The sequence below is a fragment of the Schistocerca cancellata genome, chromosome 8 (genome assembly GCF_023864275.1).
Source record: "Schistocerca cancellata isolate TAMUIC-IGC-003103 chromosome 8, iqSchCanc2.1, whole genome shotgun sequence".
Taxonomy (NCBI): Eukaryota; Metazoa; Arthropoda; class Insecta; order Orthoptera; family Acrididae; genus Schistocerca; species Schistocerca cancellata.
This window is the reverse complement of record NC_064633.1, coordinates 237138271-237282449: the sequence shown is the minus strand read 5'-3', so window position 1 is coordinate 237282449 and position 144179 is coordinate 237138271. Positions and strand designations below refer to the sequence as shown.

The 144179-nt window shown below is 43.1% G+C and overlaps 2 non-coding genes across 2 annotated transcripts; one reads left to right on the top strand and one right to left on the bottom strand.

Annotated features, from left to right (window-relative positions):
* Nucleotides 1-9664: 9664 nt before the first annotated feature.
* Nucleotides 9665-9738, bottom strand: Trnat-ugu (transfer RNA threonine (anticodon UGU)). Its single transcript has one exon. It is a non-coding gene; the product is annotated as a tRNA-Thr (tRNA).
* Nucleotides 9739-10222: 484 nt separating this feature from the next.
* Nucleotides 10223-10296, top strand: Trnar-ucu (transfer RNA arginine (anticodon UCU)). Its single transcript has one exon. It is a non-coding gene; the product is annotated as a tRNA-Arg (tRNA).
* The last annotated feature ends 133883 nt before the right edge of the window (nucleotides 10297-144179 follow it).

Below are 144179 nucleotides of genomic sequence, written 5' to 3'. Positions count from 1 at the left end.
ATATATGAGTCTGGCGATATACCATCTGACTTTCCGAAAAGCATCATCCACACAATTCCGAAGACGGCAAGAGCTGACAAGTGCGAGAATTATCGCACAATCAGCTTAACAGCTAATGGATCGAAGCTGCTTACAAGAATAATATACAGAAGAATGGAAAAGAAAATTGAGAATGTGCTAGGTGACGATCAGTTTGGCTTTAGGGAAAGTAAAGGGACGAGAGAGGCAATTCTGACGTTACGGCTAATAATGGAAGCAAGGCTAAAGAAAAATCAAGACACTTTCATAGGACTTGTCGACCTGGAAAAAGCGTTCGACAATATAAAATGGTGCTAGCTGTTCGAGATTCTGAAAAAAGTAGGGATAAGCTATAGAGAGAGACGGGTCATATACAATATGTACAACAACCAAGAGGGAATAATAAGAGTGGACGATCAAGAACGGAGTGCTCGTATTATGAAGGGTGTAAGACAAGGCTGTAGCCTTTCGCCCCTACTCTTCAATCTGTACATCGAGGAAGCAATGATGGAAATAAAAGAAAGGTTCAGGAGTGGAATTAAAATACAAGGTGAAAGGATATCGATGATACGATTCGCTGATGACATTGCTATCGTGAGTGAAAGTGAAGAAGAATTAAATGATCTGCTGAACGGAATGAACAGTCTAATGAGTACACAGTATGGTTTCAGAGTAAATCGGAGAAAGACGAAGGTAATGAGAAGTAGTAGAAATGAGAACAGCGAGAAACTTAACATCAGGATTGATGGTCACGAAGTCAATGAAGTTAAGGAATTCTACTACCTAGGCAGTAAAATAACCAATGACGGAAGGAGCAAGGAGGACATCAAAAGCAGACTCGCTATGGCAAAAAAGGCATTTCTGGCCAAGAGAAGTCTACTAATATGAAATACCCGCCTTAATTTGAGGAAGAAATTTCTGAGGATGTACGTCTGGAGTACAGCATTGTACGGTAGTGAAACATGGACAGTGGGAAAACCGGAACAGAAGAGAATCGAAGCATTTGAGATGTGGTGCTATAGACGAATGTTGAAAATTAGGTGGACTGATAAGGTAAGGAATGAGGAGGTTCTACGCAGAATCGGAGAGGAAAGGAATATGTGGAAAACATTGATAAGGAGAAGGGACAGGATGATAGGACATCTGCTAAGACATGAGGGAATGACTTCCATGGTACTAGAGGGAGCTGTAGAGGGCAAAAACTCTAGAGGAAGACAGAGATTGGAATACGTCAAGCAAATAATTGAGGACGTAGGTTGCAAGTGCTACTCTGAGATGAAGAGGTTAGCACAGGAAAGGAATTCGTGGCGGGCCGCATCAAACCAGTCAGTAGACTGATGACCAAAAAAAAAAAAAAAAAAGGTATGAAGATACTTCCTGCTAAATCCTTTGGCCATTTTCCTGTCATGTATATTTGATTACACAATTCAATCAACTCCCTTTTCCCTTCTTTCTCCAATGACTTTAATAGTTCCACAGGAATCTCATCAATTCCCATTGCCTTTCCATTTTCGTCTCTTTCATAGGTTCTTCATAGTTAGTATTACATTTCCTTTGTCAACATCTCCAACTTTATCTTCTTCTTCTATCCCAAGGTCTTCTTCACTTGGCTGGCTGTCTGCAGCGTATCGCCATTCTATATATTCTTCCCATCTTCTCATAATTTCTTGGGGTTCACTCACCATTTTACCGTCTGCTGCCTCTACTTCCTTTAGTCCATTGTTGTTTTTCCATGAATGTCAAATCCATTGCTTCTTTGTACATCAAATCATATTTTCCTTCTTCCTCTAATTTCTCTATCTTGTCACATTTTTGTGTCAACCATTTCTCGTTTGCTTTTTCGGTCTCCCTTCTTAATTCATTATTTAACCTCCTGTAGTTGCGCTTCCCTTCTTCTGTGTTCAACTGTGGTACAGTTTGGTTTAAATGATAGCTACACAACCATGATTCAAGTATTATGATTCGTGTCCACAAAGCTGTAGTTGTGATACTGAGGCAATATTATACACTTATGGATGTAATTAAATTTTTTAAATCACTCAATGACTGAGTGAGGGAGACTAAGAGGAAGTACTTGAAAAATATTTGGTGACAAATGGCCCACGATCATGTGTCAGGGGCAATGTTGGAGAAAGGCAACTTCCTAGGCTAGAGGGCTCGGTTTAAAAGACAGTGAATTGTAGTTCTCAAGCCTCGAGCAAAAGAGATCTTTCCAGGAAATGCAAGAGAGACTAATTCTTAGTTCACTCAAGCTGGAGGTGAGTGCCAATGGCAGCAATTGGGTTGGCAACCTTCTAGGAGAAAATGCAGCAGATATTCTGAAGCCAGCCACAGAAGAATAACCAACTGTATTAGGGATGGAACAATAGTACCTATGTAGGTGGATAGCGTTAGGCAATGGACATGTCGTGTGGCCATCTTTGTAAAGGATGAGAGGCTGTTTTCCGAAGCCGGGTCCATATGCTATAAAGGTCACTTGCGCTGCACCTATTTGTAGCAGCCAGGAATCTCGTTACCATGGTACATATATTGTAACGGGTCCATGTGAGCCGCTACATGGTTCTGTGTATGTGTAGAGGCAGTTTAGCCAAACTTTGTATTAGGTAGAGTGAGACTGCACTGGACCAGAGAGACATAAGCTCCCCACGCGTTAGCAGGTTCCGTTAGGTTGGAAAATAGCCGCTGTGCGGGATCTGAGACCTTGTGAGGATCCCGTGTGAGGATCCCGTGTGAGGATCCCGGACCAGAAGAGGATTAGACGTTGTCTTCCCTACGACTCCAGTGAGTACGTATGCTCTGAGCATCATCTCTGTATGCTGAACTGAAATGTGAAAGAGCTTTATTTGAATTTCCGGTAGTCACCCTGGAGCGTGGCATTGATAATCAGCACCAACTATTTCAGTCAGGAAACGGAGATAATTTCAGTAGTATTCAGTTTATTCGATGAGATTTTTTGTGCAACTGTAACTTGGCATGGACGAGCTGTGCCATCAAGTGATGTACAGCTTCACTTGGTTTAGCGCATTATGTATGAATGTGTCGTGTCCTTTGTCGCATGCTTGTGTTAAATTTTATTTAATTTACAATCCAATTTGAGTTTCACTCGCACGGAGTTAGTAGCCCGTACTCTGGTGCACCTCGCATGTTTCTTTGTAAAACATGAGGCTCCAGTTCGACGTAAACCCCTATCGTGTTAGAAAAGAAGCCTCATTTTCGTGAAGGAGTAGATGTGTTCTTGTTTGGCAAACGTATTTACGAAATTACTGAGTTGAACGGAACTTTAGAAGTGGACTTTGTTCTCTGAAATTGGCAGTTAAGGCAGTCTGACTATGGCCCAGTTAGCTTGCATGTGGAATAGGATTTTTTTTTCTAAATTCTATCGTTCGTTGTGTGAGTGATCAATGTCTCCGTGGCGTGTGTTCTCTTGATAAATCGTATCCAGTAATTTAGCAGTCTTGCCCCACATGCTGCTGCGCTTTATAATGTATCATGCGTCGAATTTCACGCGCTAGCGTTCCAAGTAACTCTATTTTAACGTCTGTGTGTGTATTACTGTTGATGAGGAATAAATGTGAATTATTGTTAAATTATTTGGTATTAAATCTCCCAGCGCCATTCCGCTCCTTATTCAAGATCCTTAAAATCAATCAGTTTCCACCTCCTCTTGGCAATGTTTCAATGAAATTTATCCTAATTATTGTATATCCAATGTATGAATTGCTATTTTATTAAATCATCAAATGATCTGGGAGGTGGCGCATTTTTGTCAGTTTAATTAATTAATATTGAAGTAAATTTGGCCCACTAAACAGAAATTTTGTGTTTGGTACTTGTTGCAGGCAAGCAAACGTAGCCTCTACTTGCAGAGGCAGTATTGGGATTTAGGAAATCATAAAAGAGGTATTTTGCGTACTTGATCGTAGCAGTTCATTGCAGTAGTGAAAGACGACAGGTCTCATTCAATTTTACTCTGAACTCTTCCATGCTCAGTGAAATTCTGTACATTTTGTCTTCATATGTTGAACATTGAAAGTCACTAAGAAATATATTGTATTTACCAGGATTATTATGTTTAAAAATTTTATTGGATGGCCAACTCAAATAGTAGATTGTGTGTTACTATCACCAGCAGTGTTGTAGCTATGCTGTTCAACACTACAAGTAGAACGAAAGCTATGTCACTTCATGAAGAATAATGCTGTGTCGATTAGTATGAGCTGCTACTCTTTCAGCGAACTCATTGAGTAAACACCAATCAGGTGACCATATTTTATTCAACTGTTCTAACCACACAGGAACGAATGGGGACACGAAGACGTGCAGACAGCAGGGTTTGCTCGAGATTTGCAGAAACCACTTCTGTCAGGTAGTGGCCGTTTTCAACAACGAAGTGCAATTTAAAACAGGCCATAGTTTCCGCAGAAATCTGTGTAAGCAAATCGGAATATAAATCTTTAGATTTTGATCTGCACGTTACAAAGTATTACCATAAATGGATATCAGATTCCATAATCAACTGTGGTAATTTCGTGAGACTGACGTGCACGTTACGGACTGCTATTTATTACACTCCTGGAAATTGAAATAAGAACACCGTGAATTCATTGTCCCAGGAAGGGGAAACTTTATTGACACATTCCTGGGGTCAGATACATCACATAATCACACTGACAGAACCACAGGCACATAGACACAGGCAACAGAGCATGCACAATGTCGGCACTAGTACAGTGTATATCCACCTTTCGCAGCAATGCAGGCTGCTATTCTCCCATGGAGACGATCGTAGAGATGCTGGATGTAGTCCTGTGGAACGGCTTGCCATGCCATTTCCACCTGGCGCCTCAGTTGGACCAGCGTTCGTGCTGGACGTGCAGACCGCGTGAGACGACGCTTCATCCAGTCCCAAACACGCTCAATGGGGGACAGATCCGGAGATCTTGCTGGCCAGGGTAGTTGACTTACACCTTCTAGAGCACGTTGGGTGGCACGGGATACGTGCGGACGTGCATTGTCCTGTTGGAACAGCAAGTTCCCTTGCCGGTCTAGGAATGGTAGAACGATGGGTTCGATGACGGTTTGGATGTACCGTGCACTATTCAGTGTCCCCTCGACGATCACCAGTGGTGTACGGCCAGTGTAGGAGATCGCTCCCCACACCATGATGCCGGGTGTTGGCCCTGTGTGCCTCGGTCGTATGCAGTCCTGATTGTGGCGCTCACCTGCACGGCGCCAAACACGCATACGACCATCATTGGCACCAAGGCAGAAGCGACTCTCATCGCTGAAGACGACACGTCTCCATTCGTCCCTCCATTCACGCCTGTCGCGACACCACTGGAGGCGGGCTGCGCGATGTTGGGGCGTGAGCGGAAGACGGCCTAACGGTGTGCGGGACCGTAGCCCAGCTTCATGGAGACGGTTGCGAATGGTCCTCGCCGATACCCCAGGAGCAACAGTGTCTCTAATTTGCTGGGAAGTGGCGGTGCGGTCCCCTACGGCACTGCGTAGGATCCTACGGTCTTGGCGTGCATCCGTGCGTCGCTGCGGTCCGGTCCCAGGTCGACGGGCACGTGCACCTTCCGCCGACCACTGGCGACAACATCGATGTACTGTGGAGACCTCACGCCCCACGTGTTGAGCAATTCGGCGGTACGTCCACCCGGCCTCCCGCATGCCCACTATACGCCCTCGCTCGAAGTCCGTCAACTGCACATACGGTTCACGTCCACGTTGTCGCGGCATGCTACCAGTGTTAAAGACTGCGATGGAGCTCCGTATGCCACGGCAAACTGGCTGACACTGACGGCGGCGGTGCACAAATGCTGCGCAGCTAGCGCCATTCGACGGCCAACACCGCGGTTCCTGGTGTGTCCGCTGTGCCGTGCGTGTGATCATTGCTTGTACAGCCCTCTCGCAGTGTCCGGAGCAAGTATGGTGGGTCTGACACACCGGTGTCAATGTGTTCTTTTTTCCATTTCCAGGAGTGTACATAGATACGATGTATTTTTCGAAGTGGAAGCAGTTTTCCACAGATCCTATGTGAGATACTGCTGTGATTTAATTCAAGAAGCTAAAACGGTATTTTAATATTTAAAATGAAAGGAATGTCCGAGTGATTCATTTATCAACCGGATTTCGAAGTTTTAAATATAACTGTTATTGCACATACTTTTGCCACATAAGACTTGTGTACTAAGATGCTATTAAGACAATACAAAAACCTAGTTCCTTAGAATGAATTTTTTGAAATGTGTAATACGAAGACATTCATGGATGCATATGCTGCTGTTACGTTGGTGCATTAGTTTGTTGCGTTTTTGTAGCGCATGTATGTATTCCGGTTGCTATAGATTTATTTAGCAATTGTTATTTTTTAGAATAAGTTTCAGAGATTGGACAACTTTTTTCTTCACCACAAAATTTGTGTATTTTTCAGACTTGTTTGAGTTCTGGCAGCATGTTCGTATACAGTGTCGTATAAACTTAAGTACAATGCATTGCTGAGGCACTGTCACTAAAAATTCAAGAGATTTGATAAAATTAAAATATACATGAGTGGTCCATTACACCCATAGGTGTGTGGGTGAGATGGACCTGTGTACTGGGAGAGGTGAGCTCTATAAAAATATAGTAAAAAATTTCATATTTTTATTTGGAATGTGTTGTAATGAATAGAGAATTATAGGCTTAAATATTTTAGTTCAAAACAATTCTATCAATTTCTTACAAAACGTGACTGAACATTGGCTTTTCTAATGGGTTGTTGATTTTGTTCAAGCACTAGTTTGTCTTTCTTTCACCACAGTAATTATAATTTTCACCAAATGTTGAACAACATTCATGTGACCATTGGGTACAGGAAACGGCGAATCTCATTGTCATTTTTATTAGTTTCGTAATACATTTCACCACACACAGTTATCCTCATCCCATTTATGAAAGGTAGTTTCGTAATCTTCTACACTATCGCCGTCTGATGAACAGCTATTTTCAGTATTTATCTTTTTTAGCTTCAACAATCCGTTTATCTCTTCACTATTATCTCCCTTTGGTGATCTTTCTGTGCCTCTCTGTGTTTCCTTTCTTTTCTTAACTATTGTTTTTACAGTTTCAGTATTTTCAGCAGAGTTTAGCCGTTTGGATGTTTGCTGTATCCCTGTCAATATTCATGGTTTCATAAATAGAAGGAACTTTTCATGTTTCTTCCACAAGTTTTATTCATGTTCGCTTAGGAGTAGTCAGTTTTGAGGCGGGAATCTTTAAAGTTTTAGGGTTAATAGTAGTGGAGTCCGAAGCTGTATCGGGGAAAGAATTTGACTTTTGCAGATAGTTGCTCTTCTTCAGTCATTTTAGGTTAGTTTCATGCCTACACAATTGTTAAGCTTGCAGTAAGAAAACTGCATCAATATTGTGCAAAACAAGCCTTAATGGTAATATAATGTAACTACACGATGAACTTTTCAGAACACAGAATTTGACTTTTCTCCAGAGAGAAAAACAAGATGACAGGAACACTTCTACACCACATTTATTTACAAAAGAGCTTTGTCACAGATTGCGGGAGTTGCTCTCCGGCTACACATTTGTGAAATACGCTACCGGTCCGTCCCCAGGGGTTCGATTCTCTTGAACTTACCCTATTTGTAGTTCAGTATTACTATTTGAGTTTACATACTGTCATTTTGTCGTCTAGAGATAGTGACTGGAAGTTTGGTCGCAAGTGGAGGAATGGGAAGAATTCCGACATATCCTTCTACTTGAGCAGAATAGAGAGCTTTTAATGAAAAAAATATATAAAAATATTTATTATGTAAAATGATTGGATGAAATTTTGTTACTTACTCTTTCAGTACGAACTTTGTTGTAGAACCCTTTTTTTACGTGTGGTAATAAAAATTCATTTATACAGAATTAAGCACACTTAAAATTACGTGAACTTTAGCAACCCTCTCATGCTGATAAATTCAAACTAACTGATTAATAACATTTATGACTTTGAATATTATTTAAATTAAATTTTTTACGTATTTCGACCTTGGCACACATTTTCTAAATGCAGTGGGTTTTTAAATATTTACTGAATTCTTTCCCGGCGTTAGCTATGGAACACAAGACTGTCTCTGTTTGCATAAAATGGTTAAATATGGCCAAGCCGACCTGAACGTTTAATTATCATTGACAAAGCACACTTCACTATACGTTTAAGTTATTTGCTTTAGAAATTGAAAGAACCAACAGATTAACAACTTCAACGTTAATTATCCGCCTATGAATGCACAAATTTAAAACCAGTAATAAATTCAGTCAGCCTCAGGATCGCTGTAAAAGAAAAATATTTCGTAATTCACTGCTAATTTTACCTGCTCCCGATATACGGGATTGGTTAATTTTATAGCGGAACAATTTTTTAAATGTGCCGCCGCTGCAAATCGTTCGGTCGCGGCACAGCCCAGCAACACCAACGATAATCGCTAAAAGTGCTGACAATTCTTTAAAGAAATATTATAGATGACATGGGCAAGCTAATTTACATTAGTAATACACAATTTTGATAAATTATAATGTATTTAGAAACAACAATAATTGAAATTACACACTTTTATAATTTCTCCTCTAATAGCGGCTGAAGACAGAAACACACAAAAGAAGTCTACTCATGCATATAATGCTACGTCACAGGTTCCTGTCTCTCTCAGCTCTCGAGGAAGACGACAAAGAATGCGCATTATGTAGTGCTGTTTATACTACTGCTGATTGTTAATATCTCTTTGTAATCTTACAACATTATTTTCCTCTGTGGCTATATTTTACATTTTTTCATCGCAGATATTAACATATTTCGTAATTACATTATGAGTATAGAAATATTACAATCATAAATACATCTAGAATATTATTACAGAAAATATTACAATAATAACCAACGTCCTTTATACAAAATTAAATAATATTTTTTGTTAAACAGTTACAGTACATACGAATTGCTTCATAGCGGCGTACATAGTACAATTAAACGTCATTTCAGTTTATTAACAGTGTGTGCGCTGCCAGGGAACGTTACAAGCTGACTACAGCGGAGGCAGCCAGAAACGTTTGCGTCGTGTGTACTGATAATGCCATTCGATAGAAAACGGCATGAAAATGGTTTTCTCATTTTAAGGGCAATCGTTTTGACATTAGCGACTCCCCACGTTCATGATGATCTTCGGGGTTTGATGTAGATCGCCTAAACGCATTAATACACAATGACCCAAGTCAGTGTACTTGAGAACTAGGACATGTTATGATCTGTGATCATTCCACTATGGTGCGGAATTTCCATTCAACAAGGAGGTTCAGAAATCGGCGTCTTTGCTTGGTTGTCATCGTTTGGCTCGTGAACAAGACCGACTGCCCCTGTCCTATACCGTAATCTGTGACGAAAATGGTGTCTTTACATTAACGTAAGGAAAATAAAGCAGTGGTTGAGCCCAAACATAGCAGCAACTAACCGTACAAAGACTCGCGTGCATCCACAAAGGATAATGTTATACATCTGGTGGAACGGCAACGGTATGGTGTTTTATGAATTGATGACTAACTGAAAACCTCAGCTGCAGACAGGTGTTGTTGATTTACCTCGATGTGGACAGCTGAAAATGTGTGCCCCGGCCGGGACTCGAACCCGGGATCTCCTGCTTACATGGCAGACGCTCTATCCATCAGAGCCACCGAGGACACAGATGAATAGCGCGACTGCAGGGACTTATCCCTTGCACGCTTCCCGTGAGACTCACATTCCCAACTGTCCACAATTCTACATATGCAATGTACCTTATAGACATTTGCCCATTCACTCATTACTCGCGCACGTTTTGGCGATTCCCGTAAGAGTTTGGGCAACTTGTGCGCATTCGCACAGACGAAGGTCAATGGCTGGGTAGCCTTTAACTATATGTATGAAGACAGTAACTGTTCTCGAATGAACAGAATACTGTAGATGACCGTGCAGCTTTTCCCTGGAATAAATGATGACTAACTGAAAACCTCAGCTGCCGACAGGTGCTGTTCATTTACCTCGATGTGGACAGCTGAAAATGTATGCCCCGACCGGGAAATGTCTATGAGGTACATTGCATATGTAGAATTGTGGAGTTGGGAATGTGAGTCCCACGGGAAGCGTGCAAGGGATAAGTCCCTGCAGTCGCGCTATTAATCTGTGTCCTCGGTGGCTCAGATGGATAGAGCGTCTGCCATCTAAGCAGGAGATCCCGGGTTCGAGTCCCGGTCGGGGCACACATTTTCAGCTGCCCACATCGAGGTAAATCAACAACACATGTCGGCAGGTGAGGTTTTCAGTTAGTCATCATTTATTCCAGGGAAAATCTGCACGGTCATCAACAGTATTCTGTTCTTTCGAGAACAGTTACTGTCTTAGCATATATAGTTTTATGAATTGTTCCCTGAGGTGTAACCATCACTGCTGACATTTTTTGTCAGCAACTGAGACATCTTGCAGACGCAATCAAAGAACAACGACCAGGAAGATTGTGTGAAGTGATGCTACTCCACGGTAACGAGCTCCCCCGTTCTGGTAGTTTGACAAAAACTCTATGCGTACCTTAGTCATCTGGTCTTGTGTCCTAAGATTTTCACCTTTTCCGCTCGCTCTCTATAGGTCAACCTTCACGGAACTTCCTTTCCGCATGAAAATGTGCTCCGAATATAGTTCGATTAGTTCTTCGCCTCAAAACCACGTGATTCCACGGTCGCGAAATCGAAAAGTTGCCCCTGCTTTGGCAGTCAGTTGTAAATAGTGAAAGAGAGTATATTGTTGATGACTAAAGCCTCATTTAGTATAACTGTTGTAAGATAACATGGCCTATTATTTGAACAAACTGGACGTACCGTATTAATCACGCTGCAGCGAGCAGGGAAGTCACTGCTATAAGATAGCTTAAACGATACTACGAGTACTTGCTGCCTGTAGACTGTTACGTAACATAACGTGTCTGGAAATCTCCAGTGCCTGCAAGTTTTAAAGTGCCTATGTCTCCGGATGCTACAGGAACAGCGAGTCAAATTAATAAATGAGAGGGTAACAGCGTTTAACAAATATCCTGAGATCTTTGTCACTAGAGAATCAAGAAAGTTTTGGCTAATGATAATATAAAGTTGCAGTTCTCTGGGCTGGTATCAAGCTGCTCTGCCAAATAAGGCTTGCAACATTATTGTTACACGTCATTTATCCCCTCCCCTCGGGCTCCCCGGAGTAGGGACTGCTGGGTCAACAGGTTTTGGCGTTTTCGCTCTCTTTCTAACCCTTGTGAGTCTATTGACGTGGCTGCTCTCTGGGCTGGTATCAAGCGGGATTTATACACTAGTACCTGCCTGTTGGTTACAAGGGTCTACGGTGACATCCTACTACAACGTGACTGATTTTATAGCAACAGGCCTGCAGTATATGATAGAGGAGTAAAAACGATACATCTCTCCTCAGACCACATTTGGTTTGAACACCACTGTTTTTTTTACCGAGAATGAACATTCCGAAGTTCGTATCCTTCCTTCAACCTTTGTATTGTCTAAGCCAGTCAGTTTTAGAGGAACACGACCTCTAAACTAGGGGTTGACACGTATATAAACCATTGTAAGAAACGATAGATGCGATGGGTGACGGTAAATATGATAGGACTGATATGGGAATGTAGTTGCAGACGTTTGGATTTATTGTCTGGCACCTACTTTAATATATCCAGACGCCAACATATAAATAATGGGAGTAGTAACGGCACGCCAGACCCGCATCTTTGGTTAATTTAGAACAATTATGTAGCTTAGTGCTGCTAGTGTCCGCCAAGTGGAACCATCAGTACTTGTTACAAATATACTAATTTATAGGCTCCCAGAGATTTTTAAGTAATGAAATGCAAAAAGACTTTTTTACTTGTTTTGTGGAACTAAATTGTAAATTTGGTTGTATTTTGGTTGTAAACTCTTTTTGGCCTGAGAGAGACAAAGTTATTTAAAGCATTTTTGGTTCACAATCCCGGATAGGTAAAGCACCCAGTGCACAATTTTACTAGTGAAAGTTGATATCTTAAATAAGTACGAAAGAACATTGGAGTTCCATGGGGTATTAGATACCTAAAAGAGGAAACCTCATAGACAAATCAGCATTTGAAATGGATTTACCAGTTACTGTGAATGTTCAATAAGTAGCGAAACGGAAATCTGAAATCATTCTTTTTGTCGAAAACAAACAGTTATAATTTGATAAAAGAAGAATCCGACTAAAAACAATATAACGATAGTCCACGGAATAAATGATTAAAAATGACTTGCATTTTTGGGAATACAGCAATATCTGCGGTACATTCATTCATAAAAGGAAGAATCACCAAAAGTGTATTAGGCTGCCAAATTGACTCTTATTTTTTCTTACTATGATTTGTAGATACAGCAGTTTCTGATGTCTCTCTCTCTCTCTCTGTCAGTTATATTCACATCAAATGAATTTACAACTGCGAATAAGAACTACCGTCGGATGTAGAATGGAATGACGACAATGAGAATTTGTGCTGGACCGGGACCCGAACCCGAATTTACAGCTTATCACAAGAGGTCGCCTTACCATTTGGTTATCCGTGCACGACTCACGGTCAGACCCAAACTTCCATATGTCGTCAATCTCGCATCTACGACTTGTACTCGTACATTAATCATGTAGATTCCCGCACAGGTCAGACGTTGTACTTGAAAGAAACAGAGGAACGTTGCATCGTCATCAGAATAACACAAGCTCTTCAATATCATACGTATTTATCTGCCGATACCGGGCAAGCGACAAACAAGTAGAGAGTGCACTTTATACTAGATCAATTTCTGCAACTGTTGTAATGTCATAAGCTAACGTGTAGGTACCCTTGTTTTATAGTAGCTAGTATTTAGGCCGTTTACGCTTCCGGTGGTTAGCTAACTTCTGACACATGCACTAAACCTGATAGCAAAGGCTATAGGTGTAACTAATCATTTATATACATAAATGCCTTAGCACGAGGTTTAAATATTACTTTGACGTAAGAAAAGACTTCCCCCTTCACTGTCTGATAATTTGCAAACTAAACTGCTCATGCTTTACAGTTAGTGTAGCGAGACAAATGTGTTAACCATCTGGAAAATGAGTTTTCGTAATGCGACTGTTGATCAGCGGCACTATCGCTAGACTTGAAGTCGATTACAAAATTTAGATACTTATATGGTCTGCATCAACATGTACTTGCATACTCTTCAAACAGTATTTGAAAATAAGTATCTCATTACATGTACTTCCAGACAACTGAGAAAGAGAGAGAGATGAGAAACTACTGTATCTACAAATCATAGTAAGAAAAACCGAGTCCATTTTGCAGTCCAGTGCACATCAGGTGATTATGAATTAGTGTACAGCAGATGCTGCTGTATTAGAAAAATGTAGGTCATGTTTAATCATTTATTTCATGGGCTATGGTTATATTGCTTTTAGTCGTAATATTTTTTTACGATTGTTGGCAATGTGACAAGAAACGCCGTCACGCGTTGGTTTGGATACGGCACTACAGTGAGCTCCTTCAGGTAGCTGACTTCGAACTGTCGGAGCAATGCTACGCCAAGACTGCGTACGGGGCATGGCTTGCACACCAAAACTCATAGAAAGTGCACATCAAAACTCATATAAAGTGTTTCACTGACGCACTAGTTAGAACCTACTTATCGAAATAATCTGAGTACAACACTTAAAAAAGAAGAAAAGTTAGTAAGAACGCGAATTACTTTGTTCGATGACGGATTTTAACGAATAATGCTCCAAGGACATGGTCCTCGCAAGCGGTAGTCGGGGCGTGCTCGCCTTGCTGGCAGCCAGTGAAGTTGCATGTTGGCATGAGTTTGTGGGCAGCGCGGGCCAGTTGCTTATTAGCAAAGCTGTTTATTATTCATTTGTGCATTAAAAGCATGTTTGTAATATATGAGTTCGACCAATGTGACCACTCGAGTTTGTTCAAATGGCTCTGAGCACTATGGGACTCAACTGCTGTGGTCATTAGTCCCCTAGAACTTAGAACTAGTTAAACCTAACTAACCTAAGGACATCACAAACATCCATGCCCGAGGCAGGATTCGAACCTGCGACCGTAGCGGTCTTGCGGTTCCAGACTGCAGCGCCTTTAACCGCACGGCCACTTCGGCCGGCCACTCGAGTTTGTCACAACTATGATGTTGTTATTGTTATCAGTGAGTTGCACAAAATAAATGCTATGTCTTGTGAAATTATTGAGACTGTCTAAGATACGACGCCTTGCCTTTCACTGTGCTGGGATACCTACTTGGAGTGAAATCGCTGGATCTGTACAATTCAAAAGACATTGAGATCTTTGGCGAAGTGTCCACATCGTAGAATGCAGCCTCTGTATAACTGCTGCCAGTACCTTGGACACAATGGTAACAGTTGGCTGGGGAAGTTTACCTTTTACCCCAGGGTAAGGGCTCCACTAGTCCTCTGATATCAGGCTGAGTGGACCTGGGATTGCCCCCACCCAGGATTGAAGCCAGGGCTTAGAGGGCTGCAGTCGAGTTCTCTGCACCAGTGGTCTTCATAATTTTTTCCTCTGGGTATCTCTTCACTAGGAAAAATGGTATCAAACACACCACTAACCCCCACCCCGCATATTGTACACTACTGGCCATTAAAATTGCTACACCACGAAGTAGACGTGCTACAGACGCGAAATTTAACCGACAGGAAGAAGATGCTGTGATATGCAAATGATTAGCTTTTCAGAGCATTCACACAACGTTGGCGCCGGTGGCGACACCTAGAATGTGCTGACACGAGGAAAGTTTCCAACCGTTCTCTCATACACAGACAGCAGTTAACCGGCGTTGCCTGGTGAAACGTCATGTGATGCCTCGTGTAAGGAGGAAAAATGCGTACCATCGCGTTTCCGACTTTGATAAAGGTCGGATTGTAGCCTATCGTGATTGCGGTTTATCGTATCGCGACATTTCTGCTCGCGTTGGTCTAGATCCAATAACTGTTAGCAGAATATGGAATCGGTGTGTTCAAGAAGGCCATACGGAACGCCGTGCTGGATCCCAATGGCCTAGTATCACTAGCAGTCGAGATGACAGGCATCTTATCCGCATGGCTGTAACGGATCGTGCAGCCACGCCTCAATCCCTGAGTCAAAAGATGGGGACGTTTGCAAGACACCAGCCATCTGCACGAAAAGATTGACGACCTTTGCAGCAGCATGGACTATCATCTCGGAGACCATGGCTGCGGTTACCCTTGACGCTGCATCACAGACAGGAGCGCCTGCGATGGTGATCTCAACGACGAACCTGGGTGCACGAATGGCAAAACGTCATTTTTTCGGATGAATCGAGGTTCTGTTTACAGCATCATGATGGTCGCATCTGTGTTTGGCGACACCGCGGTGAACGCAGATTGGAAGCGTGTATTCGTCATCGCCATACTGGCGTATCACCCGGCGTGATGGTATGGGTTGCCATTGGTTACACGTCTCGGTCACCTCTTGCTCACGGCACTTTGAACAGTGGACGTTACTTTTCAGATGTGTTACGAACCGTGGCGCTACCCTTCATTCGATCCCTGTGAAACCCTACATTTGAGCAGGATAATGCACGACCGCATGTTGCAGTTCCTGTACGGGCCTTTCTGGATACACAAAATGTTCGACTGCTCCCCTGACCAGCACATTCTCCAGATCTCTCACTAATTGAAAACGTCTGGTCAATGGTGGCCGAGCAACTGGCTCGTCACAATACGCCAGTCACTACTCTTAATGAACTGTGGTGTCGTGTTGAAGCTACATGGGCAGCTGTACCTGTACACGCCATCCAAGCTCTGTTTGACTCAATGCCCAGGCGTAGCAAGGTCGTTATTACCGCCAGAGGTGGTTGTTCTGGGTACTGATTTCTCAGGATCTATGCACCCAAATTGCGTGAAAATGTAATCACATGTCAGTTCTAGTATAATATATTTGTCCAATGAATACCCGTTTATCATATGCATTTCTTCTTGGTGTAGCAATTTTAATGGCGAGTAGTGTATTAATAAAAATAGAAATTTTCTTTACCCTGTTGTCTGGATTTTACACAACAGAAACATAATTGCATGAAATATTACAAAAAAATACGGAAAATTGTTCATCTCTATCACAGTTTCATTTATTCAAAAATTATGAGATGAGCAATACTTGCAAATCAGGAAATAAGGTTTACAGGAGAACTAAAAATTTAAATTACAAAGTTCAGTTTGATGGACAAGCTGGTGAGAACAAAGTTTTCAAAAATGGTCTAATATTAGAAATAGTCATCCGATGTTCTTAGCTTACATTTAGCCTTAAACGGTAATTGGAGTCATAGCTGGCAAAGTTGAAAAGTCAGTCCAACCAAGTATGTTATTGCAAAATGAATCAGGATCATTATTGTATTTTGTCTCAACATTGGGAATTCTTCGTTAATTTTTATCCAAAAGTTCAAAAAGACATTTCACTGAATTTGCTCCACAGTGAAGTATCAGAAGTGAGATTAGTAAGTTGTTCTTGCTCTGCTATACTTAGAAAAGATGGCCCAGGAGCATTTTTGGAAGGACTTTTAAGGCAATTAAATTTATCGAAACCGTCGCTGAAATAATTTTCTAAGTGAACTTTTAGTGCTGCATGATGATGAAGAGCGCTGGCTTTTATTTCCATTGGAAGTATCGGACTATCTGTGTTCTCTAACAGAGAGACTAGAATAGGAAACATACCTAGCATGCCACTGTCCATCGGTTTCGCTACAGGTTTTATTTCTTATGAACGCCTTCACTTTTTTATGTTTTGCGTAATTCCCTTGAAATGAAGTGTTAAGAATATTTAGTTTCACAGAAATATCAAAGAGCAATTGATTGTGTTCAGCACCCATATTCTCACACAGTATTTTAAAAGGTCTTGAATTTAAAGATTTTCCCTCAATAATATTACCTATTTCTATAACCGTTTGCAGCACTTAAACAACGGGTGGCTAAGCTCTTTAGCGGCCAAATCTCCCGATTGTCATGCAATGAGACGTACTGCATCAGGAGCTACAGCTTTAACTTTCGCTTGCAATCCATCACGAGTTCCAGACACTGAGTGAGCTCCATCTGCGCATACTCCAATGCACCTATTCCATGATATCCCGTTTCTATAAAAAAAAAGAAAAAAAGAACCACAGAGATCTTGAAACTTCCTGGCAGATTAAAACTGTGTGCCCGACCGATACTCGAACTCGGGACCTTTGCCTTTCGCGGGCAGTGGTAGAGCACTTGCCCGCGAAAGGCAAAGGTCCCGAGTTCGAGTCTCGGTCGGGCACACAGTTTTAATCTGCCAGGAAGTTTCATATCAGCGCACACTCCGCTGCAGAGTGAAAATCTCATTCTGGTTCACAGAGATCTTGTTTCCAGTATCGGCTCACAGAAAAGTGATGTCTCTCCAATGTTAAACTTATAAACGAAACGAACTTAAGGAATAAGATAGAATGTTTAAGAACATCGATCGCTTGGTCCAGATGAAGTGCAAAACAGTGTTATGTCATTTATGGATCAAGCGCTCGAGTTAATGGGACAGAAATGTATAAAACTTTTTCTTCCCACGGTGTCATCACAGACAGGAAAACATTCAACTGTTGAGCAAACGAGGCACCACAGATTGTTGATACCACGATTATGTGAAGCGCTGTTGGTAAAACCAGAATTTTTATAATCGTGTGTCGTTTCTTGCGTTTAACAGTCCTGATGTAAATCTGCGAAGAAGCTAAAGGAATTTTAGAAGTCACATTGGTGGTTTTATTAAAGTGCTTCGGAGTAGACATTAAAACATGTTACTCCATGGAACAATTTTTTTTGTTCATTGAGGATGTTTTTATTCAAGATGTCCATTTAAACTGTTAGGTATCATGCTATCAATAGCTAAAATGGTTAAACAAATCACACATACGAACGCTCTTCACCACTGATTATAGTTTTCGTGAAGCCGAGCAATAAATAGTTTTCATTATACACTGATCAGCCAGAACATTAGGACCATTAAACTGCTATAGATACAAACCTGTCCAGGCGATAGTGGCGAGGAATTTCGAGGAATGACTACTAGTGCACACACACGCACGATGGAGCTGGTATCAGTGAGTGTGCGGTCCCTGTGTAGAATGCGGAAAGCACGCATTCTATCTGAGTTTGACCGAGGGCAGATTGTGATGGCCCAGAGGCTCGGGACGAACATTTCGGAAACTGCACGACTTTATCGGGTGTTCGAGGATTGCTGTGGTGTCTTCGACACGTGGCGAAACTGAGGTGAAAACACATCCAGACGCCGTGGGGTTGGGCGACCACTCCTCATTACAGATGTCGGACGTCGTAGGCTGGGCAGACTGGTAAAACAGGACAGGCGATGAACTGTGGTGCAGTTAACATCAGGCTTTAACGCTGAGCGAGTTCAAGTTTGTCTGAAGACTCAGCGCAGCGACCACTCCTATCAATGGAATTCCGCTGCCGACAGCCTATGCATGTGCCTATGTTAACACCAGGACATCGACAACTACGACTGAAATGGGCTAGTGAGCGTTGGCACCGGACTTTGGCTGATGAATCCCGATACTTTCTTCATCACGTCGATTGGAGGACGCGAATCCGTCGCCTTCCTCGGAAACAGCTCCTTGACACGTGTACTAAGGGACAGAGACAAGCTGGCGGCTGCTCCAGTATTCCCTAGGGAACATTAACATTGGCGTCCAGAGTTCCAGTGGAGCTTGCGAAAGGCCCCAAGTTGGTCAAGGAGTATCGTACACGGGTTGCAGACCACGTACATCGCTACATGACGACCATGTTTCCAGACGGCAGTGGCGTTTTTGAAAAAGATAATGGGACATGTCAGAAGGCCAGGAATGTGGAAGAGAGGTTCGAGGAGCACAGTGGCCAGTTCACATTGATGTGCTATTTCCCCACTTCGCCAGATCTGAACCCGATCGGACACATCTGGGATGTAATTGAACGTGGCGTCAGGTCTCATGGCCCCCTCCTCGAAAATTATGGTAATTAGGTGACATGTGTACAGGTGTGATGTCAGCTCCCTCTGGTGACCTACCAAGGCTGTATTGCTTCCATGCCACGACCTGTCGCCAAAGTTGCATATACTGGCTGTTGGGTAAATGGTCATAATGTTCAGGGTGATCAGTGATTCTCGTCTTCGCCTTTGGAGTGTCTCCTCCTCCGCTAGCTGATGGCCTGCCGCTAACCAGGAAGTCCTGCTCTCCAAGTCAGAAAGACTGAAAGAAGGGGTCGATATACACGAGACATAGCTTTCACTGTGCGCGATAGTGTTCCGGATACAGTCGTAGTAGAGACGATAACGGGCGGTCCCGCCGACGGCAAACGTCACCCACAACGCCCGTGCGTTTTAGACAATCGCAAAAGTATGCCCGCGGTTGGAGTGCTGTCGAACGCGTCTGGAATAACACTGACGTCGGGTGAAATTCTGTGCTGTTGATGGTATCTTCTTTGTCCGAAGATATCACTGCTTCTTAATAGGAAGGCTTTTTTAATGTATTGTGCTCCTCATGCTCGTCGATGCCCCCCCCACCATTGCTTCCTGGGAAAAGCGCTCCTCAGTCTGAGAACCAAGGCCACAAACTACAGTCTGGAGCCGAGCGACCGCTACGGTCGCAGGTTCGAATCCTGCCTCGGGCATGGATGTGTGTGATGTCCTTAGGTTGGTTAGACTTAATTAGTTCTAAGTTCTAGGCGACTGATGACCTCAGAAGTTAAGTCGCATAGTGCTCAGAGCCAGCCACAAACTGAAGCAGAAAATGCCAACTGTACTGCTTGAATGTTAAGTTTCACGGTGAAAGACGTCGGGAATAGCAGAAATAATATGAAATGTAATGAATGGAAACGGTTTTGTTATCTGTTAATACTGCAGCATTCGATAAACAGGTTCGCAGTGCCAACGGGTAGCTCAGTGCAAGTTGTAATAGGAGGCACTATTCTCCTAAGATCGCTTCGCGTTTCAGACTTGCTTGCTACGGTGGAAACCCCGCTCTGTTTAGAACGGGAGACCCTGCGCGTCGCGCCAGCGCTCGGAGGCAGAACTTTTGGCGACTGCTAACTAATAACGTCACCCGCAGGCGGCCGTTCCCGTGAGAGCGACGCAGCGCGCGCGCCGTCTGCTGCGCCGTTCCCCTCCCCCTGCCAACCTCTCCTACCCCAGCATCCGGCGGCGCCCTTTTTTCCCTCCAGTTCTCGGCTCGGCCCTCCCTTTTTGGTAACAGGTTCCCACGCGGCAGTCAGCTGTCAGCTGGGGGGATTCCCCGCCGCTAATTGGGCCTGTCAGCTGCAGCGGCGAGGCGGAGGCGGCGGTGACACAGACGCGGGTCTGCGCCGCTACAGGGACGGGTAGGCAGCCCGCGTCGCTATCTCTCTGCTCCTCTCTGCCCTCTCACCATCCCAGCACGGGCGCGGCGTCTGCCGCTGACGACTGTCGAAGCTAATCCGGAAGAGGCGCTGCCGCGACCTGTCGGCAGGAGATGCGCTCGCGTCCAAAAAGCCCCCCCTGCCCTCGTCAGTCGCGTGAGTGCGTTAACTCCGTAGCGCTCGGGGATGGGACATCAGACGAGGGTGCGTGTCTGAGCTTCTTTTGATCGGATTCCTTGTCTCTCCTCTAATTTTACAACTGATCCCCTAACGACCGTCAACGTTTTTAATTTGCTGTCGCCCTCGGAAGAGAAAAGCTGGTTTTATCCGTCACTTCGACTTCTAGCTTGATAGTTGTCCAGATGACAAAGAGTACGTCGAAGTGGAAATTTACTGAAAGGAGCCTTTTCTTCTAGGCTTGCTTTGAACAGTTATCTTTTAATACCCTTCGTACGTTCTTCTATATGTGATTCCCTGTTTGCAATTTTCGTAAATATGGGAGCTTGTGACGTCTCCTGGCAAGACCTTTACAAAATCGTTATAATCTATAAAATAACAATAAAAATAAACATTTATCTGTATTATTATTATTATTATTATTATTATTAGTATTTCATTACTGTATGAGTGGTTGTAGATTCTTCTTCTTCTTCGCGGATGGATCACTAGGACTACGTGTAATCAACATTTGTTGACCTTCCTTTTCGCCCAGTATTCCTTCATAAACAACGAATGGGTTAGCTTTCGTTGCGTAGACCACGTATGTCGGTTAGTTTTCTCTCTTCTTCCCCAAAACTCTGTGTGTTTGTGATTTTTCTGATTTCATTTCTATAATGTAGATTTGGAGACCCTAATTCCCTCAGGTCTTTTTCCGTCTGTTTGTACTAGTTCGGTCTTGTAGTTTTGTTCTTTAAAAATGTGTGGATTTTGTGCGTTAACCTGTTTGAGTCCATTCTTTCTAAATGCCCCATGAATTGGATTCTTCTCATGCGCGTTGTCTCTGTTATTTTGGAAATATTTTTATATATTTGTGCATTGTGTTTTGGATAATGCACACCATCTTTAGTTTTTGGTCCTAAGATTTTCCTCATTATTTTAAGTTCTTTCACTTCTAATTCCTCTTTTAGTGTTCTGTGTTGAAGGTTTAGTGTCTCAGATGCATAGGGAGCTTCGGGTTTAATTGTGTGTAGTGTCGTATTTTGCAGTTCCACGAGAGACTCCTTTTGTTGTAAATGTTTTTTGTTAATTGGAACGCCGTCTCCATTTTCTGGACTCTTGATCTGACAGATATCTTGTTGTAGATTATGTGTAAAAGGAAATAACAATGTTTCATTTATATGTTTGTGCAATATTTATGTATCTATATTTCACAAATAACGTGTGTGGTCGGCGAATGTATGTATCAGAGCAGATTATGAAAAATAATTACAAAGATGCTTATTAAACTGTCTGTAAATAGTGGAGGTTAAAACATTACTCTCTCTGTCTTCTTGTAGCCGTTACAGTTATAAGAGCCTGTGACGCTCGCTTGAATGCGTAAGTAGCCTTCGTTTGACCTTTGATCGGGAAAGACGCCTTTGGAGGTTGATATTTGTAAAAGGTATGTACTTTCAATTTTGTTGAATTTTTGATTATATAAATTGTTAAAATTATTCCCTGTAATAATTTGTTGCCAGCTTGCCCAAGATTTCATTCCATATTCTTAGCAGTTTTCAGCGTATTAGGAATTTTTCATGACGCACAGCCGTGCAGCGATCGCGGGAACCGCTGACGCGGAAAATTCAAATTAAACTGCGGGCAGGTAACGGTACATTAAAATTATCTCTTTCAGCTTCATGGAGACTTCAGAGGGAAATTGTGGATTTTATTGTGTCATTTTCAGGTGGACATGGGCAGGTGCTATTATGTTACCAGTTACATAAATAATTTATGAGTGATAAAATTTTACTTCTGTGTGATCAAAGACTGCTGTGCAAAACCTGTTCTGGCTAATAAAATAATATTCAAATTTCATTTTTTTTAGTTTCATGCTCTCATATTAGTCGTGGCAGTTAATAGTGTTCATATATTTTTTTTAAATCCATTGTAGCTTTTATGTTTAGTGAACATGACATACTGCAACTTCCGTAGAGGTAATAAGAGTAATTTTCTGTGCATTCAAGAGATGAAAGAAGCGAAGGGCATTTTTTATTCCATAATTAGTTACAGTAATGATACTATGTTCCATATCTAACAAACAAGATCAGTGTTATATAAAAATAGCAAATTAAAGACCGTACGTCCACAGCAGGAAATGTTTCAGTGTTGTGCGTACCCCCACATAATAGGTCAAAGTGCATAAAGTTAGAATATTTTCAACTGCAGAAACTAATAGTGAGAATCGTATTTTATCAGTCGTACTCGCAACAATAAGCAATATAAAATTAATTAAAATTTTATGTCATATAAACTGCATATAAAGTAAAAAGGATGTGCGGTGGGGATTACGCGACATGCGCAGACAGTTCTCACTGTAGCTCAGAGAAGATCAAAGAAACAATATTAAACATAACCATGGTGTACATCTCTTAAGAAGTTTTTTCAGTCTTTTTATGTATGCGTATGATTCATCACATCAACAAGGCCGCTGCTAGCAGTGAGTGACATAACTTATAAGTGAAGATAAGCGTTTAGAGAAGCTTTTTCTATTTTGGGATGTATAAACCTTCCCTTATAATTTTAATGACAATGTGTATGCCTGTTAGAAAGGTCACAATACGCAGCAATCGAGGGAAAATCATAAACAGAAGTGATACCCTACCTCTCCGAGGAGGTGTTACAGGCTGTCTGCTGTTCCTTAACCACATGAACGATTTAGGGGACAATCTGACCATAGGCTGTCTGGAGATGATGCTGTCATTTGCCGTCTACTAAAGTCATCAGAAGATCAAAACCACCTGCAAAGTGAGTGAGACACGATATGTCTATGGTGTTAAATATGACAAGTGTGTCTCAATAAGGAAAAGGGTGAGTCATCCACATGAGTACAATGACAAATCGGTCAAATTTCAGTTAGACGGTAAATCAAATAAACGTTCTCAATTCGGCTAAATACTTACGATTTACAGTTACGAACAACTGTAGTTGGAAATAGTCTAAGGGTGGTTTGAAGAACTCTTTTCCATAAAGTTAAGTGTGAATTAAAAGTAATCATGCAGCTATACACTGGTGTCCAAAATTAAAACAGCAAACGGAAGTTTTGCAAGGTTGAGTTCATTTTGTCACAAAACAATATAGATAGGTGGTAACAAAGTAGAAACAATGTACAGAGTACAGAACGTAATAAACTGCAACATGCGTAACACTAGACAAAAATTATCTTCGTTTTTTTCAAAATTAACCAATTTGTACGTACATTCTTACAACTAGTTAACGTGCTCAGTATGTGATGTAACCACATCTGGCATCGATACAGGCCTGACGACGACGAGACATGCTGTGAATGATGTCATTAATCTCATGTTGAGGTAATAACGCCCATTCTTCCTGCAGAGCTGGTAACAAGTCTTGGAGAATGGCTGGTGGATACCGACGTGATGCAAGCCCTCTCCCTTTTGCATCCCAGACGTGGTATATGCGATTCAAATACGGAGCGCGAGCAGGCCACGCCACGCGTACAATATCTTCCGTTTCCAAAAAAACAACCACACGTGTTCTATGAGTTCGAGCATTATCGTGCATCAATACGAAGTCTGGGCCCACAGCACCACGCAATAGCCGCGCATGGGATCCCAACATCTCCTTATGGTGCCTGACAGTGGTCAAACCGTACCGATTCACCTGTAAAATTTCAGGAAGAGGCGTTCGAGTGCTTAACATAGCCCCTACCCATACCATCTACATCTATACTCCGCGAGACACCTTACGGTGTGTGGCGGAGGGTACTTATTGTACCACTATCTGATCCCCCCTTCCCTGTTCCATTCACGAATTGTGCGTGGGAAGAACGACTGCTTGTAAGTCTCCGTATTTGCTCTAATTTCTCGGATCTTTTCGTTGTGATCATTACGCGAGATATATGTGGGCGGTAGTAATATGTTGCCCATCTCTTCCCGGAATGTGCTCTCTCGTAATTTCGATAATAAACCTCTCCGTATTGCGTAACGCCTTTCTTGAAGTGTCCGCCACTGGAGCTTGTTCAGCATCTCCGTAACGCTCTCGCGCTGACTAAATGTCCCCATGACGAATCGCGCTGCTTTTCGCTGGATCATGTCTATCTCTTCTATTAATCCAACCTGGTAAGGGTCCCATACTGATGAGCAATACTCAAGAATCGGACGAACAAGCGTTTTGTAAGCTACTTCTTTCGTCGATGAGTCACATTTTCTTAGAATTCTTCCTATGAATCTCAACCTGGCGCCTGCTTTTCCCACTATTTGTTTTATGTGATCATTCCACTTCAGATCGCTCCGGATAGTAACTCCTAAGTATTTTACGGTCGTTACCGCTTCCAGTGATTTACCACCTATGGCATAATCGTACTGGAATGGATTTCTGCCCCTATGTATGCGCATTATATTACATTTATCTACGTTTAGGGAAAGCTGCCAGCTGTCGCACCATGCATTAATCCTCTGCAGGTCTTCCTGGAGTACGTACGAGTCTTCTGATGTTGCTACTTTCTTGTAGACAACCGTGTCATCTGCAAATAGCCTCGCGGAGCTACCGATGTTGTCAACTAAGTCATTTATGTATATTGTAAACAATAAAGGTCCTATCACGCTTCCTTGCGGTACTCCCGAAATTACCTCCACATCTGCAGATTTTGAACCGTTAAGAATGACATGTTGTGTTCTTTCTTCTAGGAAATCCTGAATCCAATCACAAACCTGGTCCGATATTCCGTAAGCTCGTATTTTTTTTCACTAAACGTAAGTGCGGAACCGTATCAAATGCCTTCCTGAAGTCCAGGAATACGGCATCAATCTGCTCGCCAGTGTCTACGGCACTGTGAATTTCTTGGGCAAATAGGGCGAGCTGAGTTTCACATGATCTCTGTTTGCGGAATCCATGTTGGTTATGATGAAGGAGATTTGTATTATCTAAGAACGTCATAATACGAGAACACAAAACATGTTCCATTATTCTACAACAGATTGACGTAAGCGAAATAGGCCTATAATTATTCGCATCTGATTTATGACCCTTCTTGAAAATGGGAACGACCTGCGCTTTCTTCCAGTCGCTAGGTACTTTACGTTCTTCCAGCGATCTACGATAAATTGCTGATAGAAAGGGGGCAAGTTCTTTAGCATAATCACTGTAGAATCTTAAGGGTATCTCGTCTGGTCCGGATGCTTTTCCGCTACTAAGTGATAGCAGTTGTTTTTCAATTCCGATATCGTTTATTTCAATATTTTCCATTTTGGCGTCCGTGCGACGGCTGAAGTCAGGGACCGTGTTACGATTTTCCGCAGTGAAACAGTTTCGGAACACTGAATTCAGTATTTCTGCCTTTCTTCGGTCGTCCTCTGTTTAGATCCGCTTACCGATTTTACATATGACCAAAACTTTTTAGGGTTCTTGTTTAGATTGTTTGCCAATGTTTTATGTTCGAATTCGTTGAATGCTTCTCTCATTGCTCTCTTTACGCTCTTTTTCGCTTCGTTCAGCTTTTCCTTATCAGCTATGATTCGACTACTCTTAAACCTATGATGAAGCTTTCTTTGTTTCCGTAGTACCTTTCGTACATGATTGTTATACCACGGTGGATCTTTCCCCTCGCTTTGGACCTTAGTCGGTACGAACTTATCTAAGGCGTACTGGACGATGTTTCTGAATTTTTTCCATTTTTGTTCCACATCCTCTTCCTCAGAAATGAACGTTTGATGGTGGTCACTCAGATATTCTGCGATTTGTGCCCTATCACTCTTGTTAAGCAAATATATTTTCCTTCCTTTCTTGGCATTTCTTATTACACTTGTAGTCATTGATGCAACCACTGACTTATGATCACTGATACCCTCTTCTACATTCACGGAGTCGAAAAGTTCCGGTCTATTTGTTGCTATGAGGTCTAAAACGTTAGCTTCACGAGTTGGTTCTCTAACTATCTGCTCGAAGTAATTCTCGAACAAGGCAGTCAGGATAATGTCACAAGAGTCTCTGTCCCTGGCTCCAGTTCTGATTGTGTGACTATCCCATTAGGGGTCCTCCTCAATATAGGTTCCGTTCCACAATGCTTGGGTCACGATATCGTGTTCCATGTGCCCTCCAGATGCGGATCCGTCGAGAATCATTCTCCAGACGAAATCGGGATTCATCTGTGAAAAGAACATTGGCCCACCTTTCGGCCGTCCAGGTGGCATCCTGACGGTTCCACTCTAGATGCTCCCTTCTGTGAAGGCAAGCCAGAGGCAAAAAGACAGCAGATCTCCAACAATAAAGGCCACTCTGCTGAAGTGTTCTGTACACCATTTCCTGCGATACGACACGTCCAGGGGAAGCTGCGAGCTCAGATGCTAGTTGCAGTGCGGTACTAAGGCGGTACCGTCGTGCCCTTACAACCAAATAACGGTCCAGTCTTTCTTATGTCACTCGTGGAGGGCCTTGTCCTTGTCTCCGTGATACAGTTTCGGTCTCTATAAACTATCGCCTCATCCGAGAAAAACAGGACGATTCATATTTAGCCATCGGACCACTTCGGTTTGTGACGCCCTGCTTCCATTCTTCCTCTGACCCTCCACAGGAGAGAGTCTGAAGACGCTTCTCTATGCCATACTACACCATCTGTGACTGTGCAAACAGCGAATCTGCGATACTCTGCAGACATTACCCCTCTTTATAGGTGCCCTGACGTCATTGCTAGCGTGGTTGTCCGTTGGTCGGAGTTACATCTTCCTTGCAGAACACGACCGTAACATCTGTTGGCAGTTTGTGTGATTTAATCGTGAATTAGACGCAGGACGGGGAAAAAGCAGTTTGTTGCTTTAATTTTCGACACCAGTGTAGACGCACAGATTATTGTGTAGATAGAATCGTAAATGTGAGTAAATACTGTAAAATAAGCTCCAGTAGAGAAATGAAGCTGACAGAATATATTTTGAGCCATCGAGGTACTCATAATTTGGTTACAGATTGAAATGTGTGAGTTGTAGAGGGAGATGAAGATTAGATTATACTTTTTGATCCCTTGATACACAGATAATAGAGCCTCAACGACACAGGAAATATCATAAAACAAGAATAAGTAAACACATTTACAAGAAAGGAGAAGTGTACTAATTTCCGTTCCACAGATCCTTCATTGGTGTGGAATAAGTAAAGAAAATCATAGTTTCGTTTAAAACGTAATAACAAATTTGTGACAAAACATATAAATGTATAATGGACTGAGGTGACGGTAACCTACTCCCAGATTCGTATCTTTGTTGTCTCAGGTAACCTCGTCGCTAGTCGAGTAGTAAACCTTTTCGTATGTTCATCAACTTCCATTCGTTGCAGTTGATGATGGGTCCTGCAACTTCACAGTGAGTGTTGAGTAAATGTTGTACGGGCGTTATCTGCTCTTGTGCCGACACAAACATTCTCAGGTCACCTGCATTTGTCCGACATGTGATTTTTCTCCTAATATGATCCATACAGGGCGCGAGCTGTTCAGTTTCCTGAGAAGGTGTTCGATTAAAATTCCTTATAGGGCCACTGGCAGTGGGAAAATCTGGCTGGCGGATTGCTTTATATCGAATGGCTCAGTTAGATGGCCATTGATCATCATTTTGTACAGGGCTTAGCGCAACATTACGCTAGCATGTTCGGAGAACTTCTTGCAAATTCCAAATTTCCGAACTGCTTTTAGCGGAGATATGCGGCAGATCTCGTTGGAAGCTTTGAAAAATTAATGGATGTTACAGAGCCCCTTGTTTTAGAGATGTCAAGTTAGTCATTCAATCAGCGTCCATGCTTGCTAACCCCCTAACATGTTTTCATTACCATTAATATTATGTTTCCTGCAAGCTAGTAGTATTTTGTAGCTGGCATTGACCAAGATATCGGCTTAAGGCATTTGGAGTTTGTTGGCGGATATGCCTTCCGTACCTATAAGATGAGACCCTCCTCGACGCTCTCTTTTAATATATCTCAATAAATTAGGTAAAATGCAGTTGGTATGCCATCTGTTCCTGGTGGCTATCCTTCTGGGCCTCTGAGAAACGCTCCATTTCTATGAATCTCGCGAATGTTAAAATATTCTCTTACGTCTTCTAACAACTGATCTGCAAAACTCCTACACGCAACAGACAACTTACCTCGTCTTGCCGTTGCAACTGCGTGTTCAGCAACATGCTAAAACATTTCAAAAATCAGTACTGCGATCCATGCAGAGTGGAACTCTCGGACTAATTGCAACAACTTCTGCCATATTTTTATATATAGAAATTGATCAGGAGGGGGGTTTCGAAAACTAGCCTTAAATGATGTACAAAAATGAAACGAATAAAGTCTACAGTCTATTATATTTGCAATATATTATTTAAACACTGACAGACTTTACAAGGAATTTTAATTATTCCATTATGTCTATACTTAATAAACAAGTTTCTGAGCACAACAATGATACGAATATGTATGCATACATATGTATGCATACACAACTCTAACAAAAGCTCTCCAGTGAGCAAACAACCAACAACTACGTGCAGCAAAAAGGGAAATTACCAAAAATCCTCGATTAATACCAACGTCTCCTCCGTCGCTACTAGCCGATCACCTCTCAGCCGCACGGCTTCTCTCCACCGCACGCTGCGTCCGTCCAGTTCCGATTACCTTCGACGACTGTTCGCTCGCTACTACTCGCGACAATAATATCTCAGAGTACGTGTATGCATACAGCAGAATCGTAGACGTCCTGCTTTCGCTGCTGTCTGTTTCTGTCACCATGTCGTCGATGTCATTAGGAGAAACTGGTTCAAAGTTCTTGTCTACTTCTGCTGCAGCGTACGTCTCACGGAAATGTGGCACCACTCTGTGTTTGAAATTAGCTGGCTGTAGTGTTATTTCGTTTCCTATTTTGAGTTTCTCAATTATTTTTGTACTTTTTTATGTTTGGGTTGTATGGTATAGTGCATAAAATGTTTTCGTTCTGCTTAGCACGTGAAATTCGGGTTTAACTGGCACTGACTTGGCGAGTAAATCAAGAACATTTTACGGAAAGACTCCGTTGTGAAAGACTTCATAGCCAGCTGGAAAAGTGATTCGTTCTCTTCTTGAATGATACTGTCAACCCTTAATTTCATTTTCACACCGTCTGGTTTGATACTATAAGTTGACAACACCTGTTCTTTAACCAGCTTTATCTGAGAACTATTTGTTGTTATATCTCGTGTATTTTGGCATCGTTCTCGCAGAAACGTGAAATAAATTCCTGTGTACTTTCCTTCCACTCACTATTGTTGTAACCATATTGTCCAAGCAATCTCCTTAGTTTTGGTTTCAGTTTAATCTGCTGGTGTATTCCCTTCAGTTACTGACGCTAATCTTTTGTTTCCATCACCATAAAACTGAAATCGTCATTGTAAGTAAGGTAGTATTTTATTTCATGCATAGTTTTCCACGGAAAAACGTTTCTTCTCTGAAGTGATTCTGCGATATAAGCACAGCGATAGGAAAAATTTAAAGCGGTTTTCTGATGTAGTGACGCTATGTACTGTCATCCGGTCTCTTCTGTTCCCTGAATGAGTAACGCTGGTGTTCATTAAAGTGTCGGCGTTTGTTCCCTAATGCGTGTCAATCATATTTAAATTTCTGACCGTATATTCGAGTTCCATACAGCTGTTTAAATATGGCTTTGTGTCTTTTTTGCTAATAACAGATCTAAAGTAGTTACCAAATACGACTTTATCCTACGTCGTTGGTAAAACACTCGGTTTCTGTTTAAAAACTTGGTCCTCACCTCAATTTGACTGTTTTCAGGCGGAGCACCCGGTTTTACAAGGACTGTATCTTCTACTTTTGCTAATATTCCTGTATCGCTTAGAAGTCTTTCAGTTTCTGCCACTTTAGTACCGTCTTTTATTAATACCCCCCACTTGCAATTTTTTTGAGAATTGCACTGTGTCTTGCAGTTTCAGGTATATTGTCAGTTTCAACTTCCTTCAAGAATGTTACACCGACTTCGGCTAAGAATGAGAATAGTTCTAGACACGTTTGTTTCAGCTTAGCAGCTATTGTGTTGATATTTGTAGAAGACATTTTATAATTCTGATTGGTGATTACTGTCTTTTGTGGCTGTGTACTACTACTTTGCAGTTCTGCAGTTGTTGCTCCTGAACCAGGAATGGGTCTGGATTTTGGTTTAAGATTTGGCTTCATCTCTCTTTTCCTATATTTCCGCTTAGCTATGCTTGACCATATAGTCTTCAGTTTCTGCACTTTCGTTCCTCCTTTACGATTGTCAACAGACCAATAGCGTTCGACATGGGAGATCGCTTCTGAGCTAGTCATTGTTATATCTTCAGCCTCACTTTACCCTGCGTTACCGTTGGAAGTAGTTCAGCCTTCTCTATTTACATCCTTTTGCCCCTCTTCACAACTACCTCCAGAAATTCAGCTCTTACAAGGGAATGGTCAGACTTGTCATGTCGAAACCTGTGTTGCTTTTTTTACCACTGTGAGTTAACATTGTAAGAAGTATGTATGCAGAATTTTAGCTGCTGACATGACCTGGAAGTCTGTAAACAATTTTATGAAGTAAGACATTATTGTCGCATGGTTTCCGCGCTTATAACTGCCTCTTGTACAACCCTGACATTTCTCGCTACGTTATACCAACGCCATCTAGGGACAAGGTGGCGTTAGCTACGCGCCGCTCTCTTGCCACAGCAGTGAGCTGATTCCCCCAGTGAAAGCAATCGTATGATAATTAAACATTCGTTGACAAATATGGCTGATATGTTATCTACAACATTCTTTCCAAATAGCTATGAAATAGACACAAATAAATATACCGTTTAGAACACGTCCAAATTTTATTTCTTGTAATTACCGCAAAAATGCGAAATATTGATACAATGTTCAAAACATAGGTTTTTTGTGCACCAAGAACATACAAGCAAAGACGACATATGACAGCCCAGCGAATCACAGACGTTGTTAGATGTCCGTAGACAAAACTGGGCTGGTGTTAGGAATGAATCAGGCCTAGTATCAGTATATTTCGAGGAGTGCCACGCATATTTAATCAAATTCTGAAACCGTGGCGAGAAAAATTGATAATATACTATTGATTGCAGCTTGAGAATATTGTCACGGCGATAGACAGGAAATTGCAGTGATCTGCACACAATAATTTTCTCTGTTAGTTTTCTGTAAAATGCCTTCCACTGATGGAAAAATTCTCTGTCTAAAGGTTGCATTACGTTCGTCGTGCGGGGTGGAATCTGAAGTATCTCTACTTCTTTGTCAGGGTGGGCTCGAAATACAGCTTTTAATGACTCAGACCTTTTATGACCTGACCACGAATCTAGAAGGAGAAGAGATTTGTTCCCGCAGAACGGAAGAAAAGCATGACGCATGAGACGTGTAACGTTTTCATTTCCCATTTTTTCAGACTTCGACGCGTCTACCACAAGATTGTTTGCGTAGAACATTGTTTTTTTGACACGTGGTTCAAAACGTCCAGTTGGTTCTTGAAGACACACATATAGTTTAGGCAGCAATGAACCATCCAGACTAATTATGGGCATTATAGTGTATGAATGGGTGAGCGCAGTCGTGGACTGCGCAATCGCCTCAATATGTTTTTCCCCTTCGAATGACAGTGTTCTTTTCGCACGCATTTCTTTTTGAAAACCTTCAGACCTGCATTGTACACCTGTTGTTGTTGTTGTGGTCTTCAGTCCTGAGACTGGTTTGATGCAGCCCTCCATGCTACTCTATCCTGTGCAAGCTTCTTCATCTCCCAGTACCTGCTGCAACCTACATCCTTCTGAATCTGCTTAGTGTATTCATCTCTTGGTCTCTCTCTACGATTTTGACCCTCCACGCTGCCCTCCAATACTAAATTGGTGATCCCTTGATGCCTCAGAACATGTCCTCCCATCCGATCCCTTCTACTAGTCAAGTTGTGCCACAAATTTCTCTTCTCCCCAATCCTATTCAATACCTCCTCATTAGTTATGTGATCTACCCATCTAATCTTCAGCATTCTTCTGTAGCACCACATTTCGAAAGCTTCTATTCTCTTCTTGTCCAAACTATTTACCGTCCATATTTCACTTCCATACATGGCTACACTCCATACAAATACTTTCAGAAATGACTTCCTGACACTTAAATCTATACTCGATGTTAACAAATTTCTCTTCTTCAGAAATGCTTTCCTTGCCATTACCAGTCTACATTTTATATCCTCTCTACTTCGACCATCATCAGTTATTTTGCTCCCCAAATAGCAAAACTCCTTTACTACTTTAAGTGTCTCATTTCCTAATCTAATTCCCTCAGCATCACCCGACTTAATTCGACTACATTCCATTAACCTCGTTTTGCTTTTGTTGATGTTCATCTTATATCCTCCTTTCAAGACACTGTCCATTCCGTTCAACTGCTCTTCCAGGTCCTTTGCTGTCTCTGACAGAATTACAATGTCATCGGCAAACCTCAAGGTTTTTATTTCTTCTCCATGGATTTTAATACCTACTACGAATTTTTCTTTTGTTTCCTTTACTGCTTGCTCAATATACAGATTGAATAACATCGGGGAGAGGCTACAACCCTTTCTTACTCCCTTCCAAACCGCCGCTTCCCTTTCATGTCCCTCGACTCTTATAACTGCTTCTATCATTTCGATTTGTGTCACTTCATTTTCCGACCTGTTTTTTTTTTTTGCCACAATTTTTTGTGATCTTTTGAAGCGAGTAATCCAACTTTGAAAAACTGTAAATTCTTTAGCGCCTATCGCTTTGGCAATCTCTAACGCCCAATCACGCAAATTTGTATCGCTGAAACTAAATGACTGTTGTCTGGCATCGGTAAATAGCTCAAAAAGTCGCGCATTTATCTCCGTCGCTATTTCCAGTCGACTCTTACGTCGTCCAGCGACTTCCTTTTTCCATCTATACAATTCACGTTCAGAACGGACAAAGCGATGATTATTTTGAACAGCACTGACACGTAGGGGTTTCTTACCACTTTCGTTCAACCAATACGTCACCGCTTTTTCTTTGTCTGATGAGGTAATTGTACTTGCTGGTGTTACTTTCGGAGATAACTGATGATGGTACGTGGCACTATCACTCGAAGAGTCTTCACGAGTGCAACTTTCGTTGGTGTCTTCGCCGTCTGTAGATTCACACTCTGCAATATCGAGTGTTTCAGTTGTTTCTAGCCACATGTCTGCGCCATTTACATGCTCGTCTAGAAGTTCAACAACCATGTCGCACAACACATAGTCTTCATGAGTGTTTTCTGTTGATTGCTTCATTTGGCGTCTGTGGTGTATCTCCATGGCAAGCAGCAAAACATTTACAGGGTTCGCCATCACCTGTGAGGGGAGATTGAATGTTCACCGTAAAGTGGCTTGCGGAGTATAGATGAACATGTACAGAACCTCTTTCACATCTCTAACCAGTTTCAGGACGGTATGTTTCGAAATACGTACCAGAAATTAAAAGGACGTGTATGCCACAGAAACGAATATTCGTTTCCCGTTTCCACCAAAACCGTGAAGCGATATTCCTGTTTCGTGAACGCCGCGATAAGACGGCCGCACTTCTGACCATGCGCACAACGCTCGCGACTCGCCATTTCCAGGGGTGGCCAGCCGTCACTGAAAGCGCCAAGCAGGAAAAACAGCCATGTTCGTGATTTTTTTTACGTGACTTCCAGTTCATGTCAGCAGCTACAATTTTGCATACGGACCTTTTGCACAGTTAAATAACAGTGCTGAAAAAAGCAATACATGTTTCGGCATGACAAGTCTGACCATTCCCTTGTTAGACTTTTCAGTCGGATGTTGACTCAATTTTTCTGAACTAGTAGTCTCAGTTGTGTCCAGCTGTGACATGTTATTTCAGACAGTGGATCCGCAGGTGATTCCGTTGGATGTACAACCAATAGCACTTTATGACTTCTCTTCAGGGCACGACCCATCGCATTGTCCTGAGCAGCCTCCATTGCGTACTTTTCCGAGTCGTTTGTGGTAAAATGATCGACCGCAACTGTTGTGTCACTTCGACGGTCACGTCGTTTACTGGTTGTTGCATCAACTTTGCTAGAGTCAGCTGCACTATCATCTTCAGCTACTCCGCTAGCCTGGCCTTGTCTGTTAGGTACTCGATCACTATTCTCCGTTCCTAAATCGTGCTGACTCACTCCACACAGGTCCGTATCCCTAAGCGTGGAAATGCAGGTTCGTTTAAAACATTTGAAACATTGATACTAGTCAGTCTATTGCCTGAATGGCTCGTCTCATGTGTTATTCATAACTAGACTAGCATCATTTTAGTGTAATCACTGAAAAAGGACGAGTTGCAACAAGGGTAAAATTTGGACAGAAAGTAAAAAATATTGAAAGACATTATTTTTTTTTTTGATGATTGGAGCCTAGAAGAATGTGCTTGTTACTCCAGAATACTTCTCAGATTATTGAAACAGCCTTCAGATCCGTTCTAGGAAAGTTTCAGCTATTTACGAGGCATCTAGATGCGTTATTCGGCAACCTTTCAGACGAGAAGAAACAGTTAGTAGTTTGTGGAGATCAGTATCTACATATCTTCAAATACATGGTCAGGAAAAATGAACTAGAATCGTTAATTGGGCGTTTCTAATTTCGGTAATTAATTTTCCAATTCATGTGCACCAAGATAGTAGGAAATGACAGATAACATTTTTACAGAGGGTATTTGGGCTAAAGCAATTGTTAGTGGCATATCTGATCTTGACGCACAATGAATGAAAATAAACAAGATGACAGCATACAGTCCTGAGGAATGGTCATACAAAGCAGTGTGACTTATTAACGACAACACGATTAAATCTTTTAATACTAAGCTAAAAGGGATGGTATGGGCTGACGCATATGTTAAGAAGAGCTGCTAACGTCAAATTCAATTATTTTCTTAGAAAATTTGTTTCAGTATTTCAAATTTGCTTATCTAAAAATATATTCAGAAGATCCATTAAAAAGGCAATTAAGCCATAAATAACTAAGGAAATAAAAATCTCTTGTATGAGAAAGAGGGATATAAAGACCATAGATCCGATATTACTTGCATACTACAAAACATACGTTAGTATTTCAAAGATAGTTATTAAAATATCCAGAAGTAAGGATGTCCTAACAGAAATAAATAATACATAATAAGACTAAAATGGAATATTGTCAAATGAGAGACAGGACAGCCGGTCAGAGTGAGATATAACACAACAATAAAGCTAACTGACAATGTTGTGATTGATAAGCCATAAGTTGTGAGTACATTTAAAAATCGCTTTATAAATGTAGCATCAAAAATTGCATTAAATGGTTCTGTTGAAGAAGCAAGAGGATATATTAAAAGCGTCATTCCACAAAACGTTAAGGTGTTAGAAGCAGCACCAACATCATTCACTGAAATTAATGTAGTTATAAAAATTTGAAATAGATGCTCAAGTGGTGCTGATAGAATTTCAAACACCTATCTGAGAAGTCGTTCCAACTCAATAAATAAGGTCTTTAGCGATGAATGTTATGCACCACTGGCACACGTACATTAAAATCAGGCAAGTGATTACGAAATAGAACACTGTTGGTTGCAACTACTAGTCCCCAACAAGCGAAAAACCTCAGGAAAGCTAAATGCCTTCAGGAATACATCATAGAAACAGAACCCAACATCACCTTGAACTACAGCAAAGGTGTGGCGTCAGAGTCCACGATTCAGAACTCATAGTCCTTGAGAACATCAGATAACACCACATTAGCAACCATTGCGGAGCTCCTGGTACCTCCAAAAGCAGAATCGGGAAAAAAACAGCACTGCCTCAATCGCTGTTGTGGTATTTCTTACAAAGTCCTCCCATGCCAAAAAACCAATTGGAAAATTCCACCGAAGGTGAAAACAGGTGATAGACAATCGGATCATATCGATGTCATTTGACTTGCATCAGAGCCAACAAAATGTGAAGTTTGGCTGAGGCAACCATCTTGCTCCAGGCTGTCACTGCAGGCTCCCTAACCCAGTGGGAAGAGAGGGATGCTGCATTTGTCAATAAGACACACCACTACTCTGCTCTCTCCTTGGTTACTGACCTACACGCTGTAGCCATCGCAGTTCATGCAGATAAGTTGATCACTGAAACTTCACACTCCGCTGCAGAGTGAAAATCTCATTCTGGAAACATCCCCCAGGCTGTGGCTAAGCCATGTCCCCGCAGTATCCTTTCTTCCAGGAGTTCTGCAAGGTTCGCAGGAGAGATTCTGTGTTGTTTGGAAAGTAGGAGACGAGGTAATGGCGGAAGTAAAACTGTGAGGACGGGGCGTGAGTCGTGCTTGTGTAGCTAAGATGCTAGAGCACTTGCCCGCGAAAGGCAAAGGTCCCGAGTTCGAGTCTCGGTCCGGCACACAGTTTTAATCTGTCAGGAAGTTTCATATCAGCGCACACTCCGCTGCAGCGTGAAAATCTCATTCTGAAGTTGATCACTGTCTGCTCACTGCACTTACCTCAGCAGGATGCGATAGATTCTGAGGCTTCCACAGGCCTTATTGAACAATTTCCATGCCCATTTCTCCTGTTGGGTTGTTTCACTGCCCACCCTCGGGGATCGTGTCTAAGGGAATTTTATGACGTCTCAGGAGCTGTGCATCCTCAACACTGGCGGTCCTACTCGTTTGTTGTCTGCTAAAGGGTCGACCTCAGCTATCGACCGCTCTCTCTGTTCTCCAGCGCCTCAGCTCAGTGGGAAGCAATTGAAGACCTTCATTTCGGTGGACTCCTGCTGGGCCCTCTACTGAATGGAGCATAGCTTCAACAGACGCAATCGAAATGGATGGTCAGTAGGACTCAATGGATGATGTCCAGCCAGGTGGGTAGTCTCGTCCAGGAAAGAGTGGACAAAATCACACGAGCGATCCATCATTCCGCTGACTTGCACATTCCGAGGCAATCTGTAACTTGGTCGACCGATGAGTGCCGTCCAGCAATCCGGAACAGTCGTGCAGCTCTTCGACAGTTTAAATACCGCCCAACAGCAGACAGCCTTACAAACTTTCGAGTCGCGAAAGACGGAGGTAATTAAGGAGAGCAAGAAAATATTGTGACAATCGTTCCTGGACTTTATCAACCATTCCATTTGTTCTACAAAAGTATGCGACGTATCAGAAGGATTTCCGGAAACACCAGAGACATCGCTCAGACCATAGCAGAGCATTTTGCAATGACTGCTGCAATGCCAGGCAGGATGTGCTGTATCGACGCTATAGTGCTGAGGTGAGGGTCTGATGACATATCCAACAATTCTAAGTCTTACAACTGCCCTTTCTCCATGTTGCAGCAGGAGTCGGCACTGTCTGAGACTGGTGGTACTGCACCCAGGCACGACCAAATTCAGTACTACATACTTCGATATTTGCCAGTAGCGTCAAAGGAAATCTTCATCGAATGTTTTGATTTGATATGGCAGACAGGTAACTGTCCCAGCTCGTAGAGAGAGGCATATTAAATACCTCTTCTAAAGCCAGGAAAGGATTGTACAAGTCACAGTAGTTATCGGAGGATCTCCTTAACGAGCTGTGTCGGAAAGATTCTGGAGCAAATGGTTAACTGTCGTCTTATCTGGTTGTTAGAGACCAGGTAACTTCTTAACCGCTCTCAGAGGGGACTCCGGAGATGTCGTTCCACTGTCGACAACCTGAACCTGCTAGAGGTGGCTTTTCTACGTAAACATGACTGTCTTGGAACATCGTTTGACTACTTGGAGACGCTGTGTTCTAGGGCAGCTCCATCAATGAGGCTTTCGTGCCCACCCCCGCATCTCCATCCGGTCTAAGTGTTTTTTTTGTCCCTATTTGATAACACGCTGTCCATCCTTTTGGAGCAGGAGAATGGTGTCCCTCAGGATAGTGTTTTAAAGGTTCCCATCTATGCTATAGTCATAAACGGTATCACGTCTACAGTAAGGAATCCTGTACAATGTTCCTTATTTGTGGACGATTTTGCAGTGTTCTCTTCTTCCTTCGGTGTTACAACAGCGCTAATCAGTTGGAACTCAGAGTGCAAAGTTGGGTTTGCAGTTCTCTGGAGATAAGTACGTGTATTCATTTTAATGGTTCTCGACGTATTTCTTTTTTACATGAGTTGCATGTGAGGAACACATTTTAAAGACTCAGTGAGGTCTGGTACCCATTTTTGACTGTAAATTGTTATAGTTATCATACCTGAAAGACCTGAAAGCCAGAACCACGATGGCGCTGAATATTACAAAGGATTGGGGAGCGGACGGAGCGCGTCTGCTCTAATTTTATGCGGCTTTTGCGCGCTCGCGGGTAGACTGAAGTTGCACAATGTATGGATCAGCGAGGCCTTTTATCTTCTAAACGTAATCCGAAGAGAGACCCAAAATTTCATTAAAATGAAATATTTTGTCGGTAATGGTAAATCAATTAAAGAGTTATTAATAATTTTAATTAGGCTGGTAACGGGTGCTTACAGGACCAGCTCCTACAACCAGTTTCTGTGCCGAGGCTGGGGAACCTCCTTTCACCATCTGGCGGCAGCTCCTCATGGCCCAGCCATATAATCCTCGCAGCTCCGGATTCACACGCGTGCCATACTGTTGCTCGTGTACCTCTGAAACACTTTTTCTCTAACTGTCCACGAGCAGCTAGCTCACCTGAGATACACGTGCAGCGTGTGCTGGAGTCACTTGGTGTGCAGTAAGCACAACCCGAAATCCAAGGTTTTAACCGCTTGCCGCGATGATTACTGCAGACGCCCAGGGTAATTTTAAACATATGCAGCAGAATAGAGGCTGTACTCCTGCTTATGTTTTTATACACTATTTTATGAAATCTTAACTCAGTGTCACAAGTGTCTTCACGTATGAGTCGGGACAGGGGACTCCGTTGGTTGCTCTGTTGTTGTCCCTGATCGTGTACTCAAGGTGCAACTGCATAGCGACTTCACTTTCTTCGACATGGATAAAACTAAGATCTTGCGACCATTGGAGCAGATGAGATGTGCTTGGAATGCTAAATTCCTTCACCGTTCAAATTCTCTGAGTCCCCATCACTCTCCATAATGCTTGTACCTAGCAGATAAAGTAGTCCTTAATATCCAAGACGCCCCCCTCCAACGTTAACGGATAGGGAAGGCAGTGTCTTTCTGCTGGGTACCAAGACACATGGGTACTGCAGGGAACAAAAGGGCAGATGCAGCAGCCAAGGGGGCGTGTCACGATCCTAAGATCCTTCAGTGCGCCATCCCTCTGCATGCTGCCATCTATCTGTTGACGTTCAAGTTCATGCGTCAAGGGAAAGACTAGTGGCCGGAAGTGACAGATAATAAGTGCGGACTCGTAAAGCCTACAAGGCGATCTTGGAATACCTCCGCTCAGCCACGAAGCTTGTTGTCCCAGAGACAATGGCCCTCGTATTCATGGCTTCTTGCTCAGGCGAGAGGACTCTCCAATTCGTGGTGCTTGTGGAGTATGTGTCACTGAGTTCCACGTTTTACTATACTGTGTTTTATTTTAAGAGCAGAGGGCAGCAGCCGATATTCCAGCAGATCTGCTCTCTATTTTAAGTGACGTTTAAATTTGGTTAAAATTTGAAGGTTTTGCGATCCGTCCAATTTGTTTCCAAAATTCTTAGGGAGATGTTCTTCGTGTGTTGACTCTCGAGTTTCTTTCAGTTTTGTACCTGTGCCTTCGTCTGGTTCATTCCATGTGTTAGTATACGGTTTATAGTGCCTTCAGGTCTCTGAACCCGATTTTATTTTGTTTTTATTTCGTGTTACTTCTCTTATGTTGGTAAATCGTTCACGTTTTCTCATTGTCTTGATGTGTGTTGCTTGGAACACATGTCCGAGAAACGAATGAGCTTTTATCTCCTCGTTTTCCTGTTGCCTGCTTTACTGATAGTCTTTAAACTGAATTCCATTCGTGGATAGTTATTTCTGATCTGTATTTCTGATGCTTCCTTGATTTTCCGTTATTTTTTCTAGGTGTGTTTGGGCCACCGTATTTAGTTAGACTATTCTTGAGGTGCAGTGTTCCTTTTAAGTGTGCGATTTTCTTGTCGGTTTCTCTTATTACTTCAGAATTGCAGAATTTTCGCAGTTCATTCGATATGTTAACCTATTCAACAACACGTGTCCTCCCTGGTCCGTTTGAAGGACTCCGTAAATCGATTTGTTAATGACTCAATATGTCTAAGGTAAATTGCATTTCGTGCCGCGGTCTTTCTTTCATTTCTATGGTATGTATTTTCTATGTTCATCACTGGAAAAATATGTTAGGCCGGTGTGAATGTACCTTTTTGGCGACTGCATAGAATTGTGTTACTTACCTCCCATTTCTTTGCATGTTTTAAGGCGAATGTAGAAGTTTGTTCATGATACCTGCTCCTGACACTATCCATATTTTACGAATTATTAATGGTTTATAATACCATGAGGCAAAGTATTTTGTCTACTTTTGTGCCCTGTTGGTTAGGAAATCAGGCGCTAACAATCCATTATGTTCTTATGTAAATGTTTAGCTTTATACTATGCAAATTCTGGATTTAATAAATGTTCAGTCCAATTTTAATTGATTTTCACATTTGCTGCTAGTAGTTTATCCTACAGGTGCCAATCTCTGTTTCCAATGGTGTTTTCCGTTGCCTAGATGTATTTATACTTTTATTAGTAACGACTGATTTTTAAATGCTGATCCTGGAAGCAAACTGGTTATCCGAATAATAATATGTTTAAACTGTCAGCCAACTTTCAGCCTCCCAAAAGAAGCACTTATTTGACTGTGCTCTGTGATTTGCTGACAGACGTTTAACCTCTGCTCATTAAATTTTGGTCGCTTGTTGTTGAACTAAGGGAGTCACGTGATGCTGGAAATATTTTCACTTAATGCATTAAGATGTAAAAGTAATTGTAACACTGACTCAGTTTAATCTACCATTTCAATTAATTTAGGCGATTAGTCAGCTTATATAGCGAATCAGACAGCGCGTTACTTTATATATACAACAACTAAATTTAAAATGATAAACTGGAATCTTATTGTATGGGATCTAATTACTCTTATTTGATAACGATGCTCATTTCTCCCTATATAGTTCGGCACCAATAAAATATTTTTACATTCAGAGGAGAAAGCGGGTGACTGAAATTTCGTGAAAATATCTCGTTGCATTGAAAATCGCCTTTACTTAATGACTAGAACCCCAACTCGATTATCGTCTCCGTAGCACTCTCTTCCCTATTTCGCAGATAATCCGAAACGAACATTTCCGATCTCCTCCGTAAGAATCTCCTACGACACAGCAAAACTCTTGGTGTGGACGGACAAACGTAGCTTAGGCAGCCTGATTTAGTAGATTAGTTGCATGTTCTAAGTGTTCTGACAATAAAATACGGTCTCTGGTTTGCTTTCCGCACATTATTGTGTATGTGTTCGTCGCAGTTTAAATTGTTCGTAATTCTAATTCGTATGTAGTTTGTTGAATTCGAAAGCCTTTACATCTGTGGAATTTCTCGTGTAACCGAAATTGAACTCATTTCTTGTAACACTCATGTGGAAGACATGACACTTTTCGTCATTTAGGGTCAATTCCCAATTTGTGAGTCTTACAGATATCCTCTTTAAATCATTTTTCACTTGGTTTTGATTAGATGATTAGAGTACATGGTAAATGACAGCATCAACTACAAAAAGTCCAAGAGGATTGTTCAGATTATGTCCTAAATCGTTTATATGGGTTAGAAATAACCAAGGGCCTACAACACTGCCTTCGGAAACGCCCGATATCACTTTTACTCCATGACTTTCCTTGGATTAGTTGTTACTGTTGAATTTAGTGTAACTTGCTAAGCTGACGGAAATGAAAGAGTCACGTCATTAACAGAATAGTCCACGATGCCAAAATGTAGCTCCAGAATATTTATATTAAAATTCCTTTCTTATGCGAGGTCGTTTTTAGCATTTTGTGTCCAAAAAACAGTAATTCCTAGACATGAAGATTAGTTTGAGTGCATGATGACAATTGGGTGTGTCCAACGTTACTGGAGATCGCAACACTGTGTGCTCAGAATGCCGTGCACGTGCGACTTATGGCCTTCAGACTTTGAGAAACGTTGAATAATTGGAGTAAAGGACTTGGCAGCATCTCGAAGACAGATCTCGCAGAAAGGTGGGTACAGTTCAGTGACTGCTGGTCGAGCGAAGACGAGACGGACTCAGGTCAAATTCGTGTTAGGACGAGTACGCACGAGAAAGTCGTAGGACTGTTCGACTAGCTTTGACGAAATGAGGCTTAACAAGAGTTGAAATCCGGCGAGAGATTACAGGCAGGGAGACAATACATGCCGTAGGAACCGGATTGTAGAAAGCTGAGATCTCGTGTAGCCAATCGTCGTTTATGGCTGTCATCACACCGCAGATAACAGACTTGAATCTGCAGCGCCTTCGACCTCTGGGACATTTGGTGGCATTGTCTGGTACTAAGGAATCTAGTTTAGGTTATTGTGCTCAGATCGACAGCGATGTGTCCGTAAACGACATGGTATAATTATACAGGACAAAGATATTCTCGTGACCCATTCCTCTCCAGTTGCTGGAACCGGGGTACTGAGAGCTGTTTGATACAACAACAGTACTTATTTGATAATTTTTGAAGGGGATCTAATGCTCTCCTCTATGTAGTAAGAATGGTAAACTGTGACATTCTCGTCTTAATACGGGTGTCAAATGACAAATTCCAGCAATGTAATGCAAGACTCAGGCTCCAGTTCACATAGCAAACGCCTCGAGTAATGTACAGACCTTTTATTAGTCTGCCACTAGCCTGATTTGTCACCCATAGAGCATCTGTCGGACCCGGTGGGGAGACGCATACTTTCATACTAGCCACCAACGAGCGTTCTTCATGAACAGGCACAGCATGTGTGTCACGTATGGCAAAACATTTCTCAAGATGACACTCGGAAGCTAGTTTCTTTCATGCCACAACAAATAAAAGACTGTGTTCGTGCGCTCTGACCGTGAAGGCCACAGCTCATACAGATGTTCAAGACAGATATCAGTTACGAAAGGAATGAAAATTAAATCAAATAATACCTGTCCTGTGATGAATACTCAGCCAAAGTTTTGATATGTATCGGACTGGGGCTTTACTGTGTAGCATACGCAGTACACGGGCATTGGAAAGATTGCTAACCGATCTTTCAAGCCATGTTGTAGCCTGCAGTCTCCAGTACTGACGATAATATTTAGATAATAACGTTACACAGCAGCGCCCGAAAACACTCATGCTGTACAAATACAGGCTTTTGTTTATTGTTATCTGTAATATCCACTGCAGTATGACGTACACTACACAGCCATCAGTTCTACAAACAGCTGTATGTTTTGTCCAGCATATTTGTCATCGCTAGGAGCACCAGCCGATACGTAAAACAGCCAGATGAGTACACACTGACGAGTTTTCATCTTTAGATATATTAGTGACTGTCATTTCAGAGTTATTGGTTAAAGGGCAAAATAAATTAATTAACGGAATCCGTCAATATTCGAAGATGACCAGTTCTGACGAATATAGATGTCCATGGGTGCTGTTCCGATGGTTCTCCTTTCAAGCATTCAGAGACTATAGAAGTGATAAATATTTGTCAAATACAGTAAAGCTAAGTAAGTTCTAAGTAATCTCACGAATTTACATTTGTCTTGCAAAATGAATAAATGAATAGATCTTACGGTGCACCCATTCACAGTACGGGGTGAGAATAACTGTCGTGTTTCTGTCTTTTTTACAGTGTAACTGCATTAATATTAAAAATTAATGTCACTTACCGATTATGATAGTCCTGTCATCAATAATAAACTCTCCTGTCAATTAAGACTAAAGCAGAACGGTAGAATGTTCACTCTTGCAACTCAATCTGAAACTCTCTTAGTTTATTCTCTCTCAGGGTATGTACTATTAGTCGAATAAAATAACATTAATGGAAATTACTCTGTCTAGAACTCTGAAAACGGATCCCACTTCGTATATAAAATCTCGGAGGTAGTTGCAAAAGATTTCGTTTTGCCTCCTCCCCAAAACTGACATGTAGCACTAAACACTACCATCTACTTTTGCTGCAGTTTCCTTTCGGTCCAAATTCATTTGTGAAAGTCGTCGCCTCTCCACGTCTCAGACAGGATCATGATATCAGAAGTAAGCACGCAATTAACGGCACATGGTTTCACCATGAATATAGTACATTCTCTTAGATGAGATACAGCAACTCATCAAACTGTCAGTTGCTTCCGTTCCATTTCCTTTCGTTAGCGTTTAAAGTGTAGTGAGCAATGATAGGACATCACTACTCGAGGACCAGTAACTCTCCTCAGGATGGACGTTCCATTCAGAAGGTAATTTTGTCGTAGAGGGAGCAAATCTTTCTTGCGAAATACGGAAGTCTTTAAGCAGCTAGGCTCATATTTGAACACAATTCCTGTCGTATACGAATCCAGTAACTCAACCATTTCAGTCTGGGGCATCGTTGTATTAGCTTTTGCCTAGCGTAATGATCTTTTTATAGTGCAAGCATGAGATGAGCATATAATTTTTGTAATTCATTTATTTTTTTTCTTCGAGAATAGTTGGGTGTTCTTTGGTTGCTCAATAATTTACCCACTGTGAATATTCTTTAACAAAAATTAAAATATAGTCCCATTTATATTTATCCAGTAACCCTGAAAGTTCACTTGTATAACACGATTCCAATTCTATAACAAGTTTCTCTCAGTAGCTAACACACACGACATCTCCGCCAGTTAACTAAATAAATCAGCACAAAATAACGCATTAGGTTCTGTCAGAGTTTAGATATCGTTAAAGATATTCGGTCACTCTTCCAACAACACTACGCAAAAACTGATCTTTTGGCAACATCATCTGATCAAGAATAAATGAACTGTTAACACCACTGTGTCATTAGGAAAATGCCAACCTTCCCTTTAACTCCCTCCAGTCTTTAATTTAAAAAAAAATAACACGGCTATATTGCCTGAAGTAAGCATATCAAGAAGTATAAGGAAAATCCTTGTAGATTCTTATTTACTAAATAAAAGAGACTTGAAGGAGACATCACTTCGGTAAAGCTTCATGACGCTCCCTAAACGAAATGCTTTAGCGACCTCCTGGGTCAGGGGCGAAGATAAATCTTAAGTCACCTCCGCTTACAATTCCATTAAATAAAATTTTCATCAGTTGTGAATACAACACCCCTACAGAACGCAACGTGCCCGATACGATGCATTGACCACTACACGACCTTGTTCCTTCCGTAAGAATAAATCGACATAATTGACATGATAGTTTCGTACAAAATAATTACGACATAGAATTACCTTCATATCTACATTAAGGTTCACGTACTACTTACAACAATGTTCAAAACCCAGACACGCTGTTGTGTCCCTACTTGTCAACATACTTCCCTTACTGGCATTTTGCTCTAGGCTTAAATCTTCATCAGCGTATTTCATAATGGGACTAGTTCTGAATATAGGTTTTTCACTATCTTATAATAAGCTCATTCGGATCTCGAATTCTTTGTTACCAGCTTAAATTTATTCCCATATTTCAACTCAGTTCAGCTGTTCTTCCTTTCAAATGTTCAACAATAAACTTAATTCTTATAGTATTGTACCAACCTTTGGGAGAAACTCCCTCAAATTGCTTAAAAAATCTAACCAGATCTACAGAGCTCTCTGGATCATATATAGTTAAATTAAGAGCTACCAATTCATCACCCCTGAACTTTGCCTTCCTATCTTCCCTACAGTCTTCCTCTTAATTTTACGTGCTTTAACTAAATTTTCAGGAACTACAGTGTGAGGTATAAGTGCTTCATGTGTATGGATACCCTTAGACTTTTTTATTATTAAGTTGGTGCGTAAGTTCGTACCGTTCTTGTTTTGCATGTTGGTATTCTGGTTGCTGTGGGTTTATATATAAATTACAACTTTTTGTTTGTAGTTCACTATTACTATTTGAGTTTAAATATTGTCATTTCATCATTTAGTGTTAGTGGATGGAGCTGTGGACGCTAGAGAATGGAGTGACAAGTGGAGATTTCGCAACATTTTCGGCATATTCTTCTGTGTGAATTCAATAGAGAAATGAAAGGCAGAAACAATTGCGCCGTGTATGGGTGCAATGCCGTTCGACAGAGCACGGCAAAAAAATGGTTTTCTCCTTTTAAGAAGGAAACTTTTGACATTAGCGACTCCACATTCAAGAACACTTTCGGGCTTTGATGAACTGTTTAAACGCATTAATCCACTATGATCCACGTTAGTGTACTCCAGAATCTGCAAATGTGATGAAGTGTGATCATTCACCGCCGTGTGACATTTACATGCAATGGGGAAGGGTCAAAAATCGGTTGTACAGGTAACGCTTACACTAAGCCAAAATCACAAAAATCAGCTGACAGTCATATTTGCATTTCTGCTTGCTCGACATCAATTGGCTCTCGAACAACAACGACGGCAATTCGTATCCTGTGTATCGCTACTGGTGACTAGAAGTAGTATCTTTATGCTAACATAAGGTAAAGAAAGGAATGCTTGAGCTCAAAGAAAGCAGTAACTTACCGTACGAAGACCTGAGCGCATCCACAAAATGTAATGCTATGCATCTGGTAGAATAGCGACGGTGTGGTGTACTTTGAATTGCTTCCCCGAGCTAAGACCGTCACTGCTGACATTTATTGCCAACAAATGAGACGTCTTGCTGACGCAATCCGAAACAACGACCAGGAAGATGACATGAAGAGATGTTACTCCACGATAAGGCCCACCCGTATTCATCTAGACTGACGAAAAGCACTGTACAGGAGTTGCACTGGAAAGTCATTCTGCACCGAACCTATTCACCTGATCTTGTGCCCTCAGGGTTTCACCTTTCCCGCTCTCTGTCGAACAACTTTCAAGCAACTTCCTTTCCGGAATGAAATGGACTCCGAACATGGCTCGACGAGTTCTTCGCCCCAAGTGATTTCTATAGTCGCGGAGTCGAAAAGTTAGCCCAGCTTTGGCAAACTGTTGTAAATAATGAATGAGAATATATTACTGGTCACTAAAGTCTCTGTTACCTGTATCTGTTGTGTTTATTTAACTTACGGAAAAACGCTACATACCTATACATCTACGTAATACGTCTTTACAGTTAGATTACTTTCTCGTTTAACAATCTCTCTCATTAGATGAACTTGAGATCCAACCGTTTCATTCCATATGCTAAATTCATTTTTGAAATCATCTTGTAGTTCTTTGTATGTTGCATTTAATTTAACATCAGCTGAGTTTGTCACACAAATCTTGACTAACACACAAATCTTGACTATCAGCTATTTATTCCTTGAAACCAGATTCTATTTTAGCACTTACTTCTTTGGTACTAGATTCATATTTGGATTCAGTAGTGATGTTAAAAGTCCAGATAACTAAATCACGTACTGATAAGTTAAAATAAATCTTAATGGTCTCTATAGGCAATCCGTTACTTTACACGCCTAAGTTATTATGAGTAATCTCCGATCCTTAGTAAATAGAAACACGGGAGGCTGTAGTACGGAATACGTAAATGCAGTAAAGTCTTCTCTATGGCTACCAGCGTTGATTCCGAAGCCAATGATAAACGTGAAACAAGACATGCGCACTTTTATGGATGATAGCTTAGAAGCCATGGAACGAGCTAAGCAGATAAATCAGTGTTGTAAGTTTTCGTGGCAAGTATTTCGAGTCATCATGTGTGTAAATACATAGAGAAAAAAATACACGACTTTCGATTATATACTTATATTATAAATCTTTCAGCTTATTTACTGTTTAATATGTCCAGGCCCACGGGTTGTATTGAGGTTTCAGTAATACTTCTCTGTAATGTGGTCGACGAATAAGTTAACTGATAAGTTTGGATGATGTTGTTGTTGTGGTGTAGAGACCCATGACTGGTTTGATGCAGCTGTCCATGCTACTCTATCGTGTACAAGCCTCCTCATCTTCCAGTAACTACTACAGTCTACATCCTTCTGAAACTGCTTACTGTATTCATCTCTTGGTCTCGCTCTACGATTCTTACCACCCACGCTTCCCTCCAGTACTAAACTGATGATGATTTTCATGTCTAAGAATGTGTCCTTCCAGCAGATCCCTTCTACTAGTCAGGTTGTCCCACAAATTTCTTTTTTCCCCAATTCTATTCAGTACCTCCTCATTAGTTACGTGATCTACCAACATGATCTTCATCATTCTTCTGTAGCACCACATTTCAAAATTCTCTTCTTGCCTAACCTGTTTATCGCCCACGTTCCACTTCCATAGATGGCTACACCCCAAACGAACACTTTCAGAAAATACTCCTGACACTTAAACCTGTACTCGATGTTAACAAATTTCTCTTCTTCAGAAATGCTTTCCTTGTCATTGCCACTGTACATTTTATATGCTCCCTACTTCGACCATCACGTTATTTTGCTGCCCAAATAGCAAAACTCATATACTACTTTTTAAGTGTTTCGTTTTCTAATCTAATTCCCTCAACATACCTTGATTTAATTCCACTACATTTCATTATCTTCATTTTGATTTTGCTGATGTTCATCTTATGTCTCCTTTCAAGGCGCTGCCGATTCCGTTCAACAGCTCTTCCAAATCCTTTGCTGTCTCTGACAAAATTACAATGTCATCCGCAAACCTCAATGTTTTTATTACTTCTCATTGGACTTTAATTTCTACTCCAAGTAATTCTTTTCTATCCTTTACTGCCTGCTCAATATACTAATTGAATAACATCGGGCATAGTCTACTACCTTGTCTCTTTCCCTTTTCAGCCACAGCTTCCGTTTCGTGCCCCTCGACTCTTGTAACTCCCATCTATATAAATTGTAGATAGCTTTTCCTTCCCGTATTTTATCCTTGCCACCTTTAGGATCTGGAACAGTATTCCCGTCAACATTTCCAAAAGCTTTCTCTAGGTCTACAAATGCTATAAATTTAGGTTTGCTTTTCCTTATCCTCCTTCTATGAGATGTCGCAGGTCATTACTGCTCCCCGTGTTCCTGCTTTCCTCCAGAATCCAAACTGACCTGCCCCCAGGTGGGCTTCTATCAGTTTTTCCATTCTTCTGTAAGGAATCCGTGTTAGTATTTTGCAACCGTGACTTATTAAACTGATAGTTCTGTAATTTTCACCCCCGTCAGCACCAGCTTTCATTTGAATTGAAATTATTATATTCTTTTTGAAGTCTGAGAGCTTTTCGCCTGTCTCTACATCTTGCTCATCATGTGGAAGAGTTTTGTCATGGTTCGCTTTCCCACGGCTGTCAGTACCTGTAACGGAATGTTATCTACCACTGGGGTCTTTTTTCGACTTAAGTGATTCAGTGCTCTGAAATTCTTCGCGCAGTATCATATCTCTCATCTCATCTTCATCAATAACCTCTTCCATTTCTATAATACTGCCTGTAAGTATCCCCCCCGTGTAGATCCTTTATGTACTCCTTCCACTTTCCTGCTATCCCTTCCTTCCTTAGGACTGTTTTTCCATATGAGCTCTCGATATTCTCACAGGTGGTTCTCTTTTCTCCATAGGTCCCTTTAATATTCCTGTACGCAGCATCTACCTTTCCCCTAGTGATATATGCTTCCAAATCCTTACACTTGTTCTCTTGCCATTCTGCTTAGCCATTTTGCACTTCCTGTCAATCTCTTTTTTTTAGATGTTTGTATTCCCTTTCGCCTGCTTCACTAACTGCCTTTTTATATTTTATACTTTCATGAATTAAATTCAGTATCTCTTGTTTTCCCAAGGATTTCTACTAGCCCTCGTCTTTGATCCTCTGCTGCTGCCTTTACTAGTTCGTCTCTCAGAGCTACCTACGATGATACGTTTATGTATTTCCAGATATAGCAATACACCCACAGCACTGACTCCGTTTCAAATACTTGTTAATACAATACGAAATCTGTGCATTAGGGAAACATTGAAGGCCGCTCGCGTAACACCTGTGGCACGCGTCCCGTGTGCACCTGTACTCGTACTTCACACACAGTCGCCACTCGTGATGTCGTTGTTCCAGCAACAAGCGAGGTTTGTCATAATGACAACGTGACTTTCAACATGTCTGAATGTTTGGCGCATTGTTAGTGTAGGATGAAGGACTATTTACTGTAAATTCAGTTATTCATAATATAAAAGGGAGTCCTCCAGGAGTGCGCTTCTATAGATAAGCAAGTATTGTCGATAAGATGTTCACTGAGACGGATTAACTTGAGAACAATAACCCTATAAAGACAAAATAAACATTTTCTTCTGGATGGGGCACACAGCCTCAGTAAATTTGAAAAAGTAGGTTATTTGACCAGGTTATGCTTAAAACATTTTTGTCTGCACTACTAGTTTTGGACATTATACAGTTTCAACATGTCGTTATGTTGTTGTCCTTTCGTTAATGCATGTCAAGATTTTTTGACGAGACGATAACGATGTATCAACTACTGTTACACTCCTGGAAATTGAAATAAGAACACCGTGAATTCATTGTCCCAGGAAGGGGAAACTTTACTGACACATTCCTGGGGTCAGATACATCACATGATCACACTGACAGAACCACAGGCACATAGACACAGGCAACAGAGCATGCACAATGTCGGCACTAGTACAGTGTATATCCACCTTTCGCAGCAATGCAGGCTGCTATTCTCCCATGGAGACGATCGTAGAGATGCTGGATGTAGTCCTGTGGAAAGGCTTGCCATGCCATTTCCACCTGGCGCCTCAGTTGGACCAGCGTTCGTGCTGGACGTGCAGACCGCGTGAGACGACGCTTCATCCAGTCCCAAACATGCTCAATGGGGGACAGATCCGGAGATCTTGCTGGCCAGGGTAGTTGACTTACACCTTCTAGAGCACGTTGTGTGGCACGGGATACATGCGGACGTGCATTGTCCTGTTGGAACAGCAAGTTCCCTTGCCGGTCTAGGAACGATGGGTTCGATGACGGTTTGGATGTACCGTGCACTATTCAGTGTCCCCTCGACGATCACCAGTGGTGTACGGCCAGTGTAGGAGATCGCTCCCCACACCATGATGCCGGGTGTTGGCCCTGTGTGCCTCGGTCGTATGCAGTCCTGATTGTGGCGCTCACCTGCACGGCGCCAAACACGCATACGACCATCATTGGCACCAAGGCAGAAGCGACTCTCATCGCTGAAGACGACACGTCTCCATTCGTCCCTCCATTCACGCCTGTCGCGACAACACTGGAGGCGGGCTGCACGATGTTGGGGCGTGAGCGGAAGACGGCCTAACGGTGTGCGGAACCGTAGCCCAGCTTCATGGAGACGGTTGCGAATGGTCCTCGCCGATACCCCAGGAGCAACAGTGTCCCTAATTTGCTGGGAAGTGGCGGTGCGGTCCCCTACGGCACTGCGTAGGATCCTACGGTCTTGGCGTGCATCCGTGCGTGGCTGCGGTCCGGTCCCAGGTCGACGGGCACGTGCACCTTCCGCCGACCACTGGCGACAACATCGATGTACTGTTGAGACCTCACGCCCCACGTGTTGAGCAATTCGGCGGTACGTCCACCCGGCCTCCCGCATGCCCACTATACGCCCTCGCTCAAAGTCCGTCAGCTGCACATACGGTTCACGTCCACGCTGTCGCGGCATGCTACCAGTGTTAAAGACTGCGATGGAGCTCCGTATGCCACGGCAAACTGGCTGACACTGACGGCGGCGGTGCACAAATGCTGCGCAGCTAGCGCCATTCGACGGCCAACACCGCGGTTCCTGGTGTGTCCGCTGTGCCGTGCGTGTGATCATTGCTTGTACAGCCCTCTCGCAGTGTCCGGAGCAAGTATGGTGGGTCTGACAAACCAGTGTCAATGTGTTCTTTTTTCCATTTCCAGGAGTGTACTATAGATGCACTTCAGAATGGACAGAGGCCGGAATGAACTGTGTCCAAAATTAACAGTGCAAATAAAATATTTTAAAACATAGCTTGGTCGAGTATGCCCTTTTTCAAATAAAATAAACAAAGTTTGCTGTAACTTTACCCAGAGACCGAAGCCTGTAGTGTGCTGGCATAAAATGTTGTGACCATAGACGTGAAGTAAAGGAAATTAACACAAACCGCACTTTGCAAGAACTACAAACGCAAAAAAATATTTTTGAGATGAAACAGAGATTGGACATAGTACTAGCAATGCAATAACACAACAGGACAGTGAGTGAGTGCCTTATACAGTTTCTCCCTAGGAAATGGAGTCGCCTTATTTTGTTAATCGTGTCATGAAACGAACCATGTAATTCAATCATAAGTGGTAATGTGTTATATGCATCTACTATTTTGATGATAAACTCGACATATGTATGCTTCAGACATCGTTGTAATATTTTCGTAGGACCCGGCCTTTATACTGGTTTGCGCTGGTGTAGTTCTTATATGTAAAATTATTTATGTGATAAGTACACGAAAACTTCAAACTATCTTACATTATAGTCGGAAGTCTATATTATGCCACAGCATGATTAATAAGATGCGAAACTCTTGCTTGGAGAACCAAAGATAAATAGGTGGCACATCGATCTAGCGTATGATATCGAGTTTCGAATGCTGAATGCAGTGAATTCATGAGAATTAAATCACTTATTTCCAAACAGCTTGCAGGCTATCAGGAGAACAAAGCTTGTAAAAAGAAAAAAAAAATCTCGCATGGGAATTCTACTAAGGCGTACAACTGAAACGAAAATTACATTCGTAGCTGAACTCAGAAAGTTGTCGTTCTTGGAGACAGGGAATGGAAAACAGTGATTGCTCCTTCGGTGAAGAAGTCGTTAGAGACGGAGCACGAGTTTGGAGTGCACAAAGATGGTAAAAGATACTGCCACGTTTTGTTTTTTTCTTGTTTTCTCTTGCTCAAAGGAACTTACCAGTATTCTCCTTTATCGATTTGAGACAACCACGAAATCTAGAATGCTAGACGGAGATCAGACTCTCGAGTGTGCGGACTGCCACTGTACAGTCATAAGTAATTGACCATCTCGATTGGTGTGGACGCAGAATTAACTACATTGTGTCCCCTTAAAGCTTGATAGGGCTGTAACTGTTCACTTGATGTACTGGTGACTTAGAGGACAGTATTACTTGCGATCTCCACTATTTGCAGAAAACGCTGTTATCTATGACTGACTGTCATCCATAACAATATGACTCGGATCTGGACATGGTATCAACCTGCAGTAAAAACCAGAAATCATGCTGCGAAAAGTAAATTTCTGTAATTCACGAAACAACATATTATGGGGACGTTTGATACTAACATTTAACACATGCGCAAATCTTTAATAAATCGATAAAGAATTCAGGAACCTAGCTTGTGGCGTGGATGATTTTGTCCAGGCCAACCTACGACTACCAAAGGTAATGACGCAGACTCCGTTGCGAGTAGCTGAACACGGAACGAGACGACAGGTGCCCATCATGGCTGCCAAAAGCGCTGAATCGACATCTGCCGCTTTTGTGCCGTCCAACAGGCGCAGCGTTAAGAGGTGCACATTACCGGCAATTCCGGGAGAGCTTTGTCGGCATTGATCCATCAAAATTTGCGGCTGCCGTCTCTCGCTTTTGCTTTGAACTCTGGCCTCAGCTTTTAACATCTCGCACATCGGAGATGGGGTCAGGTGCGTTACGTGAAATGAAGTCATATTGCCATCTGGCTATCGAGGTCGGTGTCTCTCATTTACGCGTCAGAGCAGAACAGTTTTGGGCGCCTGTAATGTGATGGCGCCTAAACGCTGGTAATTTTGAAGGTGTTTCCATCTCGAATATCCGGCCTGCGGTTAAAACAGGCACGTTAGCGTTTCTCAACGACTTTTCGTCCAATGATGAGGAGCGGGTACTTAGAAATTTGAGCGAAGCCAATTGTGGGTTGACTTCCCAATCTTACGGCCCGCAGCTGATCTGATGTATCCTTGGCGCTAAATCTCTCTTGTAATTTATATTCTTTGTGTTCTGCATACGCTACATTACGGGTAATGAATCACAAGGATCTTTTCCGTGTTTTCGGTGGGTAACGGAAACCAGTGCTGTATATTATAACACTCCACCTACTCCAACTGCAGGGAAGGTCAGTTTAAGAGATGTAACTAGTCTTGTATAGGGTACGGTGTGCCTCCTAAACTATACCTGAAATGCTCCTAGCATAGTAGATTATCCCTGGTGATTACTATTACCGTTACAATTACCTGGAGCGCACAATTATATACAGGGTGACCAATTACTGAGCTACATAAAATAAAATCGTCGTAACTTCTGAACGGTTTGTCTTAGGACGTTCAAAGTGCACGGTTGGCTGCGGATCATGAAGGGAATTGGTATGCGCAGTATTTGGTTTAGCGACGGAGCCCACTTTCATTTGGATGGGTTCGTCAATAAGCGGAACTGACGCATTTGTGGGACTGACAATCCGCGTTTCGCGATCGAGAAGTCTCTTCACCCTCAACGAGTGACTGGTTGGTGTGCAATGTCCAGTCATGGAAATAATCGGTGCGATATTTGTTGATGGCACAGTGACTACCGAAAGGTATGTGAAGACTTTGGAAGATGATTTCATTCCCATTATCCAGTGAGACCCTGACCTAGACAAGATGTGGGTCATGCGAGGCGGAGCTCGATCCCATCGAAGCAGGAGAGTGTTTGATGTCCTGGAGGAGCACTTTGGAGGCCGCATTCTGGCTCTGGGGTACTCAGAGGCCACTCTGGCACGGTCGTCGGTTAGAATTATATGCTCCGGATCTGAACACATGATACTCCTTTTTGTGGGGCTATATTAAAGGCAAGGTGTACAGCAATAACCCCAAAACCATTACTGAGCGGAAAACAGCCATTCAGGAGGTTTGAAAGACGTATACATTGCCGGCGATGGGCGAGGCATGACAGAACCTCTGACCAGAGAGTAGTTTATCGTTAGTTGTTGCTAGTCTGCGCTTGACCGCGCGAGTCGACAGTAGTAGTTGTCAGTCGACAGTAGTCAGCAGTCCGTGCTAGTCGGCGGGAGTCGGCATGCGTCGGCTGTGTGCTCTGCTCGCGACTCTGGTCAGGACTCTGGAGGATAAGTATTGTTGTAGAAGGTAAAGAAGCAGCCTTGCGCATATTTAATAATGTATGCTAATTGTAATTTGATTTGTTCAAAGAAATGCCCCAATAATAATTTTATGATACGAAGCAACTCTTTTAAAGAAAAGCATTCATTTCAATTTATGGAATATTTCAAATGCATGATCATTCTTTCCAATAATAAAAAAAAAAAAAGTATACGCCAGCATTGTACGAAGCTGTGTCGAAAAATTCCAACATAAGAGTAGATATAATTGCGGTTTTTATTGAGGTAAGAATTTTTGCTTTTTTATTCAAAATACAGGGCCGAAGGTCAGCGCTGCTGTCCTCATAAAATTTATCAGATTACAGAACTTTTTTTTATTTTGGTGTTTAGGAATTTTTCTATTTCGAACTTGACATTAAATGAGAAAAGAATTTTGTGGGAATATTAAGTGTGAATGCATTCTTTGCACAGAGACTATAAATCGGCGCCAATTTTGTTCAGAGATTACATTAAGATTAATTTTGTTCAGAGCTCACAATAATTAAAAATTCATTTAATTATAAATTATACTTTTTGTGGGAAGGTTACTCTTGGCTCACATTTTTATTACCATTTTCATTTTTTTGTGGGGAGGTTACAGGTTGTCAACAGCATCCATGTTCGGTCACTTCAGCAGGTCATGCGTAATTTCGCTATTCACCTGCGCCACATCATCGCCAATAATGGCAGGCATATAGAGCATATCCTAATCTAAATCCGAATATCTGTGGTGACGTTTACATGCTGAATGGCCTGTGTGGAGCAGAGTTTGTAACTAATTTACGTTTATTTAATGGTTCCATAAACTATGGCAACTATAGTATATCGTGCGAACGTGTGGCACCACATTCGAAAGCCCGCAGCAAGCCTCTGAAACATTCACTGTGAGGTTGGCCGTGCTGCAACGTGGATCCTCCCCCGTGGATCCCCTGCCACCCGCCCAACTCAGCCCACGCGACTTCGACGTCAATTCACAACTGAGGAAACCGTTGCGTGGGAGACGCTTCCCAAACAGGGCGATTATCCTTAGCATTTCGCTTAGAGGTGGCATACACTGATGGCAATGCCAGTGGCATTCAATGCCTTCCCACCTTCGCTATCGTTGGCCGTGTTGTGTGTATGCTCTGGGGGACTATTTTGAAGCACATTGTTTCATTTTGATTCATTTTTCTCCCATTTCTACTCATACCCAATAAATTTACATATAGTGGCAATGCGTTTGTTTCAACGGGATTAGCCGAGCAGTCTAAGGCGTTGCAGTCATGGACTGTCCGGCTGGTGCCGGCGGAGGTTCGAATCCCACCTCGGGCATGGGTGTGTGTGTTTGTCTTTAGGATAATTTAGGTTAAGTAGTGTGTAAGCTTAGGGACTGAGGACCTTAGCAGTTAAGTCCCATAAGATTTCACACACATTTGAACATTCGTTTGTTTCATTTCAGTCTATATCGTGACTTTCTGTACTGGAACACTATTTTATGTTCGCATTCACATGCCCAATTCCGTACTGGTTCAGTGCAATAGTTTAATTCTCATGTTGTCTCATTGTCGCAAAATATACCATTGTTGCCATTACTTCTGGAATGACCCTTATATAGTGTGTGCGTGTGTGTGTGTGTGTGTGTGTGTGTGTGTGTGTGTGTGAGCGCGCGCGCGTGGATGCTAGCGAGTTTATTACAGCTGTTGCCGTTCCTCCTTTCCCATTTGCCATTGATTTTGTCCATCCGGTCCGTATGACGGATTTCTGCTTTCCATTGCTACATCTACATCGCGTTTCCGTGTTGTTACTGGTCTACCTCTTTTCCTTCATACAGGGAGTCTCCACTGTCATACTCGTTTCGGCCACCTTAGCATACATCTTTTCAAGGTACCCATACGAAAGTAGCCTTTTCTTCAGTTCTGTCTATAATACTCGCAGGCTTTTCAACTTCCGGTTTCTTCCGTATTTCCTCATTTCTATTGTGATCCAATCTCGATATTCTGCTACTCCTTCTCCAGTAGTCCATTTCTACTGCAAGCAGCCTCTGCTTTTCAGTATTATTAAATTCCATACGTTACAATACTCTTCACAATTGTGTGCTATATATGATTCTTGCTAGTTTTTCATTCCATAATGTAAAATTTAAATGTCGGATTGCCGTCTTGCCCTGTCCAACTATGTTTTTTTTAAATTATTTCATCTGTGCTCTTTCCACTAAAAGATAACGTTACCACAAGATATTTAAATGCTTTACTTCCCTTTATCTTACCAACGTCAGTTACCAGATTAATTGTCTAATTTTTCCCACTGGAAGATACTAATTTTTGGCAAGATTTTCTTCCGAGTTTCCGGAACACGTATTTTACATCTTCAGCTCCTTTTGCAACGCTCACTTAATTCAAAAATGTTCAAATGTGTGTGAAATCTTATGGGACTTAGCTGCTAAGGTCATCAGTCCCTAAGCTTACACACGACTTAACCTACATTATCCTAAGGACAAACACAAACGCCCATGCGCGAGGGGGGACTCGAACCTCCAGCGGGACCAGCTGCACAGTCCATGACTGCAGCGCATCAGACCACTCGGCTAATCGCGCGCGGTTATCACTTAGTTGTCCGACTAGTAAAATACATATTTTTTTCCAAATGGAATTCCCTGCCACAACATTTACGCTTCCACTCTTGTAAACCTTACTCTAAACAGATTCTGAACAGAATATGAGCTTATGTACATCCCCATCGGGGACCTTTTGTGGTTCCAAATTCAGTGGATATTCCAAATTCCGTGGATACCTGTTTACCCACCTTTATACAAATGACTCAGCCTGTGTAAAAGCCATCCGCTGTGTCCGAGCGGTTCTATGCGCTTCAGTCCGGAACCGCCCGACCCTTACGGTCGCAGATTCGAATCCTGCCTCGGGCATGGTTGTGTGTGATGTCCTTAGGTTAGTTAGGCTTACGTATTTCTGAGTTCTAGGGGACTGATGACCTCAGATGTTAAGTCTCATAGTGCTCAGAGCCATTTGAACCATTTTCCAATATAAAACTCTTTCATAGCAAATATACAAGTCCTACACATAAGATTTCTTCAACATGTGCTCCCAACATCTGCTTGGCCGAACCATGTTATAAACTTAATGCAGATCCACGAGCAGCAAATGGGTATTCTGATTTCTAGCTATTCTCTTCTCTATTAAATGTTGTAAAGCAAATACAGGAGCATCCAGGTCGAAACACACTTTGCTCTTCTGTCTATACTATTCGTTCCTCCAACCGCTCCTTTATTGCTCTACCATACAATCTGGCTACTGAAACCATCACACTAATCCTTTTGTAATTTTTTCATCCTCCATGCTCACCATTTTATGTATACATATAGAATATGCTTCTTCCACTCATAAAGGGTTTGATCACCTTGCCGTGACTAGAATATGTAATTGTTACATTTAATCATGTACTGTTTATTTTATAGTGGTATTATAAAAAAATACTGAGAACGAAGTTTGAGAAATTTTCTCTTTCACTTTGGGGTCCGATCCCCTCACTCAGCAGCCGATTGTGCTGGCGCCAAAGCGTCGCAGTGGCTTCAGACTTTTAAGTGGACTTCCAGGCAAACTGATCGACGTCTGTGGAAGTATTATTGAGATTTTATTTATTCAGCAATGTGCGTACACGCTGACCAACAAATATTAGCTTCTTTGTTTTTGCACCACTGAGAAGAGAAACTCTTACTGCAACACAGTCATGGTTTTAAACTAATTTTCGTACAGAACAGTGTTGCATCTTTTGTGCATTTAATTTTTTGTAATAAATTTAGGTAGACAAGTCACGAATTTGCCTAAAGAAGTCAGGAAAACCTCTACCATAATCTATGTTTTTCAATAAAAAATTGTGAATATTTCAGCTTAAGTTTCACTGGTAGGGCTAAAAACTTTTAAAGCGTATATTCACTCAATTCCACACATGTAATCCAACACTGATTCTTAAAGGTGGATCTGTCTCACAGTTTATGTGACTCAGATCGATTTTCACAACAATAAGGTTTCACATAAACTGGCGTTTGCCATCCCAGGATCGCATTAAATTAAGCATATTCTTTTATGTAGTCAGGAAATTTCATTTTTAAATATGTGAACCTTTAGAACCGCGTTAGTTTTAGGACAAGTGCTGCCACAGATAATTAACATATGTTCTTTTATTAAGGATTTTATGTTTGCTCAATGCTGTGCTACATCTTGTTGAATCCCAGTGTCATTATCAACTCAATTGAAAATTTTGGAGTGCTTTTCTTTTTACATAAATGAATTAGTAGCTTATGTTGTTGAGATCAAGGCATTATTTGTAACTGGTTTTTTGTTAATATGGGGATCGTTCATTGGATGTTTTTAATTATAATAAGAAGTAAGAGGAGGTTATAACAGGGGAAGGCTAAGAGTAAGTAGTTAGGCAACATGGAGTGAAGTGAAGAGAGGTGAAACAGGAGAGGAGCAATTAAACTCTCCCATGATACCGTCTAGTCCGAACATAAGCGGTAGTAAAATATATCTAGCGGATAACACGAAATTAGAAGAGGCAAGGCCAGAATGTAGATAAGAAGTTGCAGGCGCTCCATGATACGCTAAAGCAATCGTGAAAGTTAGAGATTAATCAGTAGTTGCTTACAAGATGCATGTTCACTCGATTTCATCAATCTAGGGCCATTATGAGGTAGGACTGATGGAAGACGTAGAGAAGATCCAACGAAGAGCGGAGCGTATTGTCACGGTATCGTTTAGCCGGCTCGAAAGCTTTACTCAAGTGGCAGACGCTACAAGAGGGACGTTGTGCGTCATGGTGACGAGACGTTTTGCTATTGAAATTTCGAGACAGTACTTCCCGGGAAGAGTTGGACAACATATTACTTCCTCCCACATACATAATGCAAAATGGTCACCATGGAATAATTCGAGAAACTAGCGCTAATACAGAAGCTTACCGACTGTCATTTTCCCCACGTGCCACGGGAACGGGAAAGTGGGAAACAGTTAATGATACTTGAAGTACCCTGCGCCACACACTGTCAGATTGCTTGCGGAGTACTGATGTGGATGAAGATGAAGTGTATATTAATTTTCTTCATTCAGAGATTAAGCGAAAAGGAGATAAAGAAGAGGGTGAAGATAAAATACAGACAGTATGCTCATCGACTCGAAATGCTTACACCTAGAGAAATAACTAAGAGGTAAAAACTGTTACTAAGAGCCATTTAAAGAAAACACTCGTGTACACTAACGCGAAGGTATATAAGTGCCAGAAACAAATGCGAGAATATCAAAGTATATACTGGAATGTCTGTCCCCAATGTCTCAGGTACAGTTAATATAGTATGGTGATCTTTGTGTTTCTGTCAGTTGCTGGTCACAGAAGGTGAATCCGGCCATCTCGGCATAACAGAGAGAGAAGATCAGTATGAGAAGAATAATCTAACAACGAGGTATAACAGATGATTCGAATGATGGAGAAAGTATAGTACAAGGAGAAACAAGAAAAGAAAAGTGAAGGAGAAACAAGATGGTACCAGAGATGAGTTAATTGCGAGATTTTTTTCCTTATTAATTATTGGTTTGGTCCGAGATGTTGGTACTTTCGAGGACATTGCCAGAATGATGCTAATCATTTCATTTACTGATTAACAATTGCATGAGAGAAAGAAGATAGTGGTAATATATGTCATTTAACAAAATAACCTGGCCAACTACTAAACTGGTGATGATTGCAAACTTATTCTTGTCATGAAAAATATTGTAAATAAAAACAAATGATTAGAGCTGTTTGAGTTAATGAGAAGAACTTGAAATTTCATAGTTTGTAACTGCAGATTAAGGCATAATAGAGTTTAGTACTTTTCAATAAAAATGTAAACTCATAAAATTTAAACAGTAATGATGAAGTAGTTATGTGTATTTGTTGCAGGTATTCACATTAAGGTCTTCAAAAGCTGAAAAACGCTCCTATCAGAGCACGAAAAAGGTGAATATGCTTTTCTTTAAGAGGCTCTGAAAGAAAAGTGGGGAATCAGCTACCTCAGTCCTCATTCCGCCTTCCTCACCAAGAATTTTGCCAGGCGTACATACTCGGGTTTGTTTAACTCAGAAAATTCTAAATCCTTTTCTCCAGTCTCTCTATACAATGTAACCTTCATACTCAGCATCTCCCTCTCACTGCCACTGTCTATAAGGCCTCTCTCCCACCGTCTCATTTTTCTCACTGCCACTTTCTTCTGCCTGTCTCTCCCACTGCAACTTTTTTCATCCTTCTCTCTCGTTCTTCCTTACCACTGTCTACCTCATTACCACTTTCATTGTCATTTTCTTTGTACCATTATTTTCCCCTGCTATGGCCACTGTTTCTTTGTTTCTTGCTTACAGTCTGACCTCTTTCTGTTCAAACAACGTTGTCTCCTCTCCACACATGTCTTTGGGGATAACTTTCTAGAGGTTTTGACCACTAGACCGGTATATTTTAAAACATGGGCATAGGGGATAGGGAAAAGTGGATAAATTGTTTCATTAAGGTTCGTGGATCTTGGGATGATGGGGGGGGGGGGGAGATGGGGTGGGGGCAGGCAGAAATTCCAAGCCTGTGTATATTCTCCACTCACCTCTCTTATTCATTTCCATTGTCTGCTCTCTCTTTTGCTCCCACTGCTACTGTCTCCATCTGTCTCTCTTTCTCTATTACTGCAACTGTTTCTCACTGACCATCAATGTATCCTCTGTCTTTGGATCCCACTTCTATTGTTTCACACAGCTCTCTTTTTCTTTGACTGCCACTTTCTCTCTCCCATCATCACTGTCTCCTCTCTCTTTCTCCCACACTGACAGTGGTTGGTCTCTCTTCCACCGACACATACAGCGCAAAAAAGCGCTAATATTTTTCGTGAGGAAATAGTAATTACGTTTGAGGCAGCTGGTTCCCCACTTTTCTGTCAAAGTCTTTTAAAGAGGAGCGTACTCACCTTTCTTTTTGGCTCAGACAGGAGCATTTTTCAGGTTGATCCCTTCTTTTCCCTGTTACTGCAGGATGTGGTGCTTATATAAAACGTATTCTTTATGTCAGTTAAGTTCTGACAGTTCGTTTACGTTTTTTTTTGCTTTATTGTTATTTCATTCCTCATAATGGGACAGGCTCGCAGTGGCACAATACGCCACTCTTCAGCCAAGAGAATTACAAAGAACATAAGCACATGAGAAAAGAATACATAAACGAGAATGGTAAAAATCGGTGAATAAACGATAACATAAACAGATGAGTATAAAAGGTAGATTAAAAAACATAGATGAGAGCCACACACAAATGCAGAGAATGAGCACTGTAGACTGAAGCGGAAACAAAGAACACCACAGCGGGAACACAAATGAGTGACACTGGCGACACTGTAGGTGGCGATGTAACTTATCACTGCACACGGCACTGGAGAAACACTGATACTACAGCAAAAACGTTAAAAATCACTGCACTGAGGTAGCTGGTTCCCCACTTTTCTTACAGAGCCAATTAAAGAAAAGCATATTCACCTTTTTCGTGGTCTGATAGGAGCGTTTTTCGGCTTTTGAAGACCTTATTTTAATGTGAATACCTGCAACAAATGTGTGAAGGGTAGGGGGGAGGAAGAAAAGGGAGGGGGAGAGCTGGCAGGGGGAAACCAGGAGGGGGGAGGAGAGGGCAGTGGAGGGCAGAAGGAAAGGAGCCAGAAGGCCTGGAGTGGGGGGGGGAGGTGGAAAGGAGAAAGAAGGTGGGCAGCAGGGAAAAAGGAGAAAGAAGGAAAGGGGGGAGAGGGAGTCAGAAAGGGAGCCGTGAGGAATGGGGGGGGGGGGGGAGAGCGACAGATTACATCTGGTAAGAGGGCTATGTGGAAGGTGTGAGGACATTATCCAGGAGGGGGAGTTGGCAGAAGCCACCTAGGGCGAGGGTATGGAGGGTGTGAAGATGGAGCCCAGGAGGGACACTGTGGTACAGGCGCAGCGGCGGGCTGGGGGTGGGGGGGCAGAGAGGATGGAGGAAACCAAAGGATGGGGAGGATCCAGTTAGTGGGAGAGGTATAGCATTTGTATTCGTTCAAGGAACAGGAGATGGGGGAAGGGGATCAAATCACAGAGGATCCACGTGGGGATTCGTTTGTGGACTTTGAACCACTTACATACTTTGACATGTATAAACAACAAATGTGTATGAGTAATATAGGATTAACACAAAATCGTCTCCCATTAGCGCAAGTTCACTTTAAACTATTCATATAAAAATGCACCACACAGTTAGGCTACATCGGCAGTATACTAAAAAATGTGGTGTTTGATTTTCAAGTACAAGGAATTTCTTACGACAAAATAATTTTTTGTAAGGCACTTACCCCACCAGATGGCACCATCGAATAATTTCCAAGTCAAAAGAGACTATATAGGCGTGAGGTGACCGTTATACAGAGTTAGCGCGCCATAGTTTTATTGGCTAAAAATGACGATTAAAAACATAGGCGACCACAGAAATATTGCTATGACTCCAGAACCCCTTCCTTGATTTCACTACGTCAGATAAAACTATATTTAAGTTACATCGGGTATTACATGCACATTTTATGTGCATTCCTATGGTGACTGTTAACCTCTGGATCTTGGCTACGGATAACGATCACAAAAAAAAGTGGAGGGTTCCCTCTGAACATCATCTTAAGAATATATGGTAAAAATTTCGACGATTCGCCCTGGATAGAGATCATGCAATTCGCCATCGCCACAAATGGTTCTTTTGTTGCACAAAAATCGTGGTTTTCGTAGGAACCGCCTTTGAACAAAAGGTGCTTTTATAAGTCGCCTAAGATCCACCCTAGATCACACCTAATGCAAAAGAAACAACTGATTTTTTCAGTTTGAATGGGCTACAGGAAGTGTGTAAAGTTTAAATTTTACCTCGGTTCTGTAGGTTAGCTATAGTATGCCCGTTCTTCCGATAGGGATACAAATGCTCGCTAATACAAGGGCTGTCTAAAGAACTAGACACCCTATCTCTGTCTGTCTGAGTCCGCCGCACGTGGTCTCGCGGTAGCGTTCTCGCTTCCCGAGCACGGGGTCCCGGGTTCGATTCCCGGCGGGGTCAGGGATTTTCACCTGCCTCGAGATGACTGGGTGTTTGTGTTGTCCTCATCATTTCATCATCATCCAGGAAAGTGGCGAAATTGGACTGAGCACAGATTGGGTAATTGTATGGGCGCTGATAACCACGCAGTTGAGCGCCCCACAAACCAAACATCATCATCACACCCTATCTCTGTGGTCAATAGAACCCGAGATATGAGCCACTGAAAAACCGCATTTTTGCATGAGGCTTTTTGTAACATATTGACGTGCACTTTCGTGCACATATCGGTGTATGTACTTTCGAGCACTATGCACATCGACAGGAGCATTCCTGTGGGCACGAGACGTTAACACATACGACGATACGGAACCTCTGGCTTCATTTATGTTTTTGAATAAAAAAATTGGGAATATTCCAACTTAAGTTTCACTGCCAGGGCCGAAAACTTCTAGAGATTTAACTCAATCCATTGCGTACGTTTAATCTAGCTCTGATTGGTTTAAATTGGTTCAAATGGCTCGGAGCACTATGGGACTTAACATCTGAGGTCATCAGTCCCCTAGACCTTAGAACTACTTAAACCTGACTAAACTAATAACACCACACACATCCACGCCCCAGGCAGGATTCGAACCTGCGACCGTAGCAGTCGTGCGGTTCTGGACTGAAGCTCTGATTGGTAATGATAGATCTGTCTCATAGATAATTCCGACAGAGATAGTTTTCCACAACACAATGGTTACACAAGGTGTGTCTCACATAACTCTTACGAGGTGCACTTCAGAGCCCATGATTTCTGGGCTGTTTTTCTTGTTTTCGACAAAATATGGAAAGAAACTAATTCGCATTAGAACGGATTTGTTTAACAGTATCGAAGATGAAAAAGTGGTCCCAGCTCTTAAGTTATGCATTTTATAGCCCACGTTTATTAGACCTTTTTACTTCGAATGATCGTTTCTGTCAAATCCCTGAAAATTGGCCATTCCTCTTGGGAAGGCCTGATGTACATAAATGGCATTCCAAGTTACCAATAGGAAAATATTTTGAGAGCGATTTATTAGTTTCTCTCCGAGAATGTGAATACGTTATGTGAATATCACATTTTAATGAGATTTATTTAATTTGATAGAACCGCATGTCAAAGAGAGAAGTGGAAAAAAATTATGTCATTATCTCCTATCGGTTTCTGATTAATATGGAGATCTGACTGACGGATTTGAATTGTCAGCACTCCAATTACACGAAAAATGGTTTTATTTTAGGAAAGCTCATCATTTGCTGGATGTAGCTCATTTGTGCCTTATGAAATCAATTATTTTTATATGAATTTAAACGTTTCTCGTTGATGACTGTAAACGCGCTTGTTTGGAATTGGATGCTGCTATAGATAATGATATATTTGTGGACCATATCTGATAAAACTAAATTTCGCTGCTGACTGTATTCGTTACAGTTTCATAGTTTCGTCACAATTCCTCCTATTGTTTAACTTGATTACAAGGAAGTCATGAACTGATAAGGAAATATATAGTTTCATATAGATTTAAGAAGTAAGTTGTGTAGTAGTGAGCGTAATATAGGGGCAATGGACTGAAATCGAATTAAATATCAGGGGTCGGTGAGGGAGTTAGATTACTAAATGAGCCACTGAAAGTAGAATATGAGTTATGTGATCTGAGCAGCAGAATTATTGGAGATAGCCAAAACAAAAGACTTAAAATTCAGAGTTGCAGACGCAAGAGAAACATTTCTCAACATGATAAATTGTTACACCGAATTTATATTTGAGTGTTTGTAAGTCTTTTCTGGAATTAATTGGAGAATAACCTCGTGTGGAAGTTGGAGCTAGACTCTTCTGAAATATGGTGGTACAGAAGAATTTTGAAGAATAGATAAGTGGATCCAGTAACTTATGGAAAGGATGGAGCCTTATTGCACTCTGTAATGGTAGGTGGATAGGACACATTCATATGCATCAAGGTGCACCAAGTTCGGTAACTGAGAGAAGTGAGGAGGGTATAAATTGTTCTGGGAGACTGCAGTAGCAGGTTAAAATGTGTGTACGTTGCAGCGTGCAGTACCGAAGCGACTTGCGCAACACAGAAGAACGTGGTGACCTGCACCAAACCATGTCTTAAACTAGAGGTCACAACAACAAAACTGAGTATGTGTTACGTAACAGAGAATGGTAGGACCCAGATGAGCAATAAGGGATCGTAATTTTAAAACTTTTATTTAACAATATGGCAGAGATTTTGTATTACAGCCAATCTTTAAAAAAAACTTCTGAGAACAACGCGTTAAAATACAACAACCAGTAGCTGAGTGACACCAAATATTCCGTAATTGACTAATGCGCTCTCAATCAAGACAAACTACAAGGATCATTACAGTTAGTTAGGATTCAAAATCAGCTAATATGTCCCAAAGCTACTAAACATAATTTTAAAAAATTACCATAATAAAATTACAGTGGGAAATGAGAACAATTTAAAAACATATAGCAGATTCGAACGTGAATTGACTGCATTGAGGCACAAAATTCAATCATAATGTAACAAGGATAACGTGTTTATGACGTAACTGCAATGACACTATATCGAGGGCGCAAAATATGCCAAGCTTTTGCTTTGCTTAGGCGTGTTTACATTACCTGGCAAGTGTACAATAATATAATCCGATACTCTACTATTACGTGTCCGAAATTATTATAATACAGATACTTAGAATCAGGGTTAATCTACTACAAAATTGCTTAACATCAGAACAACAATAAAGTCGCTCACGCACAGATTAGGAACCATTGTACACACCAATAGCGCTGTATAATGTTTCCTATAAGCACAACACCGATAGTGTAAGGAAGATACGCAGTGCAGTCACATTAATGTGACCACCGCCTGTGTTCGACGTCAGCGTCCAATAACCACTCTTAGACGCTGTTGGCAGCACTGGCAGTAGAGGGCATATAAAACAGGTCGTGGGGAGGAGGGGGAGGCGTGGATATACAGTGAAGTCGTTGCCTCAGTGCGGAAACGAAGTGGTTTATCTGATGTACAAAAGGGCATGATGATTGGTTTTGTGGCCAAGATGGTCAACTGTTCGCGTGCCGCCGTAGTTAAAACGTACTGGGCATAGGAAAATGGCGCTATCCAAAACCGGCGCCGAGGCAACTGCGGTTCCACACGGGGCTGACCATTGGCTGCGGTTATGTGTGCGGACGGAAAATACGTGCGACTACTGAGCATCTTACCGCCCAGATCAACCAATGGGCCAATAACAATGTCTCCTGACTAACCGTTTAAATAACGTTGCTGCTTATGGACCTTCGCAGAATGCGCCTGGTTCATGCAGCTGTGCTGAATGCTGTACACTGGCGACGAAGGCTCGAATTTGCGCGCCAGTATCGAGACTTGACGTCCATTGAGTGGCGACAAGTGGTCTTTTCAGATAAACCGAGTTCTATGCTCCATCAGACATACGTCCGTTCGAGGGAACAGAGTAAAACGTCTGAAATCAAACACCCTGCACCAACTTTATGGTCTGGGGAAAGTTGTCATGGCATTCCCTTGGTGATCTCGTTATTCTGGAAGGCACAGTGGATCAACACAAGTATGCATCTATCCTTGGATAATGTGTCCATCACTACATGCTGTTTGTCTTTCCTCGTCACGGTGGTATCTACCAGCAGGACCATGCTATGTGTCACACAGTTCGCAGTGCACATGCGTGATTTGTAGAGCACTGGAATGAGTGTACCTTAGTCCACTGGCCACCAAACTCCCCCGGATTTAGATCCAGTCGGGAATCTGAGGGGCAACCTCGTTTAGTTTGTTCGCTCCATAGATCCTCAACCGAGATACCTAGAGCAGCTAGTCACGGAACTGGAGTCGGCATGGCCCTGTCGGTAGCTTCCAGAACATCAATGGTTCTCTTCCTGAATGTCTCGTAGTAGTCTGCAATGCACACGTTGGTTATTCAGTCTTCTGACAGCTAGTTACAGTAAGCTGGCTGGACAGTGTACTTAATAACAGCTAGCACCAGAATTTAGGGAAGTACTGAATGTTAAGAAACTGACACAGCACAAGACGCTGCCCCAGTTGGTGCTTTCCGGAAACCGTCAGGAACAGAGTGCTCTACAGGAAACAGCGCCAGGAGTGCCATACTTCTACTGTTCGGACAGCACACACTTCTCGTCCGTCACTGCCAGACATTCTTCCACTCCTAACTGCGCGCTTCTCCGACCCATGACCGAACTGACAGCCAGTAGGGGACTGGCACTTTCTGCTCCTTTCAGGCCTCCTTGGTGGCTCTGTTGACCTGTTCGTTTCCCCAAATTCCCACGTGCGCTGGTACCCAGCATAATTAAATCTTCTTTCAGCGCTGGCTCATGCTAGGCGTTGGATTAAATCTTGGTTCCTATTCTGTGTTCAGTCTCCCGCGGTTGTCGCGATTATGCTGTTATCCTCTCTTTCCGTGGGTGGCAGCAGCGGTGTGTATCGATATTGCACCTTGGACTATCTTTTGCCTGGTGCTTATAGTTTCCGACTGGGCTGTGTGCGAGCAGTTGGTCGGTTGGTCGGTTGGCGTGGAACAGCGAGGCTCCGCGGCACGTGGTTTGGCAGGGCCCGCTGGTGGCCTCTATGTGGTGTCGGAGTGTGTGGTGCTGCCCATTGGTACGAGGTTAGTGGCTCACCGATCCTGGATATGAAAGCTGAGTTTTGACTTAATCTACCAGCAAGTCACGACAGTTCACATTGTGTCGTTTGGAGTTCGTTGTCGGCTGTTGGGATATTCCCGTGATCAAAAACGTGTGTTTTCAAGTTGGCAAATTTTAGCCACCCTCTGGTGGAGTTTAATTTTACTTGTTTATTTGATTTTAAATCCACCAGTAGAATCTTCTGCCTTGTGCCCGTTAACGTCCCGGTTACGTGGCCTGGCCAATGACATAAATTCAGGCAGTGTATTTTCCTCATCGTGTTGTCGCTGTCCAGCACGGTGTGTAGTTTGACAGCTCAATGTCTAATTGGTTGTGTGCGGCAATACCTTCTACATTCCATTGAACTCCCTGTTGTGTGCTGGTTGGGTGAAGTGGAGGCTGTCTCGTCGCTGGGTCCATTGACTGTCCGTCGGTTGGGTTGTCTCGGGATCGACAATGGTTGGTCTGACTGCCTGTCTCACCTAAGCAAGCGTTAGTGTTGGAATCCCAGGCCGACCCTTGGAACTTCTGAGCGCCCTTGGGTGTATTGCCTTTTCTTGTCTGTTCTTGTTGTTTGTACTTGTATGACTTCTAGCCGATTTTTAGATTAAGGTTGTTTTTCCCTTAAGGCGTCAGATGGTTTGGGCCTTCAGCCTAATTTAAGAACTGTATTACGTAAACCTTTGGCATTTTTAAAATTAATGTTATTGAGTCTTAAGAGTTTCCCCTTCCCCGGCCGGTGTGACCGAGCGGTTTTAGGCGCTTCAGTCTGGAACCGCGCGGCCGCCACGGTCACAGGTTCGAATCTTGCCTCGGGCACGGATGTGTGTGATGTCCTTAGCTAGGTTTAAGTAGTTCTAAGTTGTAGGGGACTGATGAACTCAGATGTTAAGGCCCATAGTGCTCAGAGCCATTTGAGGCATTTGTTGGCCCTTCAATCGATTTTGAATTTAAGTTGTTTGCTCTTAAAGTGTCAGATTCTTTGGGCCTTCAGCCTAATTAATGAACTGTTTTAGGATAAGGCTTTGCCTTTTAAATTTTTGATTTTGGGTGAGCTTTAAGTTATTGGCTTTCAGCCGTTTTTTTTTAAATTAAAGTGGTCTTGCCCTTAAGGCATGAGATGGTACGGCGCATTCAGCCGCTAATTAAGTTCCAAAACTAAAGCTGTGTTTTTTTTAATTTTCTTGGCTCTTGTAATGTTTGATCAAATAAAAGGTTGTATGTTCGAGTGTAACTGACAGCCGCTTATTTTGACCCCTTTCCACAAGTTAAACTACCTGTTCTGTCCTGCGGGTTTAGCAGGGCGTTTCAAGTACATATGCAAAGTTAGGGCCATGTATGGTAATGAATCTCTGCTCAACAGGGAGCAGATAAAATGCGGTAAACAGAGCAGAGTGTGCCCTCTGTGACTGATGGATGTGATCGGAGGCTATAGTGCACGATTTCAAAGCAAGTAGGCAGGGGCTGTCGGAGAAGCAAACATTCCGTCTGGATCTCAGTGATTACTTCTGCACGCATTAATTGGGATGTGCGAGCGTCAGCGGCGTTATCAGAAGGCGTTTACGAATCACACAAGAGCTGGGATGCTCCCCTTGTTGCCAGTTAAACGGAGATGGGACGGTTTCTTGAAAATCGAGCACAGTATGGCGTTAGGTAAAGATTACAAAGCAAAGTTAATACTTTATTGTTATTCTGCGGTTGGATCTTGACCCGCGACTGGCTGCTCTTTAGTTGCCAAAGCTATTTCAGTTGTCCTGCTTTGAGGCGTCACCGAGCAGAGCAAAATGAACCAGTACAAATGCCTGCAGTAGAGAAACCGTCCAGTCATTTTACAGTTCTGGGTTTTTCAGTTGAAAGGCTTGAAAACGTACTGAGAAAGCGTGGAAACCCGTCGACGATCCTCATAGAAGGAGAAGTGCATGGAGTGTCACTGCAGAGTCGAATTTTGTAGACGAGAATCGCCATGTACCGCATGAGGGCGTGATTTCACGGTGACAATTCAGCCTTAGCAATAGGTCATTGGTATGCCTTATTAAACTCGAATGTTTGTCAGTTTAGGCCTTTAAGCTGTCAAGTTTGTATTATATCAAGGAACTTACAGCTGGAGGAGAAGAGGCTCGAATAAACGAACTTGATGAGATTTGTCTTTTTTCAGGCTTGGTGTGACTATGAACTTCTTTAAACTGCAAGGCATTTTATTTTCTGATATTGCCGAGGATGTGGTACGAAGTCAGTTGAATGTTAAATAAAAACTGACTGCACTGTGTGTTTCAACTCTAGTCGTCAAATCTAGGAAACTCTCTCAATGCACTCGAAAAAGAGGACGCTGGTAGGTACATTTATAGCTATTGAAATGGAAACACAGTGAAGGCGGCTTGCAATAAAACGAGTTTTGTTGGATTATTCAAATGGTTAGCGTTTCAGCGCAAGCCCACAACATAAGTAGAAGAAATGCCGTGCACGATCTGTAATTGAGAAAAGATTATGCAGTGGGATTTTAATGCAGAAGTTGGATCTAAATTATGTTCGTTTATGGACTCTCGAGATACGTGCCGCTGTTCCACATCGGCACGATAATTTCCTTTACAGACTGTGTTTTATGGCTCTGTGGTATTGCTACACGCATTGGTGGGAAACTACGACTGTCGTTTGAATACACACTGACCAGTCACATTAATGTGACCACCTGTCAAAAACCACAATAACCGCCTTCCGCACAGCGAGAAGTGCAGGAAGAGAGTCAGTGAGGTTCTGGAAGGTATCGACGAGGATGTGGAGCCATGACGTGGCTATGCGCACTAGGTTACTCGGTTGAAGACCCATGGCGCAAACAGCCAGAACGAAGTGGTCCCACATATTCTCGATTGGATTTTAAATCTGGGGAGTTCGCTGGTCAAGGGAGTTCGGCAAACTCATACTGATACTCTTCGAACCAGCCATGTACACTGGGAGCTGTACAACGTCATACATTGTCTTGCTGGTAGGTGCCATATTGCCCAGGCAAAACATAAGCATAAATCATAAAACATAAGCATAAAACGTGATTCATGTAAACAGACCACCTGCTGCCACTGAGTGGGCGTTCAGTTATGGTATTGGCGTGCAAATTCCAGCCTTCGCCGCCGATGAATAGCAGTCGGCTTAGGTGCATGAACCAGGCGCCTGATGCGGAGGCCCACACGCAGCAACGATCGCTGAACAGTCGTTGAGGAAACTGGTTTGTTAGCCCCTTGCTCTATCTGGGCTGTCAGTTTCTTAACAACTGCAAGTGTCTTCGCCTGTACACAACTTCCCTGCCGTCGCTCAAACCTGTCATATACGGCTTTTGGTGCACGACAGTTGTCTCCGCGAAGTTTCTGGATAGCGCTATTTACAATGAACAGTATACTTCAATCACGGGGGCTCGCGAACAGTTTACAAACTTAGCCGTTTGCGTAATGCTACACCCCTTGGCCCGGAAGCCAGTGAAGATGCCCCTTCAGGCGTCAAATAAATCGTTCTGTTTCCACATTACGAAAACGACTGTACTGCGTCCACATCCCCCGACAGGCTTTATGTAACCTCCACAGGTAGTGCTGCCAGCTGCCATATCTTAGTGGTTATTGCACGTTGACGTCGAACGTAGGCGGTGGTCACATTTATGGGACTGGACTGTGTAGAATCTATGGTTTCAAGGGGACTATACTTAACTCAGTGCGATTAAGGGACTAGCAAACGATAGCACACACATACATTTCGTTACGCCATGTAGGTCTGTATAGTAAAGTACCGTACTTACAGTCAGGAATGTTTTGCGAGTGGCTATTAACCACACGGACAGTGCGAATGCCTTGCATCATTATGGGTTGCCAGCACTACGACCATTGTTGCTGCTTTACTTGAAGTTTCTGTAGAGAGTGGCGCGCCACGCTATATTTTCAGACGAGTTCAAAAAAATGGTTCAAATGGCTCTGAGCACTATGCGACTTAACATCTGTGGTCATCAGTCCCCTAGAACTTAGAACTACTTAAAGCTAACTAACCTAAGGACATCACATACATCCATGCCCGAGGCAGGATTCGAACCTGCGACTGAAGCGCCTAGAACCGCACGGCCACACCGGCCGGCATCAGACGAGTCGCGGTTCCATATACAGGGTGTAAATTTTAAGTTGACAAACCAGAATAACTTGAAAAATAAGCTTTACACCAAAAAATGTGTGGAATCCTAACTTGATTATTTTCGAGGCCGACATTTGCTGGTGCTAAAATTTGCCCGCCACCCCAGCCCCCTGGGGGTGGGGCGGGATGCAACTCTAAAATTTCAAATGGAAACCCCAATTTTTTTTACTGGAGAAGCAGATTCAACATAAAAAACTAGGTACATTTTGTCTTAAACATTTGTTTTGATTCTTGGTAGTTGGCGCTGTAATCCAAGAAAATCCATGTTCTCATTTTTGCTTGGTAAATGGTTACGGATGGATAAACAATACTTTTTTACTTCGTAAATTTTGATTCGCTAAAACTAAAACCCCCCTCTCTCCCTATAGGGTGGGGTCTGAGAGAGAGGACTTAGAGTTTTACAAATGGTAACCCAAACATTAATTTTTTCCGCAGATTCGGATAAGTTTTGTTTGTTTCGTGGTCAACATTTGTAACACTCTAATTTCTCTCTCTCAAACACCACCCTAAGGGAAGAGATGGATAGTTTTAGTTTTAGCGAATCACAATTTACGAGGTAAATAAGTATTGTTTATCTATCCTCAACCATTTTCCACACAAAAATGAGAACATGGATTTTCTTGAATTGCAGAGCCAACTTCCAAGAATCAAAACAAATGTATAAGACAAAATGTACGTAGTTATTTATGTAGAATCTGATTCTGCAATAAACATGGGGGTTCCCATTTGAAATTTTAAAGTTGCCTCCCGCACCACCCACAGGAGCCTGGGATGGCGTACTAATTTTAGCACCAGCACACATTTTTTCGTGTGAAGCTTATTTTTCGAGTTATTCTGCTTTGTCAACTTAAAATTTACACCCTGTATAACATCACGAAGGATGTCGTCAGAAGGTTCAAGTACGTGGCGTCTGAGTTTCGTTGGATATAAAGTACAATAATCTCTGATTCACGTACGTGGACAGCAGAAGTTGCATATTTGATGCATTGAAGTGACTGTCAGTGTTCGAGTATCTCAACCGCTAAAAATATGTGGTAACAGGTTGCTGAGGAACATGCGTGACCCTGGTCAGAATCTATGTTTGATGAGCTCTGGCCCAGAGTTATAGCACGGGGGAAGGACGTACTCGGATCTGTCACGCAAGCTCAGTTCTAAAAATGGTTAAAATGGCTCTGAGCACAATGGGACTTAACATCTGAAGTCATCAGTCGCCTAGAACTTAGAACTACAGGGTTATTACAAATGATTGAAGCGATTTCACAGCTCTACAATAACTTTATTATTTGAGATATTTTCACAATGCTTTGCACACACATACAAAAACTCAAAAAGTTTTTTTAGGCATTCACAAATGTTCGATATGTGCCCCTTTAGTGATTCGGCAGACATCAAGCCGATAATCAAGTTCCTCCCACACTCGGCGCAGCATGTCCCCATCAATGAGTTCGAAAGCATCGTTGATGCGAGCTCGCAGTTCTGGCACGTTTCTTGGTAGAGGAGGTTTAAACACTGAATCTTTCACATAACCCCACAGAAAGAAATCGCATGGGGTTAAGTCGGGAGAGCGTGGAGGCCATGACATGAATTGCTGATCATGATCTCCACCACGACCGATCCATCGGTTTTCCAATCTCCTGTTTAAGAAACGCCGAACATCATGATGGAAGTGCGGTGGAGCACCATCCTGTTGAAAGATGAAGTCGGTGCCGTCGGTCTCCAGTTGTGGCATGAGCCAATTTTCCAGCATGTCCAGATACACGTGTCCTGTAACGTTTTTTTCGCAGAAGAAAAAGGGGCCGTAAACTTTAAACCGTGAGATTGCACAAAACACGTTAACTTTTGGTGAATTGCGAATTTGCTGCACGAATGCGTGAGGATTCTCTACCGCCCAGATTTGCACATTGTGTCTGTTCACTTCACCTACGCGTGAAACTTGCCCGCAGGCGTTCAACCGTTCCTTCGCTCTCTGCAGGCCGACCCGATGATTTCCCCTTACAGAGGCATCCAGAAGCTTTAAAATGCGCATACCATCGCCGAATGGAGTTAGCAGTTGGTGGATCTTTGTTGAACTTCGTCCTGAAGTGTCGTTGCACTGTTATGACTGACTGATGTGAGTGCATTTCAAGCACGACATACGCTTTCTCGGCTCCTGTCGCCATTTGGTCTCATTGCACTCTCGAGCGCTCTGGCGGTAGAAACCTGAAGTGCGGCTTCAGCCGAGCAAAACTTTATGAGTTTTTCTACGTATCTGTAGTGTGTCGTGACTATATGTCAATGAATGGAGCTACAGTGAATTTATGAAATCGCTTCAATCATTTGTAATAGCTCTGTACTTAAATATACACTCCTGGAAATGGAAAAAAGAACACATTGACAACGGTGTGTCAGACCCACCATACTTGCTCCGGACACTGCGAGAGGGCTGTACAAGCAATGATCACACGCACGGCACAGCGGACACACCAGGAACCGCGGTGTTGGCCGTCGAATGGCGCTAGCTGCGCAGCATTTGTGCACCGCCGCCGTCAGTGTCAGCCAGTTTGCCGTGGCATACGGAGCTCCATCGCAGTCTTTAACACTGGTAGCATGCCGCGACAGCGTGGACGTGAACCGTATGTGCAGTTGACGGACTTTGAGCGAGGGCGTATAGTGGGCATGCGGGAGGCCGGGTGGACGTACCGCCGAATTGCTCAACACGTGGGGCGTGAGGTCTCCACAGTACATCGATGTTGTCGCCAGTGGTCGGCGGAAGGTGCACGTGCCCGTCGACCTGGGACCGGACCGTAGCGACGCGCGGATGCACGCCAAGACCGTAGGATCCTACGCAGTGCCGTAGGGGACCGCACCGCCACTTCTCAGCAAATTAGGGACACTGTTGCTCCTGGGGTATCGGCGAGGACCATTCGCAACCGTCTCCATGAAGCTGGGCTACGGTCCCGCACACCGTTAGGCCGTCTTCCGCTCACGCCCCAACATCGTGCAGCCCGCCTCCAGTGGTGTCGCGACAGGCGTGAATGGAGGGACGAATGGAGACGTGTCGTCTTCAGCGATGAGAGTCGCTTCTGCCTTGGTGCCAATGATGATCGTATGCGTGTTTGGCGCCGTGCAGGTGAGCGCCACAATCAGGACTGCATACGACCGAGGCACACAGGGCCAACACCCGGCATCATGGTGTGGGGAGCGATCTCCTACACTGGCCGTACGCCACTGGTGATCGTCGAGGGGACACTGAATAGTGCACGGTACATCCAAACCGTCATCGAACCCATCGTTCTACCATTCCTAGACCGGCAAGGGAACTTGCTGTTCCAACAGGACAATGCACGTCCGCATGTATCCCGTGCCACCCAACGTGCTCTAGAAGGTGTAAGTCAACTACCCTGGCCAGCAAGATCTCCGGATCTGTCCCCCATTGAGCATGTTTGGGACTGGATGAAGCGTCGTCTCACGCGGTCTGCACGTCCAGCACGAACGCTGGTCCAACTGAGGCGCCAGGTGGAAATGGCATGGCAAGCCGTTCCACAGGACTACATCCAGCATCTCTACGATCGTCTCCATGGGAGAATAGCAGCCTGCATTGCTGCGAAAGGTGGATATACACTGTACTAGTGCCGACATTGTGCATGCTCTGTTGCCTGTGTCTATGTGCCTGTGGTTCTGTCAGTGTGATCATGTGATGTATCTGACCCCAGGAATGTGTCAATAAAGTTTCCCCTTCCTGGGACAATGAATTCACGGTGTTCTTATTTCAATTTCCAGGAGTGTAATTAACCTAAGGACATCACACACATCCATGCCCGAGGCAGGATTCGAACCTGCGACCGTAGCGGTCGCGCGGTTCCAGACTGAAGCGCATAGAACTTCTCGGCCACACCGCCCGGCCAGCTCAGTTCTATTCGGCCCTCAGCAATGTTGTACATCTGGAAGACGGACAAGCTTTCAATTGGAGGTTTCGCGTACCATATATGTGACTATGACAAGACCAACACTATAAGTCTAGCTTTTGAAAATGATATTCCTGGCAAATTCTGTGACATATATTGTGAATAAATGCCATTATATAATAACGGACCACTACAGAATAATGAATCGTCTGCAGAACCTAATAGGCAATAAAAGAATAGTCAAATGGCGATTGCATTATCATTACCGCAACTCTATTTAAAAACAGTAGCAATTTGTAACTGACGTTGAAAAATCCGTTGGTGGCTACAACTACACATAAGCAGCAGTAGACGGTTGCTGTGGCAGTTTACCACCGCTGGGTCGCAGGGGAAAAAAATGTATAGCAGCTTCCATTACACAGTGGTTTGAGCACCTCCTATCGGGGTATATCTCTGCTATTTTCTGTACTTAGCTCCAAAGAAAAAAAATCTGCAATGTATTTGATTTCCATATCACATGTATCGCTTCAACGACAACGGAATTACATGTATTTACTATACCACAAAAAGCAGATTAACCCGTTAAACAGTAGTGTAATCCACCATCATTCTAAACTGAGTGGATCTAACGCCATAATTCCGGACTGTGTGTAAAATAAGAAGCATGCATTTCCTTATTTATTTACTTATTGTTTATTTATCACAGCTCACATTCTGTATGGTAACAATGGACCGTTATATATATAGAATAACAGTTAGTAACATTTAGTAATAATAATGTTTCTCTTCTGCTTTCTCTTTTTCTGTTCTGATCACTGAACTAAGTTTACAGCGTCTATCATACCATTTATCCATATCTACTGCTTTCTACTACAATTTCTCTAACATTTGGATGGCTACCTATACGGTACTCTACATATAGTATCCCTATGACATCTTTTTCTACTCTCAGTCAGGTGTTCCTTTACTGTGACAGGAAAAAAAAGCCCAGGTTTTCATTATTTCAAACTATTTTGACTAAATTTGCAGTTATCTTTATCACCTATTGTTGTTAATACAGTTAAAACAGTATATAATACCGCTACAATAACAAACAATGCTACAAGAAGAGTCCCTGTAACGACTATGATCGCTTTGATTTTCTACAGCAGCTACTACTAATGAAAATTATGTTACTAATACTTACACTTTTATTACGATTACTTACGATAATTTTACGGCCAAAATATCCTCAGAGAACAACAGAACGAATCTTCACTCATCAGTGGAGACCGTTGACCTGAAATCTACAAGCAGACTAAAATTGTGTGCCATACCGTGACTTGAACCTCTGGCATTCCCTTCCGCTTGCAAATGTCCTAGCGATTAAGCCATCCAAGCGCGAATCACGGGCTCGGTCGGTGGGACACTTGCCCGCGAAAGGTAGAGGTCCCAGGACCAAGTCCCAGTCTGCCACACGGCTTTAGTCTGTCAGGAGGTTTCGATTTAATAACATATCGTCATACCTGGCCTCACGGTTCCCATTAACTGTTATTTAACACACACACACACACACACATACACACACACACACACACACACACACACACACACACACACATACACGATATTTACTACTGCACCTAGTTCTCTCTATGTTCCGTACCAGATTTGCCACGCTACTCGGTCCAGCAGTACTTTGCTACCTCCAAGCGACGTGAGGACGAAACAGAATGCTTCCCTTATATTTTACTGATTCCTCTTGTTCGTCTTAAGTTCGCTTGAGATCATCTCTTTCCGGTACTGGGGCTATCAGGCTTCCTTAGTGCTGTCTAGAGGTCTGTGACTGCTCGGCGTGACATAGAATCAACAAGTCGTTGAAAGTCCCTTGCAGAAAAAATGGTCCATGCTGCCTCGACAGATGTCCATAATTGCGGAAGTGGTGCCGGTGCAGAAGTTTGTACTCGAACTGACCTCTCGATTATGTCCCAAAAATGACCAATGGGATCCACGTCGGATGATATGAGTGGCCAAATCATTGGCTCGAACTGTCCAGAATATTCTTCTGACCAACTATGGCCCGGTAAAATGGCGCATTATAATCCATAAAATTTACAGATGTGTTTGGGTACATGAATTCCATGAATGGCTGCAAATGGTCAGTGAAGTTGGACCAGAGGCTCCAATCCATTCCGTGAGAATACAGTCCATACCATTACGGATCCATCGCCTCGTCTTGTTGACAACTTGGTTCCAAGGCTTCACAGAGTCGGCGCCACACTAGAATCCTACCGTCATCATTTACAAACTGATATCGGAACTCGTCTGATCAGGGCATGGTTTTCCAGTAGTCTAGAGTCCAACTGACATGGTCAAGAGCCCACAGAGGCGCTGAAGGCCACGTCGTGCTGTTAGCAAAGTCATTGGATACGGTCGTCTTCTGCCATAGCCCATTAACCCAAATTTAACCGCACTGTCCTAACGGATACGTTCGCCGTACGTCCCACATCTATTTCCGCAGTCTGCGGATTTGCTGTCTGTTAGCACTGACAGCTGTACGCAAACGCCGCTACTCTCGTTCGCGTTGTCCGCGGCGAGAGGCAGCGCCTGAAATCTGGTGCTCTCGGCACACTCTTGATACTGTGGATCTCATAATACTGAATTCCCTAACGATTACCGAAATGGAATGTTCCATGGGTCTAGCTCCAACTACCATTCTGTGTTCAAAGTCTGTCACTACACGTCGTGCTGCCATAATCACTTTGGATGGCTTTTTACATAAATCAGCTGACAACAAATGACAGCTCCACTAATGCTCTGCCCTTTTATACCTTGTGTACACGACACTACCGCCATCTATATATGTGCGTATTGCTATCCCCTGACTTTTGTCATCTTAATGTATTTATGCCTTTTTGTCTGAAACAACAAGATTTAGTGTATCAAAGTCCTCTTTTACTCTAATTATGTCATAAATAGATTTACCTGTTAAAACCTGCCTAGCAGTCCTTGCTGTACCTGTAAGTTGGGCACATTCCCACATGACATGATCTAGTATGAAGTTGTCACCATAGTTACTGCTGGTCGTTGCCCTATTATCAGTTATATTTAGATATGCAGGATATGGCCCATTACCGGAAAGGTAGTGAGCCGATCCCTCGCTCGGGTCGAGCTGTGTTATCTGCAGCGTTTCTTTTACATCAGGAGGAAACAGAAATGTGTCTGATGTATTCAGTCTCTTAAATTCCTTATTACCAACGGAGTTTTTGTGCATTTTTTCGTACTGTTTCTTTCTTCAACCAGTAGACGGCATCGCTTTTTCGTGTTTATAGATCCAGGAGACTTACGCCTACTAATACAGTTCGGACGTCTATGAACCTGGTTCTAAAGGCTTCATACGTTCGGAGCAAATCTCCGTGTGGCACATTTCTCATCCGTGACGTAGGGGTAGCATATTTGACTAGTAATCCAAAAGTAATGGATTCTGCGTACGATCTCCATCGTTTCGTACATTTTTGAAGTAAATTATCGGCAAGGGCAGCCGAAGACTTTCGGTATAATGAGTCAGCCCCGTCCTGACAACGACCTTGTCAAAGACGACGGAGAGCGCACAGAACTTCAGGGCAACCTCTTGCCCTTGCGGGAAACTGTGCAAGAATCGGCAGTGATAAACAGTATAAGGTTGCAGAAGGCAAAGGAAAGCACTGAATTAAAGGTACTTCATATGTATCCAAAAGACTTGTGGCTTGTAAACGAAACAGAGTGATGATGACCTTTCCATAGGAAAAGAAGATTCGGGATTACTTCCCCTTTCGGATCGCTGCGAAGGAAGTGCGAAGCTACAGACAACCATTAAAAAAAATTGATGAACCAACTGAGCGCGGAATGTTTTTGTATGTTAGGGAAACTAAGAAATCTGAAAAGGGAAATTTAAATGCTCAATCTATACATGTGGTGGGGGATGGAAGATTGGAATGGCGGGGGGGGGGGGGGTGGAAGATTGAAGATAAATGGACAAAAAGACAATTAATTCTAATCAGAGAATTCAGGGTGACATAGGAGCAGAAAATTATCCTTTCTGGGTAGGATTCGTTATCAGTGGGAAGGTAGGTCATAGAGTTGATTACTTCGACCGATTCAGTGGTAACTGGGATTAGAAAGAAATGAAAACCAACACAAATAAGAATAGTTCAGGTATGACTCATGTGAAGGAAGATGGTAATCTATTATTCAAGGGAGATTGGAACGTTATGGTGAGAGAAAAAATTGAAGAAAATGATGCGGGAGAGTAAGGCCTCGGCAGTACGAATTAGAGAACAGAAAAATTAATAGAGTTCTTCGCAATAACCAGCTGGTAATAGCAGACACTATTCGAAAATCACAGGTGGAGGAGGTGTAATTGCCAAAGGCCTAAAGATACATGAAGATCCCAGCTCGAATGTTTCGTGGTCAGACATAGATTCTGAAATCAGTTATAGAATTGTAATGAGTACCCAGGAGCAAATATATATCCAGATCACAATATAGTAGTTATGATGAGTAGGCTGAAGTCGAAGGGAATCGGCGGGAAGAACCAACAAGATAAGAAATATGTTATTGAAATCCTCAGGAACAGTGATGAACTTCTGAAATTCTCTATGGCACGCAGTAGATATTGCATTAACGAATACCACAGTAGGTATTTCAGTTGAGGAAGAATGATCATCACCAAATAGCGCAGTCACAGAAGCTGGACAGAGAAATGTAGGTACAACGAAAGTAACTGTGAAGAAACCGTGGGTAGCAACAGAAATAACTAAATTGATTCAGCAAAGAAAGAAATACAAATATATTCGTGAAGAAAGTGGAATACAGCAGTAAATGTGAAGACATCGAAAAAGAAATACTAATTTTAAGGAATGATTCAGCGTATGGAAAGTGAATACAACCAATACAACCATCGCTGAAATCAAAAGCGAAGGCGTCAACATTAAGAGTGCATTCGGTATTCCTCTGTCAAACGCAGAGGAGCAGAGGAGAGATGGGTGTAAAGAATATACTGATAGTGATAGAAGAACAAATGGTATTCGACATTGAGAGCATGGGATATTCAGTACTATAGTCGGAATTTGACAGAGATTTGGAATACGTACGGTCAAATGAAGCAGGGTCGGGTTGTTTTGGGGGGAAGAGACCAAACAGCGAGGTCGTCGGTCTCATCGGGTTAGGGAAGGACGGGGAAGGAAGTCGCCCGTGCCCTTTCAAAGGATCCATCGCGGCATTTGCCTGGAGCGATTTAGGGAAATCACGGAAAACCTAAATCAGGATGGCCGGAAGCGGGATTGAACCGTCGTCCTCCCAAATGCGAGTTCAGTGTGCTAACCACTGCGCCACCTCGCTCAGTCAAATGAAGCAGGAGGGATAGATAACATTCCATGAGGATTTCTAAAATCTTTTGAGGAAAGGACAAGCAGACGACTATTCGAGTTGATGTTAGAAATCTATGAGACAAGAGACGTTCCATCAGACATTCGGAAAAATATTAGACGTGCAATTTCGAAGATTTCAAAACAGTTAAGCGCATCAATTATCGCACAGTCAGTTTAACAACTCATGTATCCGAGCTGATGGCAAGGATAATGTATAGAAGAACGGAAAAGGAAGCTCATCATCTGTTAAATGCCGATGAGTAGGTGTTGGAAGGGAAGGTGCAGCAAATTAATTAGGCATAAGGAGCGAGAATCGAGCCACACGTAGTCAAACAGCTGTTGTCTTGGGTGGGAGAATGGGGCTTCTTTAGGGCAGAGGAGGACATAGGGGCTCCTGTCCAATCATTGACACCTTGGTTTTACGAAAAGTCTCCATTTAGCATACGGACGATTACTTTCAATACAGCAAAAAGCACGCCTATTAAGTAATAGAAGGAAAAATACGACGACAAATTAAATTAGGAATATAGAGCTATGATGATTCTTCATATAAATATAGGGTCACTAAAAAGTATAGTACAGCACATTGTGGCTGCACTGTAGTCTTTAATGTGTTTTTATGTGTGTGTGTGTGTGTGTGTGTGTGTGTTTGTGTGTGTGTGTGAATTCCTAAGGGACGAAACTGCTGAGGCCATCGGTACATAGGCTTACACACTACTTGAACTACCTTAAACGAAAATATGCTAAGAACAATATTCAACCCCATGTCCGAGGGAGAACCCGAACCTCCGGTGAGAGGGGCGCGCAGTGCGTGCATGGCTTATCAAACGGCGCAGCCACTCCGCGCGGCAAACTAGCATTCCTTGAGACAACATGCAGCTCCGTACCTGGAGAATCGGAAATCAGTTACTTGTTTCTCCCATGATACTGTACTGCATCGCCAGTCTAGGTCCATATAACCTTCAACATTAAACAGAAGAACGTAACAGAGTGTTTCTCTTTTAAAAAAGAAGAGCTGAAAAACAGGTGTAATAAGAGCAAAATAACATACAATGAACTCTTCTAAATTTTGCAAATTGATAGATACATCATAAAAAGTGGTGGTGAGTTTTTGTGTTTAGAGCACATGAAGAGAACGATTGGATAAGCAGAAAGAAGTGAAAATATTTTGGAATTTTTTTGGTACGTTACATAGTGTTTCCAAAACTAAACTTCAAAAATATCAAAAAATAGTTTACGGTCAGGCGGGATCATCGATTTTCACAAATGTAAGAGAAATAAGGACCTTTAGTGTGTAAACCACTAAAATACTGAGGCTTGGTCAGGAGGATGTAGACAGCTACTAGCAGAAACAGGAGAAAACACAGTGTGCTCCCTGCCGCCGTTAGATAAGCAGCTGCAGCAGCAAGTCGCATACTCCTAGCTCACTCATTCGTTACATAGTATAATTCTTAACTTCTTTGCGTGTTTTTGGTACTTGCATTGTTTAATTCATAAATTTCGGGCTTATTATAGTATTTGAGAGTTGTAGCATCGCGTTTTAGTACCTGAATAGTGTAAATTCGCGTAGTCGTCTGTCTTCTGTTTTTGTTTTGAACGGCCAGTGTCGGTTGGTCACAGTCAGTGTGCTCCCTGCCGCCGTTGGATAAGCAGCTGCAGCAGCAAGTCGTATACTCCTAGCTCACTCATTTGTTACATAGTTTAATTCTTAATTTCTTTGCGTGTTTTTGGTACTTGCATTGTTTAATTCATAAATTTCGGGCGTATTATAGTATTTGAGAGTTGTATCATCGCGTTTTAGTACCTGAATAGTGTAAATTCGCGTGTCGTCTGTCTTCTGTTTTTGTTTTGAACGGCCAGTGTCGGTTGGTCACAGTCAGTGTGCTCCCTGCCGCCGTTGGATAAGCAGCTGCAGCAGCAAGTCGTATACTCCTAGCTCACTCATTTGTTACATAGTTTAATTCTTAATTTCTTTGCGTGTTTTTGGCACTTGCATTGTTTAATTCATAAATTTCGGGCGTATTATAGTATTTGAGAGTTGTAGCATCGCGTTTTAGTACGTGAATAGTGTAAAATCGCGTAGTCTCCTTCCGCCGCCGATCAGTGTGTCAGCAGTGCGCATGTAGCAGCATTTACTGCATTTACTAGGCAATCTTGTATTTTAATAACCGTTTAAATTTTATGTCGATTCGTTTGCGCTCTCTGTAGATTAGTTCAGACGTTCTTTGCACAACAGTTTTTAGCATGGATAGGGACTGCTGTGTTCGGATGCAGGCTGAGTTGGCATCCCTTCGCTCCCAGCTTCAGGCAGTGTTGGCTTCGGTCACACAGCTTGAGGCTGTTGCCAGTGGGCATCACTGTGGGGGTCCGGATGGGGGTTTGTCGGGGACGGCCAGCTCGTCCCACGCATCCTCCGATCGGACTACGACTGTGGTTGCCCGGGATACTGCCCACATTGAGGCTGATCTCTCACCTGTGGTAGAGTGGGAGGTCGTCTCAAAGTGTGGCAGGGGCCGAAAGACATTCCGGAGGGCTGAACAGAAGGCCTCTCCAGTTTGTCTGGCGAACCGGTTTCAGGCTCTGTCTCAGGCTGATACTGATCTTCGGCCTGACATGGCTGCTTGTCCTGTTCCAGAGGTTGCCCTCAGTCTGCAAGATCCGGGCGGTCGCAGAAGGTGGGCTTACTGGTAGTTGGGAGCTCCAACGTCAGGCGCGTAATGGGGTCCCTTAGGGATATGGCAGCAAGAGAGGGGAAGAAAACCAATGTGCACTCCCTGTGCATACCGGGGGGAGTCATTCCAGATGTGGAAAGTGTTCTTCCGGATGCCATGAAGGGTACAGGGTGCACCCATCTGCAGGTGGTCGCTCATGTCGGCACCAATGATGTGTGTCGCTATGGATCGGAGGAAATCCTCTCTGGCTTCCGGCGGCTATCTGATTTGGTGAAGACTGCCAGTCTCGCTAGCGGGATGAAAGCAGAGCTCACCATCTGCAGCATCTTCGACAGGACTGACTGCGGACCTTTGGTACAGAACCGAGTGGAGGGTCTGAATCAGAGGTTGAGACGGTTCTGCGACGGTGTGAGCTGCAGATTCCTCGACTTGCGCCTATCCGCTGGATAGGTCAGGAGTCCACTACACGCAACAAGCGGCTACACGGGTAGCAGGGGTTGTGTGGCGTGGGCTGGGCGGTTTTTTAGGTTAGATGGCCTTGGGCAAGTACAGAAAGGGCAACAGCCTCAACGGGTGCGGGGCAACGTCAAGACATGCAGGGACCAAGCAGCAATCGGTATAGTAATTGTAAACTATCGAAGCTGCGTTGGTAAAGTACCGGAACTTCAAGCGCTGATAGAAAGCGCCGAAGCTGAAATCGTTATAGGTACAGAAAGCTGGCTGAAGCCAGAGATAAATTCTGCCGAAATTTTTGCAAAGGTACAGACGGTGTTTAGAAAGGATAGATTGCATGCAACCGGTGGTGGAGTGTTCGTCGCTGTTAGTAGTAGTTTATCCTGTAGTGAAGTAGAAGTGGATAGTTCCTGTGAATTTTTATGGGTGGAGGTTACACTCAACAACCGAGCTAGGTTAATAATTGGCTCCTTTTACCGACCTCCCGACTCAGCAGCATTAGTGGCAGAACAACTGAGAGAAAATTTGGAATACATCTCACATAAATTTTCTCAGCATGTTATAGTCTTAGGTGGAGATTTCAATTTACCAGATATAGACTGGGACACTCAGATGTTTAGGACGGGTGGTAGGGACAGAGCATCGAGTGACATTATACTGAGTGCACTATCCGAAAATTACCTCGAGCAATTAAACAGAGAACCGACTCGTGGAGCTAACATTTTGGACCTACTGATAACAAACAGACCCGAACTTTTCGACTCTGTATGTGCAGAACAGGGAATCAGTGATCATAAGGCCGTTGCATCATCCCTGAATATTGAAGTTAATAGGAATATAAAAAATGGGAGGAAGGTTTATCTGTTTAGCAAGAGTAATAGAAGGCAGATTTCAGACTACCTAACAGATCAAAGAGAAAATTTCTGTTCCGACAATGACAATGTTGAGTGTTTATGGAAAAAGTTCAAGGCAATCGTAAAATGCGTTTTAGGCAGGTACGTGCCGAGTAAAACTCTGAGGGACGGGAAAAACCCACCGTGGTACAACAACAAAGTTAGGAAACTACTGCGAAAGCAAAGAGAGCTTCACTCCAAGTTTAAACGCAGCCAAAACCTCTCATACAAACAGAAGCTAAACGATGTCAAAGTTAGCGTAAGGAGGGCTATGCGTGAAGCGTTCAGTGAATTCGAAAGTAAAATTCTATGTACCGACTTGACAGAAAATCCTAGGAAGTTCTGGTCTTACGTTAAATCGGGAAGTGGCTCGAAACAGCATATCCAGACACTCCGGGATGATGAAGGCATTGAAACAGAGGATGACACGCGTAAAGCTGAAATACTAAACACCTTTTTCCAAAGCTGTTTCACAGAGGAAGACTGCACTGCAGAACATGTTTTTTGCTCGAGTATCATGTCGTTTTTGGAAACTCAGAATCTACTATTTAGGAATCAACATGGATTCCGGAAACAGCGATCGTGTGAGACGCAACTCGCTTTATTTGTTCATGAGACCCAGAAAATATTAGATACAGGCTCCCAGATAGATGCTATTTTTCTTGACTTCTGGAAGGCGTTCCATACAGTTCCGAGCTGTCGCCTGATAAACAAAATAAGAGCCTACGGAATATCAGACCAGCTGTGTGGCTGGATTGAAGAGTTTTTAGCAAACAGAACACAGCATGTTGTTATCAATGGAGAGACGTCTACAGACATTAAAGTAACCTCTGGCGTGCCATAGGGGAGTGTTATGGGACCATTGCTTTTCACAATATATATAAATGACCTAGTAGATAGTGTCGGAAGTTCCATGCGGCTTTTCGCGGATGATGCTGTAGTATACAGAGAAGTTGCAGCATTATAAAATTGTAGCGAAATGCAGGAAGATCTGCAGCGGATAGGCATTTGGTGCAGGGAGTGGCAACTGACCCTTAACATAGACAAATGTAATATATTGCGAATACATAGAAAGAAGGATCCTTTATTCTATGATTATATGACAGCAGAACAAACACTGGTAGCAGTTACTTCTGTAAAATATCTGGGAGTATGCGTGCGGAACGATTTGAAGTGGAATTATCATATAAAATTAATTGTTGGTAAGGCGGGTACCAGGTTGAGATTTATTGGGAGAGTCCTTAGAAAACATAGTCCATCAACAAAGGAGGTGGCTTACAAAACACTCGTTCGACCTATACTTGAGTATTGCTCATCAGTGTGGGATCCGTACCAGATCGGGCTGACGAAGGAGATAGAGAAGATCCAAAGAAGAGCGGCGCGTTTCATCACAGGGTTATTTGGTAACCGTGATAGCGTTACGGAGATGTTTAACAAACTCAAGTGGCAGACCTTGCAAGAGAGGCGCTCTGCATCGCGGTGTAGCTTGCTCGTCAGGTTTCGAGAGGGTGCGTTTCTGGATGAGGTATCGAATATATTGCTTCCCCCTACTTATACCTCCCGAGGAGATCACGAATGTAAAATTAGAGAGATTAGAGCGCGCACGGAGGCTTTCAGACAGTCGTTCTTCCCGTGAACCATACGCGACTGGAACAGGAAAGGGAGGTAATGACAGTGGCACGTAAAGTGCCCTCCGCCACACACCGTTGGGTGGCTTGCGGAGTATAAATGTAGATGTAGATCAGTCAGAAAGTAGACAGAAGTTGAAGACGTAGTATCTGTAATGCAAACGAAATAGAGTAGTGTAGGAAGTGAAGCGAGACGAATGGATGGTTGATGAAGCACGATAGTCCTCTGGAAATTACGAAGCAATGACAAATACGTCGAACTGTAAGAAAAACAACCCAGCAATAAGGAAAGGACGCTTACACACAATGAATAAGAAATGCCTGATTAAGCAGATTTTCAAGTATCTCTGGGGAAACGAAATTATTAAGCTGGATCGGAATAGATAAAAAACGTTAAGGGATATGTGAGATAAACTCAGAAGAAGCACATATTTTCAGGAGGAAAGTGCTGAATTTATTAGGATTCCAAAGCAAAAGTCGTAACATGTGAAGTGGTCAGAAGAGAAGAAAAAGACTTGGTGAAAAGATAAAAAGATATTGGGGGAAAAGAAAAGAGCCAATGAGAATGAATTGAAATTTCCATATGGAAGAGAAAAAGTAGCCACAGTTCCCGAGAAGAGAAGAAAAGTGCGGGTCTCATATTTATATAGTGACGGTAAGCTTGATAATTGTGGAGACGCTACAGCGTTAGCCAGGAACGGTTTTCGACGTAGCAGCGTCGGGAGGCATACAGACGGGCGTAACCGCTGGCAGTCTGCCGTGTGACGTCCGACACGGGCGGTGCTCCTGAGGGACCGGCAGCTGCTGCACTCTGGCGGAGTATCTGTCAAGCTGTCCCTGGGGTCCGTGGCGTAGCGCCGCACGGCAGCCACGCGCCGGCGAAGAAAATACTGTTCGCAGCAAACTTCCCGCCAAAGTTGTCACCGAGTGCCGGGCTACCGAAAACTTGACCGCATCTCTCTACGACAGCAGAAACGAGTTTCAGATGTACAGGGACCACAAGAGTTTTCCCAAGTTATATATCGGTCACACTACTAATATTTTTATTCTACATTTATACTTCACGAATCACTATAAACAACGTCTGTCGCCTATGATCGCATCGTTTGCGGCTAGCAGAGGCATAGGTACATCGACTTTACTCTGTATCCTCTTTCTTCATTTTCCGTCCTTTATCCAAGATCTTTACGAGGTCGGCATGTTAATTACTGGACACGTTAGTGGTAGAGAGTGGGCGAATACACTTCCTGTCGATTCCCCTTTCCCCGCAGAATGGAATTTTGTTCACCCCAACTGTCCATCTCTAGTGTTATCCAATGTGGCAGTGTACGAACGTTTTCGAAATGTTTGTAAATCGCGTATATGGGGCAGCAAGGTACTCACAAACTCGAGTGTGGAAACCGCCAAAAAACCAATCGAGCCGGAGAAGGTGCGCTAACGCACTCGTCTATCAGGGTGAGTTCGATTTTATTTTGTATACACATAAACAAATTCACTTTCTACACACTAAGATTTCATTGTCTGACCTGTCGTCCTCTTCTGACAAAAGTTTTGGGAGCCTTTCCTGGGTTGGAACAATGATACCGAAACTGAAACGTCACCTAAATATTCTGAAAGTGGTTTAGGATCTTGACTGTATAATGGGTCAAAATCTGATCAGATATAGGAGGCATCGTTTCATTGGCAAGGTACTAGGAGACCAAAATTGTTTTAGAAAAAGGACTGGTTGCAGAGGATAAAAAATGGAGGTGCTAAAATTTCACTGAAACGAACGGGAGGGCTCCATGAACTGCATTCTGCTACATAATTTAGGGTATTTTTCTGCTTTTATGGGTAGAGTACGAAAAAAGGCGTCTAAGCGCTTTCATAGACACACGCTAGCTGTGAGCCTGGAACCTAATATGCCGGTACCATAAGTACATAGGGAAATGATGGTCATCATTCCCAATACGGGCATAGTGTAAAAATGCATTTAGAAGTCAATAGGGTCTGCAATAATACGGAAATTGCATTAACAGGTCACTGAAATCCCCTTAGTTACGAATGGCCATTTGAAGGTGAATGGAGGTCGCTTTAGCTCGCAGTCAACTTCTGTGTGGTTTTTTGATATGATCTTGGGTAAGTTCTCACTTCATGTAATTATCACAAATTTACGTAACAAGTCAGGATTTTCTACTATGTACGTGTTGAAAGTGTGGTTACTTAGTAAAACATTCGCAAGTCGACGATAGCTTCATCATAGACAATCGCGAATTAACAACTACTTATTCGGAAGAGAGCTTAGGTGGGCACAGTGACCAGGCAGAGAGCGATATACCACACCAGAATTTAAAAGTTTTCTGTTTCATTTGTACTATTATACAAGATGTAACGGGTATAAATGCTATATGGGATTGCAGTCTTTCTCGGCGTATTCCAATGATGAATTCTTCTCCGGTTATCAGCCGAGTGGTGGCGTCGTCTTGTCGCAACGTTTCGATGAGTTTCGTAACCATCATCTTCGCCGGGTGTAAATGCTAATATTTCTGTTCCTGACCGAGGACGGTGTACTGAACAACATTACATCAGTATTTATGTCATTTAATAATTGGTTCAAATGGCTCTGAGAACTATGGGACTTAACTTCTAAGATCATCAGTCCACTAGAACTTAGAACTACTTAAACCTAACTAACCTAAGGACATCACTCACATCCATGCCCGAGGCAGGATTCGAACCTGCGACCGTAGCGGTCACGCGGTTCCAGACTGTAGTGCCTTTAACCGCTTGGCCACACCGGCCGGCATTTAATAATTACAGCTACTACAAGTCGTATGTGTTTAGGTTGGTTAGTACCTCCAAGTACATGCAGAAATAGCAAGCCAGTAATATTTTTCTTCCCCTGGAGGCGTTGAGGTGTGGACACGGGAACGCAAAACGGTTAGTCTATACTGAAAGGCGTAGTCCACTTCTACATCTACATCTACATCAACATAGATACTTCACAAGCCACCCTACTGTGCATAGAGCAGTTATGGCCACTCTGAAAACATCACATTGACAGTTTATGACGTGTTTATGGAAAGACTGTTCAACGCAGAGGAAAAACAATGAACACACTCATGTTGGTAGTTATCAAGGTACCACATCTTAAAATGTCTGCACTTAATCTACTACGGCTATTCGGAAAGTAAGGAACGATAGGTCGCGAAATGGAAACCGTAGTGCAAATGAAAACTGTTTTATTTGTAACGGTTAGCTACACCTTCAAGCTACTTCTCTACGCAGTCGACGCTCAGACTTAGACATCTATCGTAGCGTTGTACCAACTTTTCAATTCCCTCGTTACAGAAGACAGCTGCCAGTGCTTTAGACAATTTTCTACTCTGCAATGTAGCTCGTTTTCGGTTTTAAAGTCTTGTCCTCATAGCCAGCAGTTCATTTTAGCAAGAATGAACCTTAGGGATAACTATTTACGAGCTGTATTGTTGGTTATCAAACACTTCCCATCAAAAACGCTGCAGGAGCATATTCATTGCTCCTGCAGAGTGCGGCCGAGAATTGTCGTGTAGAACGAACTGCATGACAATTATGTTATGTGGATTACATAGCTTCAGGCGAAATCTTTCGCTGGGCCCTCATACTTGGCGGGAGATGCTATTTTCTAGCCATCTTCACGTTCTTACTGTGAGCTAAGAACTGAAAAGAGCGACATGGTTTGATCGACTGGCATACTAGACACAGTGCCCAACGCTCTGTGCAAAGCGTCATCAGATTTTCCCTGTGTTTTCCATTTCGTCACCAATCGTTCCTTACTTTCCGAATAATATATATGTACAAATATTGAATCTAACTATAATACATGATCAATCACAATAAATGGTGATAATGTTACTAATTGATAATAAATATAATCTTTACCAATGACGTTAATAACTAACTTATTGAATAATAAAAATATTTTTTTCCCTACAGCGATATTATACACTTACAAGTGCAACAGCACGGAATCGACATGACATGGAGAGAGGAAAACAGACAATGACCCGGGTCATGCCTTTCAGAGCTGCTGCAACCATCTACCGACTTCAGTGGAATGTGTTGGAAACGGGAGATCTGAAAGGAAACCTACACGCTACTGAAAACAGAAAGGAATCAGGTTTTCACCTGTTTCTAGCTCAAAACCAGGAAATGAAATCTCCTGTTGTTGAGGACAAGAATCTGTTATGCTCAGCATTTGTATTGCCCGAGAGAATTCTTTCTTACACATAATTTTAATAACGAGACCAGAATGGCTGGAAAGGGAAGGGGTGCTGGTTTCTAGAAAAGGGTTTCCAACATAGGTGTTGTGATAGGTGCCCTGGGTATGCAACGCGGACCCACGAACAGTGCTCGGCTGTTGGTGAGGACGAAAATGACAGTTTCTGACGAAACGATGCCAAATTTTTTTCAATCACTTTATCTTTTCTCAGTAGTAATAAAGCATTTTGCTTGGAAAAAATTAATTACTATGGTATGTACAAGGGTATTCTGAAGAGCAGCGGCTCTGAATATTTATGTGGGAATTCTTAAAGCTTTTTAAATAGAACGAACGTTATTAACATCGTGCATTTTTATTCTTGGTGTCTACCACAACACAGTCACCCTCGCAACGAAAGCATTTTTCCCAACGACAGCCCAGTTTGTTGATATCGTCACAACAGAAAGTCTGACTCTGTTGAGGTAGCCATAATTTTACCTCTGCCTGCACCGCTTCGTCACCATCAAAGTGAAGTCTTCGAAGGTTTTTGAAACAGATGAAAATCGGATAGGGCCAAGGCAGGGCTGTATGGAGGACGATTGATGACAGCGAACCCAAGGCGTTAGAATGTAGCAGACGTCGCAACGCTCTTTTGTGGCCCGACATTGTCATGCTGAAGGACGAACTCTTCGACTTCGAAACTCGATTACAGCACTCTGTTTCTCACGCACCGGTGTGGTTAAGTTACACACCGCCATGTTAACTATACGGAACCCTCTAGTGGCAAAGGGCTACGAATATGCAGATATGAAGAATCAAGATACAGAATATTAATAACATCTGTTTTATATAAAAATCTTTAAGAGATTTCACATAAAAATTTGGGAGGCATCACTTTTCAATAACCCTTGTCATTAACTTTTTATTCTCAACATGTAATTTGAATTGTAAATATGTAATTTTTCTCTCTGTACAGGCTTTCAAAGTTAAACCTTGTTTTCTCAATTTATTGACCTGTTTTTAGGTTTGTGGTCATTATACCCAACTCCGAGGGCCAACTGCCCTCTCACGTACTTCTGTGATTGTTAATTCTAGCAGCAGAGCCCAGAATTTTAATATCTTTCACATAAAGTTACTGTCCCTGTGCCTTGTTGATACTCATAGCAAATGCAGACTACGTGGGAAACAGCAATCACTTTAAATTGAAGTGCATATTTGAATCACTGGGCGTCAACGGGCTGTAATGAATGAATACGACTTCAATTGTATGAAAAGATGACTAGTAGCACCAAAGTTTCAGCTCAGTTTTGACTGTTTCAGGTTGGGCTGTGTCGGAGCACGAGTGGAACTGTTCGAAGAGTGTCGGGTTCTCTTCGATATTTCGATCAGCCTCGCTATCCAGTGACGTTTTTGATACTTCACCCACGACTTGCCTTAGCGTTTGCATGGCACTATGGGTTTTAAAAACAAAAATTATTGTGAAACTGTTTCTAAAATATATTCTAGGGCATATGTCACTTGTAACAACGGCAGTTTCGAGCTTTCGCTCGTCCTGCGACCTAGCGAGGTATCAGGGTTCTATCCAGAGCACGGGTATTGCCTTTTATTCCAGTGATAGGGATTGCAGTTTACCACGTTAAGTTTCGTTTGTTAGGCATTCAATTTTTCATTAATTTTCTTCATTGTTTCATCTGAATGTAGAAATTTGAAGTAAATTAATCGGCCAAGAACTTCTAAGTAAATCGGTCAAGCACTTTTCGAAATGTTTGACAACAATATTTCTTATTTGTATACTGATCAGCCAGAACATTATGACCACCTACCTAATAATCGTTACGTCCAATTTCGGCACGGATAACAGCGGCGACTCATCGTGGTATGGAAGCAATGAGACCTTGGTGCGTCGCTGTAGAGACGGAGGGAGTGAATTGGTACCACATCTGCACACACAAGTCACCTAATTTTCGTAAATTCAGGAGAGAAGGCGACGAGTCCTGAAACCAAGTTCAGTCACATCCCAGATGTGTTCCAACTGGTGAGAGCACATCAACTGGAAATCGCCACTGTCTTCAATAAACTACTCCATCACATTTGCGTCTTTGTGATATGGCGCATTATCTTGCTGAAAAATGCCACTGCCCTTGGGAGACATGACCGTCATGAAGAGGTGCACGTGGTCTGAAACCAGTGTCTGATATTCCTTGACGGTGAATTGTTCGAGCTCCAGTGGAAGCGTGGATGCCCACGTGAATGTTCTCCAGAGCATAATGGAGCCGCTGGCAGCTTGTCTCCGTCCAGCAGTACAGATGTCCTATGGAAGGCAACTGATTCGCTCCCCCCTTTCGGCTTGATGAATAAGGTATCGGGATTCATCAGACCATGCAACGCTCTGCCATTACGCCAACGCTCAGTGCCGTAGTTCGTGTGCCCATTTCAGTCGTAGATGCCGCTGTCGTGGTGTTAACATAGGCACATGCACGGGTCGTCGGCTGCAGAGGCCCATGGTTAGGAGTGTTCTGTGCACTGTGTGTTCAGACACACGTGTACTCTGTCCAGCATTAAAGTCTGATGTTAGTTACGCCGCAGTTCGCCGCCTGTGCTGTTTTACCAGTCTGCCCAGCCTACAATGTCCGACGTCTGTAATTACACTCCTCGAATATGCGACTAGTCGTGCAGTTTCCGAAATGGTGGTGCCGAGGCCCCGGGCCATCACAGTCTACCCTGAGACAAACTCAGTTAGATCGGACGCCTTCGCCATTTTACAAAGGGTCAGGATTCTCACTGATACTACATGAACCGTGGGTGTATCTGACCAGGAGTCATTCCTCACTAGGTGACGTTGGTATCGCCTGGACGGCGTTATATCGATAGTAACTCGGTGGTCATAATGTTCTGGCTGATCAGTGTGCAAATATATAGCCTATGTCTACCCAAATGTTCATTATAAATATGAACTTTTAACAGAGTTTTGGTAACAATCTTTCCCCTGCATATATTACACACATACATGTTTCAAGTCAATTTACGAAATTTTGTGTCGACAGCGATCTTCCTTTTGTCTTGAAGGTAAAGTGTGCAAAGTTTCATCAACACAGTAATAAAACTGTAGATTTGTACGAATTACAAAGAAACGCACATTCTTCTATATACATATAAATATCAAGTAGGTATGAGTATAATGTGACTATAGGCATCCTGCGACCCAGAAGAGGCTAGATGGATTGCAACTTCACTTAAAAATCGGCAAATCCTCGGACCGCTATTATGCCTGCCCTTACCGTATATCTTAGTCTTTTATAAGGTACTTACACTGTGAGAGACAGTATCATTTCGCTAAGACGTTTGAGTATAAGTTAACGGATAATGTTTCTTCAGTGAAGTAAAAACTAATTACTTATCCGCCAATAATTACACACCAAACATTCACACTCATCTTCAAGGCCTAGTAGAGAATATTTATTGCAGCTGTACCTGTTTTGTAAAGATTGCTTCTTCGACAAATTTGATTTTCTGAAGTCAGGACCTATTGTTATGATGTCACATCAGAACCGAGAGACATAGTTCCGTACGTCTCGCGCATTCCCACTGGCTGTTCTGCTGGTGAAATGATAGTGATTGAGCTATTTCGATGAGGCGAATCACGGTTAACAGCGCAATTAAGAACATCACGATGTTTTCGACCCAGTGGATGGTTTGAACAACGCAGTGCTTTAGCAGGCATGGTTTTAATTGAGGTGGTTCAGCTTTGCCTTCCTCTGATCCTTGAACTTACTCATCTTACCACTTACAGGAGACCTGTTGTTAACCGTATACTCCAAACCACGGTGCTGCCTAGGTCTTTTCAAATCAACAAATAACTGCCAGAGTTCATAGAAGCGTCAACTGACAGGAATAAAATCGTTGGGTTGAACGAGAACTGAATCCTGGAATTGCAATCGACACTTAATGACGTAGCTACCGAGCCATATATAAGAGTGTCACGCGGTAAAACTACACGAAATCATATCCTGTTATTAAAAATGGCTTAGATACGATTTCGGAAGCCCAGTACGTCGGATTCCAAGGAGAAGTTCATTTCGCTTCAAATTAATGTAATATTTGCTACTCTGGAGCGAAAGGTGGACGATTTTTGAAAGAAATTTTGTAAATCAGGTAGGCTAAATTATTTATTCATTGGTATGCGCTAATTTCTTCTATTAAATGGAACTCCGACGAATTATGACAAGTGCACAAGGTCAGTAATGACGGAGCAGCCTCTTGACAGAAGGTTACTGTCCGTAGTGAAGTGCAGAGCTTCAGCTCCCGCACGTGATTCCCTCTGGTGTAGCAGATTATAAGTCTGGATGTGGTCGTCACCGATTATTAGGCTTTAGACCTCATGCTGGCACAGGGAGCTAAAGGAGACGTTCGTAAGGCGGGTGATGAGTCAACTGCTGTTTATAATCGCCCTGCAGTTTTCCCTTGGTATGGATCTAGTAGTTTGGCTCCTTCTAGTGTTCCTGGCGGCCCATTACATAATGTAACTTCCAGTTGGAGCACGATAATGACTACAAACGCATGAGTACGAGATGCCTTTTATTTTTAAGTCTTCGATTGATTCGATGATGTGCTCGACATTTATTGACCTTCTACTAACCATTTCATCACAACGTAGCCACTGGACTCAACATCTTTCACAACGTGATCTGCGTATTCTGGCCTTTTCTATTCCACGATGATACCACTGTTCAGTTCCTTTTAGTGGCAAGTTAACAGCTCTTGTATATAAAAGCAGTTGTCTCACTGACCTGCCCAACATCTGCTATTTATTTCCATAGCGAATATTATAGAATGTTGGCGGTAACGCGTCACTGACATTTCCTTCTTAATAATCAAAATTTAAAGACTGTCTTTTGGAGAATATCATATGCTGCTACAGGCGTTAGATAAAAATATGGAAACACCACGAGAAAAGCAAATTTGAACATAAATGCACATGCAAGCCAAGCCTTCACGTTGCAGTGTTGTATTTGACAACGAATGAAACCGTGTCATTTCTTCAACACGTTGAAAGTGTAAGCCGCGTTCACAACAGTTTTCTCTCTAGCTCTGGGTGAGTTATATCGGTGCTAGCGGAGCTCGAGCGCGGACTGTTTGTTGCTGCTCGTACGGTGGGGATGTCCGAAACCAAGATGGCCGAAGTGTTTTTTTTGTTTCAAGAGGCACTGTATCGAAAATTTATACCCTATAAAGGGAAAGCAGAAAGCTACGTCACATCACGGACAAAAGTGTGTGTTGAGTGATCGTGACAGACGGTCGTTGAAGAGGATTGTAGCGGAAAATGATAAGAAGATACTTGCAGAAGTCAGAGCAGTACTGGCTGTCGCACTCGGGAACCACCAAAACAACATGATGGGAGCTCTGTAAGGAGAGAACTGAGGATCGACACGGACCCCTCATCAGTAATGCAAAGGCCCGTAACAGGAAAATGTGCTGTCCAAGGCACAAAGTCTGGGTTGTGGAGTCATGGTAGAATGTTACAAGAGTTTAAGTCAGAAGCGTGAAAGGAAAACGTAGCTTGGATCAGGTGATGATCTGGGCAGCAGTATCACAGTATTCCATAATCCCCAGGGTCACTCTGCAAGGTCGCATTACTGCGCAGGATTATGGAATAATTTTGGCTGATCAGGTCCATCACATTGTACAGTGTCTATTCCCCGACTGTAATGCTGTGTTTCAAGCTGACTGGGCTCCTGTTCATACAGCTCAGAACGTTCAAGGCCGGTTTTGTGAACACAATGATGAATTTTCGCATTTGTCCTACCCACCATAATCACTAGATCTTAATATCACTGAGCCATTGTTGTCCACCTTGGAGAGACGAGCGCGTGATCGCTATTCACATGCATCTTCGTTACCTGTATTTCCCACTATTTTGCAGTAAGAACGGTATAAAATCCGTATGCATGACCTGTATTTACTCAATGGGAGACGACTGGAAGCAGTTTTGAATGCCAGCGGGTTTCATACTCCGTACTAGTCATCACGGAATGTGTTTTTGACGTTTCCATATTTTTGTCCAACTGTTACGACAGCTAATTTGAATGTATATTAACCACAATTCGTTCAACAAAACATTACTTAATTTGTGTACCAGAATAGCCCCGGTACATCATCGTTGTAATTAACAAAACATGTAACAGAATTCTGACGTCGTACAAGTGTTCGACATATAGTCAAACGAAGATGACATTTAAGATCCGCACAACCAACTGAATGTGGACCACATTCCGAAAATCTTTGAGATCAAATATGCAACCAGAGTCTGAATATCACTCAGAGTTTCAGTGTCTGTTCTATGTTCAGTACGATTCTTTTACGTGGTATTGGTTTGGGTGCACATAAACCACCTGTATCAGAATACACTCGTTCCTATTTTCATTGATTACGAGGTGGATATCAAGGGATTACCCTTCTAGCGAAAGATTACCGTAACGTTCTTCTCGTAGGTGATGAACAGTGCAGATTGAGCCTGGTTCTCTTCATTTACAGATTTTGTCATAATTGTTTGTGATCTTCTCGAAACGATATTCTTCAAATTTGGAAGCCATGGAGCACTGTTTTCTATAAAAGCAAAATTTACACTCCTGGAAATTGAAATAAGAACACCGTGAATTCATTGTCCCAGGAAGGGGAAACTTTATTGACACATTCCTGGGGTCAGATACATCACATGATCACACTGACAGAACCACAGGCACATAGACACAGGCAACAGAGCATGCACAAAGTCGGCACTAGTACAGTGTATATCCACCTTTCGCAGCAATGCAGGCTGCTATTCTCCCATGGAGACGATCGTAGAGATGCTGGATGTAGTCCTGTGGAACGGCTTGCCATGCCATTTCCACCTGGCGCCTCAGTTGGACCAGCGTTCGTGCTGGACGTGCAGACCGCGTGAGACGACGCTTCATCCAGTCCCAAACATGCTCAATGGGGGACAGATCCGGAGATCTTGCTGGCCAGGGTAGTTGACTTACACCTTCTAGAGCACGTTGGGTGGCACGGGATACATGCGGACGTGCATTGTCCTGTTGGAACAGCAAGTTCCCTTGCCGGTCTAGGAATGGTAGAACGATGGGTTCGATGACGGTTTGGATGTACCGTGCACTATTCAGTGTCCCCTCGACGATCACCAGTGGTGTACGGCCAGTGTAGGAGATCACTCCCCACACCATGATGCCGGGTGTTGGCCCTGTGTGCCTCGGTCGTATGCAGTCCTGATTGTGGCGCTCACCTGCACGGCGCCAAACACGCATACGACCATCATTGGCACCAAGGCAGAAGCGACTCTCATCGCTGAAGACGACACGTCTCCATTCGTCCCTCCATTCACGCCTGTCGCGACACCACTGGAGGCGGGCTGCACGATGTTGGGGCGTGAGCGGAAGACGGCCTAACGGTGTGCGGGACCGTAGCGCAGCTTCATGGAGACGGTTGCGAATGGTCCTCGCCGATACCCCAGGAGCAACAGTGTCCCTAATTTGCTGGGAAGTGTCGGTGCGGTCCCCTACGGCACTGCGTAGGATCCTACGGTCTTGGCGTGCATCCGTGCGTCGCTGCGGTCCGGTCCCAGGTCGACGGGCACGTGCACCTTCCGCCGACCACTGGCGACAACATCGATGTACTGTGGAGACCTCACGCCCCACGTGTTGAGCAATTCGGCGGTACGTCCACCCGGCCTCCCGCATGCCCACTATACGCCCTCGCTCAAAGTCCGTCAACTGCACATACGGTTCACGTGCACGCTGTCGCGGCATGCTACCAGTGTTAAAGACTGCGATGGCGCTCCGTATGCCACGGCAAACTGGCTGACACTGACGGCGGCGGTGCACAAATGCTGCGCAGCTAGCGCCATTCGACGGCCAACACCGCGGTTCCTGGTGTGTCCGCTGTACCGTGCGTGTGATCATTGCTTGTACAGCCCTCTCGCAGTGTCCGGAGCAAGTATGGTGGGTCTGACACACCGGTGTCAATGTGTTCTTTTTTCCATTTACAGGAGTGTATTTTCTATAGAAGAGAAGGCAAGAAATGTAGTATCTCACTACAATTAAAATCAATTAGGAAACACAACTTTACATCTTTTACTTATGCGAAATCATGTCGTAGTTTTGTACATTATGACGCTGATTAGACACTTACTGCTGCATAGTGGCTCTGTTGGGGAGACGCTTTGTCTACGAGTAACACGATTGCTTTGCACAGCGTGACAAGGGTTGACGCAGTTCCGAGTGCTTGCTGTAAGTGAAACGTCCTCTTTCCACAGTTTTACGTACGTCGGCTGAGCCCTCCTGGACCGGGTTGAGATCGTGTCAGGTGAACTCAGCGCGCACACAGCCCTTATGCCGCCGGGGCCACAAGCTGCTGTACCGCACCTGGCACTGATGGCGTCGGTCATCGGTCAAAAGACTCACTGCGGTGTATCATCAGAGTCTGACAGTGAGTACTACCACTAATGAGGTGACCATAGCTAACCACTCTCGGTTTCCCTTTGTTACACGAAACAAAGCCCTTGTCTGACTTGGTGCTGTTGGACGTCAAGAACATCGTGCCATGTTATGGAGCCTTCGTTAATACTCTGATGTGCAGAACTTAAGGACGAAAGTAGCTTTTGCGTGAGAGTGTCACTGCCAAGGGAAATAGCTCTATGAAACTTGGACCATACACGGGAGGAACGGCTACAGTATAATACAGTAAGTAACTGAAAATATGCGCATAGAGACAAACAGATATGACACTTAAGGCCAAAGACAAGAATTATACTGAATTTAGCACGATTCATAATGGTTCCCGGGACATTAAAAAAAAAGATGGGACGTGGTTCTTACTAGAGTGTGTGATGACCAAGGATGGCAGTACATGGTCTGCAACAAGTTGGTAAGGAGTTGTTGTGGTATACCGCTCCATTCTTCCACCAGCGTGGTTGACAACTGCTAGATGGTTGTTGCTACATGTGGACATCCTGCAATACGTCTCTTCAACGCTTCCGAAACGTGCTCGAGAGGATTTAAGTCGGGGGAACGGGAAGACTAGTCCATTCGCCGAATATTCTCTGTTTCCAAGAGCTCCACCAACTGTGCTGCTCGATGCGGTCGCACATTGTCATCCATAAAAATTCAATCACTGCCTTATGTACCCCTGAAAAGGCAAACGTGGGGGAGAACTACAGTCACGCAATAGCGTTGTCCAGCAAACGTTCCTCATACAATGATTTGGAGGCCAGTACGCCAAAGCAACAATATGCTTCACAACAACGTAACACCAAAATGATTATGTTCGACAGTGCTGGACATGCGCTCATATGGCGAGACGTGGGGGAACATTTAATGCACCTTGTTGTTCTGGTGGTCGAAATCAGATGGTGTGAGGAAGTGTAATGTTGCATGGACTTCTGACCTCGTCGGCCGACGTTGTTGTGATACTGTACTCCTTCGCCATGTGATTCTTTTCATGGGTGCATTCGGCCCTAGCTTTATTTTTATGGATGACAATTCACCACCGCATCCAACAGCTCTGCTGACGGAGCTCTTGAAACGAGAGGACTTTCGGTGAATGGACTGGCCTGCTCGTTCGCCCCACTAATCCTGTAAGTAGGCTGTTTAGGTTTTTTATATTGGTAACGCCACGTAGCGCTCTGATGAAAATCACTGGCTGTACTGTGTGCAGTCAGTGGCTGGTTGACATTGTTGTAATACTTGCCATTGTAGTGTTAGGCAGCTGGATGTTAACAGCGCGTAGCGTTGCGCAGTTGGAGGCGAGCCGCCAGTAGTGGTGGATGTGAGGAGAGAAATGCGGAGTTTTGAAATTTGTAAGACTGGATGTCATGAACTGCTATATATATATATATATATATATATATTATGACTTTTGAACACTATTAAGGTAAATATATTGTTTGTTCTCTATCAAAATCTTTCATTTGCTAACTATGGCTGTCAGTAGTTAGTGCCTTCAGTAGTTTGAATCTTTTATTTAGCTGACAGTAGTGGCGCTCGCTGTATTGCAGTAGTTCGAGTAACGAAGATATTTGTTGAGGTAAGTGATTTGTGAAAGGTATAGGTTAATGTTAGTCAGGGCCATTCTTTTGTAGGGATTTTTGAAAGTCAGATTGCGTTGCGCTAAGAATATTGTGTGTCGGTTTAAGCACAGTCATGTATAATTTTTCTAAGGGGACGTTTCATAATCCCATCGACCACGTGTGGGATGCGATGTAGAGAGTTCATACAAGAACTGCTTACCACCCCTGTAGTGAGCGTGGGGACATGCACTGCCATCGATGGTGGCCACACACCCTATTAAAAATCGTGTCCTATCTTTTGTAATATCGAGACAACCTTCGTAAATCGCTTTGTCTTTGAATAAAAGTGCAGTTCGTTTAACTGTGTATTACATTCATTTCAGTATACCAGTTCTGCTCCGGCGTAATGTCAAGTGCCGGTACGCCAGGCGGGAACGTCAGAGCAGAGAGGGCTGTGAGGTGACGTCAGCCAATGGCACGCTGACCGACGTCTCTCCAGGACAGCAACGCGACAGCAGCGCCCTCTACACGAAGAGGACATAAGCTCCGTGCCGCCTGGCCGCTGCCCAGTTCTGACAGCTCTACGAGATCTACTGAAGCGTCAAGATCAGCGACCTATAGAAGCATCAACTGTATTGCTTCACTTGTATTAGCATCGTATAATCTGAAGAGATTTCTTATCTTACATTTCGCTCTTTGCTTGCGACACATCTATGTACTTCTGTGTGATGTCCTTAGGTTAGTTAGGTTTAAGTAGTTCTAAGTTCTTAGGGAACTGATGACCATAGATGTAAAGTCCCATAGTGCTCAGAGCCATTTGAACGATTATGTACTTCTCAAAGTTAAATATTTTCATTTAGCTTATTGTAATAAAAACTCGATAATACGATTTTCAATTGTTGTCTAGCGTCCGAGAGAGCAGGTTACCCAGGTTACCTAGGCACCCCATATTTGACGAGTAGACAGGATACAGCAAGTTCGTTTACCTACAATCCAAGTTTCATTGAGCTATTTTAATCGGCAGTGACACGTCATGCGAATCTTACTTTCGTCCTCAAGTTTTGAACAGCAGTGTAGTGCAGTGGCTGTATTGCCTATCTCAGATTCTGGTATGTATCTCTCCGTTCTAAACCTAAATATAAATAAATCTAAATATAAACCTAAATATAGCTGGCCGGTGTGGCCGTGCGGTTCTAGGCGCTTCAGTCCGGAACTGTGCAGCTGCTACGGTCGTAGGTTCGAATCCTGCCTCGGGCATGGATGTGTGTGATGTCCTTAGGTTAGTTAGGTTTAAGTAGTTTTAAGTTCTAGGGGACTGATGACCACAGATGTTAAGTCCCATAGTGCTCAGAGCCATTTGAACCATTTTGAACCTAAATATAAATAAACCTAAATATAAGAGCAGTACTCAGATAATTTTTATTAATGCCTCGAGAAAGTCAAACTGCGACCATGGTATTTGGTGGTAGCCCTCTACTTATCCATCCTTAAATTCGACATACTTTTCGCAACGATGAATCACTTGGTGGAGACCTAGGATATAGAAGTCTGCATTTCGACTATTCAAGAAACGTTCCAACTAGAAAATAACGACAGCAATCTGGAAGTGCCTGCCAAGTAACCGAGCGAGGTGGCGCAGTGGTAAGACACTGGACTCGCATTCGGAAGGACGACGGTTCAATCCCGCGTCCGGCCACCCTGATTTAGGTTTTCCGTGATTTCCCTAAATCACTCCAGGCAAATGCCGGGATGGTTCCTATGAAAGGGCACGGCCGACTTCCTTCCCCATCCTTCCCTAATCCGATGAGACCGATGACCACGCTGTCTGGTCTCCTTCCCCAAACCAACCAACCTGCCAAGTTATGACTTCCTCTCTCGAGGTACGAGGACGAAGTCACTGGTTGCCATGTAACGACAATACTGGGTGCGAGGGAGAATATGATGGCCCAAAGGAGCAGTATGAGTGAATTTTGTATTGTGCGTAAGAAACTGGGTAGTTATTTAGAACAGAATCACGCCCCTTTACAAGCCTCTACCAGCACCACGTTATGATAGTACCAGGAAACAACACATATCTCTTTGTACTATGATAGACAGGCCTTCGCGTTCTTGGATGTCGGCGGCTCCACACGTTTCCACGGTTTGTTTTGCTCCTCTGTCTCGCGATCTTAGTGATGAACCCAGCGTTTATCAATGGTGGTTAAGTGTCTGAAGAAGCCAACTGGACTGGCCTCACACAGTTACAGTTATGCCGCTGCTTGAGTTTCATGCGCTTTTTGAATGAGTGACAGGACACGCGGAAATGAGCGGGCGACGATGTTTTTCAGATTCAAAATGACGTGTTGTATGTTGAAAACTTACTCATAACTGTCTTTTTACCTATCCCACCATTGCGTCGACCGTGACAGGCCCGTCTACGAGCAGATGAGCTATAACGTATCTAACGGACTAGGGTTCTTCACTGGGAAATATCCTGTCACTTTGCCCTTTGTCGTTCAGAGTTGTTTGGCCACACTGGAAACTTATACGCCACCCAATCGACATGTCGTATGATGGTGCGTTGTTCCCGCACAGATGGAGAATCGAAAACCTGTCCTCCCGAATGCAAGGCCATTGTCTTGACACCGTGGACCTCGATCGATGCCCAGCGTATGATACGCAGAGTGAACGTATTTTTCTCTTACCCTCGACGTGCACAATACCATAAAAATTATTCCATTTTGGCGTAGTGGCACAGTAATCTTCTATTGCTACTATTTCAGAAAGATTCGTAAGCTGCACAATATTCTTCATTATCTTAGGATTAATGCGTTTAGCCTGGATAGGGCGTCCTCAGTTTATCTGAAAAAATAAGAGGACGATGACATTACAATAAACTCGGCGTGGTCCTATCCTGGACTATTATAAATGCGAAGTAAGCTGCAAAGACCGACCGAATAAAACTATATAGAGAAACATAATTAACTCATTTAAAGGATCAGAATTATTTTGCCAAAAAGCACCTGTCAAGAGGGCAAGATACCGAATACAACGTACTAAAAGGAAACCTACAAGGAAGAAACAGTTAAAAATTAATTAAATAAAATCACATACTTCAGGCATGACTAGATAACGAAGGAGAAACAGAAAAATGTGCATTACCTTGTGGAGGCAACGGGAGGTATAGCAGCGCAGAACAGGACCTCGTGCACAAACTGTAAATACAGCCGTAGACCACAACGGCCCAAGAGGACTATCTGTATTCACATAATGCATACATACGATTGATGGGCTTATGGGCAAGTACTAATAAGCAGTAGTAATGCAGCCCTGCCATTGGGTGGACAGTTTGATAACAAGGAGCGTAAAATCCAAATAGTAATAGATAAATTAAGAAATAAATATAAACATTATAGAGTATATAGGAATAAAAATAACATATGACATGCCGCATTTAAGCAATGCGCAGAGGAAGGGCTACGCTCAAAACCGGAGTAGGAGAACAGTGAAGTAAAATACATAGATCAGATTAGACTGCAGATTTGATTGCAAATATATGGCTAAAAGGTAACACCACGGCAGATGTGACCTGGGGATCAAGCGACGGTCTATGTAATTGTGTTCATTGCCTTTTCCGTCTCCCTAGGCGGAAATTCTTGATGACTCACACGTTTGTTGTCGGAAGAGTTGACCAAAATCGCCTGAATCTTCGATTTTGTTAGCATATATTATTTTGGAGACAGAGAAAACGATGTACACCATGCCACTGGTCTCTGTATCGTGCTCGTAGAACCATGTGTCATCTCGTCTGAACATACGGATATCCAATAACACGAGGCCACTGTGCTTCGAGCAATTCCATAAGCAGCGTTTATTGACAGATTTATTCGTGAGACCATTTACCGAACATTTCAGAAGCACTGTGAACATATAAAAATAGTGCTGAAGAACAGAGCTGGCCTCTGTGACCGAGCGGTTCTAGGCGCTTCAGTCCGGCTCCGCACTGCTGCTACGGTCCTAGGTTCGAATCCTGCCTCGGTCATGGATGTGTGTAATGTCCTTAGGTTAGTTAATTTTACGTACTTCTAACTCTAGGGGACTGATGACCTCAGATGTTAAGTCCCATAACGGTTCAAATGGCTCTGAGCACTATGGGACTTAACTTCTGAGGTCATCAGTCCCCTAGAACTTAGAACTACTTAAACCTAACTAACCTAAGGACATCACACACATCCATGCCCGAGGCAGGATTGGAACCTGCAACCGTAACGGTCGCGCGGTTTCAAACTGTAGCGCCTAGAACCGCTCGGCCAACTCGGTCGGCTTCCCATAGTGCTTAGAGACATTTGAACCATTTTTTTTTTTGAAGACCAGACAGAATTGTTTAAGGATTGGCTGATACTGCTCACCACTGTAAGAGTGAAGGTCGGTTGGGGCTTGGTCCTTAATTATTCCACCTTATACGTCTGGGAGTAAAGGTTGTTTCAGTTTCATGTCATCGGGTAGTCCTGGTACGCACTTCTTCTTTTGATTTCGGACGCACGTTATTCGAGAGATGTTTTAGCGCGGTGGCTGTATTATTCTAATTAGCTTTTTATTGTTGGTTGGCTTTGATGATGGGTGACTGTCTTACAGCGTGTCATTGAAATTTTGTAATCTGTTCAGTTGCTGCACGACATTCGTCGTATGTTTTCCGTAAAAGAAGCTGCCAGTCGTAATTTCGATGCAGTGCCATATTAAGTCTCTGGATCTTATGACGAGGTCTGGCATGGAAATTTCTTGAAATTTCGTAAATATGGATGCTTCGTAGTCTAGCCTCAACGTCTCACTTTCTGCTAAATGTTCTTCGAGGACTCATAATTTTCTGTTTCAGGCTTCGTAGCTAATGAAAATGAACGGAAATTGATGTTATCCATCATAATGGTAGGGCCTTGTGCCATTGTTTGACAGGAACGCTTTGTTACGGCCAGTTCACCAGTGCTTCATAATCCCCTTTTTCTCAGCCTACTCCCTGAAGTAAATAAATTGACTTAACGACATATTCAAGACAACATTACAAATGCAGTGGCCAGGTACCATTAAAATAATCACTGTTGAGTCGAAAATAACTGATCGACACTATGTGAGGAGTGCCTTGTTTCTATTTTTATGCGTCCGACCAATCCACAATCCGAACAAAGAGTGATGGTGTTAAAGCGCAGAAAGAAGGCACCCTGATCGGCAACCAGTCTTCTTCCCATCGAGGAAATGGTACACGACACCCATGTCCATAGTAAAGATGCTTATACGTCACGGAAACTAGTGCAACTTCCGCACAAGATACGCGTCGGAGACTGTAAGAATTTTTGGTGTAACTCAACATCAGAAAGGAATTTTAATCATCTCTTCAGTTGTGAACGCTATCGCGATCAACAAGTTGTCCCACCGGACGGTGTGTTAGTTAAAACCTTAAAAGGTTACACTGTTTGCTCCCGCATCTAAACTGATACAGTCCTGCAATTCCTGGGAGCTCGAATGGAAAGAGCTTGGCCCAGGTAGCGAGCGAGAGAAATGGCCGTCGGTGACTCACATAAAAATTCTCTCCATTTCAGTGGATCCTGAGGAAGGGTGGTAGTAATCGCAACACTGGTAAACAAAAGATTTAGGTTTTTAAAAGTGAACAAAGAGCTATATTACAAAGTAAGTACAGAGAAAGGTAGTCTTTACTGAGAGCAGAAAGAGCATTGAACACATAACCACTCAAGTTCAACTTCAGAACAGTTCAAAGACAGAATACAGAACCATGAGAACTTGGTTTAAGCAAGAAAACAGGGATGGCAAACTTCGATTGTGATAGGACATGCTTTGATGACCATTATACGAAGTATGCGGTACTACGTTCTTACGTATTATACGATAAACATTTCACAGTACAGCAAATGTAACGCTAGTGGAGTCGCTCATGGAGAGCCTTGGGTCTCAGAAGCTGCCTCTGATAGTGGTCGCCGTATTCGCTGGAGTAGTAGGATGGTATGATGGTTGCAAGATAAAGGGAGACTTAGCTTTATATCACTTTAGTTATTACATACAGGTATCTCTACTCAGTTAATTTCTGCTATCATTTCCATAAACTCGTGAAACCAATGATCAAAATACGTTCAATGGGTTTCTTTAAAGCCATCGTGGCCCTCATCGAACTAGTCAGTTGAATATTACCTTGTTAGTTTCTTTCATAAATTCTTTGCCTTGCAGCATCTTTTTATGAGTTTACGTACATAAAATGTTTCCTAAATTTGCGTGCCAAGATAATGGCTGGGTTTTATTGCCCCGTTTCATTGAGTGAGTTCACGTGATGGTAGCGTTGACACTTTTAGGCAGTTTATTCAGCAACTGTTTGAGAATTTATTACGGCGAAATGTGAGGTGTGTTTTTAATTTCCCGTAGTGAAAATTCTTGGTAAATTCGAAATGTTGTTGACCAGATGCAAGTGCTGGCTATTTAGTCCCTTGTCTTATAAAGTAGTTATTAACGCCAGTATTCGAGCAGCTTTTGCAAAATAAGAATGCCCTCTTATAAAAAAGTTGTCTTCCAGGAGTTTTTAATTTGGTAATCACGTGGGCAGCACCAAGTTTTTCCACTGTAGGACAACTAGTAACAAGAGGTAGTATAAAACTACTCTCTTTAAGCCTTTTCTTCCGGTATGGAGACCACTGCGATCAAGAGCACAGGTAAGTTGCAATTGTCTCTTAACTTGTCACGGCCGCCAGAACATTTGAAGTATCGTTAGATACTATAAAATAGAGCAGACGGTAGAGTTCTCTTCGTTGTAGTGAGAAACTTTATCCTTGTGTGCACTTACATGTAAATAACGAAATCGTAAATTACTTCCACTGCCCATAAATATTCATTATACTCAGAAGATTATTTATTTTAGATTTGTATATTCGTCTTATTTTGACACACCGCTCCTCTCTCCTCGGGCTGTCTAAGTTTTCGTTTGTTTACGGTCGCGGCCGACTGCCATGATATACTGTCCACATGATGTGGGACCGTGTTTACACTGGTCGATGGATCGGCAGAGGTGTGCCAATTAATAGGCTAGGCCGCCGGATTTCTTTCTGGGGGGTATTGATAAGTTGTACCAACAAGTGCCAACAGGCAGTGAAGGCATGGTTGACCAAATCAGAAACGCCTGTGCTTGCATTCTCCAAGATATGTATCTGTCCTGTGTACGGTCATTTGAAAGGCGGGAACCGGCTGTTGTGGACGAGCGGTTCTAGGCGCTTCAGTCTGGAACCGCGCGACCGCTACGGTCGCAGGTTCCAATCCTGCCTAGGGCATGGATGTGTGTGATGTTAGGTTTAAGTAGCTCTATGGCACTAATGACCTCAGGTGTTAAGTCCTATAGTCCTCAGAGCCATTTGAAGCATTATGAAAGGTGGGTCACTAAGTGCATTGAAGTTGACGGTACTACATTTGAACACTTAATCTAGTGCGAAAAGCAGACCAGCGTTCGCCTATTGCCACAGCTACAGTGGCACGTCGAGTAGTCCCCTGTTGGATATGTCAGAGGAATACAAGTTTGCGACTGCAGTTTCCAGTTAGGAGTTATGAAAAGATGGCCTGTCCATCCCTCGTCTCGCGCCATGGAGAAGGGGTCCCAAGTTCTAATGGAGTTTCAAGGGTCATTGAGTAGCATGTCGTACATTATGGTTGTGTACCCATTTCTATTCCTCCCATTACAGTGCCATCTGCGGCGGAACAAAGAAAATGCTTCAGACAAAACGCATGTAAATTTTTCCGTAGAATGGTAATCCGCAATAAAACACGGGGGTTCCCGTCGATGATTTCAAAGCTGCCCTCGCCATCCAATCACGTGGTGGGCTGGCGGGTCGCGTGTGGTATCGTTGGATCCTTCTTCCACCCCCCCCCCTCCCCCCCGAGACAAACAAATGGGAATTATATTTTTCCTTTATCCGAGCTGTAGTTTTCGAGATATTTCAACGTATTCATTTAAAATGAACACCCTGTATGTAGATGGATAAGTGAGATGAGCGTAAATATGAGTGTTCATGACCTTCACTTAAAGAATATACTTTTTTTAAAGAAGAAGTAATCAATTCCAGTCATTATGCAACTACAACCACAATCAGAAACCAACTGCTACATAGTCGCGCATACGAACAGTGATCAAATACTGCCAAATCGTCCACACAGAGAGTAGCCAGTTGCAATAATCACTGTGTGGACGATGTGGCCTATTTACACCTTATTTTAGATCTATGTGACGATGCTGTGCTGATTATATTTATATGTTTTAACGATGCCATTATGGCTTTATCACTTTAGGACATGGTGTAAAAAAGATCTGAGGATGGTCATTACGGACTGAAACCGGTCATCGTCTAAAGAATTGATATTGTGATCAAAGACTGGAATAAAAAACATTTGATCATCAGAAACGTTTCAAATGCTGTTGATAAAGATGCTGTACCTTCTTTCACGTAACGCCATCGTGTCTACTGCGTAGCTGCCTCACCTAACAACTGAGGTGAGGTTGTCTCCCGCGAATCTGCTGAACAGAGCCCACGGCGTTAGCCGGATAATGGTGGCGCCGCCGAGCCGCGGCGGTGGGCCCCACTGCAGTTAATTCCGGCCTCGCCAGCAGTTTTCTTGCAGCCGACGTAACACAGGAGGAGGCAGGGAAGGGGGCTCTCGTCCACCGGAGGGAAGACATCGCCGCAGCCGAGGAAGGCCGGGGTAAGCAAGAGGGTGCGGCCGCGCAGAAGCGAATTCCCAGCCGGGCGGAAAACTTTTCCGGCTCAGGGGTTCGTGGAAGCGGCGGCGGCGGCGGCGGAAGCGACCGGGGGTCGGGTCGCTAGCGATCGCCGGCCTCCCCGATGTCTTCCTCCGCCTCCGAAGGCTACACACGGCGTCCTGCTCACGATATACGGCGGTCGTGGTCATAGGATGTAGCGGCGCTGCAACTCATACACTTTGGCAGCTGCCTACGCACATAAAAAGCACTCACATTTTTCCAACCACACAGGGCAATACGTGCAAGGTTTCCTCCCATAAAGGGCAGCACCATTATTAGACTGGAGCATAATTTCGTATCGTTATTTATTGTTCACTGTTGTTAACATATTTTCCTTTTTGTCGGATGGAAACAGTGTGTGGAGCTATGGACGCTAGAAAATGAAGAGAGCCAAGTGAACAAGTAGGAACATTTTCGACATATTCTACTGTTTGAGTTCAGTCAGAGGTGACAATATAGATGGAGAATACATGGAAGAAATGCGAAAGTAATGAGAAGCAGGAGGAATAAGGACAACGATCAACTTAACATCTGGATTGATGATCATCTTGTAGTTGAATTTAAGGAACTCTGTTACCCAGGCAGTAGAATAACACATTACGGATGGAGCAAGGAGGAAATAGAAAGCAGGCTAGCAATGGCGCAAACGGTATTCCTCGGCAAGAGAAGTCTACTAGTATCAAACATAGGCCATAATCCGAGGAAGAAATTTGTGAGGATGTGCGTTTGGAGCCCAGCATTGCACGGTAATGATACACGAACTACGGAAAAACCGGAAAAAAAGAGAATAGAAGCGTTTGACATGTGGCGCTACAGAAGAATGTTGGAATTTAACTGAACTGATCAGGCAAAGAATGAGCTGGTTTTACGGGGATACGGGAAGCAGTATATGGGAAACACTTACAAGAGAAGGGAGCACATCCGTTAAGACGTCACGGAATAACTTCCATGATATCGGCTCTAGCTGTAGAGGGTAACAACTATAGACGAAGACAGGGATTGGTATACATTCAGCAAATAATTGAGGAGGTACGTTGCTAATGCTGCTCTGAGGATGACACAAGAGAAGAATTCGTGATGGGCCGCACCAAATCAGTAAGACGACTGATTGTTCACAAAAAAGAAAAAAAAAGAATAAATTAAAAGAAAAATATAGTGACAGCAGCAGAGGCAGCCAGAAACGTTTTCGCCGTGTATGGTGATAATGCCAATGGATAAAGCAGGGCAACAAGATTTTTTTCTTTTCTTTGTATATTAGTGACTTTTGAAGTTGAGGAAGACTTTTGGGATTTGACGAAGATCGTTTGAACACCTTAATCCACAGTGAACCACGTCAGTGTACTCGAGAACAGGCAAATGTGATGATCTGTGATCATCCCACCATTGTGTGGTATTTGCATGCAATGGGGAAGGGTGGAAAATCGGGTGTATGAGTATCGCACACTCTAAGCCAAAATAAAAAAAAATCTGCGGATGGTCGTAAGACCATATCTGCTTGCTCACCATCAGATGGTGAACAACAGCGACCATTCCATAATGTTACTGGTGACTTTATGCTAACAAAAGGAAATAAAAGAAATGGTAAACAGAGCAGCAACTCCCCGTACAAAGACCTGCGCCCAATAACAAAAGATTAACGTTACGTACCTTGTGAGACAGCAACGGTGTGGTGTACTACGACTTGCTTCCCTGAAGTGTGACCATCATTGCCGACATTTGCTGTCAACAACTGAGACGTCTTGCAGACGCAGTCCAAGAATAAAAACGAGAAAGACTGCATGGAGTGATGCTACTCCACGATAACGCCCGCCTGCATTCTGCTACAGTTACAGAAAACACAATACAGGAGTTGGGTTGGGAAGTCATTCCGCACCCACCGTGTTCACCTGATTTTGTACCCTCAGATTTTCATCTTTTGCGCTCTCTATCTAACAACCTTCAAGGAACTTCCTTTCCGGATAAAAATGCGTTCCGAACATGGCTCGACGAGGTCTTCATCTCAAAACCACGTGATTTCTACAGCCACTGAATACGGAAGCTACCCCAGCGCTGCAGACTGTCCACCATTTCATTATGATGTATGAAGTCAGATCGTAATAAAGATCATCTTCCCTAAGAACATTAAGCGGCATGTCACTGAATCAGAAATGAGAGCGCCCTGCAAACACACATACAAGCTTCCTTCAGCGTGACAATGCAAGACAACACACGAGTGCTGCGACATCTGCAACAATCCGACGCCTTGTGTTCACTGTCATCGGTCATCCTCCATACAGTACCGATTTACCAATTTGTCCCAATTCGATCTTCATATCTTTCCAAAACCGAAATAACACCTTTGAGGAACTCAGTTTCATAGTGATGAAGCGGTGCTAGAAGTGTTGAGGTTGTGGCTCCATCAAGAACGTCGAACATTCTACGATGATGGTATCAAGAAACTGGTCTGTCATTGGGAGAAATCTGTTCGTCACCATGGAAATAAGTATGTAGACATGAAAAATAAAGATGTAGAACATCAATAACCTATGTTTTATTTAAAAATCTCCAAGAGTATTCACACAAAACATTAGAAGGCATTACTTTTCAGCTCGTCCTCGTATATTTACAAATTAAAAATTGGTCTGTTATAGTTACAGTGAAGCTTTTATGTATGGATATCTCACTCCCTTATTTTATGTTATCCCTCCAAATAACCCAAACATTTAGACTTTCTTAGTGTTATTGTTTTTCCTTTATTGTGCTACGTGATTAAGTTTTATAGGGTTAGCCGTTAGGGACCACTTATAGGCCTAGGAATTAATAGCACGTACAAATAACCAATTATTAAAAAAATGATTTAGACGGTTTCTTCTTTTGGCATCAGTTGGCTGATGTTCACCTGCGGAATTAATAAAGTAATGAGGTTTTTGACGCTCTACATCTTCACAACATGGAATTTAAAGATGAATCTCCGTCTGTTGAAAATATCATGTGATGTGTGCGCAGAGTTTTGGCTGTTGGGTGAGGTCCATTGCAATTGTAGGTGTGAGAATTCCCAATTAGTCGAGTACCTCATATAATTTGACCAGCTGACTGGTGTAGCGGGGACAGCTGCTCAGCAGGTGATCTCGATCAGCCAGTTTTGAATAATCTTCACCATATGGAGAAATTGAAAATTTTGAACCACTGGAGATGTGTAGGATGACACATGTTTCAATTTCGGTTCACGTTTATTGATGTAAGACGTCGCCAAATAATGAACCCTTAATATCATATTCTTTTAGGAATAAATGGTAGAAACTTTTCCCTGCCGTCATACGAGAGGTTTTCCAAACCCTGCACCATTCACCAAATGCTCCTATACTTGTCACAAAATCTGTACAAACTAGACGTATTGAGACGGTATTTGTATTTCTTTATTTGTCGACTATTTCGTTGTCTGTGATTCCGAAATACCCATCAACTTAAAGAAGTGGGCCGCATTTGTATTGCTCTATACACTGATGGATTAATTCTTGAATATCAAAGAGGTAATAATTTTTTTCGGAGTCCATGAATGATGTAGTTTTCCGAGGACTCTTTGCGAATGTGTCATTACCAGAATATTGTTGAAATTAAGGAATGCGAATCAGAGTGCCTCCATTATTGCTAGACTCTCGGCTATTTTAGACTGAAGTTTCTTGCATAGCTCTGGCCGCCATAGAGCGACAGAAATGAGCGAATCCCGTTCCTAAAACTGGCTTAGCTCCCAGTGTGTGTATCGGGATAGTTATCGGGCACACCGTCAGAACATGCTGGATGGTAATCAGTTACTCGGTGGTTAGAAGTGGATGAGGATCTCACCCGATGTAGTATACATGTTTGTGGTAAACAAATCTGCCATAGTTGTAAAATATTTTACAGCTTTACCATGAACACGTTGCAGAACAATTATGGATGCCTCACTAATAAAAATTTATAGTGCAGATGGTTTCTAGCTGAATGTTTCATACCCAAATCTGAACACTGGAGGCGTCACATCATTTAGTAACCGACTGTAACTAAATGCTACTAGAGGTATTTCTTTACTCCGTGGTATATCATGGGTATTGACGATTTCGTTGAACTTAAGAAGTCTTCGAAAGCGAGGATATAGTGACACTGCTGCTCTACAAATTATAAATTTTTGAGATAATACACTGTCGGAAAAAAATTTAGTGCACCGTTTTAGAGGTTTCCAATTTACTCAAGATTTATTGTTACAGCAGTGCATATATATACATGAAATGATTAAGTTTATAGATCAACAGCACAAGCCGTTCTGAGGTACCAGGCAGAATCAGTGCGCAGCTTTGCGAGGACACTTAGCAGAAACTGCGACGTTCGATAATGACAAAACGCCCAAGATTTTAGTCGGACAGAATCATTCTGTAGCACGATAACGCCTGCCCACACACTGTCAATCGAACGAAGGATACGCTTGTGCTATTTCGTTGAGAAACACTGCAGCATCCTCCGTACAGCGCGGATCTTTCACTGTGTGATGTTCTCACCTTTGCAACCTGAAGAAAGGCGTAGGTGATCGTCGGTTTCAGTTGGGCGAGGACGTACAAGAATGGGTGTGGTTGGAGATGTGTCAACGGCCGACCACCTTCTACGAAACGAGAATTAATCGTTTCATCTCACAGTTAGTTATACACTGTTGTTGTTGTTGTGGTCTTCAGTCCTGAGACTGGTTTGATGCAGCTCTCCATGCTACTCTATCCTGTGCAAGCTTCTTCATCTCCCAGTATCTACTGCAACCTACATCCTTCTGAATCTGCTTAGTGTATTCATCTCTTGGTCTCCCTCTACGATTTTTACCCTCCACACTGCCCTCCAATGCTAAATTTGTGATCCCTTGATGCCTCAAAACATGTCCTACCAACCGATCCCTTCTTCTAGTCAAGTTGCACCACAAACTTCTCTTCTCCCCAATCCTATTCAATACCTCCTCATTAGTTACGTGATCTACCCACCTTATCTTCAGCATTCTTCTGTAGCACCACATTTCGAAAGCTTCTATTCTCTTCTTGTCCAAACTAGTTATCGTCCATGTTTCACTTCCATACATGGCTACACTCCATACAAATACTTTCAGAAACGACTTCCTGACACTTAAATCTATACTCGATGTTAACAAATTCCTCTTCTTGAGAAACGCTTTCCTTGCCATTGCCAGTCTACATTTTATATCCTCTCTACTTCGACCATCATCGGTTATTTTACTCCCTAAATAGCAAAACTCCTTTACTACTTTAAGTGTCTCATTTCCTAATCTAATTCCCTCAGCATCACCCGACTTAATTTGACTACATTCCATTATCCTCGTTTTGCTTTTGTTGATGTTCATCTTATATCCTCCTTTCAAGACACTGTCCATTCCGTTCAACTGCTCTTCCAAGTCGTTTGCTGTCTCTGACAGAATTACAATGTCATCGGCGAACCTAGAAGTTTTTACTTCTTCTCCATGAATTTTAATACCTACTCCGAATTTTTCTTTTGTTTCCTTTACTGCTTGCTCAATATACAGATTGAATAACATCGGGGAGAGGCTACAACCCTGTCTTACTCCTTTCCCAACCACTGCTTGCCTTTCATGCCCCTCGACTCTTATAATCGCCATCTTGTTTCTGTACAAACTGTAAATAGCCTTTCGCTCCCTGTATTTTACCACCGCCACCTTCAGGATTTGAAAGAGAGTATTCCAGTTAACATTGTCAAAAGCTTTCTCTAAGTCTACAAATGCTAGAAACGTAGGTTTGCCTTTTCTTAATCTTTCTTCTAAGATAAGTCGTAAGGTCAGTATTGCCTCACGTGTTCCAACATTTCTACGGAATCCAAACTGATCTTCCCCGAGGTCGGCTTCTACCAGTTTTTCCATTCGTCTGTAAAGAATTCGCGTTAGTATTTTGCAGCTGCGACTTATTAAACTGATAGTTCGGTAATTTTCACATCTGTCAACACCTGCTTTCTTTGGGACTGGAATTATTATATTCTTCTTGAAGTCTGAGGGTATTTCGCCTGTCTCATACATCGTGCTCACCAGATGGTAGAGTTTTGTCATGACTGGCTCTCCCGAGGCCATCAGTAGTTCAAATGGAATGTTGTCTACTCCCGGGGCCTTGTTTCGACTCAGGTCTTTCAGTGCTCTGTCAAACTCTTCACGCAGTATCTTATCTCCCATTTCGTCTTCATCTACATCCTCTTCCATTTCCATAATATTGTCCTCAATACATCGCCCTTGTATAGACCCTCTATATACTCCTTCCACCTTTCTGCCTTCCCTTCTTTGCTTAGAACTGGGTTGCCATCTGAGCTCTTGATATTCATACAAGTGGTTCTCTTCTCTCCAAAGGTCTCTTTAATTTTCCTGTAGGCAGTATCTATCTTACCCCTAGTGAGACAAGCCTCTACATCCTTACATTTGTCTTCTAGCCATCCCTGCTTAGCCATTTTGCACTTCCTGTCGATATCATTTTTGAGACGTTTGTATTCCTTTTTGCCTGCTTCATTTACTGCATTTTTATATTTTCTCCTTTCATCAATTAAATTCAATATTTCTTCTGTTACCCAAGGATTTCTAATAGCCCTCGTCTTTTTACCTACTTGATCCTCTGCTGCCTTCACTACTTCATCCCTCAGAGCTACCCATTCTTCTTCTACTGTATTTCTTTCCCCCATTCCTGTCAATTGTTCCCTTATGCTCTCCCTGAAACTCTCTACAACCTCTGGTTCTTTCAGTTTATCCAGGTCCCATCTCCTTAAATTCCCACCTTTTTGCAGTTTCTTCAGTTTCAATCTGCAGTTCATAACCAATAGATTGTGGTCAGAATCCACATCTGCCCCAGGAAATGTCTTACAATTTAAAACCTGGTTCCTAAATCTCTGTCTTACCATTATATAATCTATCTGATACCTTTTAGTATCTCCAGGATTCTTCCAGGTATACAACCTTCTTTTATGATTCTTGAACCAAGTGTTGGCTAAGATTAAGTTATGCTCTGTGCAAAATTCTACAAGGCGGCTTCCTCTTTCATTCCTTCCCCCCAATCCATATTCACCTACTATTTTCCTTCTCTCCCTTTTCCTACTGACGAATTCCAGTCACCCATGACTATTAAATTTTCGTCTCCCTTCACTACCTGAATAATTTCTTTTATCTCGTCATACATTTCATCTATTTCTTCATCATCTGCAGAGCTAGTTGGCATATAAACTTGTACTACTGTAGTAGGCATGGGCTTTGTGTCTATCTTGGCCACAATAATGCGTTCACTATGCTGTTTGTAGTAGCTAACCCGCACTCCTATTTTTTATTCATTATTAAAGCTACTCCTGCATTACCCCTATTTGATTTTGTATTTATAACCCTGTAATCACCTGACCAAAAGTCTTGTTCCTCCTGCCACCGAACTTCACTAATTCCCACAATATCTAACTTTAACCTATCCATTTCCCTTTTTAAATTTTCTAACCTACCTGCCCGATTAAGGGATCTGACATTCCACGCTCCGATCCGTAGAACGCCAGTTTTATTTCTCCTGATAACGACGTCCTCCTGAGTAGTCCCCGCCCGGAGATCCGAATGGGGGACTATTTTACCTCCGGAATATTTTACCCAAGAGGACGCCATCATCATTTAATCGTACAGTAGAGCTGCATGTCCTCGGGAAAAATTACGGCTGTAGTTTCCCCTTGCTTTCAGCCGTTCGCAGTACCAGCACAGCAAGGCCGTTTTGGTTAATGTTACAAGGCCAGATCAGTCAATCATCCAGACTGTTGCCCCTGCAACTATTGAAAAGGCTGCTGCCCCTCTTCAGGAACCACATGTTTGTCTGGCCTCTCAACAGATACCCCTCCGTTGTGGTTGCACCTACGGTACGGCCATCTGTATCGCTGAGGCACGCAAGCCTCCCCACCAACGGCAAGGTCCATGGTTCATGGGGGGGAGTTATACACTATGTGATCAAAAGTATCCGGACACCTGGCTGAAAATGACTTACAAGTTCGTGGTGTCCTCCATCGGTAATGCTGGAATTCAGTTTGGTGTTGGCCCAGCCTAAGCCTTGATGACAGCTTGCACTCTCGCAGTCATACGTTCAATCAGGTGCTGGAGGGTTTCTTAGGGAACAGCAGCCCATTCCCCACGGAGTGCTGCACTGGGGAGAGGTATCGATGTCTGTCGCTGAGGCCTGGCATGAAGTCGGCGTTCCAAAACATCCCAAAAGTGTTCTATAAGGTTCTGGTCACGACTCTGTGCAAGCCAGTCCATTACATGGATGTTATTGTTTTGTAACCACTCCGCCACTGGCCGTGCATTATGAGCAGGTGCTCGATCGTGTTGAAAGATGCAATCTCCACCCCGAATTGCTCTTCAACAATGGGACACCCCAAAAAACATACGTTTTTCCTATTAGGTGCATTGTGGTGCCAGCTACAGCCAGGTATTTCATATCAGTGACCTCAGTAGACATCGTGAGAAAGCAGAATGGGGCGCTCCGCGGAACTCACAGACGTCGAACGTGGTCAGGTGATTGGGTGTCACTTGCGTCATACGTCTGTGCCCGATATTTCCACACTCCCAAACATCCCTAAGCCCACTGTTTTCGATGAGATATTGAAGAGGATACGTGAATGGACACGTACAGCACGAAAGCGTACATGCCGACCTCGTCTGTTCACTGACAGAGACCGCCGACAGTCGAACAGGGTCGTAATGTGTAATAGACAGACATCTATCCAGACCATCACCCAGGAATTTCAAACTGCATCAAGATCCACTGCAAGTTCTATGACAGTTAGGCGGGAGGTGAGAAAACTTGGATTTCAAGGTCGAGCGGCTGCTCATAAGCTACACACCACGCTGGTAAATGCCAAACGACGCCTGTCTTGGTGTAACGAGCGTAAACCTTGGACGATTGAACTGTGGAAAAACGTTGTGTGGAGTGACGAATGACAGTACACAATGTAGCGATCTGATGGCAGGGTGAGGATATGGCGAAAACCCCTGTGAATGTCATCTGACATCGTGTGCAGCACCAACAGTAAAATTCGGAGGCGGTGGTGTTAAGGTGTGGTAGTGTTTTTCATGGAGGGGGCTTGTAACCCTTTTTGTTTTGCGGGCCACTATCACAACACGGGCCTACATTGATGTTTAAAGAAACTTCTTGTTTCCCACTGTTGAAGAGCAATTCAGGGATGGCGATTGCATCTTTTAACACGATCGAGCGCCTGTTCATAATGCACGGCCTGTGGCGGAGAGGTTACGCAACAGTAACATTCCTGTAACGGACTGGCTTGCACAGAGTTCAGATGGTTCAAAAGGCTCTGAGCACTATGGGGTTTAACATCTGAGGTCATCAGTCCCCTAGAACTTAGAACTACTTAAAACTAACTAACCTAAGGACATCACACACATCCATGTCCGAGGCAGGATTCCTACCTGCGACGGTAGCAGTCCTGCCGTTCCGGACTGAAGCGCCTAGACCGGTTCGGCCACGACGGCCGGCCTGCCCAGAGTCCTGACCTGAATTCTATAAAACACCTTTGGGATGTTTTGGAACGTCGACTTCGTGCCAGGCCTTCGCGACCGACATCGAACCTCGCCCCAGAGCAGCACTCCGTGAAGAATGGGCTGCCATTCCTCAAGAAACCTTCCAGCACCTGATTGAACATATGCCTGCGAGAATGGAAGCGGCCATCAAGGCCAAGGGTGGGCCAACAACATATTGAATTCCAGAATTACCGATGGGGGACACCACATACTTATAAGTCATTTTCAGCCTGGTGTCCGGATAGTTTTCATCACGTAGTGTATTTCGTTAAGCAACAAGGTGTCGGAAATAAATATCGAGTGAGTACGGTTTATCCAGACGGTCAGTGGGGATGGCTGAGAATAAAACAATGTTAAATGTTGAGTCCTGTATTGTTCTGATCAGTGTTACAACAAATGCTCAAAATGAGCGCTATTAACTTCAGTGTAGAGCCGGTATCGACGCTGCTTTGTGTCGAGCATTCAATGGGAAATGCGGGGCGTGTTCTGTACTTGTGTGGCAGTTGCTAAAATTCCTGTCACTTATCCCTCCTCTTAGTCTGAGAATAAAATTCTGTTTCAGATAGCCAAAGACAAAGAAATCTAATGAGGTCTGGGGATCCTGCTGGTCAACGTGGAGACCTTGCAGGGCCGATTCACTTGTGGCCGAAACTACGGGTTCTGCAAAGTGCGCCGGGTCCCCACCATGCTGGAATCTCATCCTCCCTCCGATGGGTGGGTGTACCTCCTCCAGTAACATCGACAGGTGCTCTTGCAACAACAGCCCGTACATTGGTAACCTGAGTCGAAGAGGCTAAAGAGCCGCAAGCAAGTAGTCGCTCATGATACCGTCCCACATATGTACACTCCTGGAAATGGAAAAAAGAACACATTGACACCGGTGTGTCAGACCCACCATACTTGCTCCGGACACTGCGAGAGGGCTGTACAAGCAATGATCACACGCACGGCACAGCGGACACACAAGGAACCGCGGTGTTGGCCGTCGAATGGCGCTAGCTCCGCAGCATTTGTGCACCGCCGCCGTCAGTGTCAGCCAGTTTGCCGTGGCATACCGAGCTCCATCGCAGTCTTTAACACTGGTAGCATGCCGCGACAGCGTGGACGTGAACCGTATGTGCAGTTGACGGACTTTGAGCGAGGGCGTATAGGGGGCATGCGGGAGGCCGGGTGGACGTACCGCCGAATTGCTCCACACGTGGGGCGTGAGGTCTCCACAGTACATCGATGTTGTCGCCAGTGGTCGGCGGAAGGTGCACGTGCCCGTCGATCTGGGACCGGACCGCAGCGACGCACGGATGCACGCCAAGACCGTAGGATCCTACGCAGTGCCGCAGGGGACCGCACCGCCACTTCCCAGCAAATTAGGGACACTGTTGCTCCTGGGGTATCGGCGAGGACCATTCGCAACCGTCTCCACGAAGCTGGGCTACGGTCCCGCACACCGTTAGGCCGTCTTCCGCTCACGCCTCAACATCGTGCAGCCCGCCTCCAGTGGTGTCGCGACAGGCGTGAATGGAGGGATGAATGGAGACGTGTCGTCTTCAGCGATGAGAGTCGCTTCTGCCTTGGTGCCAATGATGGTCGTATGCGTGTTTGGCGCCGTGCAGGTGAGCGCCACAATCAGGACTGCATACGACCGAGGCACACAGGGCCAACACCCGACATCATGGTGTGGGGAGCGATCTCCTACACTGGCCGTACACACTAGTGATCGTCGAGGGGACACTGAACAGTGCACGGTACATCCAAACCGTCATCGAACCCATCGTTCTACCATTCCTAGACCGGCAAGGGAACTTGCTGTTCCAACAGGACAATGCACGTCCGCATGTATCCCGTGCCACCCAACGTGCTCTAGAAGGTGTAAGTCAACTACCCTGGCCAGCAAGATCTCCAGATCTGTCCCCCATTGAGCATGTTTGGGACTGGATGAAGCGTCGTCTCACGCGGTCTGCACGTCCAGCACGAACGCTGGTCCAACTGAGGCGCCAGGTGGAAATGGCATGGCAAGCCGTTCCACAGGACTACATCCAGCATCTCTACGATCGTCTCCATGGGAGAATAGCAGCCTGCATTGCTGCGAAAGGTGGATATACACTGTACTAGTGCCGACATTGTGCATGCTCTGTTGCCTGTGTCTATGTGCCTGTGGTTCTGTCAGTGTGATCATGTGATGTATATGACCCCAGGAATGTGTCAATAAAGTTCCCCTTCCTGGGACAATGAATTCACGGTGTTCTTATTTCAATTTCCAGGAGTGTATTACATCACACGACGACATCACACATATGTATTACAGATTGTCTGTGATAACCTCGCGTAAGGGTTGTACTCGGCTTTTCATCCACCCAAACACGTGACTTAAGACAGCTGTATAAATCTGGCCGTGAAAATTGAGCCTCGTCTGTAAACTGAATAGTTTCAGTAAACTGAGGCACTTCGTTAGTCTCTTTCACAAATCTGCGTACGAACTCATGCCGAGATAAATAATCGTCTGGTACAAGGGTATGTATCCTAGCAGGACGAAAGGGATGAAGCGGCTGTTAACGAAATTACATTCCATACTAAACTGTGCCGAGTCCTGCTTCGAAGTGACGACCAGCGAAGACGTGTCTGGAGACATTCCGAACCGCGGCGGGGTACCAATCTGACTGTCAGCTGCCATGCTGGCCGTCAGCCAAGACTGATAGTCTGGGGTGTCACTTCTTTTCATAGCAGGACCCATTTCTTATGTCATCCACGACAACTTTCCATGAAAGCGGAACGTCGATGATATTGTACCCTCCTTTTTGTTGCCCTTCATGGCAAGTCATCCTGGGCTTACATTTCAGCAAGATAAACCCCGCCTGCATACGACGAGAGTTTCTACTGCTTGTCTTTGTGCCTGCGAAATACTACCTTAGCCAGTATTAGATCTCTTACAGTTCACTTTACCGTGTATTAGGTCATCGGTACACATGCATTTTGAGTATTTTTACATAACATGGCTGGGGACCGTGGCAAAATAACAAGCTCTTCCATTTGGACGAGAGCCGCAGGGAAACCCCAGAAAATCCTCAGCAGAGCTGATAGATTTAACCCTTTGTGTTACTTACATAAGTTGGTTCTACATGCTTTGGTATTACAAGTATTTACATCAAATATAAAATTTTCTGAAAAAGAAACAAACATATAGTTTTTATATGAAAGTGTTCATCAAATTTTTTATATTGTGTTGGTAATATTTTGAGTTTTTTTTTATTTTTATCGGCGAATTTCTCGTCGTGTGGTGTGGATGACGCTGTATGTCGCTACCGCGAGGCCTCGTGCCCGTTGCCATGGAGCGTCGGCTGGAAACTGTTGTCTTCTTTCTTGTCCGTAGCCGGCGGTCAGGATGTGGAGTACGGATCGACGTTATTTTGTCTGCGTAGTGCGTCTGCATTGTTGCGCACCGCTCGTTAAAGTTTTCAGCACGGGAGAGGATGTTGACTCGTGCAAATCATAAAACAAATGCACATATGTTATAGAACGGATATTGTACGATGTTATGGCTGTGAGTAAGAATTGATTAGTTAACATTATTGCATCATCGAGGCACAGGCTCAGTTACTTGGTATTTTTGTGTTCGTTTGCACGTACTGGTGCTGAATGATGCAGGAGATATGATGCTGAAGTAAGCACTGCACATCCCTGTTGTCATCACTTCGAATGGAATATTTATGTTTCACAGTTTTTGTTTGACAGCGTTCCACTGTAGTTACCGTTGCAGTAACATCCTACTACGTGGTCCGTAACGTTATATTAATTGTTGGCGCACAATAGGTAGCATCCAAACTAAAAATGTTATCTGTACAGTTTCGAACACACACTGATTACAGTTTTGTGTTTTCGGTCACTGCACACAGATATGTTTTGTTTATGCGTGTATCTCGCGTTTTTTCAGTTGTACAGCACACAATTGTTCACTGTCCTAGTTGATGACTAATACAGTTCTCAAAGTTCACACTTCCTCCGCGAATACCAACACACTATTATAGTTCCTGTTAGTATTGCTTACATCATGACTTTGATACAATTGTATTACATGATTACTGTTTTTTTTTTTTAATATCACATAGTGATACAGATGTATGTTCGTTTACACAATACATTACAATGAAATTTTACAGATCAAAAGCACTTTTGTTCTGTTATTGCATACAATTAAGTGTTACATCATACATGCAACGGATCGTGGCCTAACTTGCAAACTTTTATATTTGGCATTAATAAATTTGTCACAGGGTATAATCATTCGGGGACTAGGACCGCTGCACATGTGCTTGCTCCATAAGCTGATAGCGTAATCGCCTATCCTGTAAAAGATTTGCAACTGTCAAAAACAGGCTCTAAAGTTGAGCTCTCATTTAATCTCAATTATTGTGGCTAGATGCTTATACTTTCTCTTTTATGGTCAAAGCACAGCATCACAGATGTCACATGGTATGTGCACAGTCTTTTGCGTACACCTTTCTATTCATTTTTTCATGTGGCAGATTAGAATATTTAGCGCATTCTTTAAATAAACATTTATCACACAGCATAATAAAATTTATAGTTACTAACTCTAATAATCACTGAAAAACATCTTACACTTACTGATTATGTTTCTAAACAAATTCTATCATTGGACTGATGGTCCTTTAGCTTCTTTTTACTCATTTTTGAAGGCTGATGTGTAAATCATTCCTTGACATAAGGACAAAACGTCTTACATTCTAAGCACAAACAAAACATCAAATTCTTACAACTACACAAAAATATATATTGAAGTCTGTGCAAAACCTACATATTACACAAAAATACAGTAAACCATTCATGTCCTATTGTCAGGTACCACAAATTTCTTTAAGTCCTTATAGGGATACAATTCTTTGATCTTCCCACTCATCACATCAGTTATAAGGTAGCTACAACCGTGCGGTATTTATATAATTTTAAAAGGTCCTGTAGCGTTGCTCTTGGGGGACGAAAAGAAAAAGAATTGATATTTTATTTATTTTTTTTTTTTTTTGAAAAAATGTCGAAAATGTTAATACTTTGGTGGGCCACTTGGCAACAGAATCAGGGATTGATTACTCTATTATAATAGCATACGTTGACCATTAAATACCTGAATAAGAGCAGCATATTGATATATATATATTTGCGATCGCTCGGAAGAAACATTATCATTTCTGTGCATTTTTATAGTCGCGATGTAGACATACCCGGATCAACACTAAGGGACCAGAAGATTTACAGACTTTAAAAGAAATGCAACACTACACAAAAAAATTGGTTCAGAAATAATAGGAAAACGATAATGTTCCTTCTGCCTCATGCTGTGTTCGGCCCATCAGCGTGATCGTAATTTCTGATGATGAAGTAACACAAAATAATTAACATTCAACTAAATAAGGAGATGGAATTATCAAGGTTAATTTACGGAAATAAGCACACTTATCTTTAACACACGTTTTTTAATGCTACGTACCTTTTCATATTAAATTACAATAGATGACCATTGTGGTTAAATACTTTATACATAACAGTCAAAATGTCCTCTTGACGCTGTCTGTTCGATATCAGTTACAAGAAACTACATGTTTTCTGATTGGAAAAAATAACAATTAGCATATTCACTCAATATTTTCACGTAGAATATAAAATACAGTTGCGGAACGCAGCAAGTCCGCGTCCGCCTCTCATGGAATAAAAAACAGTAAAAAGGTGAGGCGCCAAAAGCCTCATTTGTCTTGAAACAACAGAATTCTTTTTTTTATACCATTAATCGATACATGTACATAGAGATTTACTGGCACCGCGCAAGAATGGCAAAGATAAAGAATAATAAATTCTGTCGCTGCTATGCGATGGTTCATTTCTTTTACTTTACAATTGTTCGATAACTTTAGGCCATTAGGCGTTTGCTATTGTGCGTATATTAATGTTTGCGAGGCGAAAATTACTAATATTACATTGCCTCCCATGAGGAGGGAAGGAATACCAAAGGTATTACTTTCATCCTCATGCCCATTGGAATATTTGTAATTTTCGGGTGTGAAGTTTCATTTCACATTCATTCCATAATAAAAGAATTAACGCTTCAATTTGTAATTACTGACGGTGGATCATTGTGAATTTGTTCTGTGTGTCTATCAGTGTTTGCATGGATTCAGTCTTTCTTGATGATTCTTAAAATTAAGGCTATAAGTACACATATTTACAAACTTTATAAGGAAATAGTGTCACACTTCATTTTTCAACGTTGCAAAAGTAATTTGACTATCACAACTGGTACACAACTTTCTGTTTTGACTGTATTCATTATATTGTCATCGTCTTGTCGATTGACTGCCTTGTCCGTTGTCGCACTTAATTATACATTTATTTTCGTCGCACATACACTATTTATGATAGACTTGGATTGCAGAGCGGCCACTGGTGATGGCTTCGACAAGGAAATCCATATCTTTCACTTTCAGGGCTCGAGTGTGGCTCTCCGAATTATTTCACATATGAAACAGATAAAATATCTTATATTAGAATAGCTTACAAAACTAATTTTATATACATATGGGATGGGATTTAGGAGGATAGGATCCTTTGATGTATTTTCGTGTGCTTATTTTCATTCGTATCGTGACCTCTCGTTAAAGCTTACATTTCAACAGTGTTCAGAGGTGACCTTGTGACTTGTCTCTGTGTACAATCAGTCATTATACTAATTACGCTAACTTCTCTATCTTAAAGTCTCTCAGAAGGTTTATGATACATACAAAAATGTTTTCAGTACTGGGTGTGAATGTTTTTTGCTACAGAATGTAGCGCACAGCAACTACTGTTGGCGGTTGAACGTTCACATTATTTCGTCACATGGTGGCTGTCCGCCTCCACTGTTGCGAGCAATCTTGAAATTCAGTCTGTGCGCGCGCACGTGACCGGAGCTTTCTTGCAGAGCGTTGATTTCGCGCTTGAGGTGTCGTGCGTCGCTTTTGTTCGGCGGATCGTGGCTTTGTGCTTTTTAGATTGCTGGAGGGAGCTTCTGCCACCGAAACTGCCTCACATCACTTCCTGTGCACTATCCAATTACGGATTCACAGGTAAGTGGTAGCTACCGCTGCAACTGCACGTGTGGAATGACACTGATTATTACACACTGCACACATCAATGAATTTTTTTACACATATGGTGCAGTAGAATACTGCCACTGAAAATCGTCGAACTTTAAAACTTCACTTGCACTGTGGTGAGCGTCTGCGTGAACGATGTATTAAAGGAAATTCTCGCTTCATAACATCCCACGGTGTTTACAAGTTGATTTACATACTAATATTTAAAAGAGTTCATTTAAATCGAGAAATAATCTAATTGACCACTTTGAAGAAAAACAATTGTTTCTTAATTAGTGTTTTTTTAATTTTATTTATTTATGCCTACGGTCACAGGTAGGCTATTATAAGTCCTTTTTCTTTGACCAAATCCATTCCAATCTCATTTACAAATTAATTCATTCATAGTAATCTTTATCACGCTTGCTTATTCAATTTGTAGGCCCAATACATTTTTTTTTAATTGCTCGTCTTATTTAGTGATTTGTGAGGGGAGCTTCATTAATGTCAAAGTTTCTCTCGTATGTGTTTGTCTTTAAAGAAAGTTCGAGGACAGATTTGAAAATAGCAATTCCACCTCGGGATTTCGTGTAGAAATACAAACAGTCGTAAAAGAAAAGTGGGCAAAGCGGGCCTACTCGCAGATCGTCGATAGAATTTAAATTACTCCTCAATCAGGTCGAAAATTTAATTTACATTGCGCATTACAAAAGCAATATGCGCGTCGCGAACCTACTCATTTTTATATGTAGTGCCTCACTTCCTAAGCACACGTGCATCTTTACAAGTTGATCCTGAAGATTGGATAGGATCAAGGATCTTAAAGGATTTGCACTTAGGAAAGAGATTCAATAATCACAGAGAAAACAATAAATATTGCAGTGCGCACTTAAAATAAAATCTATCACTTTAAGCATTTATATGTAATATGTTTGGAACTACTGACGGCCTTGGGAGAGCCAGTCCTGACAAAACTCTACCATCTGGTGAGCAAGATGTATGAAACAGGCGAAATACCCTCAGACTTCAAGAAGAATATAGTAATTCCAATCCCAAAGAAAGCAGGTGTTGACAGATGTGAAAATTACCGAACAATCAGTTTAATAAGCCACAGCTGCAAAATACTAACACGAATTCTTTACAGACGAATGGAAAAACTAGTAGAAGCCGACCTCGGGGAAGATCAGTTTGGATTCCGTAGAAATACTGGAACACGTGAGGCAATACTGACCTTACGACTTATCTTGGAAGAAAGATTAAGGAAAGGCAAACCTACGTTTCTAGCATTTGTAGACTTAGAGAAAGCTTTTGACAATGTTGACTGGAATACTCTCTTTCAAATTCTAAAGCTGGCAGGGGTAAAATACAGGGAGCGAAAGGCTATTTACAATTTGTACAGAAACCAGATGGCAGTTATAAGAGTCGAGGGACATGAAAGGGAAGCAGTGGTTGGGAAGGGAGTGAGACAGGGTTGTAGCCTCTCCCCAAAGTTATTCAATCTGTATATTGAGCAAGCAGTAAAGGAAACAAAAGAAAAATTCGGGGTAGGTATTAAAATCCATGGAGAAGAAATAAAAACTTTGAGGTTCGCCGATGACATTGTAATTCTTTCAGAGACAGCAAAGGACTTGGAAGAGCAGTTGAACGGAATGGATGGTGTCTTGAAGGGAGGATATATGATGAACATCAACAAAAACAAAACGAGAATAATGGAATGTAGTCGAATCAATTCGGGTGATGCTGAGGGAATTAGATTAGGAAATGAGGCACTTAAAGGAGTAAAGGAGTTTTGCTATTTGGGGAGCAAAATAACTGATGATGGTCGAAGTAGAGAAGATATAAAATGTAGACTGGCAATGGCAAGGAAAGCGTTTCTGAAGAAGAGAAATTTGTTAACATCGAGTATAGATTTAAGTGTCAGGAAGTCATTTCTGAAAGTATTTGTATGGAGTGTAGCCATGTATGGAAGTGAAACATGGACGATAAATAGTTTGGACAAGAAGAGAATAGAAGCTTTCGAAATGTGGTGCTACAGAAGAATGCTGAAGATTAGATGGGTAGATCACATAACTAATGAGGAAGTATTGAATAGGATTGGGGAGAAGAGAAGTTTGTGGCACAACTTGACCAGAAGAAGGGATCGGTTGGTAGGACATGTTTTGAGGCATCAAGGGATCACCAATTTAGTATTGGAGGGCAGCATGGAGGGTAAAAATCGTAGGGGGAGACCAAGAGATGAATACACTAAGCAAATTCAGAAGGATGTAGGTTGCAGTAGGTACTGGGAGATGAAGAAGCTTGCACAGGATAGAGTAGCATGGAGAGCTGCATCAAACCAGTCTCAGGACTGAAGACCACAACAACAACAACATCTAATATGTATCTTGCTGCAGCTTGCTTAGTACTCTTTGCTCATTTCTTACACTAAGTCAAGTTTATGCATTACGCATTTGGGTATTAATTATCATTTGTATATATATAAGCCTCTCACTAGAGTGTTGTTGTTTGCTGCTATCGCGACCTGTGATGCTTGGGCGAGATCCTTATTCTATTTCCTGCTAGCTTGTGAATTTGCAGTATCGCTAATGCTCAATAGTACCGTGAAGTTGGCATAATAAACCATGCTACTCATATGTTCTTTTACTCAGCTTGTTTATAGTCTGGACTCATCTTACTTTGCGTTATATAATAAACTTCCTTTTTATTCCATCACGCTTTTACTTACGGTTAACGTCAGGCCTTTTTAGAACAATTGCACTGCGTTATCAATTTGTTCATGCTTAATCCTAGGTATCTGTTTACTTCAAAAATATGTTATTTCATCGCTGGCACAGCACTGTGTTGGAAGTTACAAGTTAAATCTACCGACTGTTTTGTGCTAACAGGTGGTGCCTTATTTACGTCACATTTGAAAATAGGGAATAACCTCATGGAATCGAATCTTTTCTCACAACTTTCCTCTTTTGTCTGGACGTTTAAGTATTTCCTTTTAAAAACAGGTCATTAACTTGTCCCCGATTAAATTTCACTTACTAATACTAAGCACATATAATCATCATTTTCATATTACTATTTAGTGAGAGAGGTGCATTATTCGCTCCTTCCTGCTCATTCTCAAATTACTATTTAGCGAGAGAAGTGCATTATTCGCTCCTTCCTCTTTCCTCATTTTAGTACCTCGGGGCTAATTAATACCTCTCGAGTACATCATTTTTCTTACATACAAACTTATAACTAAAATTGAAAATCGCCTCTAGGACATGTCCTCCTGTTTACATAAAGATTATTCATGTAAATACTTGTCTACAACTTATTCTGTATTTTATTTTCCATACACGTTGTTTTGATACATAAGGTTTCCTTTTATCACCGGTTAACGTCCGTAGTCAGTTCAGTTCAATTCAGTTCTTGTTACTCATTGGTTAATCCTAATCTCCAATACCTTCGAATTTTCTTACAGCTTAAATTAACTTAATTCCTGGCGTTATAAAATTTTCTTAAATCATGATGGTGGAACAATCCTTTGATTTTATTCGTGGCAGGGTCAGATACCAAATAGCTACCAATGTGTGATTTCCTCATTATCACAAAGGGACCTTCATAAATGTGTTGCCACTTACGATTCTTCTTTAACAACAGGGATGGTTTAAAGTGAGTCCTGACTAATACCTAACTCCAAGAAACTTCTGCAGATGCTCTTCAAGAGCCTCTGGTCTCGTTCTTATGGGTATTATAATTTTATTGATTAATCTTGCGTCTAGGACTAGCCTTGCGCTACCATCTGATTTTAGTACAGACAATAAAGGACTGGAATAAGGTGAATGAGATACTTCTATCACATTCCAGCGTAACATTTTCCTGATCTCACACTTGACAGCTTCGCGTCTCGCATATGGAATGGAATAGCTTGTTCTACAGTAGGTTGAATGGGGCAGGACATCCATTCGATATTCAAAGCCTTTTATTAGTCCAGCTTTCTTAGAAAATACTTGAACGTAATCTGTTAACAAATTGTAAAGCTCATTCTTCTGTTGTTTGGATAATTCAGTGGACTCACTAGCTTTACAGTATAATTCATTCTGGCCGGGAATTAGGTCTTTATACTCATCGTCATTAACACTTTCAGGATCTGTCACGTCTTCTGTCTGACTGTACTGTTGTCTTTTAGTCCATGGCCGTACTGCTATTCGAAGCACCCCGAAGTTTGTCTTCACCTTACTTCTTAACAAATTTACAGTTACTTGTTGCTGGCTCGCTACTAGAGTACAGATTCCACACTCGATGTCAATATTAGCTTTCGTCTGCCTCAAGAATTCCATACTCAGGATACATGGCACTGATAGGTTTTTAACAATAAGAAAGTTGCACGTTACTGAAATAGACTCTATCTGGATTTGAAGCTGAGTCTGAAGATTTACACGTTGTGTTAGTGGACCAATTGCTCCCGATACGGTGCAACCTTGAATTAGAAGTGATAAAACTTTGCATACAGAGGATATTTGCTTAAATAAACATAAAGATAAGACATTTATATTAGCTCCTGTATCCATAATAGCTGTTACTGGTATGTTGGCAATTGATACTCTTATGGAAGCTTGAACTTGTTCGTCCCATACGTCATCATTGTCTTTCGTCTCAGTGTCTGCTACTAGATCATCCCGTAAGTTTGTCTCTTTGTCATACCTAATTGCTTTAATTTCGTGTGGACTAAGGGACAGGGTGCCCCCATTCAAACCTGCAGCATCCTCTGGGAGGCTCAAAGGTGCTGCTTTTAATTTTCCGCTCGACGCTTACTTTCCTGCTGATTTATATTTCTTAAAGTTTCTTCCGTCTGGAACTGGTGTTGGTTTTGTGGTACGAACTAGGTTGGAAATGGATCTTGTTGTCCTGGCGTATTCGCTTGGGCATAATAAATTTGCGTATTATGCGGGCGTTTAGGCTTCAGACTTCCCGAAGGTCCGTTCGCTTGTTGCGTGAAGTGTATATTTTGTGGCTGAAAGGTATTTTGCTGTGGCTTGTGTTGATTGTAACCGTTACTGAAAGGTGTACATTGGTCTCCACCTTGATTACGCCATTTATTTCTTTTCCACTGACAATTTGAATCGTAAGACTGATCGTTTTGATAATTACCGTTGATCGGTTGCGTGTTTCTATATTGCTGGGGCTGTGTGTTATAATGTGCATTTTCGTACTGAGGTGGTGACGAATTATATATTGGATTGTATCTCTGGCCGTTATTGTACTTATTTTTGTATTTGCTGTTGGAGTACATAGTATGTTTATTTTTGAAACCGTTGTGGGGTTGGTACTGGCTGTCGCTGTGACGCGCTTTCGCTCGGCCACCATTGTTGCCTGCATATTCTGTATTGTGCTGGCCGCCTGCACTGAAGTGAGCTTTGCCAACATCAACTCTAGCGTCCTCGTAAATCAGATCTAACGAGTCTAACACAGATAGGAAAGTGTCCGTATCGTCCTCAGACACGTTTACTAACTTTTCTCTGATCGCAATCGGTAGCTTAGTTTTTAGAATCATAATAACGTCTTTGGCGGTGATCGGCGAATCCCAGAACTTTATTTTCGCTAAATACTTTTCAAAATATCTTCTCAAACTACCGCGCTTACTGTTAAACACTTCGGCGTTGTAAACCTCTTTTCTCAGGCGCTGCTGCACACCAGAACTCCAGAATTTAGCTAAAAACATCTGTTCAAACTCTTTGTAACTCTTACAAGAGTCGACCATTTCGGTTCCCCATAAGGCAGCATCGCCTACGATAAATCCACTAACGAAGTGAATTCGCTGGCGGTCACTCCAGCTATTCGGGAAAATTCCTGAAAAATTTCGGAGGAACACTATAGGATGAATTTCTCTTTTCTGTGGGTGAAAGGTCGGAAAAATACGATGTTTGATCACGCTTTCCTCCTGCATCAAACTGACAAAATTGGGTGGGCTGGTACTCTGGTTAACTTGTGCTTCTATAGAACTTTGAGTTTGAGCGTTATCAAATGGCGAACGATAATGTACCTGCTGTTGTTCATTACTTCGTGGTGAATTATTCCAGTCTCCTGACACGGGAGGTGGGGAATTTCCAACTTGACATTTTAGTGTACGAACTTCATCAACTATCTGTTGACGCCATTCAGGTAAATCTTGAGCTAACGTTCGTCTTATCTGGCCTAATTCTGACATGACCGTGTCTCCAGTTTTTCCAGGGGCTGCCAATATTTCAAAGGTCACGTTTTTGACAGTTTCCCTGAGTTCGTTCTTGACCTTGTTTTCTATGAATCCGTCTTTGTTTTTAATCCACTCTTGGTAGTGGTCAGACAATGCTTCAGCATGTGCCTTAACAGTATTCTTTATTTGATCCTCTACATTAAGAGTCTCAATCTGTTTGGAAAGATCATCAACAACATTCTCGATCGTGTCTACTGCGGTTTTAACTCCTTTGACCTCATCAGAGATTGCAGTATAATCTTCTTTTAAGGTCGCAGCTTGTTTTTGATATTCCATCACTTTTGAATATATATCTCCCTTGGCTGCTTCGATTTTTTTATCTAACCGTTTTGAAATATCCTCTATTTTTGACTCTACTTGTGTGTCAATTTCTACTGACTACTGATTTGGCTTTGGACATTACCCAACAGGGTATTTAAATCAGCTGTTATGTCTGCCTTTAGTTCGGCCTTTACCGAATTTAATCGTGTATTTGGGTCATTTATCTCCGTTTGCAGATCTGTTTTTACTGACTTTATGTCTGTTTTTACCGAATTTATTTCTGTTTTTACTGAATTTATGTCTGCTTTTACTGAGTTGCACAGATTTGTAAGGACCTGATTTTTATTATGCCGTCTTTCGGCCTTCTCTTTTTCTTCGCGGACTTTTTAATCTAATTTTTCCTGCTTTTCACGTTCCTGTCTTTGCGCCTCTCTCTGTCTTTGACTTTCGAACTTGCGTTGCATTATTGCTTCGATCATTGCAGCCAAGTCATTTTTTTCAAAAGCGGGAATAGTTTGCACACTAGGACCAGCTTCTAAAACTTCGGTCGAGGCTGTTTCTCCTCCGCTCGTGTACCTATCGCGCGTGATCGTAATGGATAGTGAGGTCCATTCGCATCACCGCTGTCGTCTGGTTTTGTTTGTGTCCGCTGTTTACCGTCAGCCATGTTCATGAATTATTTGTCAAACGTCAAATTGCTACAGATATTGTTTGTCACTGCCGTCAGTCGTTTGTCTGTGACGTAGTGCTATGGCTTACTGGGACCTAAGACGAAATTTAAGCTCTGGGTAACAACTGACGTTCATTTACGCCAAGAAGACAAGATGGTTCCTACTAATTACAAACAAATGAAATATCACGTTTTACCCGTTTTGAGCGTAGTTATCCGCCATATCGTAATTTTTTTTATGCACTGACAACAACGTCTTTCGGCCTTCTCTTTTTCTTCGCGAACTTTTTAATCTAATTTTTCCTGCTTTTCACGTTCCTGTCTTTGCGCCTCAGAACAATGATACACTTTCACTGAATTTAACTACATAAGAATGGGCTATGGACAAATTGAAATAAAGCTGTTTCAAGGCAAGGAAAGACAGGTTTACGTTCTGATCAACTCGAAAGATGCTACGTCACTACGAAAGCTTGGCTACTGCGTATAAAAATTTGACTTACTATGGCTGTCTTGATGGTGATACGGATGAATACTCGCGGTTTTTTTTTTTTTTTTGGTAATTTCATCAATCGTTCTTCTGAATTAATTAAAAGGTTTTCCCACTTCTCTTTCTCGGTTGAATTGCATCCACATGAAAAAATGAAACAATTACTAGAACAAGCACTGAAAAATTTTTGAACACATACATGAAATGATTTTTGATCGAGTCCCTGTTCGGGCGCCAAGTGTAGCGTTGCTCTTGGGGGACGAAAAGAAAAAGAATTGGTATTTTATTTATTTTTTTTTTGAAAAATGTCGAAAATGTGAATACTTTGGTGGGCCACTTGGCAACAGAATCAGGGATTGATTACTCTATTATAATAGCATACGTTGACCATTAAATACCTGAATAAGAGCAGCATATTGATATATATATATATATTTGAGATCGCTCGGAAGAAACATTATCATTTCTGTGCATTTTTATAGTCGCGATGTAGTCATACCCGGATCAACACTAAGGGACCAGAAGGTTTATAGACTTTAAAAGAAATGCAACACTACACAAAAAAACTGGTTCAGAAATAATAGGAAAACGGTAATGTTCCTTCTGCCTCATGCTGTGTTCGGCCCATCAGCGTGATCGTAATTTCTGATGATGAAGTAACACAAAATAATTAACATTCAACTAAATAAGGAGATGGAATTATCAAGGTTAATTTACGGAAATAAGCACACTTATCTTTAACACACGTTTTTTAATGCTACGTACCTTTTCATATTAAATTACAATAGATGACCATTGTGGTTAAATACTTTATACATAACAGTCAAAATGTCCTCTTGACGCTGTCTGTTCGATATCAGTTACAAGAAACTACATGTTTTCTGATTGGAAAAAATAACAATTAGCATATTCACTCAATATTTTCACATAGAATATAAAATACAGTTGCGGAACGCAGCAAGTCCGCGTCCGCCTCTCATGGAATAAAAAACAGTAAAAAGGTGAGGCGCCAAAAGCCTCATTTGTCTTGAAACAACAGAATTCTTTTTTTTATACCATTAATCGATACATGTACATAGAGATTTACTGACACCGCGCAAGAATGGCAAAGATAAAGAACAATAAATTCTGTCGCTGCTATGCGATGGTTCATTTCTTTTACTTTACAATTGTTCGATAACTTTAGGCCATTAGGCGTTTGCTATTGTGCGTATATTAATGTTTGTGAGGCGAAAATTACTAATATTACAGTCCATTATACAGCATTTGTCATTTCTTTTTCTTCTTTGTTATGAGTGACGACTTAGGATGGTTTCTTATCACAACTAAGTCGTTTATCTGATATGGGACTGTACGTTTTATTGACCTGTCATATCGAATCTTTCGTTGACTAGCGCAGCTCGTCATGTTGCTGATGGCGTCCTTTATTTTATCCTCTTGCCTTTTATCTGTGCGCGGCAATTTTGGTAGCGGCGTGATCCATTCATTTAGTTCTGCAGTACTAAATAACAGCTCATTGGGCGTATATCCGGTAGCTGGATGAGGTAGATTGTTGTGTATATTTTCAAAGAAGGGTAACAATTCTGGCCACTTCGTATGTTGCTGATGAGTATATGTTCGGATAAATCTGTTGAGTTCCCGAAAAATTCTCTCTACGGGACTTGCTTCCGGGTGGAAATGTGCAACTAATATGTGCTTTATGTTTTAGTCACGTAGAAACTCCTTCCACGGTTGACCAGTGAAATATCTATGGTGGTGTGTTGGGGCTTATGGGCGCTCAACATCGAGGTCATCAGCGCCCTGACACACATTAAAAGGAACGAATGTGGACAGACCTAAGAAAACTAAAGCACACACTCAAAGTGTGGTGTCACCGCCAGACACCACACTTGCTAGGTGGTAGCTTTAAATCGGCCGCGGTACATTAGTACATGTCGGACCCGCGTGTCGCCACTGTCAGTAATTGCAGACCGAGCGCCACCACACGGCAGGTCTAGAGAGACGTACTAGCACTCGCCCCAGTTGTACGACGACATTGCTAGCGACTACACTGACGAAGCCTTTCTCTCATTTGCCGAGAGACAGTTAGAATAGCCTTCAGCTAAGTTCATGGCTACGACCTAGCAAGGCGCCATTAGCCTTACAGTGCTTGTATTTAAAGAGTCTCATTTGTATTATCAAGAGCGATGTACCACAATGATGGAGTGAAGTTAAGTATTAACGCAGCTACGTACTTTTCTTTATAGCATTCATTAAGTATCCTGTTTCAGACCTCACGCCAGCCGGCGTGTGTGTACGCGTGCATTTCGGCTACTTCCGAGTGGCGTGGCTGTCTTGCAACGCCACAACACAAGGAAAGCAGGAAAAGAAGGAAAATGCTACATAAGAAAGTAAAACCTAAGGAAAGGGGAAACATAGCAACAAAAATGTCACAGGAAATTGTTACTGGCTGGCCACTTACATAAAATATGGGCGAGCTTGTCACACAGTGAGCAAATTAAAATCCTCTCCCTAAAATCTTTGTAAAAACATTTGACAGGGCACAGAACTTTAGAACTTTAACCACATTCGTCCGAGTGTTGCCTAAAAGAGATGGCAGGTCCGCTGGCAAGTCAGCCGCGACCCGCTGGTCAGAAAATAAAACGCAATCCAATAAAACGTGGCGCACAGTGACCTGGACGCCACAAGCACCACACATTGGAGGGTCCTCTCGCCGGAGAAGGAAGCCATGCGTTATAGGGCTGTGGCCTATTCGAAGCCGAGTGAGGAGAACTTCGTTCCGTCGATGGGGCTGAAAGGAAGTACACCACACACGCGTTGTGGGCTTGACTATACGGAGCTTATTGTCAGTCACTTCCAGCCACTCATCCTCCCACCGACGCATGACCCGTGAGCTCAACAGCGAGGTGAGTGCGTGCAAGGGGATAGCACACTGAGATACTTGTGGATCGAGACACGCCTCCTTGGCTGCGAGATCTGCCCTTTCATTCCCAGCAATGCCGACATGCCCAGGAACCCAGCAAAAAGCTACAACCTTCCCCAGTCGCTGTAGTCGGAGGAGGGCAACCTGGATGGTCTGGACAATTTTGTCTGCCGGATACAAACGTTGCAATGAGTGAAGGGCACTGAGTGAATCGGAACAGACAAGAAATTTAGGAGAGGAAGAATGTCTCATGTGCTCCAGTGCCCGCAAGATCGCAGACAATTCTGCATCAAAGACAGTAAAAGTCTGAGGCAGTCGGACCTTGAGGACACGATATGGAAAAACAACTGAGCAACCAACAGAATCCCCTTGTTTCGACCCATCCGTAAAAACAGCTACATAGTCGTGGTGCTCAGATAAAATGGCAGAAAATGCTGCATTAAAAACGGTGGCAGGAGTGCAATCTCTCTTGTACTGCAATAAATCTAATATCACTCTGGGCCTCTTCAGTAACCAGGGTGGCAGGCGGTTAAAACCTTGGATTTGGGGTTGTACAGACTCCACACCGAGGGACTCAAGTACACGTTGCACACGGATCCCAAATGGCAACGTAGCCCGGGGACGGCGGGAAAAAAAGCGGTCCAGAGGTGGATGGGCAACAAGACGGTGAACAGGCGAGCTGGGAGCTGCAAGAAACTTACAAGCCTGGCGCACCAGCAGGAGCTGCCGCCGGATGGTAAGTGGCGGTTCGCCAGACTCAGCACAGAGGCTGGGTACGGGACTGGTCCGATAAGCACCCGTGCCTAGTCGGATCCCAGCATGGTGAACAGCATCAAGGATCCGCAAATAAGATGGCCTCGCTGACCCATATACTGTGCAGCCATAGTCCAGCCGTGAACGCACAAAAGCTGCATAAAACTGAAGGAGACGCGCCCTGTCCGCGCCTCAAGACCTGTGGCTGAGGCACTTGAGAATGTTCAGTGCCTTCAGCGTTCTGGCTTTCAAGTCACGTAGGTGTGGCAGCCATGACAACCTGGAGTCAAAAATTAGGCCCAGAAACCGCACTGTGTCTCTAAAATGTAGGACAGTATCCCACATATGCAAGGCAGGCAAAGTAAAAAGATGACGAGAACGATTAAAATGAACACAAACACACTTATCGGCAGAAAACCGAAAACCCGTCTTTGCAGCCCACTCCCCTAACCGCCGCACTGTTAGCTGCAACTGGCGGCTCACGGTTGCAACACTGGAGGAGGAACAGAAAACAGCAAAGTTGTCCACAAATAAGGAGCACTGTACTGGACTCCTCACTGTAGACGTTATACTGTTGATGGCTATGGCAAAGAGGGTAACGCTTAAAACACCGCCCTGGGGGACACCATTCTCTTGCTCAAAGCGATCAGACAGTGTGTTACCAACGCGGGTCCGAAAAAACCGCTGAGACAGGAAAGACCGAATGAAAATGGGGAGGCGGCCACGAAAGCCCCATTGATGCATTTGTGCAAGAATACAGTGTCTCCAAGTAGTATCATATGCCTTACTGATATCAAAGAAGATACCGATACAGTGATGCTGACGGAGAAAAGCCTGTTGAATAGCCGCCTCTAGGAGGGGTCAGGTTGTCGACCGTGGACCGAAATTTTCGGAATCCACACTGAAAGCGGCTAAGGAGCTGTCTGGTCTCTAACAGCCAGACCAGACGCCGGTTAACCATCCGTTCCAGGGTCTTTCCGACACAGCTTGTCAAGGAGATACTACAATAACTACCGGGACATGTGCGGTCCTTTCCTGGTTTGAGGAGAGGGATGAGGATTGCCTCCCTCCACGAGGTGGGGAACACTCCTGTCTGCCATATGAGATTAAAACATTCGAGGAGGATTTCCTTTGACGCCGCTGGCAGATGTCGAAGCATGGAGTACCGGATGCGGTCGTAACCTGGTGCAGTGTCAGAAGTGTCAGTAAGTGCCGATTCAAGTTCCCACATGGAGAAAGGGGAATTGTAGGCATCAGAACTGTTCGACCGAAAGTCCAAGGTCGCTCTTTCGACAGTCGCACGGTAGCGACGAAACGCTGGATCCTGATTTGCAGTGGCAGTACTTTGTGCAAAATGCTCTGCCAGCGTCTGAGCAATGCCTCTGGGTGTTGTTTGGAGGCATCCCTGGCTCAGGACAGCAGCTATTGGTAAACGGCTATGTTTACCGGAAATCCTCCGGATGGCTTCCCATACTCTTGTGGAACAAGTGGAACGGCTGATGGAGTCCAGGAACTCCTGCCATGACCTTTTCTTGCTCTCTTTAATGACACGGCGTGCCCTGGCTCTCGCGATTCGAAAGGCTGAAAGATTGACCGCTGTTTGGCGGCATTTAAATCGGCGAAGGGCCGCACGCCTGTCCCGGATGGCTGAACGGCACTCTTCTGTCCACCAAGGCACAAGGCGCCGCTTAAGAGTGCCAGAAGACTGTGGTATGGACAGTTCAGCAGCATGATGGACCACAAGCGTGATGTGATCCACCCATTCCTGTACGTTATTGTGGCGGTCAAAGACAGCCAACCGAGTGAACAGTGGCCAGTTAGCCCTGCCAATCATCCACGATGGTGCCAGCTGCTCCAGCAATACACCATCCAGGAGATGAATGCGGATAGGGAAGTGATCGCCGGAATGAAGGTCGTCAATGACCTCCCAGTGAACAGAGTCGGTGAGGGTTGGAGAGCAGAAAGATAGGTCAATGGCTGAGAATGACCCTGTAGCAGTAGAGAAATGAGTCGGAGTACCTGTGTTGAGGATGCACAACACTTGAGATGTTAGGAGGCTCTCCAAAATTCGACCTCGAGCGCAAAGAGAAGTGGAGCCCCACAGGACATGATGGGCATTGAAGTCTCCCAGGAAGAGAAATGGGCGGGGGAGTTGGTCGATAAGATCTGTGAGAGCGTCTAAGGTCATTGCATCCAGAGGGGGTAAATAAAGGGAGCAAACGGTAAGCCTCCGAGGTGAATGAATTTCAACTGCAACTGCTTGCAGGTCAGTATTCAGGGGGAGAGCAGAGGAGTGGTGGTCATTATTGACAAACACAGCGACTCCGCCTTTGGCCCTTTCTCCAGTCAGGTCATCTTTGCGATATGACGTATAGCCCCTTAGTACAGGAGCATCAGATGGTTTTAAATGCGTTTCCTGTAAACACAAGCACAGGGGGCGTTGCCGTGCTAGGAGGTTCAGTTCCTCCACATGTGCCCGGAATCCATTCATGTTCCACTGTATAATGGGAGCCATCTATCAGGGTGGGAGTACCTTCATCCTCACTTTCTGTCGGGGAGGAGAGCCCACAACAGGTGGAGGCTCAGTTTTGGGGCGAGATGATTGCCCCAGTCTGACATCAACCTCCATCGCCTCAGAAGAGGAGTCGAGAGAGACGTCAGAGAGAATGACATCCACATCAGGAGACTGTATAACTGCAGTCTCCTTTAGTGGGCGAGTCTTCACCTTTGTCTTTGGCTTCGATGTTCTGGCCTGAGGTGGCATTGGAGCCAAAACCTCAGAAGCAGTAGGGGGTGTAGCAGCACTGGGCAGTGCACAAGACTGGACCCGGGAAGGGGCAGGAAGTTCAATGATGTCAGCTACCACAGCCAGGTCAGAAGGCCGGGGGGGAGCAGCTGGCTTCACAGGAACGGCAGCAGCACACGTACATTGACAAGCGCAGGTGCTAGTGTTAACAGTAGCAACCTCCGTTTGTGTAGCGGCATCGGTTTTCAAGACTGGTTGTTTGAGAACGGAAGAAAAGGAAGCAGCGAACGTGGGCAGCTGCATGGACTTGTAAATTTTCTTCGCCTCACCATACGGGATGCGTTTTGTAGTTTTCAGTTCCTGGATCTTCCGTTCCTCAAGGAAAACTCTGCATTCCCTACTCCACACAGGGTGATCCCCAGAGCAGTTGAAACACTTGGGAGGAGAGGAGCAACCAACTCCCTCATGGGCAGCTTTACCACAATTCCCGCAAGGGGCTTCCCCTTTACAGCCAAGAGTAGTGTGTCCAAAGTGTTGGCATTTAAAACACCGCATGGGGTTGGGGTAAGAAGGCCGTACACTGAGACGTAGGAAACCTGCCTTCACATGCTCTGGCAATTTGGTGCTGTTAAATGTAAGGATAAATGAGTCAGTCTTTATGAGAGCACCATCCACCCGTTTCATAATGTGTTGCACGTCGACAATTCCTTCCCGGGACCATTCAGCCTTCAGTTCGTCTTGGGGAATGTCAACGAGATCTCTGCAAGTCACAACACCCTTGCTGTAGTTCAAGGTGTTGTGAAATTCAGTCTCTATCGCAAACTCCCCAAGAAATTGTGCCTTCTGAAGATTCTGGACTTGCTGGAAGCTAGATGCTTCAACCAACAAGGTGCCATTTCGCAAGCGCTTTACAGATTTTAATGTGCCAGCAATACCTTCTAAGCCCTTCTGTATATAAAATGGCGAAACTTTTTCAAAACTCCCATCTTTTCTTTTAATTATGAAAAACACATTACGCGAAGCAGCACGCGTTCTGTTACTACTACCTGAATCAGGAGGACTGGCTACATGAGCCCTCTTGTTGGATTGGGTGGTAGAACCCACCAGCGGTCCACCCTTTCCGCTGGCAGGAGAAGAATAAAAGTTCGAGGGTTCCATCTCGGTCCCACGAGCAGCTAGGGAACTAGAAGTCCACCTAGACAGAGCCCCGCGTGCCTAGGTAAGCCGTATACAGCAGGGGTGCGGCAGGTGCCCCAGAGGTTGCCCGCTTGCGACTGTTCCACCCCAACAGCCATGCATCTTATAGGCGCGCAGCACACCGTAAGATTGAGGGGTTTTTATAGAGGTTTACCTTCCTCGCAATCCAGGCGGTCAAGCCAATATTACCATTCCCCGCAGCACACAACATTCCACCGCCGCGCCATGCGGTGGTCGCTGAAGCATGTCCGGGGGTTACGGTGACAGGAGACTGGCGGTGCTGACCAGTCCCCAGCTCAGGACCCCGGGGTCGCCAAGCCCGTACTCAGCAAATGAATACTGAGCCCCTGGGGGGGGGGGGGGGGGGGTGAAATATCTAGCATTGTCTGTTAGAACGTTTAGTGGTTTTCCTGTTTTCGGTATGAATTCTTTTGATATACGTTGTATCATCTGTTTGGTAGTAGTG